The 144179-nt window shown below is 39.9% G+C and overlaps 2 protein-coding genes across 5 annotated transcripts; one reads left to right on the top strand and one right to left on the bottom strand.

Moving 5' to 3' along the window:
• The first annotated feature begins 34086 nt into the window (after window positions 1-34086).
• Window positions 34087-85570, top strand: LOC116741687 (protein FRA10AC1). 3 transcript variants are annotated; one of them, XR_004346233.1, is made up of 15 exons: window positions 34087-34307; window positions 34411-34480; window positions 36038-36114; window positions 37435-37530; window positions 37643-37688; window positions 41241-41317; window positions 42367-42450; window positions 43042-43126; window positions 54949-54994; window positions 57044-57157; window positions 58267-58309; window positions 60106-60224; window positions 70924-71002; window positions 73244-79705; window positions 84749-85570. XR_004346233.1 is itself a non-coding variant. In XM_032608616.1 (14 exons), exons 3-14 carry the CDS (start codon window positions 36038-36040, stop codon window positions 73284-73286), a joined length of 909 nt encoding a protein of 302 aa, XP_032464507.1. In that variant the 5' UTR covers window positions 34092-34176; window positions 34411-34480; the 3' UTR covers window positions 73287-78008. The 3 variants fall into 3 exon arrangements, 2 of the variants coding, with proteins under 2 accessions (XP_032464507.1, XP_032464508.1); XM_032608616.1 differs by lacking the exon at window positions 84749-85570 and having other exon boundaries at window positions 34092-34176; window positions 73244-78008; XM_032608617.1 differs by lacking the exon at window positions 84749-85570 and having other exon boundaries at window positions 34128-34307; window positions 36038-36118; window positions 73244-78008.
• On the bottom strand, window positions 77169-141670 carry PDE6C (phosphodiesterase 6C). 2 transcript variants are annotated; one of them, XM_032608615.1, is made up of 22 exons: window positions 140993-141670; window positions 134403-134555; window positions 134209-134298; window positions 133038-133178; window positions 129736-129810; window positions 128669-128733; window positions 128499-128565; window positions 116981-117028; window positions 112345-112494; window positions 111608-111751; window positions 110324-110392; window positions 105174-105320; window positions 104829-104936; window positions 104323-104432; window positions 97397-97484; window positions 85105-85205; window positions 83287-83394; window positions 83138-83201; window positions 80613-80687; window positions 80421-80504; window positions 79888-80041; window positions 77169-77863 (listed from the first exon to the last, which is right to left on the bottom strand). In XM_032608615.1, the coding sequence occupies exons 1-22, from the start codon at window positions 141470-141472 to the stop codon at window positions 77802-77804; spliced, it is 2583 nt and encodes an 860-aa protein (XP_032464506.1). In that variant the 5' UTR covers window positions 141473-141670; the 3' UTR covers window positions 77169-77801. The 2 variants fall into 2 exon arrangements, with proteins under 2 accessions (XP_032464506.1, XP_032464505.1); XM_032608614.1 differs by lacking the exon at window positions 77169-77863 and having other exon boundaries at window positions 79677-80041; window positions 140993-141547.
• Between the last annotated feature and the right edge of the window lie 2509 nt (window positions 141671-144179).

The raw sequence follows: 144179 nt of genomic DNA, 5'->3' as shown, positions 1-144179 counted from the left end.
TAGCTCAAGGAAGCTTTTAAGAAAAAAGAGAGGGAGACACTCTAGGCTCTAAAAGCAGTGGTTCTCAGCCCTGGCTGTACATTAAGATCACTAAGGAAATGTTTTCCAAAAAATACAGATACCTCACCCCAGACCAATTGAATTAAAATCTCTGGGGATGTATTTTAGTGCTGAAGCAACCCCATAACAGTGGTTCTCAAAGTGTGCTCTAGATTAGCAGCATCAGCATCACCCAGAAATTTGTTAGAGATACAAATTCTTGGGTCCCACCCCAGGGTTTCTGGGGTGGGGCCCAGTAATCTGTGTTTTCATAAGGCTTCTAGGTGATTCTGATACACTTTCAAGTTTTGAGAACCCCTGCCTTGGGATGTAAGCTCCAGGCAGGAACCTGGTCTAACATGTTCACCAGCAAGCCTTGCAAAGTTTTAGAATGTGCTTTTTTAGTCTGTTATGTTAATGGCGCTCAAGGAACCACACATCCCAGTGTCCATGCCCTGTGCCCCCTCCCCTGGAAGCCAGCCAGGCTGGTCCTCCTTAACCAATAAAATGTGGCAGAAGTGATACTGTTCCAGTTCCAGGCCAGAGTCCCAAGAAGACCCAACAGCTTCTGCTTTGGAGCTTTTAGGAGCCCTGAGGTGCAATGTAAGATGTCAGGCTCCTTGTGAAAAGGCCATACAGAGAGTTAGAAATCCTAAGACTGTAAAGAGAGATCCAGCCACTCTATCATCCAGGCTGAGTTCAGCCCCAAATAGATCTGCCAGGTGAGTGCAGCCACAAGAGTGACCACTGGCAAGACCAGCAGAAAAAACTCCCAGCTGAGCCCAGACCAGATCAAAGAGCTGTGAGCAAATAAAATGATTGCTGTGTGAAGCCAGTGAGTTTTGGGTGGTTTGTTAATGCAGGAACAGGAAAAAGAAAAAAGGAAAAGATAAAGAAACACTGCTCAATAAATAGTTGTTGAACTAATGGGTAAAAGTGCTATACGGACATGGAGCTGGAACATAGCCTCTCTCCTTTGTCAAAGGAGGAAAAACAGGAGTTGGAAAGAAAGCAGGGATATTCTATCCAGTTGATGAAGAGGGTGGCTAAGAAGGGAATTTTGACCAGAAGCCAATAATGCTATACTCATACCCAGACAACAAAGGCCCACAATGCCCAGCCAAGAATAGAAGAATTAAAGGTACTCTTCTTTTTTTTTTTTTGCTGTATGCGGGCCGCTCACTGTTGTGGCCTCTCTCGTTGTGGAGCACAGGCTCCGGACGCACAGGCTCAGCGGCCATGGCTCACGGGCCCAGCCGCTCCGCAGCATGTGGGATCTTCCCGGACAGGGGCACGAACCGGTGTCCCCTGCATCGGCAGGTGGACTCTCAACCACTGCGCCACCAGGGAAGCCCGGTACTCTTCTTTTTAAATTTTATTTTATTGAAGTATAGCTGACTTACAATGTTGTGTTCATTTCAGGTGTACAATGAAGTGATTCAGTTTTATAGGTATGTATACATATATTTGTATATGTGTATATATATATATTCTTTTCAGATTCTTTTCCATTATATATTACAAGACATTGAATACAGTTCCCTGTGCTATACAATAGGAACTTGTTGTTTATTCATCCTACATATAATAGTTTGCGTCTGCTAATCCCAAACTCCCAATCCATTCCTCCCCCACCTCTCCTCCCCCTTGACAACCACAAGTGTGTTCTCTATGTCTATGAGTATGTTTCTGTTTCATAGATAAGTTCATTTGTGTCATATTTTAGATTCCACATGTAAGTGATATCATATAGTATTTGTCTTTCTCTTTCTGACTTACTTCACTTAGTATGATCATCTCTAGGTCCATCCATGTTGCGGCAAATGGCATAATTTCATTTTTTTATATGGCTGAGTAATATTCCACTGTATATATGTACCACATCTTCTTTATCCATTCCTCTGTCAGTGGACATTTAGGTTATTTCCATGTCTTGGCTATTGTAAATAGTGCTGCAGTGAACATTGGGGTGCATGTATCTTTTCGAGTTAGAGTTTTCTCCGGATATATGCCCAGGAGTGGGATTGCAGGATCATATTTCAACTCTATTTTTAGTTTTTTGAGGAACCTCTGTATGTTCTCTATAATGGTTGCACCAATTTACATTCCCACCAACAGTGTAAGAGGGTTCCTAAAGGTACTAACTCATGCTACCACATATTGAATACTGATTATGTAACAGGCATACAGATGAAACTTTTTTCCTATATTAGTGTTCACTAACAATATTATATATTTATAATATATATTATACATATACCTTATATAATATATAAATAGTGTATTATGTATAATATTATGTAATTACATATATTTGAATTATATATTGATTCTTCTCAACAAGTTTGTATGATAAGTACTATTATTACCCCATTTTACAGAAAAGGAAATGAAAGAGCAAAGAGATTAAATCACTTGCCCAAAGTCACACAGCTACTATTAATTGGAACTCAACCCGTATTTGTCTGATTCCCAAAATTAAGCTTTTAAGCACACAGTAGGGCCAACCTATTCAGAAAAACTGAATAGTGACCCAGATTGTAGAATCTGATAGATCTGAGTTCAAATCTCAGTATTGCCACCACTGGCTGTGGGATCTTGTTCGAATCACTTAACCTCTCTGGATCTCAATTTCTTTGTGTAAAATGAGATTAATAATGCTGACCTCACAGACTTTTGACAAGGTCGGGTGAAATTGTGTCAATGAAAGCATTTGATATGAATAAGTTATCAAATAAGTATGAGGGGTTATTATCCTGTCCTAATCTCATTTACTGAGTTAAATTCCATCCTCCCTCCCCAACTGGCTCTTGTCTCTGATTCTTCCTCCTCTGTTTTATCTCCCTTTGTTGTGAGGGTACCCAAGATTTGTTTTAATCAGGTGTGATAAGACATGCAGACATGGAAATAACTGTCATGAAGGAATAAGTTGTGATAGTTTCCTGGAGTATAAAACAGGAGGCATAGCACACCATGCAGGGGGGCCATGTGGGGAAGCACTAGGGTTGGTCAGGAGGCAGAGGGAGTAAAGGAAAAATGTGGACAAGAGCCTTTATTGCACTAGTTGAATAATCTCAGTGGGCTTTGGGGCACTGGAGCTGTCCCTAACTATCTGGTACCTGCCTCTGGGATGACTAGTGGTCCGGAATGTGAGAGCCCAGCAGAGGAGGTGGTTGGAGATATGGGCTCTGCATTGGTTGGTTTACATGTGAGAGATATGTTCACAGGTGAGTCATTTACTATCTCTAGGAATTGGCTAACCCTGGGAGGGGCAGTCCTTCCAAAGTCAGCAAGGGCCCGGATGTCAAACCTTTAGAATAAAGAAAATAAAAAGACATGCTGAATACATCCTTCCAGCCACTCCTCAACAGGAAGCAACTGACTGTGCTCTAAGAGCACTGGGAACAGCACGGAAGCCTGGGTAACCGCCCATTAGGAGTGGTGGTCTGCAAGGAAGGGAGTAGGAAGGTCAGTGATTCCGGGAGAATTTCAGCCCTGGCACTATTAGTTTACCAAGATTCCAAGCCCATCACAGAGTGGAACCTAGGTAAGCAGGGTGAAAGGCAGCAAGTGGTACTGCTTATGAAAGCCTCCTTGAAGGCAGGACCCACGATTTATTTATCTTTCTATTTCCTTGAATGAATGATTATTCAGTAGGAAAAACAGCTAAAATGGCCTTATAAAAGAGAAAAGATAGAGCTGTGGGCTGGTACTTTTCTTTACTCTAAAAAAAAAAAAAAAAGAACTTTGATTTGCTTAATTTTTTTTTTTTTTTTTTTTTTTTTTTTTGCGGTACGCAGGCCTCTCACCATTGTGGCCTCTTCCATCGCGGAACACAGGCTCTGGACGCGCAGGCTCAGCGGCCATGGCTCACGGGCCTAGCCGCTCCACGGCATGTGGGATCTTCCCGGACCGGGGCACGAACCCGTGTCCCCTGCATCGGCAGGCGGACTCTCAACCACTGCGCCACCAGGGAAGCCCTGATTTGCTTAATTTTTATTCCCAAAGGTAAGTAAGCTGAGTTTACACATTTTCATAACTCTCTTCAATATTGAGAAGAAACTGAATTAGCTATGGATTGGAGAACGTTGCTTATGTCCCCAAAGGAAGAGCCCCTTCTGGCTCATGATGGTGGGAGAAATTGAACCAGCCATGCTTTCTTTCCCTGGTTAAATTTTCAGGTGAGGAAAAAGGATGTAATTGATGATGAAGATGTTGGTGATGATAAGGATAACGATGATGATGATCTAGTGATAATGACGATGATGACGACTGACACTTAACAGGTGTTTATAATGTGCCAGTCACTGTTGTAGGTGCTTTAGAACCATTACTCCATCTAATCTTAACTAATACATTGTTTGGCTATTATTGACTCCCAATTTATAAATGAGGAAACTGAGACACAGAGGCTAGGCAGCTTGCTCAAGATTAAGAGATTAATCTGGCTTTAAACTGAGGCATTCCATGCTGCTAATCACTCCACAGCACTGTTTCCTTGCTTCAGAGTGGTTTCTTGAAACAAAGATGGGCTCAGCTTATTCACACCCTGGCAGGCAAGAGGTGTGTAAGTGCAGAACCCCAGTGAGGTGATGTGTATTGAGCCTTTGTGCTAGCCTGGGCATGTAACCAGGGTTGATCCTTGGAAGAGCTGTGGCGTATGGGAAGTTTGTCTCTGGGACATGGAAGGAAGAGAAATGGGCTAAGATCTGGTTCTGTCACGGATGAGTTGTATGACATTGGGCACAGCTCTTGAGAACTAGGTTCTGGTTTTCAAAGGAAGCTCTTGCACTGGATGATCTCGACGGATCCTGTCCATGTCAACTGCCCCTGCCAGAAATCCTATTAGAGGCTAGATTATTAGAAAGGCAAGGAGAGTGTTGAGCAGGTACTTGAACATCCAAACATAGTAGGTAATAGCTATTTGGGTGCCCTGAGGAGGTCTGAAAACCTGGGGCTTAGTTGCCTCCTGCTTCGCTTTGTGCTATACGCTTGTAGCTGGCGAATGGATAACATCACTCGTGGCTATTCCTGGATGCTCAGAAAACCTGAAAAGAAGGAAGGAATGATTATTTAGTGAGAAGAATATTACAGAAGACACTGGGGAGGGCAGGGGAGGGAGGGAGGACTTTTCATTATTTTGGTCTTAGAACACCCCAGTGGATATCGACTAAGGGCAGTACTGCCTTCCTGGGAAGTGTTTGGAAATGGATAAGAGCATTTCTGTTCTCACCCTGGCTGCAGTTGTTGGACTGGAAATGCTAACATCCTGAAACTCTTGGGACCTCCACACACAACGAAGAATTGTCCAGGCCAGCATGCTCTGAGCGTTCCCACTGAGGAAGAATAAAAGAAGTTCTCATAGTGGGGAACATAAAAAACTTCTTTGTGCATTTTTCTGAACGTTAATCAATAATCCATTAACTCGGGGAAGCTGAATGCTCTTCACAGAATCCAAAACAAACTGACAGATATCCTCCGGCAAGAACTCTGGAGAGGCTGTGTGGCCTTGGACAAGGCGTTTCATTTCCTTAGGCCTCAGTTTCTCCATCTTTATAGCACTAACATTCTATAACTTCCTAATTCCTCTCCTCAGAAAGGAGAAATACCTTGTAAAAATCGAGGCTTGGAAAGCCTTTGTTTTTCTCATTTTGTGTATGGCAGATACATGTACTGTAGTTAGCCGAAATGCATATGGCAAAGTTTAAATCAAAAGGATACAGAAGCATACTTTACTCTACTGACTATAGTTAATAATACAGTGTTGCATATTTGAAAGTAAATCTTGTAAGTTCTCATCACAGGAAAAAAATGTTTGTAACTATGGACGTTAGCTAGGCTTATTGTGGCGATCATTTTGCAATATTTACAAACATGGAATCATCATGTTGTACACCAGAAACCATACAATGTTATATGTCAATTATAACTCAATGTTTTGTTTTCGGTACGTGGGCCTCTCAGTGTTGTGGCCTCTCCCGTTGCGGAGCACAGGCTCCGGACGCGCAGGCTCAGCGGCCATGGCTCACGGGCCCAGCCGCTCTACGGCATGTGGGATCTTCCCGGACCGGGGCACGAACCCGTGTCCCCTGCATCATCGGCAGGCGGACTCTCAACCACTGCGCCACCAGGGAAGCCCTATACCTCAATTTAAAAAAAGCATTCAGAAGGGACTTCCCTGTTGGTCCAGCGGTTAAGACTCCATGCTTCCACTGCGGTGGGCATGGGTTCGATTCCTGGTCAGGGAACTAAGATCCCGCATGTTGCATTGCGCAGCCAAAAAAAAAAAAAAGGTATACAGAAGCAAATGATCCCAGACTGTTTTTGATAAAGTATGATTTTAGCTATTTAGCATTTTCTCTGGAAATATATTTGAATTTTTCAGAGTCAAACAACAAAAATGTAGGCAAGACCATGGTAGGCCAACCTTCTTACTGGCTCAAAAAACAAAAAAGTTTATTAGGGAATAAAACAAGCATAATTTTAAGTCACGGTCAAGGTGAACATAATTGGTCAGACAGCGGTGGCTCTAAGAGGCCTTGCCCCGGAGTGAGACTTGTTTACTAGGATATAAACTTTAAAATAGGATTACTCACCTTCCTTCTTCTTCTATCTTATGCGTGAATTATTCCCAAGGTAGTTATTAGCAGTCTTTTTTTTCTTAAAAGAGACACTCCTTCATCCTTTCAAGGAGACTATTAACTGCCTTGTTTGTTTGTTTTGCTTTGTGGCTCTGAAATTAAAAGGAAAACATGTAACTAGACTGCTCATGCTGGAGACTTGAACTTCATGATGTTGGATTTCAGGCTTGTTGTTTTAGTCTTATCCCTTTAGAAAGGCTCCGTTTAGTTTGGCTTTATATTCTCCTTCTGGAAAAACTACGAGCTTTCCATTGCTATCCGTGACTTGTGGCCTTTATTACTGAAACTCATTCGTTTCAGTAGAAATGATGACCCAAGAAGGTTGGAATTTGACCCCAGAAAATGACAAGGGAATGACGGAACTGGTTTTGACCATAGGATTAGTGCCCTGCTGGTCCAGGGCAGGATGGGCATCAACAGTGGAAAAGCACTGGGCTTTGACGCCAGCCCCGCTCTTGGCCTCACATTTGCACTGCCCCTACTGCTCCCAGCAGTGGAGTGAGGAAGATGGAGGAATCAGTACTTGCTGGGCCTCCTATGGGCCAGGTGCTCAACTGATCATCTTACCTGGCTTGCAAGTGAGGCATTATCATCCTTACTCTGAGGAATCAGGAGCTCACAGTGATTAAACAACTTGCCCAAGACCATGCAGCTTGGCTTCAAATTGACTTCTATCAGTTTCCAAATGTTTATCATGTAATTTCTTCCTTTTGATGTATATGAAATTATATAGACAGTTCTTGAGGCCTTGTCTGTGTGAGGCAAGTATTATGTAAAATGTCTGTATGACATTGTTTGTATATATATATATATATATATATATATATATATATATATATATTGTATGAGGCACAGAAGTGACCGAGGCTGACCCAGCCCTGGCTCTGGAGGCTCTCTGGGGAAACCTGGGGGACTCCTTGGTCATCCCAATCCAGTAGGATGCAGTCTAGTGTTGTGGCTACAACTCAAGTCCTAGCTTTGCCACTTACCATCTAAGTGACCTTGGGAAAGTTTTTATACTTCGTCATCCTCTGTTTTCCTCATCTGTAGAATGGAGATAATACTAGTACCCACCTCACAGGATTGCTATGAAGAGGAAATGAGATACTGTAAGATATGTTTAGCATAGAAAGTTATTATCATTCTGATCTGTCTCCTGCTATTCAAGGTACCCTTATAAGAGCCTCTACCTCCTGAAGCTGTCAGAATGACTGAGGGAGGGGGATGAGAGGAAACATCAGGCCTGAGGATGGGGGAGAAGAGACTAGAATGGCAGCCTACCTGACCCAGACTATATCCCTCACCCCCAGGCCTGGGTAATAGGTACCCTAATTCTAGTCTGAGGGTGAATCACAGCCCAGAGATGGCACTTCCTTCTGTCCCCCTCCTAGAATAGAGCCAGATGTCAGAGGGACTCTCAAATGAGAGCATCAACACGCTGAGATGATTGTTTAAGTTTTTTTCAGGAAAACAACACTTTCCCCCTTTTGTCCCTCTTCTGGACCAACATTGAAGTGAGTTGTGATGGACATAGGCTTAAGTGGAGTATCCATCATCTGACATTTGACTGTAATTATATTGCTCAGATTAGAACTAAGTAAACACTGGATTTTTTTTTTTTTTTTTACTATGGACAAACGAATCTTATGTCTTACTCAGCATATTTGTCTCAGCTGACTCATTCAATAAGTGTGTATGAAGTGTGTTCTCCATATGAGGCACAGCATGGCACCCAAAGAGCTCCTGCCCTCAAACATCACACGGTCTAGGGGAGGAGACAAGAATTAAACAAGAGGAAACAAGTGAGGTGAAGGATGAGTTAGGGGACATTCAGGCTGGTGGGGCAGCAATAGCAGCAATAGAATCCAGACTAAGGTGTCAGGAAAGTTTAAACTAAACAAGGGGCTCCAACTCTGCCTTAATCTATAGCAGCCTCCCCAGGGGCCCAGCTTCCCTGTGGATGTCAGATGGCTGCAGCAGTAGAGTGTCTCACTGCAGGCCCTCTGCTCCCAAAGACCTGGGAAACCTCTTCACTCTTTTGCTTCCAAATCCTCACAAAGATGGCCAAGGTTCTAAGAAATAGTTTCTAGGGAAAACCAGGGAACAAGGAGAATAATGCCAAAAAAAGGTTGCAAGAAGAAAAAGTTTTCATGCCTCTGTAGGGAAAGATAAACTTCTCCTCTACTCTCTTAGGTTCAGTACCTGAATGGTGCAAATTAAACTGACAAAAGGCAGTTTAATAAGAGTGAAAAAAAGTATTTAATTACATACTTATGCACAGGCGTTCACAAAGAAATGCGACTCAAGGAGGTGTAAGAATTTGGGACTTATATATCTTCTTAATAAAGTATGGAGAAGAGGCTAAACAAAGTAAAAAGGGGTTTGGGGCCTCTGGGGGGGTGGGTAAGTTCTGGGAAGTGACTAGGGCATGTGTGGTAGATAAAAGTTGTTTAGTACGGTTTGTTATGCAGATAAGGGTCCTCTCAGGTGATAAGAATTTTCTCCCTAGTAGTTTTTTTCATGGTACTAGAGACAGAGACACATTTAGAAATGGAAATTTATGTTACCTTTACAAAGGGAAATTTATACTCTGCTTTTAGGTAGGAAGGGACAGGGCAGAGAGATAATTGCTCTCAGCTCAAAACAGTGCTAAAAAAAGTGGCATATTTTGGGGTTACATACTCTGATCACCTTCATTGGGCCGTGTTTGGGTATTGGGCCTTGTGCTTAGAACCTTTATATCTATATTACATTATATCATTTCTTTTTTCTTCTATTTTCATTTCCAGTTTTATTGAGGTATACTTGACATACAGCACTGCATAACTTTAAGGCATACAACATAATGATTTGACTTACATACATCATGAAACTATTACCACCATAGGTTTAGTGAACATCCATCATCTCATATAGATACATCACATGTCATTTATTTTTCACAACAACTCTATGAGGTAGGTATTATTGATATGCCCATTTTTTTCAGGTAAGAAAATTGAGGCTAGAGAGGTGAAATGAATAGGTCATAAACCTAGCCAACGGCAGAGCTAGGATTTGAACCTAGGAAAAAGAAAAAATTAATTGATCATTTCTTAGTAAGGGCAGTTTTTTTGCAGGAGTGGAGATGGGAGATATTATTGTTCCTAAAAAAGGGGTATTTAGGGAGAATGAAGAAAGGGATCCTTGGGAGGAATTGTAAATCCTTCAGCATCTGGTAGTGCTGGTCACAGAAGGAGCCCAATAAATATGAATGGAGTAAAACAGTGAGGGAGGGCATGAAGAACAGAGTGAAGGAATGAGTCTCAGATGGTCTCTCTCAACTTATCAGGATCCCTGCAGCCTTTTCTCCTACCAATCCTAGTCACAGGCCAGCTGGCTCTATCTTCTTCTCTTGCATGTTGCAGCTCCCAGGAATTTGGGAAGTATGGTGGTTGGTTTCCCCCACTCTCTCTGGTCCCTGAAATTCTGACTTTCACAGTGCTGACTGTGGCTGGAACTCAGTCTCCATGGCTTCTCCAGACGATGCTTCCCTGGAAGACAATACCATAGGATCTTTCATTTCAAGCATCAGAAGATTATAATAAAGAGCAAATATCAGGAAGTTATAGAGGCTGTGTAACCTTAACAAGATCCTCTGGAAATGGCCCACCTTTAGCTCCTGACGTCCTATAGCATCGTCTTCCCAGAGTCAGATGACAGCCTTGCCACTTGCTACCTGGATGATCTTGGGCAGTTATTTAACCTCCCAGACCACGTCTGTAAAACGCACCCACTTCTTCAGGTTGGAGTTAACACTCAAGAAGTTTGTATATTTGAAAGTCTTAACACAGAGGAACTGCTAAATAAATGTCATATAGACTGAATTGTACCCCCCGCCCTCCAAATTCAGATGTTAAAGCCCAACCTTCAATATGACTATATTTGGAAATAGGCCTTTAAAGAGGGAATTAAGCATAAATGAGGTCATAAGGGTTGGGTCCTAATCCAGTATGACTTGTGTCTTACAACAAAAGGAAGAGACACTAGGGGTACGTTAACAGAGAAAAGACAATTTGAGGACATAGTGGCCAACTACAAGCCAAGGAGAGAGGTTTAGGAGAAACCAAATCTGTTGATACCTTGATCTCGGACTTCTCACAGTCTCCAGAACTGTGAGAAGACAAATTTCTGTTGTTAAGCCACCCTATTTGGAATATTTTGTTATGCAACCCTAGCTGACGAATGCAAATGTTAATTACACTTCTTTTTCTTTCCTTGTTTTTTGAACACACTCAGACATTCAAAGGCAAATCAGAATTTGAACTAGAAAAATTTGACCTGCTTGAGCCCAACTTGAGCCACTAGGACTCAAAACTTGGAAAGACAGCAAAGGGAGGGCAGTCTGTCTTCTCAGTGTCATAGTGAAACACTCTTTACAGGCCTGCCAAGAATTACTGAATGATCTAGGCTGAGTAGTGGGCCTTTGCTTGAGTTTCTGTTCACTATTGACCAAAGGCCACTTTGAAGTTACACCAGAACCTATAGACTTGTATCCTGTAGAGATGTAAATGAATCATGAAAGGTAGAAAACATAATCCTCAAGTTATGGCTCTATTGCTTGTAGGACAATCAATTTTTTGTCTAATCCAACCATCTCATGCCAACATCCTTTCTCCAATGCCTGTATAATTCCAGTTCCTCTAATTCTCTTTGGAATCAGTTTTACCACCCTTCGCTAATGAATTGAATAAATCTCCAACATGTGTTCATTCTATACTTGTATAAGAGTTATATTTTTGACTTTTTGAAGAGTATACTTTAAGTGCAAGGAATTCTAGTATTTCTAGAATATAAAGATCATACTTCAAGGTAATAGAAGGCCTTCTTGGATTGTAATTTGCTTTTTTATTTCTAGGTTTTCTGTTTCCATATTAGCAGTTTTAAAGCACTAAGGTTAAGGAAGCATAATAATCTATTAGTTACAGAAGAATTTGATTCCCTCAATAGACAGAGCAAACCTGAAGCCAAATGGTTTTCATCTTTTATTTACTCCTTCTCTCCTTCCCACCTTGCCATGTACTGACAGAGCCCTTTAATCTGGGCTTGTTATTCTACTTCTTTGTCTCAGGTGGTGGGAAATATCTGATAGGATACAAGGTATGAATGACAGCAAGAGGTTCCTCCAAGGCCAGTTGTATTGAAGTAGGGGGTGGAAGCTTTAACCTAGTGGCTTTTGGACTGTAGTTCTTGGGCTTTGCATCTACTTCCCTAAACTTTCCCTCTGTGCCTCTCCTCCCCATAAATACACGTCAGCCAGAACAACTCCATTCATACACTAAGATTCAGGTAAGATTTCATTTGAACGATCCGTTTCTTAGGAGATTCATTTAACCCAAAGACATGAAGTTTTAATGATGGCAGAGGCAACTGTGGTATAGCGGAAAGAATCCTGAAGTTTAGGACACATGGTAAGTCCTTGCTTTGCCCTTTACCACCTGTGTAATCTTGTGCCGATTACTTGATTTCACAGTCTTGAGGTCCATATTTATAACCCTACCTTGCAAAAGAATTGTGAGTGTTAAGAGAGATCACGTAAAGTGACGTGTGATTGTGAAGCGTCGCTATGAACAACTTTTCAGGCATTGCCAACATGCAATGGAGGAGATGTTTGGGGACCATAGGAGGAGCCCCTAGAACTCCTCAAATCATGCCAATTAGGTGGCCACCTAGTCATATGGCTATTGATTTTAACCTTAGCATATGAGCAATTGCTCCCTCACTAACTTATATTCCTTTTGCCACCCATCTGGTTCTCCAGTTTCTACTTAAAATTTGGAAGTTTCATGGAAACTCGGCAGGAACAGTTTTTATGAAATGTTTTCTCCAGTGGAGCAGATTGTGCTGCTCATCCGAGTCAGTTCTCAAATGAATTTAACACTCAGCCCTGCAGCCGTCATACGGAAAGGCAAGGAAGGCAAAAATGGAGGTGTGATGAACGGTGCCAACTGGGCTGTCTCATGCTTCTGAGTCATTTCAGAACCATTATCATGTCAATAGAAACATCCCCTCTATCCCCATATTTTTTGCAAGGAAATGCTATTAGTAAAACAAGGTCGAGAGAAGCAGCCCATTAACACTGTGCTCAGGCTTAAAGACAAAGCAGGGATAAACATACAGAGATACCCTGGTCACTGGATGAAAGGGAAGAAGTAGCATTGGAAAGATGGGAAGGGAAAAGTCTATGTACATAAAGTAGGGCAGATATCACACAATAATAAATAGCTATTAATTACTAAACATTTACTATGTTCCTGACACTCTGCTTAGACATAAATTATCTTGTTTGATCCTCACAATTGCTGTATTAGTCAGGGTAGGCTAACTGCCATAACAAACAATCCCCAAATCTCAGTAACTTAATAAGGTAAAGGCTGATTGCTTACTCACATCCCCATCCTCCCCAGGACCTTGAGGTTCTTTACTGGACTCCATATCCTCCAGCAGGTGAGGGGAGAGGGAGAGAGTGCTCATGGGGAGGATCCCATGGGAGGGTTCTTTTTTTTTTTTAAATTATTTTTTTGGCTGTGTTGGGTCTTCGTTGCTGTGTGCGGGCTTTCTCTAGTTGCTGCGAGCAGAGGCTACTCTTTGTTGCTGTAAGCGAGCTTCTCACTGCGGTGGCTTCTCTTGTTGCGGAGCATGGGCTCTAGGCACGCGGGCTTCAGTAGTTGAGGCACAGGGGCTCAGTAGTTGTGGCTTCCGGGCTCTAGAGTGCAGGCTCAGTAGTTGTGGCACATGGGCTTAGTCGCTCCGCGGCATGTGGGATCTTCCCAGACCAGGGCTCGAACCTGTGTCCCCTGCATTGGCAGGCAGATTCTTAACCAGTGTGCCACCAGGGAAGCCCATGGGAGGGTTCTTAAGGTCGAGGCCTGTATGTGGCGCACATCACTTCTGCCCACATTCCATTGGCCAGAGCTCAGTCACATGGCCCTACCTAACTGCAAGGGAGGTTGGGAAATGTCCACTACGCATATGACCAGGAGAAAAAGGAAACAAGGCATGGTGAACACATAGCGTCTGCCATAACAACTCATCATTACCCCCATTTTACAGATGAAACTTGAGTTTTAGACAAGTGAAGTAACTTGCCTAGTAGCACATAGCAAATGAGTGGTAGAACCTGGATAAGTTCTTGGTATGATACATTCTTGGTAGAGCCCAAGAACATGACTACAGATTATTAGACTTTGCAACTAGAAAAGAAACTGTCTCTTCTCCTGAGCACTTTCCCTAAGCTTCAGCATCTCCTGAAATTTGCAAGGTAACGTGGACATTATGGTTTTCAGGACTGTAATGGAGAGACAATAGTGGGTGAGGACAAGCTAATCCAAAGGTGGTACCTTCGTAACGTACTTGATTCCCTCCAAAGGTGCAGGTCTGGCTCCCTGGCTTGGTCCCAGGTGTTAGATGATAAAATTGAGCTCATCTTGTGCTGCTGCAGACCATGAACCCTTAACCATTGTACATTTTCTCAAAGATTTCTTTAAGATTCTCTTGTTTAATAGCATCTGCTGTGATATAGGTGCAGGCACATCTACCACATTTTAGACTTGAGGACAGGGAATTAGAAGCTACACCACCACTTCCATGTCCCACTGAGCAGTGGTGTCCCAAGTGTGTCACCTGAGGCTTTTACTTCCCTATTCTGTGTTCCAGGCATGTAGAACTATGAATATCTCCATAAACTCACCCTGTTCTCCAGGCCTTCTCATTCATTGTTTCTTCAGCCCAGATGGGTCTAGAATCACTGGGGTGGGCCTAGACACTGGAAATTTTTTTCACTCCCTTGGTGGTCCTATTTTATGGCCAGGGAAGAGGACAAACGAAAGGATTGGTCTAAGCTGATCGTGGCCAGTCACATTCTCCTTGGCCAGATGGACAAATGAATGTACTCCTTATCATTCAAGATAGATAAGATTTTGAGGAGTTCACTCTCATGACCACAGTTATTTTTCTGATTGTCCTAGACTGGCTTGAGTATCTTTCCAAGGGCTCCTATAATACCTTTAACCTATTCCTATCATAGAACTAATTAGTCCATATTACACGATAGACCAGTCTAGGAGATGCTACCTTACCAGTTTGGAAGACTGTCTATTCCCAGTGTGCTTTTGTAGCTCTCTAAGGCCTCCCTGAGGCTACCACTGTTCTACAGAACACAGAAGTGTTGGTGGTGGGTTCTGGTTCCTTGCCCCAAGTCTAAAAGGTGGTACAAATGGCACCTTTCCGGGGTATCTTTATATCCCATGGAAAGAATGACAGCTTTTAAAAATGTTGACCCCTCTGTATTCCCCTATGTCTCCCAATTTTAGACCCCTCCAAATGGCCCTGCCTTTCTATGACATCCCCAGCTCCCTACTCCTGCATGAATTCCATGTCCAAATGAATGAAGGTTGCTTGAGGCCAAGATTACCCAGTACCTCACGGAGGAGAAGGCCCAGGCTGGTGCCATCCCCAAGGTCAGCGTTGTGAGGTGTAGATGCCTGGGCAGCCCCCTCACTGGGGAACCATCATATATGTAGGACTCACAGATTTCAAGCCTGGCTACTAGATTGTTGTCCACTATGATGAGCCACCAGGGGAAAATGATGATAGTGTGAATGGGAAATAATTCTTTGAATGCCAGGCCAAGTATGGCACCCTTGTCAAGCCATGAGTTGTGACAGAAGGGGACTTCCCCGTGAGGACTATGGATTGGATAAGATGTGATGCCCAAGAAAGGACATCCCCCTGCTCCAGGTCCTGACCCATCCACTCATTGCCCCTCCCTATGTGTGCCCAAAACCCATTTTTATTTTATTCCCCTTTCCCTTACCATTGACTTTTTTTTTTTTTTTCAATTTATTTATTTAGTTTTTACGTGGGCCTCTCACTGTTGTGACCTCTCCCATTGCGGAGCACAGGCTCCGGATGTGCAGGCTCAGCGACCATGGCTCACGGGCCCAGCCGCTCCGCGGCATGTGGGATCTTCCCGGACCGGGGCACGAACCCTGTCCCCTGCATCGGCAGGTGGACTCTCAACCACTGCGCCACCAGGGAAGCCCTACCATTGACTTTTGAGACCTATGCATTCAATTTGCCAGAAACCTGGGGGAAAAAAACCTACTGTCTTTGGTGATACTGTTTGTTTTTCTAGCATGCCCACCTCCTCTTCTCCTTCCCAGCCTTGAGGTTCTGTTCAAATGTTATCTCCTCGAACTTGAGCTCAGAGTTTTTAAGCTGTCCAGGGAGAAGAGAATCAAGGAAAGGGTTCTGGGAACATTATAAGGCTGTTGCTGGGCCTGCTGATCCAGCCACCAGGTACCGTTGGACATGCCTTTGAGACAAGGTGGCTCTGTGTGTGTGTGTGTGTGTAAACTGAAAATTCTGGGCGCTGTAACACCAGAAGCACAGGCCTGTTTGGTGCAGAGGTTGCAAGGTGGGCGCAGAGAAAGAGACATTATCTCCTGATGCTCCCTAAGCATCTCTTAGGACTGTCAATGGTTGGCTGTCTTGGTACTGTAGCAATATCCAAAATATACAGAGGCTCACTCTAGACAACTGAACTTTACTTCTTTCACGCTAATGTAAAGCAGAGCAGACAGCAGAGCCCCTTGGTAGACTGACCAGACTTTCTGTTTTCTTCTTCTGTCAGGCAGTATTAACTAATTAACAATTAATAGGTTAACCACTCTGGACTGTGTTCTCCCAGAGTTCTTGCTCTTATTAACGGGACAAGTACACTAGCAAGAGTAGAATAGACTCTCCTGATCAACAAGACGAAACTTTAGAATCGTTATGGTTTGAGCACTGAAACAAATGTGGCTTCATTTTGCACCAAAGGCAGATGAAGCAACACATGCCAATTAAATTGATGAAACAAAACCCCTTTAATGTGATGTCTTATTTTCTTCTTCATATCGTCCATGTGCTGAACTCATTCGATGAACGTAGACTGAGTGCTTGTTATGTGCCGAGCACGCTTGTCGGCACTGGAATGTGGCAGGGAACAGATAGAGACGTTTCTGCCCCCAAGGAGCTTCTTGACTGTGAGTGGAAGTTCTTACTCCATTCTCAGAATCTCTCCTTTGTGGGCATATCTATCTGTGTTAGAGGGAATTCAAAAGCAGCTTTAATATTTCCCCTGAACAGGTAATCAGTATGGGAGGAAAGGAATTGTGACTTTGACCCCTACGAATGGAAGGATGGATGTCTTTGTTTCATGTCTGTTTTCTACGTGTAAGAAGCAATCAGCTTCACTGATTATGTACTGTTGAGGGTGACCTTTCCATTTTTCTGTCTTGGAAACGCATTATTTAATGTGAAGCATGTACTGGTGGGCTGCAAGTACAAAGAATTCTCAGGATAATGTGCTTGATTTTCCCCCTTGAAATCAATTCACATTTATTAAGCATCTTTTATAAAAGCGGTATGGAACAAGGTGCTTCACATACATTATCTCATTTAGTCTCATTTAAGCCTCCCAATCACCTCTGATGTAGGCATCATTAGCCAGCGTTTTCAGACAAGATAAAAGGGGAACGAGGAAATGTGCACTCAAGGTTCTGAAAAGTGCTAATTCACTTCCAGGGGATGAATACGCTTCCTATCCAGTTTCTATTAGATGGATTTCAATAAACATTTTTAATATTAATACCTGCTTCACATTTGCATAATCCCTTCAACTTTTCAAAGCACTGTCACCTCGTTCACATCTCATCTGATGCTCATACAAGCCCTGTACTAACAGTCGAGAACTATTTGATGGCATCGTTTTTTCGAGCCTACATCTCTGCAAGGGAACTTGCTTTGGTTGCCATAGCTAATGTTCATGATGAAGCCAATAGGAATCTTGCTTCCAGAAATCGAATCCACATCTTCATTTGCAGGGTCTCCCTGGGAGGGTGTGATCTGCTGTTCAGTACAGCAGTGCACATCGGTACTCTCCTACCAGAGCTAATCACTATGGTTACATCTGCCCCCAACATTCCCTAAAGCTCTAGATTTTAGAAATTTACGTGTCTTTACTACCCTGTCCTTGTCTGGATCTTCCTGCCATTCAGTTTGCCCCAGTTAATGACAGCAAAAAAAAAAAAAAAAGAGAGAAGGGAAAAAAGAGGTTTGTGTGCTTGTGCAATTAGGTGCATTTATTCTCCAAAAAACCAGAAACCAGCCTAAATGAAGCAGGGAGGGGGTGACAGCAGATGAAGCATAAAGCAGGTGCTTACTTATTGCTGCAGCTGTTGCCAAGTATTTGGCATAATTTTTCTCCTCATTTCCAATTATTGGCACTGGTGCTTATTTAAATTTTTAGCTGAAGCATCTGAGAAGAGTCTAGGAACTGCTCTGCCCCTCTTTTACAGGAAAGCAAGCAGGCAGTTTCCTTACAAATAGTGTAAGTAAATACAATCCTGAGGATTTTTCTTTTTTCTCTTTTTTGCCTCAAAAGGACTCATTGATTATGGAAAGGGAAATTGGTTACATGTCAATGTCAGATTGGCAAGTGGACATTTTATTTGACTCTGCCCAAATTGCCATGGGTTGAATTTTTAATTTGTTTCCCAAGGCTTGATTCCACTGTTCAGACTCATCTGTGAGATTCAGATTTCAGAACTGTGGGTCTGAGCCCACAGCTCCCTCAGGTGTTTTCTTTAGAAGTCACGTTGTTAAATTCACCAGTTGATGTGGCACGTTCATTTCACTATTGGACTTTCCTCCTTTAAGTGGTGAAGGGAAATGTTGCAACAATATTGAATGCAAGTCATTTGTTGCCCTGTCATTCCACAAATATTTACGAAGAGTGAGCACTGTGCCAAAACCTTATGAAGAACAAACAATTGTGCTCCAACAATACCAAGAACCAGGAGGCACGCAAAGATAAATACAATAAGGTCTTTTCCTTTCAGCGGGTTTGGTCCTGAAAGAAAATGAGACAAGAACAAGGAACAACACGATGCAGTTCTAAAGGGAGGAAGGGTAATATGATAAAGAAAAGCACGGGGATCAATCACTTCTGATGGCAGACATAGCATAAAGGGAAAAGGTCTTCGTTCCCCGCCATTAAGGTAATTTGACTTAGAGGATGCTATTCAATTACTGTATTTAAGGTGATATTTGATTTCTGTGTGTTTACCGAACCTTTATCTCCTTCTATTGGCTCTAATCTGTGTTTGAATATGTATATAGTACAGTTATATACACACACACATATACACACACACACACACACACACACACACAAATGTATGTATGTATACAGAAAAAATATATATAGTACAATTTTGAACTGACTTTTAAAAAAATTTTGGAACTATATTTCAGGTTGCATTTGAGGGAGGGGGAATGAGAGAGGAGAGGAAGTTTGTAGTTCAGAGAAGGCATCAGGAGACGTGGGTTCCGGTCTTCTTTTTACCTGGGTCACCTGTGTTCCTGGGTCCCTGGGGGCTTAGCCTGGGTGACCCCCAAGATGCCTTTCAGTCTAAATGATCTGAATGTGATACCTCTCGTCTCGTGCTGATGGGAGCAAAGGACACTGGAGGCTTGAGGGCATATCAGAGGTGCTGGAAGTGGGATAGAAAGAGTGGTATTTGGGTGAGACACTCTCAGCCTCTCTGCTTCCTCAGCTTCCTATTTAAATGCCACATCATTTGTAGAAAGCCGTAAGTTCAGAACCACTCATAGTTTATAGTGGGCCTAATTCCTTTCAGTTCCCAGTGGGTATAGCACTAGCTCTGAAGAATGTAGAGCATGGCCTAGGAAAACATGTCTAAAAGATCTACAAGCGGGCTAAAGTTTGTGCTGAGCTGTGTCCACAAATCAGCCTTGAAGGCAAAGAAGTGAATTCTGAGGAACAGACAGAAGGAAATTGGGGAAAGTGTGGCGTGAGGGATGCCATATCTCTCCATAGTTCTTTCCTGTCTCATTTCACAGCCATTAATTGGGCCCAGGCCCTAACTGGCCACATGCCCAGAGGTTGCTGCTGGTTCCCCAACAATCCCCTCCCTTCAGACTCCTCCTGTCCAGTTCACACATTAGTGTCCTTCCTCAGACATGCCACTCACCCTGTTGCTTCCCTGCATGGCGATTTATCATGAGTCCCTGTTACCTAGTGCATCTCATCTCAGCCCAAGTTTCGGGGTCCTTCATCCAAGAAGCATGGTATTAAAACAGGAGCCCTGGGCTTCCCTGGTGGCGCAGTGGTTGAGAGTCTGCCTGCCAATGCAGGGGACACGGGTTCGTGCCCCAGTCCGGGAAGATCCCACATGCCGCGGATAGGCTAGGCCCGTGAGCCATGGCCGCTGAGCCTGTGCGTCCGGAGCCTGTGCTCCGCAACGGAAGAGGCCACAACAGTGAGAGGCTCGCGTACCACAAAAAAAAAAAAAAAAAAAAAACAGGAGCCCTCACTTTAGCCTTGGCTTTTGCAGCATTAAAGCTGTGTGACTTTGGGCAAGTGGTTAAAGTTCCCTTGCCTTCATTTTCCTTCTCTGTAAGATGGCTGGGGACTGAGGTCTCCAACTGTAAATGATATCTTGGAATTATTGATCCAACGTGATGGCCCTGGTCTCACACAACCCAGGAGTGCCCAGATTCAAATATGCTGACCCACAATCCCAATGACATCTATAAACTTGGCAGGCCTGGGGTCCCAGGTTTTGGTTTTGGAAAGGTCACCATGCTGGCTTTCCAAGGCCGTCTCCTATTATTCTCCATAGCGTTCCTCTGTTCCAGACAAGTCTGTGGTCTCAAGAGCTCTGAATAAACCTGAATGTTTCCATCCTATCTGCTCTGGCTCTGAGCCACTGCGACTGCCAGGAAGCTGCCCCTGGTCCCCTACACCACCCCATGGCAGTCAACTTCCAGTTTAAAGCCCAGCTAATCCAGAAGCCCTCACCAGTACCTACACCTAACAATGGCCACTCCTTTCCATGGTGGCAAACTCAATAGCCGTATCCTTGGTCTCAGGGGCCTTTGGCAATCTATGTATTTAAAACTTCCAATCATTCCCCCAAGAGTGCTTTTTTAAAAATACATAATTGTCATTGTGCAATAATTCAACAATGTATCATAGACGTTTTCTCTCACTGTCTCAGTCTTCAGAGGGTGTTACTGATGCCTTGGGACTCTGCTAATTCTTCCCCTGTTATTTTTTATTTTTATTTTTATTTCTTTTGGCTGTGTTGGGTCTTCGCTGCTGTGCATAGGCTTTCTCTAGTTGCAGCGAGCGGGGACTACTCTGTTGCAGTGCACGTGCTTCTCAATGCGGTGGCTTCTCTTGTTGCGGAGCATGGGCTCCAGGCACATGGGCTTCAGTAGTTGTGGCGCGCGTGCTCAGTAGTTGTGGCTTGCGGGCTCTAGAGCACAGGCTCAGTAGTTGTGGCACATGGGCTTAGTTGCTCTGCAGCATGTGGGATCTTCCCTGACCAGGGCTCAAACCCATGTCCCCTGCATTGGCAGGTGGATTCTTAACCACTGTGCACCAGGGAAGTCCCTTCCCCTGTTATTGTTGGGCAATTGTTTAGTCTTTCAATATCATAACTATCTCAGTACATATGACTTTTTGAATATTTTACATTATTTTCCTAGTGAACCCAGATGCATTGTTATTGTAAGACATAAACTTTTTGTGGCGTCTTGTAGTTCGGCAACACTTGCACGTATCTCTAGCTGACTCGCGTGCGTCCACCTCTAACAGGTGTCCCAGACCTCCTTCTCTGTGCCTTCAGCCTCCACGTACTCCCCCTGCCACCCTTACACTCAGAAGATGGCCTTGTCTAAGGCACTGCATGACTTTGCCTCCAAGGTCCCGGCCTCTCCAACTATTGCCTGATTCAGTTGTTCTCAAACTCCAGGTGCATTGAATTGCCTGGAGGGCTTATTAAAACACAGATTGCTGCCCCCTTCCTTGAGTTTCTGACACAGTAGGTCTGGGGTAGAGCTGGAGAGCTGCATTTCTAACAAACTGCTGTGGTACTGAGGCTGCTGGACCGGGGCCCACACTTGGTGAACTCGTGCTCTAATTCTTTCCTCAGATATCAGGGGAAATAGGTTAGCTTCTCTAGCTTGTATCCACCCCACTACCTGTCCTCTGAACCTCCTTCCCATCTTCTCCAGGACTGAACTCCTACTCCTAATCTGTTTTTTTCTAGTGTCTTCAATCTGCACCATTGAAACTTCCCTTACTCCATCCTTCAAGCCCCCTCCCATCACTGCTATTTTATTTTATTTTATTAATTTTTTAACATCTTTATTGGAGTATAATTGCTTTACAATGGTGTGCTGGTTTCTGCTTCATAACAAAGTGAATCAGCTATACATATACATATACATATATCCCCATATCCCCTCCCTCTTGCGTCTCCCTCCCTCCCACCCTCCCTATCCCACCCCTCTAGGTGGTCACAAAGCACCGAGCTAGTCTCCCTGTGCTATGCGGCTGCTTCCCACTAGCTATCTATTTTACATTTGGTAGTGTGTATATGTCAATGCCACTCTCTCACTTCATCCCAACGTACCCTTCCCCCTCCCCATGTCCTCAAGTCCATTCTCTACATCTGCGTCTTTATTCCTGTCCTGCCCCTAGGTTCATGAGAACCTGTTTTTCTTGGATTCCATGTTATATGTGTTAGCATACAGTATTTGTTTTTCTCTTTCTGACTTACTTCACTCTGTATGACAGACTCTATGTCCATCCACCTCACTACAAATAACTCAATTTCATTTCTTTTTATGGCTGAGTAATATTCCATTGTATATATGAGCCACATCTTCTTTATCCATTCATTAGTCGATGGACACTTAGGTTGCTTCCATGTTCTGGCTATCGTATATAGTGCTGCAATGAACGTTGTGGTACATGACTCTTTTTGAATTATGGTTTTCTCAGGGTATATGCCCAGTAGTGGGATTGCTGGGTCGTATGGTAGTTCTATTTTTACTTTTTTAAGGAACCTCCATACTGTTCCCCATAGTGGCTGTATCAATTTACATTCCCACCAACAGTGCAAGAGCGTTCCCTTTTCTCCACACCCTCTCCACCGTTTATTGTTTGTAGATTTTTTGGTGATGGCCGTTCTGACCGGTGTGAGGTGATACCTTATTATAGTTTTGATTTGCATTTCTCTAATGAATAGTGATGCTGAGCATCCTTTCATGTGTTTGTTGGCAATCTGTATATCTTCTTTGGAGAAATGTCTATTTAGGTCTTCTGTCCATTTTTGGATTGGGTCGTTTGTTTTTTTGATATTGAGCTGCATGAGCTGCTTGTAAATTTTGGAGATTAATCCTTTGTCAGTTGCTTCATTTGCAAATATTTTCTTCCATTCTGAAGGTTGTCTTTTCGTCTTGTTTCTGGTTTTCTTCGCTGTGCAAAAGATTTTAAGTTTCATTAGGTCCCATTTATTTTTGTTTTTATTTCCATTTCTCTAGGAGGTGGGTCGAAAAGGATCTTGCTGTGATTTATGTCATAGAGTGTTCTGCCTATGTTTTCCTCTAAGAGTTTTATAGTGTCTGGCATTACATTTAGGTCTCGAATCCATTTTGAGTTTATTTTTGTGTATGGTGTTAGGGAGTGTTCTAATTTCATTCTTTTACATGTAGCTGTCCAGTTTTCCCAGCACCACTTATTGAAGAGGCTGTCTTTTCTCCATTGTATATTCTTGCCTACTTTATCAAAAATAAGATGACCGGGCTTCCCTGGTGGCACAGTGGTTGAGAGTCCGCCTGCCGATGCAGGGGACACGGGTTCGTGCCCCAGTCCGGGAAGATCCCACATGCCGCGGAGCAGCTGGACCCGTGAGCCATGGCTGCTGAGCCTGTGCATCCGGAGCCTGTGCTCCACAACGGGAGAGGCCACAACAGTGAGAGGCCCGCGTACCGCAAAAAAAAAAAAAAGGTGACCATATGCATCACTGCTATTTTAGTAATAACCTTTCTCCTACCAACATTACCCAGTTCTAACTAACAAGCCAAATGTCTTTCCTCCTGCTGCAAATTTTTCTGAGCTTGAACTTGATCTTCACTTGCTGCTTCTACTTCTTACCCACGTATTTCCTTTTTAATTCCCGGAAATTTCCCAAGCTCCACTACTGAAACTCTCTGGAAAATTTAAAATTACCCTCTTCCCAAATCCAGTGGCCTTTCTTCATTATGTAATAATAGCAGTTAACATTGATTGACTTTTAACTGTACTCCAGGCATTGTGCTAAGCACTGCCTATATATAATATATATATAGAATCTCATATGAAGATTGTCCTTATATCAATTCTATGTAGAAGGTATTATTTCAGATTTTAAGAAGCTAGGGCTCATAGAGGTTAAATAATTTGCCTAAAAGCTGAAGCGAAGGAACCAGAATCAGACCCAGCTCTAATTCTACATCCCATGCCTTTAAACACGACTTGGAACATATATACCTAAGCACCTATTAAAATGCCAATTCCTGGCTCCAGAGACAGAGGTTCCAAACCAGGTGTGGCTGAGGCCTAGGAGTCTGAATTCTTAATAACCCCCCACGTGGTTCTGAGGTGGGTATTCCCAGAGGCACATACATTCTGAGAAACGGTCCCTCTGTATTGACATAATGGGCCACTTCCTTTCTTTAAACACTTCCCTCGGTTGCTATGATACAACATTTTTCTCTGGCTCTGTGGGCTCTCCTAGTCTGCTGTTCTCAATCTCCTGCTTCCTCTCCTACCCAGATCAATGCCTCAAACTCTGCCCTCTGCCTTCTCCTTCCTCTCCTGCCTGTCCCTAGGAGCCCGTTCACTTGCAGTGCTCCAACTTGGGCAGATGGTTCCCAACCTTGCCCTTCGTGTGCCAGCATCCTGGTGAGAGTCATGGAGCAGCACGACATGATTTTGGAACAGTGATGACCTATTGCCCAGACCCTGGACAAAAAGGTGAGGCAGGTGCCATTGATCCTGGTGCCGCATTGCCCCACACCACCCTTGGACTTTCCTCTTGCCTGGAAGATCCCTGTGTTTTGCAACTTTCTGATCAAATCAGTTCAGCAAAAGAGCTGATTATTTTACACAGTCACAGTAATGTGTTAATTCTCCCACTCATTTGCATTGTTAAAGCCGTTTCTCTCTTTTTCTGGGTTCAACTGTTGTTTGCATGTTGACATTTCAGGCTTCACTTAGCAGGTAGGGGGTATTTAGAGGAAAACTGGGACCAAAGAGGAAGGAGGGTGAGTTGGTTTGGGAGGGCTCCTTCTCTTCCCCTTGAAAATTTTTGAACCTGAGACTCAAAGGCAGCTGGGAGGGCAGGCTTTGGCCTTTCTGGCCTCCTCCACACCAGGGCAGCGGTAGACAGTAATAGCGGCTGCTGCAGACCTGTCCTAAAAGTGCGGAGGGTGAGGACAGACTGCAGAGCAGCTACTTGGCTGGCTTCCTGCCACACTCCACACTCGGAATGGCTGGCTTCTCTTCATCTTTCAAGTATCAGCTTCAATGTTCTCCTCCGAGAGATCAGTCCTGACCACCCCGCTTACGTAGGCCCCTCTGGGTGATTCTCTGTGATGGCAGCTGTTTTCCTTCATTGTATTTTTCACAGTTTGTAATTATCCTACTTGCTTATTCATTTGTTCTTCCTGTCCCTGTTTGGACAGTAAAGCTCAAGAGGACGGAGACTATTCAGCCTTGTTCCCCGCTGTGCTTGTAGCATAATGCTGGCTCACAGTAAATATTCAGTGTTTGTAGCAGGAGTGGCTGGATAGCTACACCTCCGCCACCTGGCCCTTAATGACTAGTCCTTGAACTGAACTAACTGCCCCCCGCAGCTATCCCAGTGCTGAAAGACTGGAGGCAGTTGGAGAGCAGCTTGTTCACCTCACTGCTGGGATAATGCTGGGAGTGGCCTGGGGTGGCATCGGGAAAATTTATGGAAGACTTTGAAAAAGGAAAATGGATTACTAGGTATCCTGTCTAGCACCCAATCAAGTTATGAGACTTTCATTGTCTTTGAGCTATTTTATACAACTTTTTAAGTTGTATAAAACTGATAGCAATACAAATGAGTCATGTCAATAGGGACGCAAATGAATTTTGTCTAGTGGAGGTGCAATTGATTATTGCCCTGTGGGTACTGATCAGTTTTGCATCCATTTGTAAATTCATATTAACTTTCCTGATTGCCTATATATGTGTGTTCTCTAAATTCTCCTTTGAACTGGGGGGTAACATCTTGCTGCTTGCCTCATGAATTAGGTAAGTAAAAATCTCTGATGTGCAGTAATTTTATATGTGTACAAGAGTCATGATTTTAGCCTTTTAAAAAAATTATCTTTTTAAATTGGATTTTATCAAAATCAAGAACTTTTGTGCATCAAAAAATACTATCAAGAAAGTGAAAAGACAACTTATAGGATGGAGAAAATATTTGCAAATTGTTTATCTGAAAAGAGATGAATATCTGGAATCTATAAAGAATTAAAACTCAACAACAAAAAAACAAAAAACCCAATTCAAAAGTAGGCAAAGGACTTAAATAGACAGTTCTCCAAAGAAGGTATTAAATGGTGAATAAGCACATGAAAAGATGCTCAATATCATGAGTCATTAGGAAAATCAAATCAAAACTACAATGAGATACCACTTCACACCAATTAGGATGGCTATAAAAAGAGAAAAGAAAAACGGGGGGGAAAATAATGTGTTGGTGAGGATGTGGAGAAGGTAGGAATATTAAATGGTAGCTGTGTGGAAAACAGATTGGTGGTTTCTCAAAGGTTAAGCAGAGAACTCCCATATGACCCAATAATTCTACTCCTAGGAATATATCAAAAGAATTGAAAGCAGGAGACTCGAACAGATATTTGTATACCAGTGTTCATAGCATTATTACTCACAGTAGCCAAAAGGTAAAAATGACCCATGTCTGTCAACAGATGAATGGATAAACAAAATGTGATATAGATAGATAGATAGATAGCTATGATGAATATTATTAAGCCATTAAAAAGATATAAACTGGGGGCACATAAGCATGTAGATGGTCCTCTGAGCCATGGGAATGGCTGATAGAGTAGGGAGAGAAGAACACCCAGCCCCAACCCTGCAGAACATCAGAGCCTATGAAGGCATAGGCTGAAGATGAGGAAAAACTTGAGTGTGGTATCATGGAAGACAAGACAGACTAGAGACCTTACTCCTGACGTCTAGCGTCTCACTGCCAAGTGACTTGGGGTCACTTCAGTGGCTGCTTAATTCTTGTCCTGTGAGAGGGCATCATTCACCAGATAATAATTCTGTTCATAAACAATATTTTATTTTTATTATTATTTTTTTTTTTGCGGTACGCGGGCCTCTCACTGTTGTGGCCTCTCCCATTGCGGAGCATAGGCTCCGGACGCACAGGCTCAGCGGCCATGGCTCACGGGCCCAGCCGCTCCGCGCCATGTGGGATCTTCCCGGACTGGGGCACGAACCCGCGTCCCCTGCATCGGCAGGCGGACTCTCAACCACTGCGCCACCAGGGAAGCCCCATAAACAATATTTTAAACAGCACAATTTATTGTCAGAAATTGTGCAAAATATTTAATATAGGATGCATAAGGACATGATCAAACAAAAAACAAATCTTGACTTAGCTGGGAGAGACGTTTTTCAAAAAAATTTTGCAAGGGTGGGTAGAGGGACTATTGTGATAAGGAAGGAGGGAGGACAATTGCAACAGGGAGAACCTGCAGGGGTCTCCAGGGTCATGCAAATACAGGGTTTTTTGGCTTGCTTTTTGGTCTTATTTTAATAGAGAGGCACGAACAGGGCTGGAAAGAACCAAATGTGGGAAATTTGAATGAAAGGGTGGCACAATCAGACTGTAGATCAGAGAATATTTTATGCTGAGCCCAGTCTGTTCTCTGTATGCTGGCTCAGGCTGATGGTGGGCCAAAGTTCAGGGGCTTGGAGGGAGGAAAGCAGCTCAACCGAAGTTTGGTTTACAAGCATTTCGATCCAGTTGATCAGTGGGGATGAGCAGTTTAGTTCATCATTTATGAGGCAAAGAATGGGAATTTGCGGGGGTCTGTGTGTAGCTTTGTCATAGGTTAAACAGGGGGCACCTGAGGCTTATTTAAGTCATATGGGAAAGAGTGGTTCTTTGCAATAAGCTCTCTTCCAGATCACAAAATCTGGGAAATTCCTTTAATTGGCCCTGTTTTCCAGGAGCAAAGGGCTCAGGCAAAATTCAGCATTGTCACTGTGTGCTGGGATGTGAGTTCCATGCCCCCAGTCGGGGTGACACCCTGGGTCTCTCAGTTGGCATAGATATTCCTCTCCAGGGACTTACAGATTACCCCTTGCTGTGAGCCCCCTTTCCCGAGTGTTTATTTAAGTCTTTTGATTCCTTCCTTGAATGAGTGTCCATGCCTGACTTACCAGGAACCTGTCTTATTCTCAAGAATGCATCCAAAACAGGCTCAGAACCTCTGCTTGCAAACCACCACCGCCGAAGTGCAGTCCTGAGGTCGAAGGATTACCCCTTGGAAATCTGCATCCCATGGGCTGAATTCAGCTCACAGAAGCGCTTTGACCCAAAGGGTGTTTTGCTTTGATTTTCAAACTTGAATTGGATGCCAATATTAAAAATCAGAATATTGAATCTAAAAATCCAGATTGCCACCTTCTCTAGAAAAATGGATTGCTCTAGCAATCCTGGCCTACATTTCTATTGTATGCCTCCTATACTATTGAACAAAATTCCTGACAATAAAGTATGCTATTGAGAAAGTTCCATCTATGGATCCCAGTATTACTTTGGGTGCTGTTGCTTTTATATGGCCCTCCATCTCCTGTTTACCACTGTTCCTCAGAGCCTATTCAGTCATTTAGCTTATCCCTCTGTGTTTAAGTGTTTCCATTTCCAACTATCAGTTATCACCTTCAGTATCAGAACAGCTAGTCAAAGAGGCTTTAGTTTCAGAGAATATGTTAATTAAGGGATCATTGAGGAAAATTGCTTACTATTTACATCTGGTTGCCTGACCCCATAATAATATGTATCCTTAAATACACAACAGACCTACTTCACTGGACGTTTCACTTGACTATACAACACACTCTCTACACAGTTAATTCGTGTTCACAAACTGTGAAGTCGTGTGATATGTATTCTTATGAAACCTTGTACATATGTAATTAAATTTGACTTTCTCCTGGTAATCTGTCTCACGTCAATTTAATTCTTAGACCAGCCAGAAGAACTTAGAAAGATAGAGGTTTTCTTTCCTCCTCTATAGCCTCAATGGGGGGAATTATGTCTTTTCCATGATTATAGGCCCAGCCAGCCCTGGAAGAAGGATCCAGAGTTACAGCAGCCAACATCTTTCATTATTATAATGTCTCCCTACTTTGCAGTTTCCTGAATGAGGCCTGAAATCTTGATACCCACAGATATTATATGACAAAAAATAAGTGCATCAGTTTTCCTGTGACATTTAGAAGTAGATGGTCTCTGCTTCTCATCTCATTGACCTGGTAAGTGTCTCCCTATCTCTTAATCACAAGGCTCCTTCTCCACCACTGCCTCAGAGAGGCGTTTTATAGACATCCTGTCTCTGATCTCGCCTCCTGGGAGCAGGCCTAGAAATGACAGTCAATTCATTTGGCTAACTGGTATATTGCTCTCTACTTTGCTTCTCAACGTCCATCCAACCACAGTGTTCGTGCTCTGGCTGCCTCTTCCAGGCACTTACACAAGCGAGTGACCAACCGCTGACCAGATCACAAAAGAAAACAATTAGATTGTGTCTCTGTTCACGGGCTGAGCTGTACTACAGAGGTTGTGGAGCTGCCTTCTGCCAGATCCTGGCTTATAAATGTGCAGGAAGTAGAGCTGACCGTGCCAAGTGTTCGAGGCCTGGGCAATGTCAGTCCTTTGGGTGCTGACTAGGGTCTTTCTCAGCACTTACAGAGCCCCCGTCTGCCTCCATCCTGGTGCCTACAGGAAATTTGTCTTTGGCTATGCAAGCATTTATGTGGCATGAATTCTGAGACCCCAGGAAATCCCACCTATCTACTCCCTAACTTATTCTGCCATGCCTGAAATCGCTTTAATCACCAACACTTCCATTGATCAATTAGAGTCAAAGTTATAAAAACTCTAGGAACCGTTAAATTTTGTGAAATGTAAATTCTTTATTGAAGCACAGCATACATACATAAAAGTACACAAATCATAGGTAGAAATGAACCACTCATGTAGTGAATGCCAGGGTCAAGAAACATTTCCCCAGAAGCCCCGTCCCGCCACGGCCTCGTGCCCCCTTCCAGTCACCTCCTCTATACCCACCAGGGAAATCATTATCCTGACTTGTCACAGATAGATTACTTTTCCTGTTGTCTTTTATATGAATAGGACTGTGTCATATGTATTCTTTTGCATATACAATGCTTCTTTTGTTCAGCCTTACATTGATGAGATTCATCTGTGCTAATGCATGTAGTTGTTGTGTGTCTGTTTTTATTGCTGTATAGTATTCCATTGTGTGAATAAGTCGTAATTTATTTAACTATTCTAATGCTGCTGAACATTTGGGTTGCTTCCAGTTTTTGAACTATAAATAGTGCTAGTGCTTTCTAATTCAGGTCTTTTGATGAATATATGTTCACTTTTCTGTTGAAGGTATTCTGAGGAGTGGAATATATGAGACATAGAATATACCCACATTCAGCATTAGCAGATACTACTGAACACCTTTTTCAAGGTGATTGTACCAACTTACACTCCCATCAACAGTATATAATAGTCATAGTCATACGACATCTCCATTAGCACTAAGTCTGTCTTTTCCAGTTAGCCATTCTCGTAGGTGTGTAATGGTGTGCATTGTGTTCTTAATTTTCATTTCTGGTAACTAGTGAAGACAAGCCCTTTGTTTTATGTGCATTGGCTATTTGGACATCTTTTTTGTGAACTGCCTATTCAAGTCTTTAGTGAATTTTTCTATTGGGTTTCTGCCTTTTACTTATTTTTAAAGTTCTTCATATAATCTGACAATTTGATAAATGTGTCTACTGTAATATTTTCTCCCACTCTGTGACTTAAATTTTTTTCTTTTTTTTTGGCCACGATGCATGGCATGTGGGATCTTAGTTCCCTGACCGGGCGTCGAACCCCTGTCCCCTGCAGTGGAAGCATGGAGTCCTAACCACTGGACCACCAGGGAATTCCCCTTAACTTTTCATTTTTTAATAAAGTCTTTTAAATGAACCGAAGTCGGTAATTTATTTTTGTCCTTTATGGTTAGCCTTTTGTGTGTCCTATCTAAGAGAATTTCTCCTGCCCTAATGAAGAGATCATGGAATATCATGAAGAGGTTTTCCTGTGTTTTCTTTGAAGGTGACTAATATGTATGGTGTGAATCAAGTTAGGAATTGAGGTTTTTTGTTTTTTTTTAACCGTAATATTAAATTGGCTCAGAACTATTTATTGAAAAGTCCATACTTAAACCTATGCCATTAATCATAGGATTATATAAGTGTGGATCTGTTTCTAGGCCATACTCAAGAAGAAGTTAACTTTTAAACTAAATCACAAGAATTCCCTCAAGAAATGCTACTTTCCTCAAGTAGCATTTATTATATTCTTATTATGAACTATGCATCATTCTAGGCATTTTAGCTGCATTGTTTCATTTTAAACCTCATAACCCACTATGAGATAGTTATTACTATTATCTCCATTTTATAGGTGAGGAAATAAAGACTTACTCAATTAAAATCGTGCCCATGATCTCCTAGCTAGTAAGTGACAGAGACCTAACTTGATTGTGGGTCAGGCTGATTTTGAAGTGGAGTTCTTTATTATGCTGTTTCCCAGAGCAGCATTTTTTTTCTGGGGGTGGGGGGAAGGGTGGCAGGGAATAAGGGTGTGTGTGTGAGAGGAGGGTGATGGCGTGGAGTGGGGACCAACTTCCCTCACCCCCACCACATATCTATCGTAGTATTTTGTTGCTTTATTTGAGTTATATAACATTGGTGTCCATGTAAATTTTCATATTCATTAAAATAGAACATTTTATAGATTGGGAACCATAGGTTCATGCCATTTACCAGGCACTTCATATATGATAGAATATTTTATTGTTTTTTTTTCTACACATTCGTTCTTTCTTACTAGTCAGCCTTTGAGAGTAAGGAGTGACTTTTAGATATTTGTAACCCTGATGATTATGACAGTTCTCTGTCCAGAGCAGGCCCCTAATAAATATTTGCAGTTTTTATAGTTGTTGAGCTGTAATTGCTAACTTGATATTTCCTGATCAGGTAGGTTGTCTATCCTGTATTAATTGTTCTTAGTTCAGATCATGTGATCTATCCCTAACATATATTTTCTATTTTCTCTCTTTCAATAACTGCTGCCTCAAAGGGAGAAATGCAGATCTTTGGCTGAATGATCTGGTAGCAACAGATCTGAAATTCTTAAAGTGTTAGAACCAGAAGCTATTTCTTACACAGTTGATGAGTTAAAAAGAGAGAGAGAAAGAAAGAATTTGGGGCTTCCCGGTGGCACAGTGGTTAAGAATCTGCCTGCCAATGCCAGGGGACACGGGTTCAAGCCCTTGCCCGGGAAGATCCCACATGCCGCGGAGCAACGAAGCCCGTGCGCCACAACTACTGAGCCTGCGCTCTTGAGCCCGCGAACCACAACTACTGAGCCCGTGTGCCACAACTACTGAAGCCCACGTGCCTAGAGCCCGTGCTCTGCAACAAGAGAAGCCACTGCAATGAGAAGTCCGTGCACCGCAAGGAAGAGTAGCCCCTGCTAGCCTCAACTGGAGAAAGCCCGCACGCAGCAAACGAAGACTCAATGCAGCCAAAAATAAAAACAAATATGTAAATTTAAAAAGAAAGAATTTGACAGAGAGAGAGCCACAGAGAGAAAACAGGGTCTTGTAGAGAATCAAGTATTCCCAGTTTCTAGACCCTCACCAGGCCTGTGGCTCTGAGTTCTGTGCTTCTATTTTTTACGTGCAAAATGGGGCTAATAACACTGCATGCAGCACAGGCTTGTTGTAAGAGGAAAATGAAACAACAGACAAAATATATTAAGAATGGTAGAAAATGCTATTAAAGGTCACATATTGGTAGAAAGGAAATGAATACCAGGTACAAGTGTGTTTGGTTTTATCAATAATAAATAAAAGAACAGAATAGATATTTTAGATATTTACTAAAAAAGGAACCGCTTGACAAAATAATTCAATATAGTATAATGTTAAATCGTGAGGCTTCCTACTGCTTTAAATATTTTAATAAACGTTTTTACTGAAGTTTAATATGATTGCATTTTGAAATAATTGAATTTACAATAATTTAACTTACAGATTTTTAAAGATCATATTTACTGCATTGGGTAAAGCAGGTTGTATCTGTAATTTACTGTCAGGGATAGAAGGAGGGCTTGAACTGGTATATATTGTTATCTACTGTTTGGTGCAAAAGATGTAAAATGAATGTTACGTGCTAAGGTTTTCACTAAAATGAGCACGCTGTGAAAGTCAGTGGCGTGCCAGTTCAATTCAACAAATATTTAATTAGCGCTTTTGATTTCCAGGGAACCGTGTTGGGTACCGAGGAGGAAGCAAAGATGAATAGCATCAGCCGGAGGGAGACACGACACGAACCCAGTAACTAGGCTGTAAAGCAGAATGGGGCATCCTAATTTAGAAAAGGTAAAACACAGGGAGAACCCGGCAGAGCTTAAAATAATTTAACTTTTCCTGCCTGCATTTTTTTCTTTCCTTCTTTCTTTTTCTTTTCTTTCTTTCTTCCTTTTTTTTTTTTTTTTTTAGTAACTATTGTGGATCTCTTTTCACCTGTGCCAAGTCACTTGTCTGCAGAGGATTCGCGACCCTGTGAAATCGCTCCTATTGCCTCTCCTCGCATCTTCGATGAGCTCCTCTGCCACCAGCACTGCATTTGGAATGGCATCTACTGTGTGGGTGGTGAAGCGATGGAAAGCTATTTCTGTTCTAATTATGAGAACTGTTTTATTGGGAGGAGTGGGGCAGAGGGAGGAGAGGCAGATCGGAGACTGAGACGCTCACCAAGGTTGCTCCGAGGAGGCGTTTCTAAGGTTACTAGAAAGAGGACGGCAAGTGATATCCAGGCAGGGTTTTTTCTAAAACGAAATAAAATTTCAAACGAGCGGCGTGGGCTTAGTATGAGCTGTGCCACACGAGATTAAATGTTGGGCTTCCCAGAGGGTAATGGAAGAAGGCCCAGGAAAAAACCGAGCGAGGCGACTTCGGTAAAGCTGGGAGCCACCTTCCCTTCCGGCCCTGTTCTCCCGCGGCCTTTGTTTCCCGGGGCTGTTTTGGCTGTAACTCAAAGTCGGCGCGCCCGGGAACGGTGTCATTTAAGTGAGACGCGCGGCCGAGCCGGACCGGAAGCAGCGCCCAGCTGGGACCCGTAGGGAGAGGCGGGGAGCGGGCGGCGGCGGCGGCCGTTGTGGCTCTGGCAGTGGCGGTGACTGTGGTGAGGCTACGCAGCCGGAGCGACGGGTTTGGTGCCGCAGCAGCTCGCTCAGGCCGTGGGTCGTCGCTGCAGACGCGGGCAGAGGAGGGAACAACGACTCAGCGGGAGCACTTGGCAGAGGAGGGGAAGGGGTGTGTGAGAAAGGCCATGAGTGCTTGGGGTCGGGGAGAAAGATCTCGAAACTTGTTTCTCATGTGCTACTAGTTGATTTTTTTTTTTTTTTTTTGATGGCAGATTCAGAAGACACCCCGCGTCTCCCTTCTCGAATTTCTCTTGGTTCTTGTCAGTTGATTCGTAGCCTGAAGTGAGTGAGAACTTTTTAATGCAACTACTGAATTCAGATGGGTATGGGATGGACGAGAAAAAAACGAGACGGGGGGAACAAGGGTAGGAGGTGGTGCCCCAGGGTGTAGGAACATCATGAGGGTAATAGTAGTTAAAATTGAGAGGGTTGTACTGTACCAGACGTTGTTCTAAAACCCTTTATATGCGGTAACTCATGTAATGCCCAGTTCTGTGAGACCGGTACTTTCTTTCATTAGCCTCCCTTTATGGAGGGGGAAACAGGCTCCTAGAGGTTAAGGAGCATGCCCAAAGAAAGACATGAAACGTGCAGAGCCAGGGTTTGCATTCTGTCAGACTGACTCCAGAACGTATCTCTAAGCTCCCCACAGTGGTTGTCCCCCATCAGAATGTGAAGAAAGTGAGGACATAAGACAAGATGTGAGAGGCTGGTATGGTTTGAACAGATGTGATAAAACAGCGGAAGCAAGGAGTTGACATGATAAAAAGGTGTGCGATCCAGGTGTGACTTAGTGAGAGTAGAGTTGAAAGTGGCCTAAACCTTCGCCTCAACCTTGGCTAGGGCCCGCCTCTCTCGAATTCTGTGGGGCAGGGAAGAGAGATACGCACCCATACACGTAAGTTTGAAAATGGAATTATGAAGATCACAGACTCATAGGATTTAAAGATTGTTTGATGTAGCCACCTTATTTAGCAGATATAGTCAAATAATCCACCCATCCGCCATCAATGTATATCCCAAATTCTGTGTAATGCTGAAACCAGGAGCTGCTTTCTAACACAACTGAGTGACAATTGAGATCTTTCAGTATTTCTAAGAATTTTGATTTAAAAATGAATAGAAACAAGATAAAGTTATCTAGAACAAAGGACAAAGTGATTTACCTTGAAGAAACTGTTTCAAAGAAAAAGGAAATCTTGAAAGAAGATAGGAAAATTTTTATCAGTTGATTGTACTGTTCACAAATCTATTAAGTCTAATGGAATAGAGTAATCAAAATGTTAGCATATTCCAGAGAGTCAGTTTGTAGTAGTTGAGATCATGGGCTTAAGAATCAAGTAGATCTGCTTAGCCACGTATTTGCTCTGTATAATTGATTTACTTAACTTTGTCCTTGATTTCTTTATCTCTAAAATGAAGGTAATAGTTCCTAACTTGCAGAATTAGAAGCAGTGTTTGTAAAGAACCTAGCATAATGTCTGGAACAAAGTTGATAAATACCAGCAACCATTATTACTCTGAATCAAATAAAAGTAAAGCATTGCTGAACCTTGTATGCAGTGACATGGCAGCTTCTAGACCTGGTTTTACATGGAAAGGTCAAAGAGTAATCTCCCTTGTTGGTAATTAAAGTGAAAAACATTGATTCATTTTCTGAAGGGTAAGTTTGTTACTTCAAAGTGATTGAAAGTTTTAGATGGCTAGATAACCCCTGATATGCCCACCACAATCCTTTAAAACTATTGTGGCTTTTAAAGATAACTTATTTTTGAACTATTCTGTTTCCTGAACTGTGGGCAATTGAGGTTCTAAGTAACTGACTGTACTCCTTTACAGATGCATGGTCATGGAGGCTATGACTCTGATTTTAGTGATGATGAACACTGTGGAGAATCTAGCAAAAGGAAAAAAAAGTAAGTAATTTTTTATTGATCTCTGCTTCCGATCCTTTCTAAATTGAGATGAGGTATAAATAATATTTAAAGTTTTGGCATTGTGTTTACATGTGAAGACAGCGATGCTCTACTGAATGAATTTTTGTTTATTAAACTGTAATGAATTGACTCAAAAATTTGAGAACAGTTATGTAAAAGATAAGAAAGTAATGTTTGTGCTGTGAAGGGATTTATGGAAAGGGAAGCATAAGGAAAAAACGGAAATCAGTTAAAGTTCTTAGATTTCTCTGTTGCATCTATTTTTCATTCAACTGTCAAGGACTCTGCTTGCAACTGTCATAGCTAAGAAGGGGCTTGGTTGGTTGTCCCTTTGCTAGTACTTGACTGCAAAGTGAGGTTACTGTGATGCAGCACAATTCTTAGGATCTTGTGAATGAGCAGACTAAGTGGCCAGAGGAAGGAGTTCATGGAAGTCTTTATTTAATGGAAGAGGTAAGAACTCTTAGCAGATAAAGCCTGAACCTTACAAAGGAGGCCAGATCTTGGTGGAGTAGCTGTGTTTAGGGAGGGGCATTGTTTTCAGCCTTCAGTGCTTAGAAACTTGATTTTATCCATTAACTTAGGAGTGGTTGACTGATTCATATTAACCAAACTTATAAAAATTGGTTTATTATTTGACACTGAAAACAATATATAAGCATACTAATTGGGGCTGAACATTTTTGTTGGGTACTCAGTCTTCATGGATAACCAAAAGAATAGAAATAATTATATAATAAATTACATTTTTATGTAATGAAATTAAAATGCTTTACATTTTCAAGGTTTTTCATTCAAAAATATTACTTTGTAAGAATAGAATTTGAGCCAATCTAGTTGGATAGTCTTGTGTGCTCTAGGATTATATCTATTTAAGTAACTAGGGCTGATCACCTAAAGTCTATATCATCTATAATCAGCCCTTCTTTTTCCGTTATCAGTTACTGAAAGCTTTGTTATCTCTACTTTGCAAACAAGGAAATTGTGGCACAAAAAGATTAAGTAATTTAAGATTAAGATAATGAATGACAGAGCCAAAATTTGAACCAAGGACCCCAGGTGGTGTGACACCAGAACCCATGCATTTGTTAGTCTCGTCTTCTCCATTTTATAGGTATTAAATAAAGTCAAGATATTAATTAAGCTGTTAAAGGAGATGTAAAATATCTCATTGAAGATCAGTGAGTCTTTAAGAGTTGAATTCTTTAAAACATGTTCCAATTATGAAAATAATAAAGAAATAGGAAACACTCTGAGAAAAATGAACTCTTCTAATAATTTTTCTTCTTAACAAACCAGGACAGTTGAAGATGATTTACTGCTCAAAAAGCCATTTCAGAAAGAAAAACATGGAAAGGTGGTCCATAAGCAAGTTGCAGCAGAATTGCTGGATAGGTATGGTACTTCAATGTACATTACTTTTTTTTGGTTTGAGATGTTGTTGATTTGATTATATTAATTAAATATAGACATTTGAATTTGCTTGAAATAAAATTTTTCTTAACAGGGAAGAAGCAAGAAATAGAAGGTTTCATCTCATAGCTATGGATGCTGTATCCTTTTATATTTCTAGATTTTGTGACTAATACAACTTTTTTTTTTCTAATACAACTTTTTAAATCTATTTTATTTCATAAAATCTTGTGAAGTCAGATAGACATAAATTTCATATTTAAAGATAAGTGTTTATTGATATGGAATTTTGCCATATATACTTCTGAGTACAATTCTCTTTTACTAATATATAAGAAAGATTTAGAGGCAAAAAATAATAAAAAACATATTACTAATCTTCTATAAATAGGTTTACAAAGTCCATGTACTTGCAGATATTTTTTCCAATCCATTTTTGTCAAGCTGTCAATATTTCTCATTTTTATACTATTATCTTCAGTCTCATTTTAACTCTTACTCTTTTTTCCTACCTGGTTCTTGGCTATTTAATGTCTTTGTAAAACTGTGTTTAATAATAGGTCTGTTTGATCATTGGAGAAATGCAAATCAAAACCACAGTGAGGTATCACCTCACACTGGTCAGAATGGCCATCATCAAAAAATCTACAAACAATCAATGCCAGAGAGGATGTGGAGAAAAGGGAACCCCCTTGCGCTGTTGGTGGGAATGTAAATTAATACAGCCACCATGGAGGTTCCGTAAAAAACTAAAAATAGAATTACCATATGACCCAGCAATCCCACTACTGGGCATATGCCCTGAGAAAACCATAATTCAAAAAGTCATGTACCACAATGTTCATTGCAGCACTATTTACAATAGCCAGGACATGGAAGCAACCTAAGTGTCCATTGACAGATGAATGGATAAAGAAGATGTGGCCCATATATACAATGGAATATTACTCAGCCATAAAAAGAAATGAAATTGAGTTATTTATAGTGAGGTGGATGGACCTAGAGTCTGTCATACAGAGTGAAGTAAGAAAGAGAAAAATACTGTATGCTAACACATATATATGGAATCTACAAAAAAAGGTTCTGATGAATGTAGGGGCAGGACAGGAATAAAGACACAGACTAGAGAATGGACTTGAGGACACAAGGAGGGGGAAGGGTAAGCTGGAACGATGTGAGAGAGTGTCATGGACATATATACACTACCAAGTGTAAAATAGGTAGCTAGTGGGAAGCAGCCTCAGCCCAGGGAGATCAGCTCGGGGCTTTGTGACCACCTAGAGGAGTGGGATAGGGAGGGCGGGAGGGAGACGCAAGAGGGAAGAGAGATGGGGATATATGTATACATATAGCTTATTCACTTTGTTATACGGGAGAAACTAACACAGCATTGTAAAGCAATTATATTCCAATAAAGATGTTAGAAAAAATAAAAATGAAAAAAAAAATAGGTCTGTTTGTGGACTGTCTCAGGCCTACTGTGGCTTCAGCTTTCAGGCATGAATTGGGGCTGTCTTTAAGTTATACCTTGTTTCCCTGTGATAGCCATCTCTCAGCTCAACTTTTTGGTAAGACTGTGGCTTATTACGCAAGCTGCTACCACTGGCCATCCATATTACTGTTGGGAATATTGGAGAGTGAAAGTATTTCTGGGTATTTATTACTGCGGTCAGGATAAGGAGAAGGAGACGACGTCAATTAGATTATACCCACTATCCTGTAGTCACCACTTTCACTTTATTGTTCCTGATCCTTTTCTTTAAGTTATAGAAGTTCTCTTGTCACCAATTTATTTATTCCTCTTATCTCCTAACCCAATAGCTTAGCTTTCCCATGGATCTCATCTGCCACTGCTCCTTTAGCATTTCAACATCTGCTCCTCCTTCTATCACACCACTCAGTTGGGGATGTTGGGGCATCTAGTTACAGCCTGGTGAGGGTGAAAGTCTAGATCCCCTTTTCTTGCATGGCTGGAGGTGGGGCCATAGATTTTCTGGAGTGTTTGGCTGGAATAGAGTAGTTACTGCCTAAAAGTTATCTTTCCTGTTAGGCTGCCTCTCTCCTGATTATTTTGTTACAGGGAACAGACTTTTGTTGGCACTTCTTTTGTCTGTGCTTGTTGGTATTTCCAGCTATCCAGCTTCTTCACCTCCAAGTCTGGCATTCATTAAGCAAAAAGAAAACCTGGGGAACTCAGCACCATGTCATACCATGGGTCCTGAGGTCCGTAGCTGGTCTGCCTTCTTCTCTCTACCTTTCAGAGTCTTCTTATGTTTGTTTTATATATAATTTCCAAGGTTTTTAGTTCTCAGTGGGAGGAATAGGGAGAAGTGCAGTTGACCCTTGAACAACACAGGGTTTGAACTGTGAGGGTCCACTTATACAAGGATTTTTATTTTACTATATTACTTGTGTAAATATGGGTATTTATTTTACTGTAGTACTAACGATCTGCAGTTGGTTGAATCTACAGATGCAGAGGGCTGATTATACATTATGTGCAGGTTTTGGACAATGAGGAGGGTGGGTGTTCTATCCACCCTGTTCAGGGATCAGCTGTACATCTTTGCTCCATCTTCCAGGAAGCAAAGTCCCACCTACCACCTGCTTTTGTAAATAAAAGTTTTATTGGAACACACCTGTGCTCATTCATTTAGGTGTTATCTGTGCCTACTTCCATGCTAAAGTGGCAGAGTCGAGTAGTTTTAACAGAGACCGTATGGCCTACATATTTACTATTTACAGGAAAAGTTTGCTGACTTGAGCTCTTGAAAGATTTAAGTGACTTGCCAGTGTCACATGACCAGTTTGTGGTAGACCAAGAGCTAGAATCCAGATCTCTGGGTATCTGGCTTTTCTCTTTTTTCTTTTCTGAAATGTTAATTGCTTTCTTGCTCGTTTCAGAATTATGTTTTGATTCGCTATTCTGCTGGAACACATTGTGATCAATTAAATAACTGTTTGTCTTTAATATAATAGGCTGTAGTCACAGACAATATTATGTCAGTTCCGTTATGTGTGTGTTCAGCTCTAGAGAGAGTACCATGGAGCTTTTTAAAACAAGTAAAATGCTCATGTGTCTTGTTGTATTGCACTGAAAACATGACTGTAGCTTCATTGAATATTAAAAGAGAGTATAAAAATAACATGTGATCTCGTATATTTACTTCTTTTTGAAAGCCTCATGTTAGGATTTAATATAATAAAAGTTACATCTTCTATTTTGGAGGCTTTATTGTTACTGAAGTAGCTAAATTATATTTTATAATGAAGAAAAATTCTACTCACCTTTAACTTTGGAAACTATAATTTGTTATAGTTATAGGAAGCTATAATTTATAGTTATAGGAATAACTATAATATATAGTTATAGGAAACTATAATTTGAAACTATAAAATGAGTGGTGGTGTGAGGCTGTATATAGGAAGCTGTCCTTCTCTCCAGAGTTATTGCTTGAAAATGTTCAAAAATATAGAGTATTCAGTAGGAAGTGAAAGCCCCTCTACTGTACCGTGTTCACTCTTAACAGTTTAATATTTACCCTTTTTTTAATTTATAAGCATGTATAGTATATATTTGTATATTTTTAAAAAACTAAATAGACTCATACTATGTTTTTTTCCCTACTCACTAATATGTCATTGATACCCAACTATTGAACAAATTAAATCCTTAATTTTTTGCATTTCAGTATCAAAGGCATACAAAGTTTGTAAATGACTATATTTTATACTATGGTGGCAAAAAAGAAGACTTCAGGCGATTGGGGTAAGTGTCATAAAGTTTATTTTACATAATGGGAGGTAGGTATGGGTATCTTTGAAGACTCACAGCTACTATATCTTCTGATTCTGTCATGTTCTCCTGCTTTCCATTCCAGTTTTTTTGTTATAAGGTGGAGAGGCCATTCGAAGCTTCTAGCTAAGCAACTCATCATGACCCCCATTTCTCTGGCAACAGGCCTCAGGCAGCCTGCTGATTCTGGCAATAACAGGATTGTGTGAGGAATACTCACATGCCTGATTATGCAGTGATTTTTTTTTTTTCCCCCCACAAGGATCTTTGAAATAATGAACTCTTTAGACCTCAGGTTTGGGATTGCTTTTTAAAAGATAGGACAAACAAGAGACCTCACTCTAATAATTCCCACACATGAAATTCCTTCTTATATCTGAGGCTCTTCTGTCAGAGCCTCTTGGTTTTGTGTGGGTTTTTTTCTCTTTACTTAATGATTTTCCGAGTTGATAGTGCCCTAAAAAACTTTATACCAGCTCATCAGCCCCAAACTTAACTCTCCTCTGAATTTAGCCTGTATTTCTCAACAATCCCTTGTTCTGTCCCCAATCTGTTATCATCTTGAAAGATCATCTCCTTCAGTTCTCTTCCTTACTCAGTCTTCCTAGGAAGATGTAGTAAAATGAGGTGTGAAAAAATTTTTTATATATTTTTAAAATTAGATCACAATAGGATGGTGTTACTTATTTTAGATTCTGAAACTTATTTTCATTCATCTTCCTTATCCATTTAGTGTTCATTCAGATTTCTCATCCTAGTTTTGGTAATTTAGCACCCTTTATATAATTGAACCAGCTCTAGAGATGGGTGGATTCCTTATCCATTTGTTTCTGTAGCAGCACTCTTTATAACTGCCTTTTGAAAATACTGAAATACTTTTTATAAATATACATACATACGTACATATAAAACTATCTTTGTGTATCTTATTTTTACTCAGGTGCTCAAAAATCTCACACACTGTTTAACTTAAGTTTGACTAATTTTGTTTTCATATTGAATTTAAAATTGTTTTATTTCAGGGAAAATGACAAGATAGACATGGATATTATACGAGAAAATCACAGATTCCTATGGAATGAGGAGGATGAAATGGACATGAATTGGTAATTGTACCCGTGTGAGACATAATGCATCAAATGCTATAGTCCTATCTCTCCTGCTCCCTGAGTGTTTTCTTGTTTTGTCACCTGTCCAAAGCATTTGGCCCCTGCATGGAACAGTTCTGAATCGAGAACATAAAACCGTGCCTCAGATTATTGAATCTGGTTTTGATTCTTTTGGTAATTTTTAACAATTTTAACTGACTTCGTATTGCTTGACTTTGTCTTTAAAAAATAATTTGTAAAATTTTTACAGTATTATTTGTTGTCTAGTAGTACGCTTCTTTTTAAATTTTAAAAATATTTTGGGAAAACGTAAAACCTGAAAATGGTTTTAAAAATTCAAACATTACAGAGGGTAAAAAGTGAAGGGTCAGTCTCCTTCTCATCTTTGACTATTAGTCTTCCAGCTTCCCTCCCTAGAGACCCACTATTAATAGTTAATATTCAGATATTCTATGCACATGTAAGTAATGACCTCTTTTAAAACATTAATGTTTATATCATGTGTTATTTATTTGACATTGCCTCCAAGTAGCAAACAATGGTTGAATTTCTAAATATGTAAGATTTATATTTTTTTAATGAATCTAGGGAGAAGAGACTTGCAAAGAAATACTATGATAAATTATTCAAGGAATACTGCATAGCAGATCTCACCAGATACAAAGAAAATAAGGTATGCCTTCCAGATATTTATAGAAGAAGGTTCTTATTCACGTATAGTATTACTTGTTAATATACTATTGTGCCCTGTATTCTTTTAAGATGCTAATTCAATTCTAAGTTGTCCTCCATCTATGAAGTATCAATTGGACCATTTAACCTCGATAGCTGTGGAATTTACAAAGGGCCCTGAAGTCAAGGGTGACTCTTTGTGAGCTGAGACATGAAAAGTCTAAAATGAAACACAGGTGCCTACTGAATCTTGTTTTATCCTGACTCTAATCCAGAGCCTCAAGTGATTATGATTTGACACTTTGAATGATGTCTTCTTTCACAAATGATGTTTGAAATTGATAGGCTTTTTTTTTCAAATGGATTACCATATAAAGAGGCAGATGCACATCTTCTGTTATGTAAATATCTATTCTAGTAAAAATAGCTCTTATCAGTGCCAATTAGTAATGGCAAATTTCCCTTCCCGCTTTACATCTTACTTTAATTTTTTTTTTAATTAATTTTATTTATTTTTGGCTGCATTGGGTCTTCGTTGCTGCATGCAGGCTTTCTCTAGTTGTGGCGAGCGGGGGCTACTCTTCGTTGCAGTGCACAGGCCTCTCATTGTGGTGGCTTCTCTTGTCGCAGAGCATGGGCTCTAGGCGCACGGGCTTCAGTAGTTGCAGCACGCATGCTCAGTAGTTGCGGCACATGGGCCCTAGAGCACATGGGCTTCAGTAGTTACAGTGTGTGGGCTCAGTAGTTGTGGTGCGCAAGCTCTAGGGCGCGCGGGCTTCAGTAGTTGTGGCATGTGGGCTCAGTAGTTGTGGCACACGGGCTGTAGAGCGCAGGCTTGGTAGTTGTGGTGCACGGGCTTAGTTGCTCTGCAGCATGTGGCATCTTCCTGGACTAGGGATCGAACCCATGTCTCCTGCATTGGCAGGCGGATTCTTAACCACTGCGCCACCAGGGAAGTCCTATTTTAGTTAATGTTAAAGTGATTTTTAAAAAATAGAAGTAGAGTTGATTTACAATATTGTGTTTCAGGTGTATAGCAAAGTGATTTGGTTATATATATTTTTTCCTTTTTCTCGATGCTTTTCCATCATAGGTTATTACAAGATATTAAATATAGTTCCCTGTGCTATCCAGTAAATCCTTGTTGTTTATATTATATATGGTAGTGTGTATTTGTAATCTCATACTCATAATTTATCCCTCCCCCCATATTCCCCTTTGGTAACCATACATTTGTTTTCTGTGTCTGTGAGTCTGTTTCTGTTTTATAAATAAGTTCATTTGTACTATTTTTAGATATCCACCTATAAGTGATATCATATACTTGTCTTTCTCTGTCTGTTTTACTTAGTATGATCATTTCTGGGTCCATCCATGTTGCTGCAAATGGCATTATTTCATTCTTTTTTATGGCTAAATAATAGTCCATTGTATATATATACCACATCTTTTTTATCCATTCATCTGTCGATGGACACTTAGGTTGCTTCCATGTCTTGGCTATTGTAAATAGTGCTGCTATGAACGTTGGGGTGTGTGTATCTTTTTGAATTAGAGTTTTCGTCTTTTCCAGATACATGCCCAGGAGTGGGATTGCTGGATCATACAGTAACTTTATTTTTAGTTTTTTAAGGAACCTCCATACTCCATACTGTTTTTCCACAGTGACTGCACCAATTTACATTCTTAACAACAGTGTAGGAGGGTTCCCTTTTCTCCACAACCTCTCCAGCATTTATTATTTGTATACTTTTTGATAATAGCCATTCTGACTGGTGTGAGGTGATACCTCATTGTAGTTTTGATTTGCATTTCTCTAATAACTAGCAGTGTTGAGCATCTTTTCATATGCTTGTTGGCCATCCGGATGTCTACTTTAGAGAAACGTCTCTTTAGGTCTTCTGCCCATTTTTTGATTGAGTTTTTTGGGTTTTATTATATTGAGCTGTGTGAGCTGTTTGTATATTTTGGAAATTAAGCCTTTGTTGGTCTCATCATTTGCAAATATTTTCTCCCATTCCATAGGTTGTCTTTTCATTTTGTTTATGGTTTCCTTTGCTATGCAAAAGCTTTTAAGTTTAATTAGGTCCCATTTGTTTATTTTTGCTTTTATTTCTTTTGCCTTGTGAGACTGACGTAAGAAAATATTGCTATGATTTATGTCAGAGAACGTTTTGCCTATGTTCTCTTCAAGGAGTTTTATGGTGTCATGTCTTATATTAAAGTCTTTAAGCCATTTTTAGTTTATTTTTGTGTATGGTGTTAGAGTGTGTGTTCTAACTTCATTGATTTACATGTGGCTGTCCAGTTTTCCCAATACCACTTGTTAAAGAGACTGTCTTTTCTCCATTGTATATTTTTGCCTCCTTTGTCGAAGATTAATTGACCATAGTGTGTGGGTTTATCTCTGGGTGCTCTATTCTATTCCATTGATCTGTATGTCTGTTTTGTGCCAGAACCATGCAGTTTTGATTGCTGTGGCTTTATAGTATTGTCTGAAGTCTGGAAGGGTTATGCCTCCAGCTTTGTCCTTTTCCCTCAGGATTACTTTAGCAATTCTGGGTCTTTTGTGATTACATATAAATTTAAGGATTATTTATTCTAGTTCTGTGAAAAATGTCATGGGTTATTTGATATGGATCACATTAATCTGTAGATTGCTTTCGGTGGTATGGCCATTTTAACTATATTAAGTCTTCCAGTGCAAGAGCATGGTCTATCCTCCAATTTCATTGAATCATCTTCTGTTTCCTTTATCAGTGTTTTATAGTTCTCAGCATATAAGTCTTTCACCTCCTTGATTAGGTTTATTCCTAGATATTTTTCTTTTTTTTTGGATGCGATTTTAAATGGGAATTTATTTTACTTTCTCTTTCTGATATTTCATTGTTAGTATGAAGAAATACAGCAGATTTCTGTATATTAATGTTGTATTCTGCTACCTTGCTGAATTCATATATCAGTTTTAGTAGTTTTTGTGCAGAATCTTTAGGGTTTTCTATATAGGGTATCATGTCATCTGCACATAATGACAATTTTACCTTTTCCCTTCCATTTTGGATACCTTTTATTTTTCTCATCTGACCGCTGTGGCTAGGACTTCCAGTACTATGTTGAGTAGAAATGGTGAGAGTGGACATCCTTGACTTGGTCCAGATTTTAGCAGGAAGGCTTTCAGCTTTTCACCATTTAGTATTATGTTGGCTATGTGTTTGTCACAAATGGATTTTATTATGTTGAGATATGTTCCCTCTATACCAACTTTGGTGAGAGATTTTAATCATGAATGGATATTGAATTGTACCAAAGGCTTCTTATCTATTGAGATGATCATGTGGTTTTTGTCTTTTGTTGATGTGATATATCAGATTGATTGATTTGCATATGTTGAACTATTCGTGTGACCCTGGAATGAACCCAACTTAATTATGGTGTATGATCCTTCTTATGGGTTGTTGGATTCGGTTTGCTAATATTTGTTGAGGATTTTTGCATCTATATTCATCAAAGATATTGTCCTGTAATTTTCTTTTTTGTTAGTGTCTCTGTCTGGTTTTGGTGTCAGGGTGATGGTGGCTTCATAGGATGGCTTTGGGAGTGTTCCCTCCTCTTCAGTCGTTTGGGAGAGTTTGAGAAGGATCAGTATGAGTTCTTCTCACTATGTTTGGTGCAATTCCCCAATGAAGCCATCCAGTCCTGGACTTCTGTTTGCAGGGAATTTTTTTAAATTACAGATTTTATTTCACTTCTAGTGATAGATCTGTTCAAATCATCTGTTTCTTTTTGATTCTGTTTTTACAGGCTATTTCTAGAAACTTGTCCATTTCTCCTAGGTAGTCCATTTTGTTGGCATATAACTGTTCATAATATCTTATGATTTTTTGTATTTCTGTAGTGTCAGTTATTATTTCTCCCTTTCATTTCTTATTTTATTTATCTGGGTCCTCTCTCTTTTCTTCTTGGTGAGCCTGGCCAGAAGTTTGTTCATTTTGTTTATCTGTTCAAAAAACCAGCTCTTGCTATTATTGATTTTTCTGTTGTTTTTTAATCTTTATTTTATTTATTTCTTCTCTGATCTTTATTATTTCCTTCATTCTGATGACTTCAGGTTTTATTTGCTCTTCTTTTTCTAGTTCTTTTAGGTGGTAGGTTAGGTTGTTTATTTGTGAATTTTCTTGTTTCTTGAGGAAGGCCTGTATCGCTATGAACTTCCCTCTAAGGACTGCTTTTGCTGCATCCCATAGATTTTGTATGGTTGTGTTTTCATTGTTGTTGTCCCGAGATATTTTTTATTTCCTCTTTGATTTCATTGTTGACCCCATTGGTTTTTAGTAGCATGTTGTTTAGTCTTCATGTAATAGTTTTTTCCCTCGTTTCTCTTTGATTTCTAGTTTCATGTGGTTGTGGTCAGAAAAGATGCTTGAAATAATTTCTATCCTCTTAAATTTGTTGAGCCTTGTTTTGTGTCCTAGTATGTGGTCTATCTTAAAGAATGTTCCATGTGTGCTTGAAAAGTATGTGTTTTCTGCTTTATTTGGATGTAGTATCCTGTAGATTTCAATTAAGTCTAACTGTTCTATTGTGTCATTTGGGATCTCTGTTGCCTTATTGCTGTTCTGTCTGGAAGATCTGTCCATTGATGTGAGTGAGGTGTTAAAAGTCTCCTACTATTATTGTATTCCCATCAGTTTCTCCCTTTATGTCTGTTAGTATTTGTTTCATGTATCTAGGTGCTCCTGTATTGTGTGTGTATATGTTAACCAGTGTGATATCCTCTTCTTGTATTGATCCTTTTATCATTATATAGTGTCCTTCTTCGTCTTTCTTTATGGCCTTTGTTTTAAAGTCTGGTATGAGTATTGCTACCCTCGCTTTCTTGTCATTTCCATTTGCATGAAATATCTTTTTCCATCTCTTCACTTTCAATCTATATGTGTCTTTAGCCCTAAAGTGTGTCTCCTGTAGGCAGCATATTATAGGTTCTTGTTTTATTATCCAATCTGCCACTCTGTGTCCTTTGATTGATGTTTTTAGTCCATTGACACTTAAAGTAATTATTGGTAAGTGTATTTATTGCCATTTTAAACCTTGTTTTCCTGTTGATTTTGTATGCTTTGTTCCTTCTTTTTGTTTTTCCTTTTGTGCTTTGATGGTTTTCTTTTGTATTACGCTTGAGTTCCTTTCATTTTGGTTTTCGTGAATCTGTTGTATGTTTTTGATTTGTGTTTACCCTGATTTTCAAGTATGTTAACCCATAACTCTATCTACTTGCTTTAGACTGGTGGTCATAACAGCTCAAACACTTTCTAAAAGATCTATATTTTCTTACTCCCCTCCTCCACATTTTGTAGTTTCGATGTCCTGTTTCTCATCTTCATGTTTATTTTTTTGCTGTTCATTGTGATTATAATCGCTTTCACGGAATTTTTTGATTATTTCTTTAATCTATGTACTGCCTAATTTAAGTAGTCTTCAATCTTTTTATATGTTTACTTTTCCTATTGTGATTTTCCATTTCTTATAGATTCCTGCTTCTTTTCTATTTAGAGAACACCTTTCAGTATTTCTTTTAGAGTAGGTTTAGTGTTGCTGTATTCTTATTTTTTTCTTGGAGAAATTCTTTCTCTCTCCTTCCATGCTTAATGATAATCTTGCTGAGTAGGGTATCATAGGTTACAGGTTTTTCCCTTTCAGGACTTTAAATGTATCTTGCCACTCCCTTCTGGCATGCACAATTTCTGTAGAGAAATCAGCTGATACCCTTATGGCGGTTCCCTTGTAACTGACTCTTTGTTTTTATCTTGCTGCCTTTAGAATCCTCTCTAACTTTTGCCATTTTCATTATGATATCTTGGAGTAGGTCCGTTTGGGACCCTCTGTGCTTCCTGTGTCTGGATATCTGTTTCCTTCTTTAGGTTTGGGAAGTTTTCAGCCATAATTCCTTTGAATAAATTTTTGATTCTCTTTCCTCTTTCTTCTTCTGGGATTCCTTTTATGCATAGATTGGCATGCTTTATATTATCCCATAATCTCATATGTTGCTTTCATTTTTTTCTTTCATTTGTCTTTCTGTCTGCTGTTCTGATTGGGTGATTTCCATTATTCTGTCTTCCAGATCACTTATTCATTCTTCTACCTTATTTAGTTTGCTATTTATTTCCTTTAGCTTGGTTTTCATCTTGGCAGTTGGGTTGTCTAATTTTGATTGACTCCTCTTTATAGTTTCTAGTTCCTTGTTATGGTGATCTGCATTTCTATCAATAGTCTTTCTTAATTCCTTCAGCATTTTTATTACCTCCTTTTTGAGCTTGGGGTCGGGTAGACTGGAGAAGTCTGTTTCATTGTTCTTTCAGGGGATTTCTCTTGTTCTTTTAATTGGAAATAGTTCCTTTGTTTTTTCATTTTACTTATATTTCTTTGACTATGAATTTAGGAGAAACAGTTATCTACTGTGGCTGTTTTTATGTCAGAGCGACCCTGTGTAGACTGTGGGAATCCAGTATTCTTGGTGCAAGGGTTGTTTTTGGTAGGATTCTTGCCATATCTTTTCTCAGGGTGTGTTGGCCTTTGTCCCCTTGATGGCAGTGTGTTTGGTGGTGTTGTGATCAGAGCCTGCACTGGATGTTGAGTAGGGCCTCCTCTTTGCTCTGTGGTTGTCACAGCCCTGTCAGGGGCAGGGTCTGCTTCCCAGTTGTAGGAGTAGAAGCCCCCACCCAGGTCAGGTTCTAAGCTGCAGTGTGAGGTAGGTGGGACTGGAGCACTCTCTCTGGGAAAGGAGCTACTGTGTATTCTTCCCCAGGAGCTGTCCACTGGGACGTGCAACTGTGAGGCTGCCTGCCACCTGGTGCATGCACCCACAAAGATCAGTGTTGTTGGCCCTGCCTTCAGTGGCTGGTTCCTCTGTGGGAGCACTGGTAATGGGCTTGGAGGTCCCTTAGGCACGTATGCATGCTTACAAAGCCACTGATGGAAAACCTCCTGAAGGTGTGTGCACTGTGGGAGCTCCGGTCACTGGCTCAGACTTCAGCCCTGCCTCCGCCTGCGTGCACCCACAGAGTTTGCAAAACCCGCAGTGGCCGGAGCTATGCCCCATTGCAAGCATGCTGATAATGAGCCTGCTGTGGCAGAACCACTCTCTGTCCTGTGCACACCCCCAGTTTTGGCCCAAGCCACACTCCTGGCCCTTCAGGCTGTCTTCACGCAGCCAAGCCAAGTCCTCTTCCCAAGTCTGTCCACTGAAGCCCAAGTTTCACTACCCAGTTGCTGTGCACTTCAGGCACGTGTCTCTGGCTAGGAAGTGCAGCGACATGGCGGGGACCATCTATACTGGTCTTTCTTTACCCTGCAGGGCTGCAGACCAGCTCCCATGCTCTTCTCTCGAGCCTCTGAAGCTCCCTATCTGTCCCAGCAGACCTCCCAGCTGGTGAAGGAGGTTCCCAGGGTGAGGGGACCTTTCCTTTTTCACAGCTCCCTACCAGGGGCGTAGGTCTCATCCCAATTCCTCTTCTTCTCCCTGTTCCCTTTGTCTTCCCCAGTTATGTGGGGATCTTTCTTTCAGCTCTGGTTGTATAGGATCTTCAAGCTTTCAGTAGGTATTCTCTGAGAATTGTTCTACGAGTAGATGTATTTTTGTTGTATTTGTGGGAGGAGGTGAGCTCCATGTCTCTCTGCCATTTTGATCGCCTCCTCTAGGATGATTTTTATTCCTATCTCATTTTTCACATTTTTACCTACTGATAGATAAATTGACCCAGAAACAAATGAGCTCAGTTTGAAATGGGAGGGGAAGGAATGTTGCATAAATCTGTATGTTTTGGATAGTGTACATCTGTATTGTATTAAGAAAGACAACCTATTTTAAAAGTTTTTTAAAAAAAAAATTAATTTATTTTTGGCTGTGTTGGGTCTTCGTTACTGCTCACAGGCTTTCTCTAGTTGGGGTGAGTGGGAGCTACTCTTCGTTGCGGTGTGTGGGCTTCTCCTTGCAGTGGCTTCTCTTGTTGCGGAGCACAGGCTCTAGGTGCGTGGGCTTCAGTAGTTGTGGCTCTCGGGCTCTAGAGCTCAGGCTCAGTAGTTGTGCACATGGGCTTAGTTGCTCTGTGGGATCTTCCTGGACCAGGCCTCCAACCTGTGTCCCTTGCATCAGCAGGCGGATTCTTAACCACTGCGCCACCAGGGAAGTCCCTAAAAAGCTATCTTAGATTTGTTTATCCGAAGGATTTCTTTTCATTTTAATAGTTAAATCTCAGAACCATAATTGGTTTAATAATTTTTCACTAGTGCCTTTAACATGTGGGTTGCTTCACAATATTCTTATAGATAGTAGTAGTGTGCATTTTTATAACCCCGTTTACAAACCCCAGCACTTGGTGTATCCCCAAAACTTCCTCAGTTTCTTGTAAACTAGCTCTCATCTCTAATAGTTATTGACCATATTGAATCCAAAAAGCATCACAGCAGTTGGAGTTACTTGAAGGTATTATACTGCAAGTTGAGGGTGAAGTATAAGTCTTTCAAGGAGCACATAACAAAACTTTTTCAACCCTGGTTCATTTGTTGATTGTCTTCCAGTATTTATAGAGGACTGGGCTGGGTGCTGTGGGTTAAAGCATGGTGTCTGCCCTCAAAAAATAACTATAGTTGAGGGAAGAAAGTGGATATAAATAAATAGTTAAATATTTGTATTCCCCATTTATTTTGTTTTCATTTTTGTTTTTGTGGTACACGGGCCTCTCACTGTTGTGGCCTCTCCCGTTGCGGAGCACAGGCTCCGGACGCGCAGGTTCAGCAGCCATGGCTCACGGGCCCAGCCGCTCCGCAGCATGTGGGATCTTCCCAGACCGGGGCACAAACCCGTGTCCCCTGCATCGGCAGGCGGACTCTAAACCACTGCGCCACCAGGGAAGCCCTGTATTCCCCATTTATAAAAACACAGTATATTACTGGAAATCATACTTTATAGTGCATAGGGACTTCCCTGGTGGCGCAGTGGTTAGAGTCCGCCTGCCAGTGCAGGGGACATGGGTTCAATCCCTGGTCCGGGAAGATCCCACATGCCACGGAGCTACTGAACCCATGAGCCACAACTACTGAATCCCGCGCACCTAGAGCCCGTGTTCCGCAGCAAGAGAAGCCACCGCAGTGAGAAGCCCGTGCACCGCAATGAAGAGTAGCCCCCACTCGACACAACTAGAGAAGCCTGCGTGCAGCAGCAAAGACCCCATGCAGCCAAAAAAATAATAATAAATAATTTAAATAAATAAAGTGCATAATCTTGAAACAAGTTGTGTTTTTCTATTAGAACATGATGAGTTAGTTAGATACCAGGGTAAGTGCAAGTAAGAAATCACATATGACTTGCAGGTTTTGAGTATAGATCCTAGAGAAATAGGAAATATGGAGAGAGGGACATCTTTTTTCTTAAGGCTGTTTTTTAGAGCAGTTTTAAGTTCACGGCAAAATTGAGGGAAAGGTAGAGAGATTGCCCATATCTTGCTCCACACATACCAGGGGGATCTTCTTGGCAAAGATAATGATTGTTTTTTTTGGCATAGTATTTTGGAGAAAGAGTAATGCTGTTGACTTTCTTGCTACTATGCATTTTCTCATAGTTTTACTTACACAAAGGCAGTGTTTTATTCATTTTTAATTAACAAGCTCCTAGCTAAGTGCCTAATATATATAGTAGATACTTAGGGCATTTTTAGTGAATTCCAGCCTTTGTTTCACACCCCCATTTCCTTCTTTGTTGCTTTTTCCCTTTCATCATTGAGAATTTGGTTGGATCATTGTATCAGTTAGGGTAAGATTCAGCTACAGGGACCAGCAAGCAGTTCCAAGTAACAGTGGCTTAAATGAACTACAAGTTTGTTTTCCTTTCCCATAAAAGTCCAGGTGGATGGTCATGGAACTTTGTGTTGTCAGGAAGTCAGGATACTTCTCTCTTATTGCTTGCATGTGTGACCTCCTTGTTCTAGAGGGTAGAGTGAGAAGAAAAGGAGGCTAAGCACCACAGATGTATGGGCTTAAAAATAGAATTAAATACAGAGTTATTTTGAATTTTTTATTTCTTTTTTTCCTAGACTGGGGGATTTTATTTTATTTTCAGTTAGAATATTTTGAAATATTTCAAGCCCTCATTTGTGTTTAAAATACAGAATTGCCTAATTCAAATAATAGATGATTAAAAAATAAAATAAAAATAAGCAAAGTTAACCAGGCATTGAACGCTTCATCTGAATTATCTTTCTTAATTACAACAACCTATGAGATTAGGATTTTACTCATAGAAAGGAAATAGACTGAGAAATTAAGTAACTTTCCCAACCTCACAGCTAGTTAATAAATGATAATGATAGAGCTTGCATTGGGTCAGCATGATTCTAGAGCTGAGCTTTTAACTATATGGTAAATTGAATAGAAAACTAAACTATTTACTAAAATAGTAATTTAGCATATGAATGTGAGTCTTATAAGATAGTGGAGAAAACATTTTAACACTGTATCATTTTTAGCCAAAAAGCAAATAACAGTTGACCCTTGAACAACATGGGTTTGAACTGTGTGGATTCTTTCACTAAATACATACTATAGTACTACACAGTCTGTGTTGGTTCAGTTTGCAGATGTGGAACCCTGGATTTGGAGGGCTAAGTGTAAATTTATGCTCAGATTTTCAACTGCGTAGTGGTCAGTGCCCCTAAACCCCATGTTCAAGGGTCAACTATAAAGTTATGTTTAGGAATCTGGAGCGAAATTTAACAACTTTCCACTTTAGGGCTCCAGACTGGTATCATTGCTCTTTCCTGTTCATTACTATTCTGTTGTAGTGGGAAAAGAGCTATATACCAATGAATGGTTGTGGTTGTGTTCCATTAAAACTTTATTTATAAAAATAGGCAGCAGGCCTGTAGACCATTATCTGCTAACCCCTGGTGTACTATACACCAGATACTATTATAAGTATTGTATATGTATTATTCCATTTAAACGTCTTAACCCAAAGCAGTAGTACTCGTGTTATCTCTGTATGAGGCAACTGAGCCACAAATAGATTAAATAACTTGTCCAGTATTACATAGCTGTGAAGCGATGGAGCTAAGACATAAACCCAAACAATCTGACTCCAAAGACTGTACTCTCATAGTATACTGCTTCTTTATTGTACTAGAACTTCTTTTTTTTCTGTCAGTGTCATAGAACAGTATATATTTTTTGTTAATTTACATACCTTGTGCCTGGCACCTATAACTTTTAATAAGAAGTCTAAAAGTAAAGAGGATCGGACTTCCCTGGTGGCGCAGTGGTTAAGAATCCACCTGCCAATGCAGGGGACACAGGTTCAAGCCCGGGGCCAGGAAGATCCCACATGCCACGGAGCAGCTAAGCCTGTGTGCCACAACTACTGAGCCCACACGCCACAACTACTGAAGCCCATGCACCTATAGCCTATGCTCTGCAACAAGAGAAGCCACTGCAATGAGAAGCCTGTGCACCGCAATGAAGAGTAGGCCCCGCTCGCAGCAACTAGAGAAAGCCCGCACACAGCAATGAAGACCCAGCACAGCCAAAAATGAATAAATAAACTGTTTTAAAAAGTAAAGAGGATTGTTCCTTAACAGAGAAGTTGGTAATTGTTCAGATGTACTTTTAAATACCTAGAATCCTATAAGGAGAGAAAAAACTATCATGAGGGGAGTTAGGTTTACTTTTTAGATTAGTAAGTGTCATTATGTTAATTGTTGGCTCCATGATAAGATTTATCTACAATTTAAATATTGTTTAAATTTACTCTGGCATAAATTATTTTTTTTTTCTTGTCAGTTTGGATTTAGGTGGCGAGTAGAAAAAGAAGTAATTTCAGGGAAAGGTAATTCTTTTTTTTATTTTAGTTTTTAATAGGATAAGGTTATTTTGTTATATTATTGATGTCACTGGGTAAGATTATTCCTAATGTATACAATAAGTGATTATCTACAAAATACAAAGTAAAATTAGAGAAGGTGTATTAATGATATATTGCTAACAAAGTTCAGAATATAATGCTTTAATGGTTTTTACGTTTAGAATTTTTGCTTCTAGGATATTCAATTGCAGATAAGTAGAAAATGTTCAAAGAGTTAAAAGTTTCCGAGGAAGGAAACTATCAACAGATGAATACTTGAATTTTTCTCTTTATTAATTTTTGGAATAATGTGTTGGTATTACTGTATTCCAGTCAAATCCACATTTTGCAGATAGAAATTAAATATTACTTTGAGCCTAATAATTTTCAGACAGGCTAGTTCTTAGGGAGTCACTGAGCTTGAGCCCAAATATTTAGTCTTACAGAAAAAGAACAAGCATTTGGTAGACAATCAGTAAATGCTTTTTCTATGCATTGTAATCGATTCATAAAATTTTTCTGAAAATTTAATATTTCTGTACTGTCTCATGCTATAAAATTAGCTTTGTATTATTGGTGCTTGCATTTAAGTGTTAATCTTTATACTGTCTCACGCTATAAAATTAGCTCTTTATTGGTGATTGCATTTTAAGTGTTAATGCTTCTGAAAACTACATAGGAACATTAAGGAAATAATTTTAAACTAAAAACTTTAAAAAATCTTTGAAAATAAAAGTTTCATTTTTAAATGATTAAATAAACATTTATGCTGTCAGTATGGCTCATGTACATCTTCCATAAATTAAGATCAGCCCTAAAGGTACTATAGAGGAGAAGGAAAAAGAATAATTTTAAAGCTATTTTAAACTTTTCTTAGCATTACATTTTAGTTTGTGCCTTTACCTAAGACAATGAGAACTGTTGAAATGTCTATCACAATTTGAAAATTTTATACTTTTATTGAATGGAATTTTCAGGTGACGGTAAGTAATGCTGCTTTTAAAAAAAATTGATGGACATTCTCTAAATTCATGTAATTGAAAAAAGTTTTAGTTGAGAAGGGGAAAGAAAGCTATTTGCTGTGACTGAATCTTGGTGCTTTTTTAACAATAGAGCCATTGCTAAACACAGATTTAATGAAGTATTTATTTGGAATGAGTAAAACAATGCCAATTTAGAAAAGTTATCAGCCTTTGAACTGGTAATTTTCAAAATTCATTTTGACAGTTTCTTTTTTATGAAAAAAAAGCAGTTCCTATTGGTGCAAATTATTGAGATATAAATGCTTTTTTTTAGTTTGTGCAAATAGGTTTGATCTTGTCTTTTTCTGTTGAAGTTAATAATTGTTGAGTAGTTTTATTTTTTTTTTCCCTCTTGGATCATCAGTATTAGTCCTTTTTTGCATATGTTTTAATATACAATGGATATGATAATAAGACATTGATTTTAGTGTCAAGTGATTCTAAAATTTAGAGCATCAGGTTTGATTACCCATTCTACTTAATCTCAAAATGCTAGTTAAAATATGTTTTAAATGTCATTTTATGCTGGTACTTAAATGCCATATTAAAAATTTCAATTTTTATCAATTTTAATATTATTAAATATTGAAAAAGATTGTCCCAGTTATAAGTGCATGTACTTTGGAAAATATACTTATTCTTTTAGGGTATTAGTGAGTACACTTTTCTAGTACTTCCATCTTCCAAAGTGTAAGATTCCCTTACACGGAGTCACTAAAACTCTGTATCTTAATATAAATAGTCAACTTGATAGTCAACTATCTATCAGGTAAAGAATTCTGGAACTGTTTTTTTTTTTAAACAGTTCATTCAGCAATTTGATTTGATTGTTGAACATACCACAATTATTGTGGTCAGTTTTTTAATGATTATTTTATAAAGCTAGGAATTTATATATGTATGTCATGTATGTTATGTATGTATGTTGAGTAAATTTCAGAGGTAATACCAGATTGTATAGATAAATATTGTCACCAACCATCATAGCTAATATTCCTTCCTTTATTTGCAGGCCAGTTTTGCTGTGGAAATAAATGTTGTGATAAAAAAGAAGGCTTAAAGAGTTGGGAAGTTAATTTTGGTTATATTGAGCATGGTGAAAAGAGAAATGCGCTTGTTAAATTAAGTAAGTTGACTTTAGGTGGGGTAAGATTGATTTCTTCAAAGTTTATCTAGTAATTTAGATTTTAAAATATATAGGCTAATTTAAGATCCAATTAAAAATTTTTAATGTATCTTCTTGGGAACTCTTTTTTTCTCAGAGCTTCTAAAAGTTGCAAGAGTGACATTAGGGGAAATAGTTGTAATGCCAAAGGTAAACCAGTAATTCGTGAAGTGAAGACCTCTTTCCATTAATTTGAGAATGTCACCAGTGCAGAGTGAGATGCAAAGTATCAGAAAAGGCAATATAAAATCTCGCATTAGCTGATAGCCATATTGTTATGGTGTAGACTTTATTGACTGTCAATAAAGAAAAAATTTTAGAAGGGCAGATTTTTCTTGATATTAGTCTTAAAAGCTTAGGATTATAACCCAGAATACAGAAGTTTCTCTTAATATACATGTTTTAGGATCTGTTGCTTATTCTTTTTTTTTCTCCTAAGCTAGTCTTTTATGTGTCAGCTTCTTCTCTGCCTCATGTTAACAACCTTCTCTGGTTCCTAAATACGTGTGCCCTTAGAGTGTCTGCCCACTCTGGGTAGAAATCAAGGATTTCCCCATATGCTACTTGGTACACACCAATGAAGGTTGGTGTCTGAGTTCTTCCTGGAAGTGCTTATGAGGAAGAGTCAACTAGTGTGAACTGAGATTAAAGCAAAAATGAGACCACAATAGAGGAACTTTTTTGAAAGTTCTTTTACATTTCAAAACTCTTAGAGTACTTCAGAGGAAATGACTATACCCACACTATTGTTATTAGATGTCTTTGATGTGAGATACAATTCTGCCTGTGAAACAGTTTGCTTTTAGAATAACTTGACAGCACCATTTTCTAAAGCAATGGCAGAATATTTTCAATTTCTCAAGCATTCTAATTCAATTTTTATTATATATATACATTTTTTGAGGTGGGAGAGAATCAGATTGTTTTCTTCAGATTATTTGTTTCCCCTCTTACAGTAAAGGAATGTAAAGAAAAATGACAATTTATGATATTAAAAGTAAAGTAGCAGTGCAGTTATTAAAATTTAGCAATTCTGTGCTGTTACTCTTTTTTTTTTTTTTTTTTTTTAGGATTATGCCAAGAATGTTCCTTTAAATTAAATTTTCATCACAGGTAATATGATCTTTTAAAATGTGGTTGTTAATTTTAGTACTCTTGGACGTAGTCACCTGCACTGGATGTCTAAAGTAGACTTGAGTGGTTGATGGTTTAATTAGTTGGTTGTATATAAAATCCGCCATTACCATATGACCACATAAACCAGGGAACTGGAAGTTCATCATGCCTAACTCTAGTCAAGCAGTTTTAAACGTGAAGGCCTGTGCAGGGTGGTAGATAGATGTTAGAATTTTTGGTTTGGAATCAGTGTTCAGATACTGTAATATTCTTAGAAACTATATTGTAAAGCAGGTCTTCATAAAGTGATTCCTGTGTCTCATTCAAGCATTGTTTTAATTAGAGTTTGTCATTCTTACAAAGGATTATACCTCTATACTCATTTTAGATGTTAAAGTCAGGCTCCTATTGAATGAGCTAGACTGTGTCTGCCATACTGAATGGGGAAGGAGTATCATTGTTCTGCATTGTGCAGTATATATAGATAGTAGGCTTTCCTGTGTATTCCTCTCAGCTAATCCACTTGCTAGTCTTCTTGGGCAAGCTGTGTAACTTCTGTAAGACTCAATTTTATTATCTCTAAAAATGAGTATACTAAGGTTATTGTGGGGATTAAATGAAAATGCATATAAAACGCTTGACACAGTGTCTGACGTATGGTAAGTCAAGCATAATGAAGTCCCTGGCGTTGCAGATGTTCAGACAAAATTTGTGTAACCTGGCATGATTGTAGTGGTCAAGTTTCATGTTCTGAGTAACACTTGAAAGTCTTAACAGTAAGATTCTGCAACTTTATAAAATGTATATATTAGTATATTAATTTAAAATCAGCTGTGTTCTAAATGAGCCTTATCTAGTATTTTAGCTATTAAAAATAAAAAATTTTAAATTCTTAAAATTAGCAAAGTTTTTAGATTACTTGATTTCCCCTCTCTATCAATGATACTGGAAGATAACAAAGTTTTATTTGACCTTGAGTTTCGAGCTTCATTTCAAGATTGAAATTATTCTTACAAGAGGCAAGAAGTTATTACTGTCTTAAACAGTATTGTAGTATTTGGTGTATCTTAATTTGAAAGGTCTGATAAGCAAGTTTCTTGAAAGAAATCCACTCTGTTGTCTCTTCATCCTCTTTCCCAGTCCCAGTTTCAGCATTATCACCTTTTCCTGTTTCTTTTCTTAACCAATTAAAATCAGTTGTTTGCCAGCTATGGCACTGACAACCTTGTAAACTTGGCCTAGAAGAGATAAAGCTACAGCAGTAAAAGGATAAGTGGTCTAAAGTAGATATATGAGTTAACAGTAAGCTTTTCCATCCTCATTCTATTATACCTTTGCTGTATTCCTTTATTCTTAAGAGTAGAATTTTCTATTTACTGGTGGTTGAGAACTGTTAGAGTGGTTTCTTCTTGTATGTGTTTTTTCAAAGTGTAGGTAGATATGAATTATGTGGAGGAAAATGAGATTTGATTTTGTAATTTTTTTAGAATGGCTAAATGATAAAATATAGAAAAGAAATGAGTAAAAGCTGTGATTTACATTTACTAAGGTTTGTGCACAGAACTTATAAAAAATAATCCTTTGTGTCAGAGTGCTCAGGCTTCATAATCTTACAGAATTGTTTTAATTAATACACTAACCTAAAATATTTACAGACTCATTTAAGGGTTCCTTATTATGTAAGCTACATTTTAAAAATGAGTACTTTAACTGATTTGACTTTTTTACCCATTGATTTTTATTTTTTGTAAAATTCAGTTGAAAAAGTTAACTTTATATTATTCAACATAAAGGAGAAAAGAAGTCAAGTCAAAAAAAAGAAAGGATAAAGCCAGAAAAGATTGTGAAGAGTCATCACATAAAAAATCCAGATTATCTTCTGTAGAAGAATCCTCTAAGAAAAAGGATAAAGGTAAAAGGGAATTAAAATAAAATATTTACTCATATTTCTGAACATGAAGTATAATCTGCCATATGTCATAAATGTTGAATTTAATTAGTAAATGCATTTAGAATTCTGTTTTATAGTAGTTGAAAGGAAACTGGTTGGAGAATTTAGATATGAATTTACAGTAACTTACAGGAGTTTCAATAACAAGGTTGGTTTTGATTCATTTTTGGCAGATGGTATAATATTGCAACAGCATTCTAATTTCTGGATTTGTTACTTACAGACTTGTTACCTTGAGTAAGTCACTGAATTTCTTGAGTTTCACTTTCCTCGTGTACATAGTGGTGATAGGAATACCTGCTCTCTATACTGCTGGCGCTTATTGTGGAGAATCAAATAAGGATGTGAAAGGCACTTTGAACACTGTAAATCAGTACCTAACCTATAAGTCAGTTTAACATTGTAACACTGTGATTTCAGTTATGGTCTGTGTGATTTTTCTCACTAGCTTATGAGCTTCTTGAAATGATAGAGGTTGATATGTATGTGTCCTCAGAACCTAACATGGTGCTGTGCACATACAATTAGTAAATAACTGTTAAATTCAAATCCAAGTCAACTGCTACTTCTTCCTCAGCAGTCCTTAAGCTAAGCCTTAGTTTTCTCATGTGTAAAATGGTCATGATAATCTTACCAAGTAAGTCATAGGATTTTTCAGAAGTTGAAATGAGATAATGCATGTAAGCAGTTTGCATAGTACTTGGTACATAGTTAGCTATTACGAAGGTTACTGCTAGTCGCTTTTTTAGTCCATAATAAAGTAGAGTCAAATTGACTATAACTTAGAGTGAATTGGACTTCAATTAGGTAGGTAATGGTAGATTGAATTAGATTCCAGCCTATGTTAACATAATACTTGAACAGGAGAGGACTGCCTTGCTCCAGCTATGAAGATCATAAGATATGTTATGTTCTTACGTACACTTTTTTCTTCTAACATGTCATGATACATTCAAGTATATGTATTGCCAAGTTTTTGACTTGGTAAAATCGATAGATGTTGAGAGGAAAAATACTGATATTCTATTGTTTATTGAGAAATGGTATTTGAAACAGAATACCTTTTTTGTCTCTAAATCATGTTTCAAATTTCAAAATAAATTTTAATTAAGTGTGAGAATCTCATTTGAGTTTTTAAAAATTTTTATTTATCCTCATGTGCCAGTAAAATATTTAGTGTATTATATCTGAGGATTTTGTAGCATTTACTATTATATAATATATTTATATCATAGTATGATACTATGTTAATCATTGCATATTCCAAATTAAAGAAGAACTAATCCCTGCCTTATAAAAGTTTATTCAGTACCTCCAAAACAGATAATTAGGTAGCTGGATACTCAGGACTAGGGATGGGGTTGCACCCCTCAAATCATAATATAGATATGCATGTGATCTTCCTTATAGATGTTTTTCCTTTAGTGTTCTATATTTCGGTAGGCGATACCTCTGTCAACCTAAAAACTAATATTGGAAATCGGGAAATTATCCTTGATGCCTTCTTTTTTTCTCGTTACTTATGTAAATACTATCAGTTTTACCCCCAGGGTATGTATTTCTCATGTTCTCTCTAGTCTAGTTCAAACTACCATGTTTTCTCATCTAGGCTACTACTATATTGTCCATACTGATTCTAACACTGTCTTGTCATCCCACCTCCCTCTCCTTAATCCATTCTCCATCTAGTAGTGATTTCCTATGTTCTTAGGATATAACCAATATCTGGACAAAGCCCAAAGGCTCTATATGATCCAGCATACAAGGCTTGTTTATCACTACTCTTCACCTTACATTCACACTCCACCCACATAGCCTTTCAGTTTCTAGAAAATGCCAAACTTCTTTCTGTTTAAGGACTGTATAGGTGCTGCTTCCTCTCTAAAACCTCCAGTCCCATCCTAACTCATCCTTCAGATTTAAGCTTAAATGTCACTTCCTCAGGGATCCTTTCCTGACCATGAATCTAAATTAGGACTCCCATTTATAATGCTTTCACAACCTTGGAACTTTTCCTTCATTACACATATGACAGTTACATAAAACACAAGGAGAACAGGGGTTCTGTCTGCTGTGTTCATTGCTTTATCCCTAGCACCCCACTAGCACAGGTAAGGCATAAATAATAAAGAATAAGAAAATGAAAGACTTGAAGATTGTTTCAGGGCAACTTCAGAGATAGAAAACCAAAGCAGAGTGGAATTGAGACATCTGTGCCTTATATACTCTTTATTCAGAGCACCTTTCATAGCAGAGAGCACAGGGTATAGTTCTTTTTTTCAGCTTCTTTGGTATAAAGCAGAAAATGACAACATCTTAGCAAACTTTTAGGAAAACCGTGTAGACCTCTTTAATATCTTCTCATCTGGGATCGATCATCTGGAATTAGGTTGATCTTGATATGATACTTTCTTGCCAGGCCACCTTAATTTGGCCCAGACTTGAATAGTAATTAGTAAATGCTTAATATCGCAGCTGCATTTGGACTGTTGGCATTCCTCAGAACAATTACTTTCTTGATCTTTTTCCTATCTTTTCAGCCTCTCCTCAGCCTCTTGACTATAATTCCTCCTCCATCTTACCCTTGTTGGAATTGCTCAAGGCTCTTACAGAGCTTCTCTTTATTCTCTCTGTTCTCCCTGTGTGATCTCATCAACCCCGATAGCCTTAGGTTACCATCATACAAAATGTTAAATAAGTAGATGTATGGATGGATAATTGGATGGCTAGATAGCTGAATGGATAGAGAGGAAATGTAAGAAAGATCAAAGCTTGACTTTGAGGACCAGTCTACTTTGGCAGGTGTGAACAGAACAGGATATTTAGGTAAATTGTCTTGGCAGGAAGTTCAAGATCTTACCCCTCCCACCTCCACCCTGCCCCCAAGCTCAGTTCCTTGGGTAGGCATTTTCTGACACCCTTCACCCCACTCCTCCAGGCAAGATTAGGTCCCTCTTAGCACATTCTGATAGCATCCTGCACTCTCCTTTAGAAATACATATCACTCTTGGAATAATTTTTCTGTGAAGGAAGGGACTGTGTGACTTGTTTAATTCTCTATCCCCAGTTCCTAAGCACAGTGCTTGCCCCACATAGTAGGCATTCAGTAAATGTTAGGTGAGTGAGTCAGTGAAATCAACCAATTTCTCAATGTTGAAAGGAACATCAGAGATCAGCCCTGGAATCATGATCAAAAAGATTTTCTGTGGTTTCACCTTTCAAAATATGGTCCTTTGCATTGTCATCACTTGGGAGCTTGTTAGAAATGCATAATTTCAGACCCTTCCAGATCTCCTAAATCAGAGTTGCACTTTAAGTTCCCAGAATGATTCATATGTACAATAAAGGTTAAGATGCACTGCTCTTTATCATGTATTTGTTCTGCTTTAGCTTCAACACCTCCAGGGAAAAGGTACCCATTATCCAAAATACTCCTTTACATTTCAGACAGCTGTAATTGCTAGCAGGTTTCTCTTAACATTTAGCCCAAACGTACAACTTCTTCCTTCTGGTTTCAGTTGTGTCCTTTTTTTAACCTATAGACACTTGGAAGCAGGTATCATTGTTCCTTACATGACAGAGAAGATGACAGAGAAGAATATATTTCTTTTGCCATTGGAAGTTTAGCTATGTTTTTATTTGCTCTCTGATGACTAGGAAATAAGTAGGAGTGAAGAAACAACATAAAGCAGTTGTTGCAGTCCAGGCCTTGGCTTCCTTTGGAATCTTGACCCTGTAGTTCTCATACCCTCTTGTCTGGCCTTAAGGGGCCATTCATGCTACAACTTGGGCTAATTATGAGACCTGTCCAGGGAGGTTGGAGGAATTGTTACTCTCCATCTGTTTTCTGTTCTTTTTTGAGTTAGCAGCCTTCAGAAATATTTCCCCTGAGGTCTTACTGCAGGAGATTGTATAATGATGATTTTTTTAGATTACTTTAATAGATCTTCAGTACTTTTTCTGTTTCCCTCACTGGGTAAACCATTGTAGAATTGAAAATGTTTGTTTTATGACATACTTTTTTGTGTGATTTTCAATTACAGAGAATTCTCACCTGTATATGATCTTCAAAAAAGATTAAGAAAGATTTTTTTAAATCTTTTTTTCTTAAAAGATTAAGAAAAGGCATTTATTTGTAAACTGCTTTCAGATGTTGAACATCTGTAGATAAAATATTGTTTGTATTGCAGCTAATCTATGAGGGTTTTTTTGGGTTTTTTTTGTCCTAGCAACATGAGATTTTTTTTTTATAGGTGTTCATTATTTTTTATGTTTTGTGCTAGGTATTCCAGGCTGTACAAGAGCATAAAACACCCCTCCCTAAAAGAATCTAACATTTTAAATAGGGAGATAAGTCTAAGGAATGGGAAAGATTAGAAGACAGTGAAGTGCTTTCCTGCAAGTCTATACACTAGACTATTGGGAAGAATTCCAGTTATAGCTATAGCTGTTACACCACTGCAAGATGATTCTTGACAAAACAGTGCTGGGTTTTTTGTTTTTGTTTTTCATCACATTCACTGTCAGTGAAATCATGAAATTCTATCAACAGTATCAAGTTTTTATTTAATAAAAGTATACAGATTCAAGTTATTTACAGTTTAGGTTTCCCACAAACTGTAACTTGTTCTGATGTAAATTTTTGTTGTTTTTGTACTGTGTGAGAAAAATCATAGAAAAAAGAGCAAAAGTGTATTTCTTACCCATATTAGAACATTTAAAAGTTTCTTATGTCAAGTATAGAAGAGCATAAATTTTTTTTTTTTCAGTAAATACAGTGGATAAACATTTTAACTTCACATCATGAAGTGTGAAGGAAGAGAACAAGAGGGATGAAGTTGGGATAGAAAAAGAATTGGGGAGGTGGATTAAAATTTAAGAAATGTTGCTTATATTGCACAAGACTGAGTGATCTCTTATCATTTGGTGATTTTGATCGATCAAATTAAATATATGGTTTGTACATAGAAAGCAAATGTTAGCAACAGTTGTTACTGGTCAGTTTTTAATAAGTCCTATAGTTTTCATCAGATTGGATTTCATTGAATATTTGCTACTAATTTTATTGTTTCTTCCCTGCAACATTCCAAAAAGTATTCACAATGACTTACAAAAATATATACTATAAGATTTTTTTAAAGGTGAAATCAAAATAATGGAAAAATAAGAATAGGAAAGTAAAGCTAGAGGTAAAATTAATACAGACAAATATTTACCAAAAAGTCTTGCATAATTGCAAAAGTAGATCATAGATTTGTCACTGTCCTTCCTAACAACCAAACCAAAGAAAGGAAACCACCAGTAGAATGATTAATTGTACCCATACAATATTAAAGAGAACTCGCAGGGTGTTCAGTTTTTCCAGGCAGTTTTGAGAGCAGAATCTACTGTGGATTCATAAAAGGGGGTATCCATTTGTGATATAACAAACAGTAACCTTGTATCTCAACAGTAATATGATGTAGAATTTCTTAAAGAACTTGCAATAAATAGGGTCTAACAAAGTGTAGTTCAATAACATACCTAATTTATGTTATAATATCTGGACTTATAGAAATTTAGAGATTTGAGACTTCTAGCCTTACTTGTAAATTTATAAACTTAAGAGTTAATTTTTTTCTGATTTTAAAGTAATATATATTTATGTGGCAAACTCAGGAAAATATTTAGTAATTGCTCCAAATCACCATTCAATTTAAACTTTATTAGCATTTTAGTATATAATTCTTAAGGAGAATTTTTAAGTGTTTAGTAATCAGAAATTTTAGAGAAATAGAATTTTAAAGATATTTACTGTTTAAAAATTTAATGAAGAGGGAGATATCAGTGGAGGTATTCCTCTACTTTAGGAATACAACGTATTCTTTATGAATTACTTTACTCATACCATTTTGTTTTCAACATATTTGAAGTGTCCTTAAAGCACTGACACTTCCTTTCTCCCCATGTGAATCCTAATCTATCAGTAGCTCCTTCTTCTACATTAGGTTAAGTTTCCTGACAGTTTATAGAACATAGCCAGGCATGAGACGATAGACTTAAGCTATCTGAGGATGGGGTAGTAAGTATATATAGTTTTAGAAAGCATACACAGGTTAAAATGGGAAATTTTATAGTTTTTGCCAATTTCCAACTATATGTTGCAGTGAGAGGTGTGAAGGCCTATTTAATGCAAAAAAAAAACATTGCCCTTCTCCAATTCCAATTTTTATTAAAAAAATCTTTTGGGGAAAGGGCTTGACTGACTTGTTTATATTAATTCTTTCATTTGCTCTTCCTTCCTTCTCCCTCCCACTGTTCTTCCCCCAGCCCTCTCAAACCTCCCTCATTTCCCGGAAATAATCTTAAGTCTCTTCACCCTCTTCAGCTAGATCAAACTTCTGGTGGTAGGGAGAGGAGAATACTGTAGCCAACCTGAAGAATCTCTAGCTTAGATTGGTTCTTGAAGTAGAACCATTTCAAGCAGGGGACATGTACCTTGTTATAGTTTGCCAAACCCAGATATCTTCTCAGGTGGTCAGTGACCTGTCTTAGGTGGTCTTGGCAATTTTACAACTCAAATTCTGCTGTTTCTATTATATATTTCATTTCCATTTGGATAATATTCAGTTACCCTTTTACCCTCATTTAACATATGGATTATTTACACCAGATCCATAAAGAAAAACCCAATTTCTATAGGGAAAAAGAATTTTAACTTGCTTTTGTTGATTGTCAGCCATAATCGCAAGTGGTTTAGTTGTATACCTCATTTAATCGTAGTAATGGGCATATAATATCCCATTTTGCAGATAAGAGAACCAAGACCAGAGAATTTACATAAATTGCCTAAGGTCAAATAGTTGGTTAATGGCAGAGTACGATTAAACACAGGTGTATAACTCCAGAGTCTGCTCTTTTACTTATATCATCAATAACTGTTCATCAGTGAATCAAAAGTTAGTCTACTCTTTTTTTTTTTTTGCGATACGCGGGCCTCTCACTGTTGTGGCCTCTCCCGTTGTGGAGCACAGGCTCCGACGCGCAGGCTCAGCGGCCATGGTTCACGGACCCAGCCGCTCCGCGGCATGTGGGATCCTCCCGGTCCGGGGCACGAACCCATGTCCCCTGCATCGGCAGGCGGACTCTCAACCACTGCGCCACCAGGGAAGCCCCTAGTCTACTCTTTATACCTCAGTTTGGGCAGATATATTACACAAATCCACATTAAATGATTTGATCTGTGTCTCAGTTCTATCTGTAAAATGGGTATAAAGAGACATGACTTCATTGGATTATTATCAGAGTCAAGTGAAATAATAAACATGTAAAGCATGTGTCTTATATGAAGTAATCTTTGATAACCTGTAGCTATTATTGTTATATCAGAGAAAACGAAAATACTGGACATTAGATTTTGTGTTTGTTCTTCACAATGGGTCAGATCAAAAGTTAAGTCTGTAAAAGTCTGACCTGTCCATTGTTTTCATAATTGGAGACTTGCCACTTCTTCAGTAGGCCAAGTTATTTAGATATGTAATATCCAGAAAAACCAAGATGGTGGACCTACTTGCATTATTCAAAGCATATAGGGAAAATTATATGCAGTTTGCATTACATTCTAAAAGGAACATTGAAAACTTAAAGCAGGTCAAGAATAGAAGAACCAAAGTGTTGTCAGAACTTGAAATGTTGTTATAGGAGGAAGGTTGAAGGAACCGTAGATGTTTAGCTTAGGAAAAAGTGAAGAGGGAAGGGGTAAGGAGGTAGACATGGAAACTGTAGATATTTTCAAGACTGCTACTATGTAGGAGACTTATTTTTGGTGGCTGGTTGGCATAACCAGAGTCTATGGATAAAAATAGCCCAAGGACAGATTTTTGCCTTAATTTAAGGAAAAATTTGTCAATTAGAACTATCTGAAGAAAGGAATGGGCTGCTTCAGGAAGTAGTGAGGTGTTTAGATTGGACAGCCAATTGTTATTGGAAGTATTACAGTAAGATGTTCATTTATTGGATAAGGGCTGGACCTCCAAGCTCCCCTTCCAGTACAGAGTCAGTGACTTAAATTCTGATCGCCGCTTGTCAATAATTACTGTGTAGATTTGACACTGATACAAATGCAAGCATCATTTTGTGTTGCCCATTGTTCTAAATGCAGTACCCTTTCCACCTCTGGCAGGTTGTAGCAGTTATCAAAAAAATGATTTGTAGTTACTGTCAACCTCATGGAATTAGGTATTATAGATTCGTAGTTAAATATTAATAGATTCATAGGGTTGTAAGGGAACTTAAAGGTCATATAATCCATGGAGTCTTGTAGATTGATTCTCTAAGGATATTTGATCACTTTTTCAGCATGTCCTCTTTCAAAGAGAGTTATTTTATAATGTTATTCTAAACTAATTGTACTTTTTAGTAAAACTGGATCGTCTGTTATCAGAAAACTGGTGTAGGAAAGCTGGCATGTGGGCAATACTCTTGAGAGGGAACAAGAAAACAGGTGGTTGTAAGGCCTTTTCAAATTAGCTGCCCACTTTCAAAGGCCTTGTAGGTTTGTTCTCTGACATCATTGACAGGATAACACCATGGTGATAACTTTACTAGGCCTAATTAGTTTTTCTGTGCTTTCTTTATCTCAGTTAGTGAATTTTCATAAAAATAAGAGCAGAAGACTTTTTTGTTTGTTTTGTTTTTGTTTTTTGTTTTTTGGCTGCATTGGGTCTTTGGTCTTCATTGCTGCGCACAGGCTTTCTCTAGTTGTGGCAAGCAGGGGTCTACTCTTTGTTGTGTGCAGGCTTCTCATTGCGATGGCTTCTCTTGTTGCAGAGCATGGGCTCTAGGTGCACAGGCTTCAGTAGTTGCAGCATGCGGGCTCAGTAGTTGTGGCTCACGGGCTCTGGAGCACAGGCTCAGTAGTTGTGGCACACAGGCTTAGTTACTCTGCGGCATTTGGGATCTTCCCGGACCAGGGCTTGAACCCGTGTCCCCAGCATTGCAGGTGGATTCTTAACCACTGTGCCATCAAGGAACTCCCAAGCAGAGTACTTTTTTCTTTTTGCATATTCAGTTTGGGACACTGGCAGTTCCAGTGCTGGCTGTCGTTGAGTGGGAATCTTATTCCCAGAGCTTTATAATTTTATCATCTTTGTGTGTAGATCGTTAGAAGCACAACCTCCATTCCCTTTTTTATCTTTTTGCTGTTTTTGTTAGAATTTGTGCTAGAATAGATTCAGTTAGGACCAAAGTTCAGACATACATGTTGATTCAAGGATCAAAGTCCAACAGGAAAAAAGGCTAGAACCATCATGGCAAATCAGTACTGTTTTATTTTTGTGTTGTGTTTAACTAAGGTGCATTCTGTATTGACAGGCCAAATTTGTGTCACTTCTTTTCCAGATTAATGGTCATTACTGGAGAGGAATTATTTGCTAACATAATTACTTTGTGGCATATAATTTTATTGTCTCATAATACATGTTTCAGTATTTGATAATTTTTAGTTGACTAATATAGGGTGATTCATTTGAAACATGTCTATTTTATGTTTTAAAAATAAAATTTATTGTTTTTACTGATGTTTAAAGGTAATACATGATTATTGTTTAAAATACAAAAAAAAATTTGGAAATGCTTAAAGAGTAAAACTATCCCAGGCCCACAGGTAATATAATCACTGTTAAGTTTGGTTGGTCCTTACAAACTTATTTATATATATATGTGTGTGTGTGTGTATTTATATACACACACACGCATATATAAATAATAATATATATATCTATATGTAGATATGTTTTAATACAAATTGTATTATACTATGCCTGCTTTCTGTAACTTTTAAAAATTTTGATATAGCATACACATTTTTCTATGGTAATTCAGGTGTGCTATGGAGTTTTTTTTAATAGCTGTATAGTATTTATTTAACCAAGCCTTAATCCCTAATTGGTGGGGATTTAACTTGTGTTCTTTTGCTGTTGTTGTTATACAATGGACATCTTTGTACATATATCTGAGTGCTCGTTTATTCTAAGTAATTAAATTCCTAAAAGCATTGCTGGTCAAAGGGTATCTATATTTTAAAGTGATCTATATTGCCAGATTTTCCTCAAGAAAATGGTATTTACTCCTAACAATGTATGAGAACATCTGTTTCTTCATTGAAATGGACTTCTTCTAGTTAATGTAATCAGCATTAATTTTTTTTTAAGTCTGACAAATTTTTTTTCATAATTTAACTAGCTAGTCCTATATACTAGTTCAGTTCTTAAGGTCTTGATCCTAATGTAAATACTCTACAGAAATCTTACCCTGCATGTCTTTTGTATGATCAATAAAAATAAGAAACTAAATTAAAGACAACTGTATTGCAAGAGATAATTCCTTTATAATATAGAGTTAATATTGGAATTGTTACTTTAACTCAGTATAATTTATAGAAGTTTCCCATGAGACTTTAAATCCTTGGTCTATTTGCTGAGGCTCTTTGGTATATATCAGCTTATTATTTTTCAAAAGAATTTATTGGTCTGGAAAAGTGCATTAAATTTTCAGAAGAGCCATAAAAGTTGAAGCTAAACCACAGGTAAATCTGGAATTTATTTAATTGCATTGGTGGGTAGTTCAAAATGTGTTTTAAATGTAATGTGCACATTTAAAAAAATCTCTTTTAAATGAACAGGAAGCTCTGATGAGGAAGGAAGTACTTCAGAATCTGAACTTTGGAAGGGCCCACTACCAGAGACAGATGAAAAATCACAGTAAGTCCTGATAATAGTATTAATAGACAATGATAATGCATACCTTCTCCGTCAGTCTAGGAAGCTCTGGCTACAGCCATTTTTGATAACAGTTAATGAAAAACTTAGCATCATGAATGTCTTTTTAAAGCCAAGGAACACCTAGCCTGCTAAGGTCAGAGTTTATTCCCAGCCATTGTTTATGACCATAAACAGCCAACTTGTCCAGCTGCCTCTTGGTGAGTAAGTCTTTCCTCAGCTCACATTGACAGATGACCCCCTAGTCTTTGCTTTTATTGTTTCAGAGAGATACTGTTTACTAGCTTCCAGAGCAGCCTATCCATGATATTCTGATTATCATAAACCTATACAGGGGAACCCCTTGAAGATATATACAGGTGTAAACGTTTTCTTGCCAACAGCCACCTTACACCCCAGAGATACACAAGTCAACACATGCATTGTTCTCTGCTATTGGTTGGAAGAGCTGTCTGCATATAGGCTGGAATATTATCAGTTCTTCTCATATACTGGGATGTTCACCACTTGAGCTTTATCTGTTGAAAGGGGATAAAATAATACCTACTACATAGAGTTTATTGTGAAGATTTAATAGAATAAAGAATGTAAAGCACCTGGTCTGGCACAATACCTACCAATATAGTAAGTGCTCAATAAATTTTAGTCCCATTTTGTTACTCTAGGCATATTGGTTCATAATAAGAGACCTGTTGAATCAATCATAATTCGCTAATTTAAGCTGATTATAAAACATATTGCTAATTATATAATATGTTCTCAGTGTAATAGAATTCAGGTGTGTTGGAAAGAGTGTTTTTGTTTTTGTTTTTTTAAAAAGGTTAGTTTTTTTCTGTGACCTTAACCTTTATTTTTGTCAGCCAAGTAAAGAATTCCCAAATGAGTTGTCATTATAGATCAGATTATAAGAAAGGTATCACTATCCTAGTAAAACTATCAACTGAACTTTGGACCATATAACTTTCCCTTGAAGAGCTGAAAATGACAGAATAGGTCTTGGAGTCAACTCACCTTTTTGGCAGTAAAGATACATGAATAAAGCCTAAGAGGGGTTTCATAATCCAAAGCTCTTTGTGACCTTATAAAAACTTGACATCAGGTACTGACATCTAAGTTCACATAGAAATTCAGCTAATTTCATATATTTAAGTTCTTACTACAATTTAAAAAATTCTACTGCATTTTGCTGTCATGCTTGGGAAAAGGGACAGTAGCCAGGAGAATACCAAATTGTAGGTAATTTTAAATCAACTTTATCTGATTCTGGAATTAATTTTTTTAAAATTTGAACATGGTTGTGGTGGCTCTATGCATTCACAATTATTTAAAGCCAAATGATGGCGTCCTATTGTGAATCTCTGATCTAAAAGAACATTTTCTGAAGAGACTGGTACACAGAATTTGTCCAGCTTGATTCTCTGTTCCCAGAAGGGAGAAAAGCAATTGTACATACATTTAATCTTTAGAACAGCTCTATGAGGAAATGTGATGTTCTTTATTTTACAGATAAGGAAACTGAGCCCAGAGAAGTTAAATAACTTGCTTGCTCAGCAAATAACTGACAGAGCTAGGACTTAAAAAACACTGTCTGACTTGAAAACCTGTGCTATTTCCATTGTACTACTGTAGCTCCTAGCACTAATGTTTATTTAGTACTTTACAATTTTCATAATATTTTAACACATTATAGTTTAATATCTCCTTTCAGAGTTCTGTTCTTTGTTTTAGACATAATCTTCACTGCTACAGATACATATTTACTCTTCTCAGAGTAATAAAAGCTGCAGTCTAAGCAGATTTTCCCTATTCCTAGGAGTAAGACTTGTATTTTTCCTTAAAATAGTTTTTTTTCATTCATTTTTTGATCAGGCTATAATTTGAAATGAGAATGAACAGAGTAAGTTATAAAGTTAACCAAAAAGTAAAGAGAAGCAATGACATTTCACAAAGTACTTCAAAGTAAAATCTTAGGTAATAAGTACATTTAGGGAGACGTGCCAACATATACAGCATTTTCAATTTAATCAGTCTTGGTATAGTTATGATTATTTTAGAAGCCAAGAATTATTTGATACCTGAATCATGAAATATATTGCTATACAAAAGAATCAGCAAATATGTTGGATTAAAATATTTTTATTAATCTCATATAATGTGTCACCTAGTAATTTTCTTCTCTAATTGTTGATTTTAATCAAATTGTATACTTTTTCTTTTAAATAGGGAAGAAGAATTTGATGAATATTTTCAAGGTTTATTTCTGTGAGATGGAAGAGGGATACGTACATTCCTTAATGTGAAAGTATACTTTGAAACTCTTCACAAAATTTTGTCTACAAGTTGCAACTTGAGTGATTTGTCTTCGGAAATAAAAATCCAGCTACTCTCAGGATGTCAGATGCTTTGGAAGTTTTTCAGTTTTATTGGAGGCACTTTTCCCTGTATATCTTTTCAATTGTTTATCTACAACTCTGTTCCACCTGTAGCTCCTAAAGTATGGACCTAGTACGTCCTCTAGTACAGAGATCCATTGTACCTATATTTTTGTAGGGTTTTTTTTCCCCCCACTGATTCACATTTATGTTCCCTTGCCTCAGCTTAAACTTTTAGGATTATTGGGGTTTCACGAAATTACAAAGTAGATTATGTCTTCGAGTACCCCTCTTTTGAGTACCTATTTTGTCATTAGCTGCCTTTTCTTTTTTTCCTTACATTTCTCTTGCTTTTATCTCACCTCTACCACTTAACGGAGTTTGTTATAATCAAATTTGATTCCCCAGTATATGGGTAATTTATTATAAACTAAATTAATACCACAGGGGGCCAAATGAGATTCCAGTAGTCTAAAACAGCAGATGTGTTCATGAAACTTGACTCTTAGCAGAGATTATACAGTAACATAATTTAACTGAACAATACTGTGTGCATAGAGCTTGTCTCAGATATAGTCATACAGATATGGATATATTTATATGCAGAGATATATTGTAAAATGTAACTTTTTTTTATAAATTTATTTTTGGCTGCATTGGGTCTTTGTTGCTGCACGTGGGCTTTCTCTAGTTGCGGTGAGCAGGGGCTACTCTTCGTTGCGGCGTGCGGGCTTCTCACTGCGGTGGCTTCTCGTTGTGGAGCACGGGCTCTAGGTGCATGGGCTTTAGTAGTTGTGGCACTTGGTCTCAGTAGTTGTGGTTCGTAGGCTCTAGAGAGCAGGCTCAGTAGTTGTGGAGCATGGGCTTAGTTGCTCCGTGGCACGTGCGATCTTCCTGGAGCAGGGATTGAACCCATGTCCCCTGCATTGGCAGGGGGATTCTTAACCACTGTGCCACCAGGGAAGTCCAAAATGTAACTTCTTAATTTGGGGTTCATACCCACAAGAGTCAATGGATGTGCTTCAGGAAATCTAAACACTCCTGGAATCTATGTGTAAACTTCTGTAATTATGTGTGTGTTTTGGGGAAAGGGTCCATAGTTTTCATCAGATTTTCAAAAGGATATATTGATTTTTTTTTCAAAAGGTCAGACCCATTTTTATAAACAGCCAAGAGATGAATAGAGGAGAAGATGCATGATTTGGTGAGTAAGAGAGGACCTGTAAAAAATGATTGTACCATTCCAATTATTTTGTTGAAGATATGCTATTTTAAATGACATTTAAACATGGAATGATTGGCATTAAACTGTAAAATAGGCAATTATAGTATCTTATTTTTAAATAGTATCAGAGATTATCTTTTTATTAAACAGTTGTTATTCATTAAATATCATGCTTCTGTTATGTGTGAGACACTGTGCTACAAAAGTATCTAGGAAATAATTATGCAGTCATTTCTAAACCATCAGAAAACAGTAAATCATTGTTGGTTTATTAACCAACAGATAAGTAAACAATTTTGTTTTGTCGTTTTCAGCTCAACTTTTAATGAAAAAGAATCTTGATTTCTGAGGAAAGTATTGAAATGTCCAGCAGCAAAACTGATATTAGTAATAGAATATATGAAGCCAAAACATTTTATGATAAAAAGTTTATTGGTCATCAGAAAATAAAATTCCTGCAAAACTAAACAGTGACTAGGAAGAATATTTAAAGACCCTTTTAAAATAGATCCATATATTTGGTGTTGCAAGTATGGTTTATGGACATTAAGTTCATTTATAAATTTAGATCATTATATGTAATCAGTGTTTAATCCATTCATACACAATGGCAGATAATGGGAGTCATATTTTAAAGGAGTCTTTGAAAAGGCCTCAAGATGATGCGTTTAAAGATTTCTTTTAATTTAATTTTTATTTTATATTATAGTTGACTTACAGCACTGTGTTAGTTTCAGGTGTATAGCTGAGTGATTCAGTTATACATATACATATATCTATTCTTCTTCAGATTCTTTCCCCACATAGGTTATTACAGAATATTGAGTAGATTTCCCTGTACTATATAGTAGGCCCTTGTTGATTATCTATTATCTAGCGTTTAAACATTAATTCTCCAGCAGACCTATCTTAATCTTGGCTGTAGTGTAGTCAGTGGTGTTCAGCGGACCATAGGTTTGGGATATAAAGTTATGCTTTCTTACACTTGCTCTTAAGCAAAGTTCCTATTTTTGCAGACCTCCTCATCTCTGCCCCTCAGTTCGTTTTCTAGTGAATGAGGAGAGGAAGTTGTTTGAGATGACTGGTATTTTGGGGTCTAAAATTATATAAGGCTTAAAGGAAGAGGGTTTCTTATACAGTTTCTAAAATAATCCTAGAAGTGTGGTTTCAAAATTATTTTAAGCAATGAAAATAAGATGTACATATATCACCAAAGGTGATAACATAGACAACAATCATTTGGGTGTATATATTGAGTTTTTATCTCCCTAAAAATATTTTATTAACTTCCAGGCACTCTTCATTTATATCTGTTTGTTACAATATTTATTCAAAATATTATTTATTCACGTTTACTGAGTGCCTACCTTGTGCCAGGCACTACCCTAAGTGTGAGCATAGCAATGTGAACAAAGCAGACAAAAAGAGGCAAAAAATCTTTCCTCTCGTGAACCTTATATTCTAATGTGAGGGGAAGAATCTTACAATTCTAAAGTAACTGACTGACTTGTAAAAATATAACAAATGGTGATTTATTTCTCAACTGCTTAAAACTGAACACTATCTTCTCTATAACAAAACATTTGAGGTTCAGAGACCATTATAATTTAGATATGTTTTACAAGGAAATCTGTGGTATAATATTTGGTCTGTTTTATAATTTGGTCATTACAGATAAGAAAGAAATCTTCTCTGATGTACAGATGTGTACCATGTAGTAGAAGTAGTTGATTAGTTTCTCTTGACAAGTCAATATTTAGAATTCCTGGTAGACAGTCCTAGTAATCTTTTTTTTTGCGGTACGCGGGCCTCTCACTGTTGTGGCCTCTCCCATTGCAGAGCGCAGGCTCAGCGGCCATGGCTCATGGGCCCAGCCGCTCCGCGGCATGTGGGATCTTCCCGGACCGGGGCATGAACCCGTGTCCTCTGCATCAGCAGGCAGACTCTCAACCACTGCGCCACCAGGAAAGCCCCCTAGTAATCATTTTTAAAAGTAATCTCTGTTAAAAGTCCTCCTGCTGTTTTTGATAGTAAAGTTTTTGCATAATCAAATCACATGCTTCTTAATAACGCATAATATTTATTAGCTGATTTAACTTGCATTAGGATTATCCAGGTAGTTTTATAAATTGATAATTCTTTCAGTGAGAAGAATAGTTCTGAATGTAAGAATGTATTCTTAGTTACACATAAAATAATTGATTTCAGACTTGGGGGAAAGGATGGGTGTAGGATGACGATGTACTTTTAAGCTGCTACAAGTGGTGTGGTCTTCACTATTATCAAGGGTAAAAAGTGGAGGAAAGAAGCATTTCAGATGGAATAACATTTAACATCCTTTTTCTTTGTTTTTTATATAGTACTTACATACGTTACACATTCTATACTCTATTTACTCTTACATTAAGACATGTTGACGAGAGACTTTTGATTCAGGAAGGGATGTGAGGTGTGAATCACTATTATTAATGTTATGGGTTGAATTGTGTCCCATCTGAAATTCCTATGTTGAAATCCTGACCACGGTACCTTAGAATGCAGCTGTATTTGTAGATAGCACATTTAAAGAGGTAGTTAAGGTAAAATGAGGTCATATGAGTGGGTCCTAATCCTATATGAGTGGTGTCCTTATAAGAAGAATGAGGACGCAGACCCACAAGAGGGAAGACTGAAGACCAGTTGAAGACACAGGGAGAAAGAAGATGGCCATTGACAAGCCAAGGAGAGAGGCATCACAAGAAACCAACTCTGCCAGCACCTTAATCTTGGACTTCTAGTCTCCAGAATTGTGAGAAAATAAGTTTCTGTTGTTTAAGCCACCCAGTCTGGGGCATTTTGCTGTAAGTAGCCCTAGTAAATGAATACAGTTAATAAGAACTTTAAAAAAAAAAAAAATTGGTGACTAATTTCAGGATTATATTATTTTTAATTTAAAACAAATTGGCACCAATAATGCACTTATTTTTGTCTTATTTTGCACTTCTGTTGAACTTTATTTTACCCTCAGGGCTTTTAGGCTAGCAGTATATTTTCTCATGCTAGTCACAGGGTAGCTTTTCTGAAGATTCTCTTACTCTGTTACTTGACGGTTTGATGAATGAAATTTGCTGATGTTCTTTTGAATGTTTTCTTGTTGTCTTCAAATGTAGAAACAGTATTTGAAATTTAGACCAGTTGGACTGTATTACAGCATTAGACATGTTTTGGACTTTTTGTCATCACCACCACCTCCTGAATCTTCTGCAGCTAGTAAAAAGGAGAAAAGCAGTATTATTGGGAGTCAGTGGATATACAGTGTTTTTTCCTAATATTAGTGTAACTTTATAGCCTACTTCATAGTTTTAACCTACAGCAAGTACTAAGGGTTTGACCATTTAAAAACTTGAATTCATATTCAGAATTAGTCCATTTAGAAATCTAATAAATGATTAGCCAATTAACGTCTCAGTTTCACAGAAGAACCACTGAACTATGCAATCCGGGAATCTGAGTTGTTGCTTTGTGCCAAGCACAAAGCTTGTTGCCTGGAGATAAAATAATATTAGTTTACAGAGACTTCTCAGTGTAGTAGGAAAAAAATTTGGAAGTAATTTTTTATGTAAATAAGGATAGAAGATCCATATCCAATATACTGAAAACTAAAAAAAAAAAGTTAGGAGCCACTTAAAGGGCTTGGTAACCTGTTCATCATAAAATTGAGGTAAAGATGAATTGTATTAAGAAATACCTTTTCTTTTCACTTGCCCAGTAAAAATGACCATTTTTGTTACCTTTTTGAAGTGCAAATCAGATGTTATCTCTTTCCTGTTTAAATCCCTTTAAGGATTTCCCAGTGCTCTCTGGAGGACAAATCCTTAGCAAGGCCTTCAAGGCAACACACTGTCTGGCAGAGCTGCCTGTATTCCCAGCTTCATCTGGCACTTTGCCCACCTTTGTAGCTCTCTAGACTCCAGCTACACCAGTTTTTAAGTTCTTTAATTGCACCAAGCTTATTTCCACTTCAAGGCCTTTGTGCACATTCTGTTCTTTCCTCTCCAACTCCTCCTCCTTTCTCTGCTTAGGCAAAGATTACGTAGTCTTACGTTTTTAATAAGCATCCTTTAAGAAAGCCTTCCCAGTTAGCATAAGCATCCTTTAGGAAAGTCTTCCCAGATGCCTCAGGTACATACCTCACGCTTCCTCTGATAGTTATAATTAGATAATCAGTTGTTCATTTGATAGTTTGTCTAGCTCCCCCACCAGGTGGTAAGCTCTAGGAGATAAGGACCCCATGGTACAGACTACACACCCAATAAATATGTAAATGGATGTATATCCCAGAGTCAGTAACTCCTGTTTTTATTCTGTTGAAGGATATCCTTAACCCTTTAAGCAAAATGCTTTCTCCCTCTATGAATTCTTTAAAATACCACTAAATATAAGAACCATCTAAAAAGAATGTTGCATCTTTTTTTTACAAGGCCTTTCCAGATAGAGATGATTTGTTAAACAAAAAGAATTTCTTACAAAACCTTTTGAGTGTTGAGCTCTTGAGACAAAATATAAAATCATGATATTAGTATTCCACTTTCCAGATGACGTTTGAGGCATCTGATGAACTAATAGGTGATCCTAAGCATCTTAACAGAGGCTTTCTGAAGATTATCTTCAACCTAACTGAGTGACTTTAGGAGTAGAAATTTCATCAGGATAAACAGCACTAAGTAGAGACATCTGAGGCATAGGCAAAGTCTCGGGGTGCCAGTCAAGTCACCCCAATCAGCTGACCAGCTTTACATCTCGGGCTTCCTTAGGTCTGGAAGTGAGGCTGGAGATCTGTAAAACCTTCTCATTATCTGGAGAGGAACATTAAGCTCAGACAGGTTAAGCAAGATGCCCAAAGTCTCACAGCTAATTCGTAATGTTAGGACTAAAATTATTTTCTCACCTAATCCTGATTGATCCCACTAATTGTATGGTTTTCATATTATTTCTAAAAACTCAGTACTCTGCAGAGGTACCTCAAGAGCCATATTCTAGAGTGGATGAAGAAACCTAACCCTAACCCCTACTTCAACTGGACCAATCAATTCCGTCTGGAATTACAAAGTAAGATCTTGTTTGAGGGGGATAAAAAAACCCTGAAAACCACTAATCAACTTGTAATTACCAGTCTGTGTGCAGTAAAGCAAATTTCCTGTTTGCATTTACTTTTTATGCTCTTGTCGTGAGATTAAGCTCCGCTTGACTTTCAGCTGCTTTACAAGAAGTCAAAACAGATTCCATCTTACCTTTTTCAGTCATATTTCCTTCTTCCTGCTTTTTCTTCTCTTCAGTTACCTTCATCTTTGCATCATACTCGTCAGCTAGGGATTTCCATTCCACTCTGTTATTTTGAAGACCATTCAGCATAGGTATGATTTCTTTGTGAAACCGTGAGAACTCCTAGATAGAATTTTAGGTCAGAAACTTCTTAGATCATATAGTTCATTTTTAGTACTTTTCATGTGCAGAGAAGGAGCCCTAAGGAATTATTACAGCGCTCAGAGCTGCTAGGATGAGATTAACTCGGTGCCTCAGAAGTGGGAAAGGTAGCTGTCTTCCTTCCTGCCTAAGTCTGTTCCATTTGCTTACATCTGAGTTCTCACCTTTCATTCCACCCCTGAATGACAGGTTAAGGTAATACCTCAAACTACCTTGGAGAAACAAGGACACCCCTAATGACTTTCCTTGAGGATGACTTTGATTTCGGTTACAGTTTGAAAGAAAAATTCTCATCCAGAAGATGATATGTTTCACTCAGATAATCAATTTGTTTACTTACCTTATATACAAAAGTACAAACAAAGTCAATAAATCCAACTTGAAGTTTAGGTAGTTCATCCTTTTTGTTTCTGTCCATCATAGGCTAGAAAGAGAAATAAATTCTTTAAAGATCTTTTCCTGAGATTCAGTGAAAAAGACTGATTTGTACGGATAATTTTAAATTAGTGCATTTTTATGTCGAGGTCTTTACAATTGGTTGTTGCTGCAGCACTGTTCTCTCCAGATCTCCTTGTTCCCAAAATTCATTTGCAACCAGAAGTGCTACCTGAAAAGAAGGACATGATTCATGAAAGGGACTTTTCTGCATTTTATTGTGACATTTAAGGATACAATTTATAATTAATGCTTGAGGTGTTGTCATACCATGTGCTCTTTGGTTTTAAAAGGATGTCATTTACAGATGATACTTAAATGGGAAAAGGGTATTATTTCTCTTCCTACTTCACTGTGGTAGACTTATTCAAGGAGTGCCTATCTCCTATTTGCTATTGCCACCACCTCTCAACAATAAAAAGGGGAGATGGGAGATTGTAATTCCATTACATTCTGCCTCATGCTCTAAAGCTTCCCAGATCCTCCTCTTGTCCTGCTTATCTCTTAGCATCTAGCATGTATCTGCGTGTGTGTTTGTGCACATACGTGCACAGTTTAGAACACAACTTCACCTGATTATGGTGTGAGGATATTTGAGGGTTCATTTATGGTTTTTTAAAAACCAGGTTTATTGAACACCTGCTAGCTGCCTTACATTGGCATGAGCCAGGCTTACAAAGAGGAGTAACATGTGACCTTTATCTTTAAGATGCTCACAGTCTAATGAAGACAGTCATGTAAACGATGTGGTAAGTGCTGTAATAGTAACAGTATGAACTGCTGTGGATCAAGGAGAAGGGAGAAAGATAAGGGAGGTTGCATTTATGCTGTATCATCAAGGATTACTAGTAGTACAGATAAAATTCAACATCCAGCTTTTTTTTTTGGCTGCATTGGGTCTTCGTTGCTGCGCGCAGACTTTCTCTAGTTGCGGCGAGTGGGGGCTACTCCTCGTTGTGGCGCGCGGGCTTCTCATTGCGGTGGCCTCTCCTGTTGCAGAGCACAGGCTCTAGGCGCGCGGGCTTCAGTGGTTCTGGCTTACAGGCTCAGTAGTTGTGGCGCACGGGCTTTGTTGCCCCGCGGCATGTGGGATCTTCCCCGACCAGGGCTCGAACCCATGTCCCCTGCGTTGGCAGGTGGATTGTCAACCACTGTGCCACCAGGGAAGTCCCCAACATCCAGCTCTTGTGTGAGTAGGAGCTTAGAGTGTGAGGCGGTGACATGGGAAAGAGTGAAAAGAAAGAAACTGGGGAGTAGGAGTTAAGGACAGGTAATGACAGGCCATGTAAGCTCTGCTGAGAAGTTCAACCTGATTCTCTGGGCCAGTAGTTCTTATTCTTGAGCCATAGGGTCCCTCCAAAGTGCATGAGTGGCACAAAAATGGATGCCAAGAGAAATTTAAGCTAAAGCAACTTTACTTTTTTCTCTTTTATAAAGTGATCTTTGTGCAACTTTTTGTGTGAGAAAAATAGACTTTGCTTCTTTCTTTAAAAAAGGTTGAAAACCTCCAGCACTGGGGAGTTTAGAAGGCTTTTAAGCAATGCTGTGGCCAAGCAGAGGTCTATTTATAAGCAGTCCCAGAAGCAGCTCAGAGGAAGGTTGGAGAGTTCATGGTAAGAGAGGATCACTTAGGAGGCTGCCACCATAGTTCTGATGAAAGAGGGAAAGTATTAACTAAGGTGGTAGCAAGAGTGATGGACAGGAATGGTTTTGAAATGAGGGAGATGGACTCAAGCAAGACCCCAGGTTCTGGCGTGGGTGATGATGTCGACAAAGAATAGAGAAGGAAGAGCAGGCAGTCAGTGCAGAAGGAGCACAAGTGTTTGGCTTGGGGGTTGATGGCTCCGATTATTCTGTCTTTACAAATAAAATCCACATTTATAGTTGAACCCAGTGAATCCCGGCGTCTTCTGCTTAGGGTTTTCCCTGTGAATTAACTGAGGGAGAAAGAGAAGCTTCTTTCATCGATTAGTAAGAAACCAAGTGGTAAATGAATGGCTCCCACTCTCACTCCCCAGGGTTGGGGAAGAACTTCCTTGGAAGACGCCCTTAAATATGACCTCGCAGATAGTGCCATCTGGTAACTGACAGCACACTGAGGAGGAGACTGTAAGTGCAAAGCCACCCTTGACAGATGAAGGCACTAATGATTCATCCTTGTCTCGTCCTTTATCTCCTCTATTAAAAATGCAGACACTCCCTGAATAATTGTATATTAACTTCTTACAGCCAGTCCAGTGATAAAGGAATTCTTTTCAGAAAGCATTTTCTTTCTAAGGTTCCCTCTATTTGCCTTGTTCTGGGCCTGACCAAATGACCTATTGTCCCACTGACATTTGTGAGCTCTTGAAAGCTGTTTGCTTTTCTTCACTAACAGAAACCCAACAGGGAACATTGTACTTTTGTCTTAACTTCTTAAATTCCTTTTTTCTTCTTCGTAAATTATAAACCTATTGTTTCAGAGGACAAGACCAGGGTGATGAAGATAATTGCTTACAAAATATATAGTCATATAACTGATAGCTATCATTAAATTCTGAGGTTGCCTGATACATTCATGTTCTCTTTCACATGGGACCTAGACAGAGCCCGAGTATGCGATAGAAAAGGGGAACTACTCGCCTGACTTTGTACCTCCCAGGGCTTGGTTATAGCTGACAGGTCGCACGCAGTCATCATCATTGCCCTTTAAAAGAAAACAAAAAGTGTTAAAATAGAAATGTAAAACAAGTTATTTTTGCCAAAAGAGAAATAAAATTCTGACTACTCACATGATAATCTCTTTTTTGGTTGGATCAATGGTTACGTATTTGATGGCCTCTTCTTCAGTTTCCATTTTTTCACAGGCATCAACAATTTTTTGAAACATCGTTCTCTTCCTAAAAAAGATACAGCTGTGCAACAATTTTAGCATATAAGACCAGAGATTAAAAGTGTCTTTAATGCATGCTTTTCAGGTTTTATGTTCCCAGTTTTCATCAAATGTTCATGTAGTGGATCAAAGGGGCTAGGGGAGCAGAACAGGGAATGGCTGTGTAACTTTGGCATAGAAAGGGTTTAAGACAGAAAAAGCACTAGCCACAAAGGGGAAAAAAACTGTTACGTTTGAATACATTAAAACTAAGTTACATGTGACAAAAAAAAGATAACATAAAGGCCACAGGCTGTGATGAAACACTGTAATGCATAAAACCAACAAAAAATTAGAAGCCAAAATATATGAAAAGATATGAAAATACAAGTGTGAATGGTAAGATACCATCTCACACTCAGATTAACAAAATAAATAGATTTAAATGAGCCCAGATCAAGAAGAGTCCAAATATGGGATAACAGGGACTCTTGTATGCTGCTGGTGGGAGTTTAAATTGGCATACCTACTCAGGAGTGCAGCAGATTTGCAATGTGGTATAAAATTTAAAATATGGAAATGCTACAACAATCCCATTTCTAGATATGTACTTTACAGAAACTCTCATATATATACAAGGCTATACAATGTAGGCAGTGATGAAAAATTGGAAATAATCTAAATGTCCATGAATAGAAGAATGGCTAAATTATGGTATATTCACACAGGTGAATATACATTTAAAAAGAATGAACTGGATTTCCATTTACCACCAAGCTAAATCTTCAAAACATTGTGTGAAAACAAGCTGCAGAAAGGTATACACGGTATGATACCATTTATGGAAAAATTTTAAACACACTTAATGCCATATAAAAACATGAATACACAGCAATATCAGAGTGGTGGTATCTGCGAAGGAGAAGGGGAGAGGGTTTTCATTATAGAGTGGGCATGGGATGCCTCAACTGCATCACTTTTTCCCCTTAAAAAAAAAAGATGTAAGACAAAATCTTAGCATTTGTTGAATCTGAGCTATAGCTATTTGGATATCAGTTATGTATTTCTAAATAATCTGTCTTCATGTTTGAACTATTTAACATAAATTTTTAATGAAGAAGGATCAGAGAGGCACAATTTAATACTGCCCATCCAAGTTGTTAAATACTTAGATCCTATAACTAGTTCACCTTGTTCTAATACATTTTAAACTTTACAATTCACCGACAAGAAATTGTGCGGAAGCTTGGAGTATCTGGCCTCCTTGGTAATCATTATTATTATAAATAGGGTAGCACTCTGCTGTATATAAGTCCACATTTTTTGAGTTTGTTAATGTGCATCAGTATCACCAAGACTTTTCATCTCTCGGACTCTGGCAGGATCACGTGTCTGAGCCTGCAACTCTAAACACCAGATTGTGGACTACGATGGATTAATTCACCAGGACAAAAGTCACCTCGTAAGGTTTTGTAGCGTTGCTCTTCTGGCAGTGCACCTACCTTGCTGCATATTCTTTAATTCAAATTTCTTCAGATAAACTAATATTAGGGGCTTAGGTTTTTAAAATATGTTTCCAGATGTCTAGTAAATTCATTATCAGGCATCTTAAGGGTATTCTATTGATAATACAAAAAGAAAAGAAGTGTGTGTGTAAATAAATACCTTTTAACTTTAAGGCAACAGACCATTTACGGAAGGCAGAACCACACAGAGTACAAGGGAGTTCTGTACTTACTTGAAATATAAAGCCAGGTCAGTTGCTATTATTGCAACTTCAAACAAATGAATAACTGTTTCAAACTGGCGTTTATTTAGGTTCTGGAAGATGTTTAAACTCTGTAAGATGAAAATTCACAATAAAGTGCCATCATTAATTTGCCTTTGATTCAACATACAAACCAAACAATGCTTAATAACATATAGATTATCCTATTATAGAAAGAAGAAAAACTAGGTCTTTCACTTTTTTTGCTTTCAGTTTTCTCTCTTGGATTAGGTTACCCCTCTACTGTACTTTGAGTAAGGTAATTATTTAAACTATAAAAACGGGTATCATTAGCAAATATTCAGGTAATCAATGTATAAGATTTTGGAGTAAATAAAAGTGTTTTCTTCCAGGACCATTTCAACAAAAACAATTGATTTTTTTTTAAATTTTCTGTAGTAATTGAGGAACCTTAATAAAGCATATCTGGTATTTATCCAATTGTTAGACATGTTGAATTATTTACTAGATAATTTCAGAGTGATTACAGAAATTGCTGGAAAACTTTCAGAAGCTGCAGGTTACAATAGTACTCACATACACATAGGAAAAAGTAAATTCTTCCAAGTTGTTCTTAAAATGATGTCTTGCGATTATATTTTACAAAGACTTAACTATACCTTTCTTCAAAGAGTTTCCCACTAATAATCTCTTCATACATGGATCAGCCTCAATTTTTAGTGTTCTAGAAAATGACAGTGTAAATCTGGGAGTGTTTTTTAAAAGGTATGATATTCCAAAAACACCATTTTAGGAATACAGGCCAAAGGACAAATGTATAGTGGGTTTTGCCAAATGAAGTTAACAGTTATGAAATACAGAAAAATTCCACTGGAAAGGAGGAAACAGTCTATTCACCTATGTGGAGATAGAGGCAGCATAATGTAGAAGAGAATACTGGGTCAAGCACCAAACAATAATAGTAAACACTCACCTAATGCTTACTGCTTCCCGGGCACTGTTGTAAGTGCTCTATGAACACTCTTAATTGCACAACAAACCACAGCATAGAGAGGTTAGGCAATTGCTCAAGGTTAAACAGCTAGTACACAGCAGAGCAGGTATTTAAACCAGTGCAGCAGGGCACCACACTGCCTCTCAGCAAGGAGCCCAGGTTCAGCTCCCAGCTTCCCCACTTGGCAGTTGTGTAATCCTGAACACCTCACTTATCTGTATTTGTTACATCAAATGGGGATAATAACACTTGCCCTAACTGCCTAGCACTCAGTCTGTGATCAATAAATATTTATGGAATGTTGATGCAAATGAGATAACTGGGAATGCATTTCAGAACTATAAGTTGCTACAAAATATACTTAAATTATTTAATTATTATATATCAGTATTACTGTTATATAAAGTTTTGAGGTAATTCCCAGGTAAAAATAGAATTGCAAACCCAAGACCAAATACAGCTCTGTCATTCCAGGAGATTGAACTATTAGCAAGAAGTAGACTAGAATTATGTGTTACTGTATACATAATACAAACCTCCATTTAAGTCATCTTTTTTTTTGTTTTTTTTTGCGGTACACGGGCCTCTCACTGTTGTGGCCTCTCCCGTTGCGGAGCACAGTTTCCGGACGCGCAGGCTCAGTGGCCATGGCTCACGGGCCCAGCCGCTCCACGGCATGTGGGATCTTCCCGGACCGGGGCACGAACCCGCGTCCCCTGCATCGGCAGGCGGACTCTCAACCACTGCGCCACCAGGGAAGCCCTAAGTCATCTTTTTATAACAGCTTCCATGACAAGAAAAATGGTATTGTACACAGCAGATATAAATAGTAGAAAAACAAGTTGTAATATTTGTTAAAATAATGAGTTCATAATAGCTATATTTTTAAATTGACAGAAGAAATGGCTGTTGGACACTATAATGAACAAAAAGAAAGTTTGTCTAGATCAAAATTAATGTCTTATTTGAGACAGTGCACAGCAGCCCCTTGGGCATAATCTCTGCACCAAATTGTCTGGATACAGGTTATTTTTAACCTGGTCTGGATTGACCAGGAAGAAGGAAGAGTAAGTGGGCCATTTGTCATTTTAATCCCACTTAACCTGCCCCTGATTTTGGTACACTGGTGGCCTGCCCTTGGACTGGTGGGGACCCAGTGGCATATTTACATCACTGAGTCACTGCCTTTATCTGTTCACTGATACACGTTATCATGTTCCCAAAATAATGTGTATTATGTAATTCCGACACATACTCCGTAGATCCAGTAGCACTTAAAGTCATCCTAGACTGCTGTACTAAGGACAAAAAGTTGGGGTCGTGTGGAAATGCCTTAAACTTTTAGATAAATTAATAGCACATGAAGTCATTTTAATCATATACTGAAAAATTTGCTAAAAGAGTGGATCTCAGGTGTTTTCACCACACACACACACACACAAAAAGGTTAATGTAAATTAATGACTAGTAATCATTTTACTATATATGTATATCAAAACAGCATGTTGTATACATTAAATATATGTAATTTTTAAAAATTAAAACAAATATAAACTTAAAAAAAAAAGCCAAATAAAAACATTATAGAATGGGGAGAGGGGGCACACAAAGCAGGTTGCTGAGTTTAAATAAATAATCCCTTAGGATAGAACTTGAGTCTACCAAACGCCAGACTGTACAGACAACACAACCATCAACCAAGTAAATCAGTATTTTTTATGCACCAGTTACTTTAATACAGGTACTTTTATTTTTAAACCTGGATACCTGTTGCTATTTGCTAAATATATGTGAGAGAGAAAAGCTATATATAAAGAGATAAAAATAAATATAACTTAATACTGTTAAACTTCATTTAAGTCATACCTTTTTCTAATCCAAAATAATAAAACAGCTATATTAAAGCAGATTGTCAAAAGGTCTTTCACTTTACAAAGTAAATCAATACTGGATTTTTTTAAAAAGATGATTAATGTCACACTTTTAAAATTAGTATAATTAAGAAAAAAGTGTACACTCAACCCTTTTCAGTACTGCTTCCTTTGTTGATAGCACAATATTCCTTATTTTCACTCTTCTCACTCATTTTCACTTTCATCTAAAAACACTGTAGAGGCCTCTAATTGAAAAACCCTTTCTTAATATTCTATTTTCTCTTTTCCTTCTCTCACAGCTAAGATTCTTAGAAGAGCTTCTAAGTGGTTTCTTTTTCAGCTGTGGTTATAGATTCACATAAAAGATCCTGTTTCTGTTTTGTATTAGTTGCTAGAAAGCTCTTGACCAAACCTGTGGCCCGTATCTAATAAATGTTTATACTTTTCACCGTATACATTTTGGGCCTTCACCATACGTCATCTTATTTTTATATTCCCATTAGCCCTCATTTTTTTCTTTAATGTTATATTTTTTGGACACTCCATTAAAAACATTTTGGAACAAGTTGAGGATTAAACATATATACATGCATGCAGGGTTTTTTTGAGTAAGCAAAGGCAGAGCCAGTGATCTTTTAATCAGAGCAAGAGGTCTTAGGATGTGGACAGCACACAGAAGGAAGGAAGGATGTCCCTCAAAAATCCAGTTTGACAACAGAGCAGCAGCAGAAGAGGAACTGATGGGAAAGCTATGCTGACATATATCTGCACTGACTCCTATTACTTAGTTGTCTGTGCCAAAGAGAATGCCCTGGGTAACAAGAAGTGATGGCAGGAAGTTTGGCATCGATGGCCGGATCCTAACACACAACCTGTAGCTTCAAGGGCTTTGGTTAACATGAGCCTTCCCAACTTCTGGAAAGCCCAAATTAAAGAGGGTGTGTTCCCCAGACCAAAGAAATAGAATCAGTGAGGCAGTGTTTGAGACAATAAATAGGAAGCTGGGCTGTCCTCAGTGCATTTCTGCCCGTCCTCACAGGATTCTTCGGCAGATGGCAAATTCCATTAAGGAATGAGTCGTTTTCAAAACAAACGACTGCATAAAACCTCTGCATAAAGACCACAAGAACACAAAATCTATGGACTCAATGCAATTGCAACCAGAATACCAGCAGGTTTGTGGATATGTGTATGTAAATTGACAAACTGATTTTAAAATTCAAATGAAAATACAAAGGCTTAATAAAAGCCAAGGCAGACTTGAAGTAGAACAAGGCTGGAGAATTTACACTGAAAGAAATTAAGGTTTATTATAAAGCTATAGTAGTTAAGATGGTATGATACTGACAAAGGAGAAACTGATCAGTGGAACAGAATAGAGAGTATGGAAGCAGTCCACCTTATTTTATAATCAGTTACCTGATTTATGACAAAAGGTCTCACTGAAGTGAAGTGGGAAAAGGGTGGCTTTTTTTTTTTGTGGTACGTGGACCTCTCACTGCTGTGGCCTCTCCCATTGCGGAGCACAAGCTCCAGACGCACAGGCTCAGCGGCCATGGCTCACGGGCCCAGCCGCTCCGCGGCATGTGGGATCTTCCCGGACTGCGGCACGAACCTGTGTCCCCTGCATCATCGGCAGGCGGACTCTCAACCACTGCGCCACCAGGGAAGCCAAGGGTGGCCTTTTTAATAAATGGTGCCGGGTCATCTGGATTTCCACCTGGACAGAAAAATGTATATTGATCTCTACATCAAACCATATATAAAGATAAGTTGTGGACTTCCCTGGTGGCGCAGTGGTTAAGAATCCGCCTGCCAATGCAGGGGACACGGATTTGAGCCCTGGTCCGGGAAGATCCCACATGCTGCGGAGCAGCTGAGCCCATGCATCACAACTACTGAGCCTGTGCTCTGGAACCTGTGAGCCACAACTACTGAAGCCCGCACAGCTAGAGCCCATGCTCTACAGCAAGAGAAGCCACCACAATGAGAAGCCCACGCACTGCAACAAAGAGTAGCCCTTTCTGGTTGCAACTAGAGAAAGCCTGCACACAGCAATGAAAACCCAACGCAACCAAAAATAAATAAATTTATTTATTTAAAAAAAAAATAAGTTGTAAAAAGACTGTGGATCTAAATGAGAAAGGTAGAACAATACCAGTTATAGAGAAAAATATCTTCATTACCTTGAATAGTCAAAGATTTTTAAGATGAGAAAAAACAGTTAATCTTTAAAAAATTGATCAAATGGACATTAAAATTAAGAACTTCTATTTATCCAAATCCAACATTAAGAGTAAAAAGGCAATTCACAGAAAGGGAGAAAATATTTGCAATACAAATTTCTGACAAAAGATATATAAACCAGAATAAAGAATTCCTACAAATCAAGTTGAGAACAAAGCAACCCCAAAACAGAATTTCAAAAGGTTAATAAACATAAACTGTAGTTCATGTTAATCAATGCTATTTAATTTGACACATTAAATTCAGTGCAATGTCACTACATTCCCATCAGAGTGACTAAAATGAGAAAGATGGAAAGTACAAAGCGTTGGAGAGGATGGAGAGCCACTGGAACTGTTGGTAAGAACATATATTAGTACAACCATTTTGGAAAACTGCTTGTCAGCATTCACCAAAGTTGAACATATGCTCATCCTTTGGCCAAGCAACTCTATTTCTAGGTACATACCAAACAGAAATGCACACGTGTATTCACAAAAAGACATGTAATAGAGAGTCACAGAACACCATACGTAACAACCCTGAATCAGAAATCACATACATGTCTTTCAGTAGTTGACTGAGTACATAAATGTAGTGTACACACACACACCCCAACCCCAAACTAAGAAAATAACAACGGAAGAAAGGAACACAAAAAGCAAATGAAAAATATATCAAAGGAAATACCCAGTGGAACATGAAAAATTCACACCAGTAATATCCATAGTTTCAAAACCATAAGAACTTAAAGAGGAGACTGCAAGGCAACAGTAAAATTAAAAGTGAACTAGCAGAACTAGTAGTAGAATGAAAAAAATGGAATTGAACATAAAAGCAATATAATTGGTGAAATCCACATTAAAGCTATACTCAAATAGAATAAGCAAGTGAACTGCAGCAAGGGACATAGTCCACAGTCTTGAGGAAATTAAAATGGAAAAGAACAAATCTATGAAAATATACAGGCACCTCCCTGGTGGTCCAGTGGTTAAGAATCCGCCTTCCTATGAAGGGGATGCGGGTTCAATCCTTGGTTGGGGAACTAAGATCCCACATGCTGTGGGGCAACTAAGCCCGCACACCACAACTACTGAGTCTGTGCGCCACAACTAGAAGGCTATGTGATGCAACTAAGAGCCCACGCGCCACAACGAAAGATCCCATGTGCCGAAACTAAGACCTGACGCAGCCATAAATAAATATTTTAAATATATATAAAGAACATAATAGAAATAAATGGTAAGAAGACTCAATATATACATAATTGGTATTCCCAGTGTATTAGAAAAATGTTCAAAGATACAATGAAAATAAAAAACTTTCCTGAAATTAAAAAAAAAAGAATTCTGTGGATCATAAGCGTAACCCATGACAAGGAAAAAATAGATGCAGAATGGTCAATACCCAGACATTCTGACAAAGTTACTAAAATATGAAGAATTAAGAATCATATGAAAAGATATACAATGGAGAAAAGACAGCCTCTTCAGTAAGTGGTGCTGGGAAAACTGGACAGCTACATGTAAAAGAATGAAATTAGAACACTCCCTAACACCATACACAAAAATAAACTCAAAATGGATTCGAGACCTAAATGTAAGACCGGACACTATAAAACTCTTAGAGGAAAACATAAGAAGAACACTCTGACATAAATCACAGCAAGATCTTTTTTGATCCACCTCCTAGAGTAATGGAAATAAAAACCAAAATAAACAAATGGGACCTAATGAAACTTCAAAGTTTTTGCACAGCAAAGGAAACCATAAACAAGACGAAAAGACAACCCTCAGAATGGGAGAAAATATTTGCAAATGAATCAACGGACAAAGGATTAATCTCCAAAATATATAAACAGCTCATGCAGCTCAATATTAAAGAAACAAACAACCCAATCCAAAACTGGGCAGAAGACCTAAATAGACGTTTCTCCAAAGATGACATACAGATGGCCAAGAAGCACATGAAAAGCTGCTCAACATCACTAATTATTAGAGAAATGCAAATCAAAAGTACAATGAGGTATCACCTCACACCAGTCAGAATGGGCATCATCAGAAAATCTACAAACAACAAATGCTGGAGAGGGTGTGGAGAAAAGGGAACCCTCTTGCGCTGTTGGTGGGAATGTAAATTGATACAGCCACTATGGAGAACAGTATAGAGGTTCCTTAAAAAATTAAAAATAGAATTACCATATGATCCAGCAATCCCACTACTGGGCATATACCCAGAGAAAACCATAATTCAAAAAGACACATGCACCCCAATGTTCATTGCAGCACTATTTACAATAGCCAGGTCACGGAAGCAACCTAAATGCCCATCGACAGACGAATGGATAAAGAAGTTGTGGTACATATATATACAGTGGAATATTAGCCATAAAAAGGAACAAAATTGAGTCATTTGTTGAGACCTGGATGGATCTAAAGACTGTCATACAGAGTGAAGTAAGAAAGAGAAAAACAAATATCGTATATTAACGCATGTATGTGGAACCTAGAAAAATGGTACAGATGAACCGGTTTGCAGGGCAGAAGTTGAGACACAGATGTAGAGAACAAATGTGTGGACATGAAGGGGGGAAAACTGTGGTGTGGGGATGGTGGTGTGCTGAATTGGGCGATTGGGATTGACATGTACACACTGATGTGTATAAAATTGATGAGTAATAAGAACCTGCAGTATAAAAACAAACAAAAAAGAATCATGAGTCTCTATGCAGAAAAATCAAGTCACATGAGAGGGAGAAAGTCCGGTTGGCCATTTATACCTCTCAGGGCAATGCTTCAATGCCGAAAGACATTGGAGCAATTTCCTACAATTTCTGAGAAAAAGAAAGTGACCCAAGACCTTTATATTCTGCCAAACTGACTTTCAAAACTAAATGTAACAAACAGATCTTAGGCATGTACTTAGCTTAGACTCTCGGGGAAAAACTACCAAGTAACACAAATCGAGCTAATCAAGATAGAATACAGAGGAATGGACAAGCCATGGTAGAAAGACTGAGGTTAAGTATCAGGCCCATTTAAAAGTAGAATTAGGAATAAACAATTGTGCCTCTTTGGTCTTGGCCACAGAAAAGAGATGACAAAGGGAACACTGTCATTTGGAAAGCATCACAATGAGACGCACACTGTGGCTCTAAGGCCTCCCACCTTCAGAAGCACACCTGTGACAAATGTGGCTGCCCTACCAGGCAGAAGAGGAAGTGTGCCTGGAGTGCCTAAGCTGAGGACAGAACACCACTGGAGCAGGCAAGTGAAGCACCTACAGATTGTATACTGAAGCTTCAGGCATGGATTCTGGGGAAAACAACACCTAACCCAAGAAAGCCACTAGGGTAGAATCCAGTTCATCTTAGGGATTTCAACCATTAGTCATGCAATAAATGCTCTGGTTTAAAAAAAATAGACAATTGTGGAAATTATAGAGCAAAATGAATTTTACAACTACTGATAACAGTAAAAAAAATACTTTTAAGGATAATAAATACCTTACAAAATAGAGGTGGAGATGCTGGAAGCAGTATAAGTATTCTAATTGTTTCACGTTTCATAGCAGGGAGTTCATGGATGATGTAAAGTTAACAGGTATGGTCTAAAATCAAACATCTAAATGTCTGCTATAGTTTTTCACACTTTCCCGTAATCACCGGTTATTGATTTTAGGGTTCTCTTTAAGAACTAATATCTCTTGTGATAAGAACACAGTCCTCTGAAGTTCTGTAATTCTTTCCATTAAAAAAAAGTTTCTTCTGTTAAATTCAAGTAGTAGAATTAAAATTTTCATATAAAATAAATGGACTACCACTCAGCAATGAAAAGGAATGAATCACTGCTGATTCATTCATTCAACACGAACAAATCACAAAATTATTATTCTGTATGAAAGAACCCAGCACAAAAGAGTAATTATTGCATGATTTCATTTATATAAAAATCTAGAAGATTTTAACTATAGTGACTAAAAACATTTCAATGGTTGCTTCGGGCTGGGAGGGGAGAGAGGCACTGACTGCCCGGGGGCAAAAGGAATCCTTTGGGATGACAGAAGTGTTCTGTATCTTGAGTGTGGTAGTTCCCAGGTGTATGAATAGAATTCATAGAACTTTTATGAAAAACAAATTAAAGGGATGCCGCTTATTGTACATACATTACACTTCAATAAACTTAATTAAATAAAAACTCTAACCAAAGAAATAGCTTGGATAGTAAGATCCCATTTTTCTAAACTTGTTTCTGTCCTTCTCCCTTTATATATTCACAGAGGGCTACAATGAATTTCATTAAATGTTAGTGAAATGTCTATTTCTGAGTGATAGGATTTAAAGTGATTTTTTAATATTTATCTTTGGAATGTTTCCTATTGCTTGAATTTTTATAGCGGGCATGTGTAATTTTTACAACTATTGTCATTAATTTAAAATATAGATAAGTCTATAATATTCCATTTGTTCTTCCGGGGAATTGTGCTGGACACGTGATGTAGAGACAGGTGCACAGAACAAGAAAGGAGGCCTCTGTCCCAGCCCCACTCCAGCTGGGCCCCCATCTGCTCAGCTGGTTTCACCTGCCCACAGAAAGAGTCTAACTTTGCTCCCCCCTCTACCAATAACAGGCCATTTTTGTTCTCCTAGTGCCATGAAAATGGCAATAAAATATAAGTTCTGCGTAGCACACCAAAATAGAAATGGCTCCAATTCATCCTGATGAGGGCACTCGGGAGATGAGTTCTAGTCCTCAATGTGCTACATGTGACACCCATAAGAGAAGATTGCCAACATGTTTGTGGTTTGCTGGTGACCATACGCAAGATATTTAATTTCTTCTTCATTTCTTCTTTGTATAATACAAGGTCAGTGTGAAAAGGCATAAATAAAGTTCGTGAAGTGTTTTGAATAATAAATGTGTTGTTATTTATGCTGAGCAATGCATTTTGTCATTCCGACAGCACATTGTGGTATTAAAGCTTCTATTCTGACAAATTTGGCTAACAAGACTTTTCCACCTATTCATTAGGTTAAAGGGTGGGTTTCTGACTAGTTTAGAATACAGATGGTTCTGTCCTCAAAGCAGGGAATCCAACTCTACTGGGACATAAAGATATTTTAGTTCAAAGCCTGATAATATACAAAACAAAATAAGTAACGTCCACGATATGACAAAATTGCTAGATAAATCATAGGGATTTCCCTTATGTAAAAAGATTAGTTTTAAGTGTAAATATTTTCTTTATACAATAAATAAATAAAAGAACTGTATTGTCTCTCAAAAAATGTACTGAGACAACTGTATTGTCTCAAGAAAGAACATCTGATGGTTGAAATTTCATTTTTTTTCAGCATTCAATTTGCCTGCTCATAAAATGCTCTGTGATTGCATTTATTGCCTAGCGACTCTATTTACAACCCTTAAAAGTCTGCAATTAGCAGGTCGAATAGCACTGTAGACAGGTCCTCGCCAAGGTGGTACAGATTACTAAGATGCAATATTCCTTTTTAGAAAGAATAATAAGCCTTTATATAGCCATCAAAACCAGTTCAGACTGCAGAGTAAATAACATTAAAAAAATTAAGATGGAAAACAACAACTCTATTATAAACTCTCAAATCCCAGAAAGGAAAAACATATGAGCTACTAGGAGCCTTCCAAAGTTAAGCACTTAAACATTTGGCTGTAAAGGTTTAAAAATATATTTTGCGTTAGTAGGTAAACATAAAATTAAATTATTTTTGATACTACCTGCCTGTGGTATACATAATCAGTGGGATGAATGGAAAGTTCTTACTCAAAAATACAAGACTGTCCCAACCAGTAAAACAAAGACTCATAACAAATTGGATAATAACAATTTACTCTTATCTTCCTGAACTACTTTCAATTCTACTCTAATTCTCATAGGACAGATATTATCATCTTTTTTATGATACTACTGCAGGGACAGGTCCTGGCTACACATGAGAATTATGAAAATTCTTATTAAAAATGCAGATTCCTGGGTCCAATCCCCAGGGAGCCTGGTAAGCGCAAGATGAAGCCCAGGATGTGTTTTTGAAAGCCTGCCCACCTCCGCCCTGTGAAATCGATCACTCTGACACAGATGGTCTGTGTCCCCCTGTCTGGATGCAGCCTGCAATCACAGGCTGTTGAAAACATTTAAATCATGTGTTTATTTGTTTTGTTTTTCCACTCTTCTGCCTGGTTGCCCTGTCTTACAAGTTTTCCCACTTGGCTTTTGATTATCTAGAAGAATGTAGTGTTATCTTTCTAAACTTGGACATATTTCCATATACCCGCGTCCCCTGAGCCTAAAAAAAGATTATTATTGAAACTGAAAAAAGCTCCACTCTCCCGAAGGCTTATTTATCCTAATGAACTCGTATGATTCTAGACAGTTTCTCTGTCGAGACAAAACAGTATTCCCATCCATCTACTAATGATTCATTCTGGGTTAGAATTTTCTCAAGATATATTTTTTTAAATAAAACTAGATTATATTCACCACCTTTCTCACAAGCCTCTATACCCCTCAAATAAAATCAGTAAAAAGAATAATGACTGCCTTCTACAGAAGGTTAGTAGTACATGATATTGCATAAATCAAAGTGAATTCAAGACCAAGCTTAAGCCACTTCCTGTGAAAAGCTTCCTGATCCCGCCCCTCTTCTCCCCTGTGTCCTGCCCACTCCTGAATGTGACACCTCCCTCTGGAACTCTTGGGAGATTCACTCAGTGCCTCTGATGGCAGTTGTCCGATCTGTCTTACAGCCTGATTTCATGCCTACCCCTCAACTACCAAAGCTTGACTTTCTCAGAGATACAGACAGTGCCTTACAGTGCATACCACATGAATCAGAAAAGCAGTGGCTGTGTAGCCTCCTTTTCTCTTTACATTCATACATACCCAGGGTGCATAGAGCCCTCTCACATCCACCTTAAGCTTTTTCTTCTTTCTTCACAAACCCACAGAGATTCTGTGACTTTCCATGGCTCTTTTCTCCTCTATCTCAGCTACTTCCAACTTGGCTGTTCAAAAACTATTGCAATATAGCAATTTCTATCAATTGACTTCAATAAGGGTATATACTGTCAACCGCCAGAACTCAAGGCCGTCCTCTTTCTAAGCATTTTCTGTGGGTTAGTGCTTTGATCCAGAGCTTGTGAGCTGCCCTAGAGAGAGAGAGAGACCCACGTACCTCATCCTGCAGGAGAGTCTTACTGTACTCCAGGTGGTGCCTCTCCAAGATGGACGATCCATGAAGCCTTGCTAATGGAGATGTGGATCTAGGAGGAAAAGGATAATTTTAGCTATTTAAACATTACACATAAGGTTACATGATGCAGAATCTTTACAATCTGAGGATTTTTTTTCATTTCTTCCCTCTCCCCTAATGCCTGTGAAACAGTTGGAAGTAACATATTGGAAAAGAATCTTTAGATTTAGAACAGGAGAACACGCTCTTTTTAAAAAGTCCTTTAAAAAAAAACAACCCTAATTTGTTAAATGCGTAAAGTGATTGACTTGTTTAAACTACGAAGTTTGGTTCACTCCCTGCATCTAAAATTGTTAGCTTCCCTGGAGCTTACGGAGGTGACTATGACTTATAGAACATGTAGCAAACTTGTTGAAGCCCATAGTTTATTTGCACAGAAAGTGTATATTAAGAATTTCCAGGAACCAAAATGAAAATGATGATAAAGTAACATTTCTTTTCTCCTCTAAGACAGTGACATAAATTTAAATTTCCCATTTGTTAGTGGTGAGGTCACAGCTTTATGTAAAGTGGGGACTTTGGTACCCTGTCTTCCTGTTCAAGGAAGGGGAAGCAACATTGAAAATAAAAAGGTGTGCACAGGGAACTCTGTTCAATATTCTATAATAACCTAAATGGGAAAAATACTTGAAAAAGAACAGATACGTGTATGTATAACTGAATCACTTTGTTGTACACATGAAACTAACACAACATTGTAAATCACCTACACTCCAATATAAAATAAAATTTTTTTAAAAAAAGAAAATAAAAAGGTGAAAAGAAAAGATGGAGAGAAGCCGAGGTGAAAGGTCTAATAGATAATATGAAGACTTTGTTACAGAAATATGGAATAAATAATTTTAAGGAAGGGAGAAATCGGAAATATGGGTGGCAGTCTCAGTAGAGTTTCACTTAATTTCAGAAAGAACAGAACTTTAGGGAGGAGAGGAGTCATTAACAGGTCACTAACAGGTCTGGTAAACCAAGTATTCTAGTTAGGGAACAATCAGACTATGTCCGATCCATATTATAATTTATCATAATTTTAATACATATTCAAATACCTACACTGTGTCAGCACTGGAGATTTAAACAAATTAAAAAAGCTCAATTTCAGTTAGAAATGAGTGGTATCTTAGTTCCTTTAGGTTTAAAAACATTACTCAAGAAAGGTTACTGGGGAGCTAGATATTCAACCAGTCTCAAAATAACACCTCACAGATTACGTATTAGTACAAAGGAGAAAATGTACCTTTGCATAAAGAGATCTGCTGAATATTACTCATAAATAGTTTAACTTAACCTTGTAGTTAATGGAACAAATTGATATCATGAGCCTGCAATGCACTGAGAAGGATACAACATCACCTACGTAGAATTCCCACCAAAAATGTTTACCCTGAATCTAGTAATCAGAAAACAACTGGACAAATCCAAATTGAGGGATATTACGCAAAACAACTGGTCTAGACTCTTCAAAAATGTCAACATTCTGAAAGATCCAAAAAAGTTAAGGAACAATTCTAGATTAAAGGAGATTCAAGATATTTGACAACTAAATGCAATGTGTGAGCCTTGATTGGACCCAAAACAGAGAAGAAAAGATAGTTATAAAGGACATTATTGGGGAAATTGGAATAAACATTCTGTATTAGATAACAGTATTGTACCAATGTTAAATTTCTTGAGAGCCATCATTATACTGTGTTTATATAAACAAATGTCCTCCACGTTCTCAGGGAATATATGCTGAAATATTTTCGGGTGAAAGGTCATGCATGAGGCCTGAAACTATCTCACAAATGGTTTAGTAAAGAAAAAATTATTTTTTATACACACACATCTGTTAACCCAGTTGAGTAACATCCCAACTTCCTGAAGGAATCTGAAGATGCGGGGTGGGTGTGGGCGACTATTGTCAGTATATTCTGGGAAATTTTGCAGTGGTAAAGATGACTGAAGACTGGATACAAGTAAATTTTACCCTAAAATTTAAGAAGTAGAAAATGGTATAATCTGTAGACGACAGAACAGGGAGATTGACGTTAATCTATGAAACAGTTTAAACTGCTTCAGAGCTTGCAAGCACTTACAGAATAACTACTAGGAAATTCCAGAGAAGGTATAGAAAGAGAAAATGATGCTGAATTGATGTTATGAACACTTTTGTGATATGGTTTGTGAGAGAGGAAGGCCAGAAACAGTGTGTGTCTGGATTTCAGCAAGACAGCTGAGAAGAAGCTTCAAGATGTGTTCTGTATGAGCTGGAATATTAAGTGTGGACAAATACTGAACAGCACCACCCAGTGAGTGCTGCTTAATTAACTGTCCTCCCCAGGGAGAGGTTTCTAGCCCCAAGTCTCACAACTCTGCCCTGGCTTTGTCCTGATGCACAGTTTTATCAATGACTTGAATGAATATTGATGGAAATCATGACTATCTAATTTTCAGATGATAAAAAAGCTGGAAAAAATATCGAATCCATTGGTTGATAGACTGCTTTAAAAGGCAATTTCAATTAAGAGTGGAATAAAGAATCAGATTAACACAGCAAAGGAAACCATAAGTGAAGTGAAAAGACAACCTACGGAATGGGAGAAAATATTTGCAAACAATGTGACTGCCAAGCGATTAATTTCCAAAATATACAACCAGCTCATACAGCTCAATATAAAAAAAACAAACTAATGACCCAATCAAAAACTGGGCAGAAGACCTAAACAGACATCTCTCCAAAGAAGACATACAGATGGCCAACAGGCACATGAAAAGATGCTCAACATTGCTAAGTATTAGAGAAATGCAAATCAAAACTACAATGAGGTATCACCTCACACCAGTCAGAATGGCCATCATTAAAAAAATCTACAAATAATAAATGCTGGAGAGGGTGTGGAGAAAAGCAAACCCTCCTGCAGTGTTGGTGGGAATGTAAGTTGGTGCAGTCACTATGGAAAACAGTATGGAGGTTCCTTATAAAACTAAAAATAGAGTTACTATGTGATTCAGCAATACCACTCCTGGGCATATATCAGGAAAAGACAAAAACTCTAATTCAGAAAGATACATGCACCCCAATGTTCATAGCAGCATTATTTACAATAGCTAGGACAAGGAAGCAAACTAAATGTCCATCGACAGATGAACGGATACAGAAGATGTGGTGTATATATATATATATATATGGTATATATACCACACAGAAAATGTGGGAGATATATATATATATATATATATGTATATGTGTATATGTGTGTGTATATATATATATGTGTGTGTGTGTGTGTATATATATATGTGTGTGTGTGTGTGTGTATATATATATATATATATATATATATGATGGAATATTACTCAGCCATATAAAAGAATGAAATAATGCTATTTGCAGCAACATGGAAGGACCTAGAGATTATCATATTAAGTGAAATAAGTCAAAGACAAATATTATATGATATCACTTATATGTAGAATCTCAAAAAATCATACACATGAACTTATTTACAAAACAGAAATAGACTCACAGACATAGAAAACAAACTTAGGTTACCAAAGGGGAAAGAGGGAGGGAGGGATAAATTAGGAGTTTGGGATTAACACACACACACCACCATATATAAAACAGACAAACATCAAGGACCTTCTGTATAGCACAGAGAACTATATTCAATATCTTATAATAACCTTTAATGGAAGAGAATATGAAAAAGATAGATTATATATATACATATATATGTATATATATAAAACTGAGTCACTTTGCTGTACACCGGAAACTAACACAATGCTGTAAATCAACTAAACTTCAATTTTAAAAAAAGAACCAAATTAAGAAGATGAAATTTAATTAGGATTAAATATAAAGTATTTCAGATCATGTTTGGATTATTATGTCAAACCCCAAGACCCACATTTATTTTTTAACATCTTTACTGGGGTATAATTGCTTTACAATGGTGTGTTAGTTTCTGCTTTATAACAAAGTGAATCAGTTATACATATACATGTGTTCCCATATCTCTTCCCTCTTGCGTCTCCCTCCCTCCCACCTTCCCTATCCCACACCTCCAGGGGGTCACAAAGCACCGAGCTGATCTCCCTGTGCTATGCAGCTGCTTCCCGCTAGCTATCTACCTTACGTTTGGTAGTGTACATATGTCCATGCCTCTCTCTCACTTTGTCACAGCTTACCCTTCCCCCTTCCCATATCCTCAAGTCCATTCTCTAGTAGGTCTGGGTCTTTATTCCTGTCTTACCCCTAGATTCTTCATGACATTTTTTTTTCTTAAATTCCATATATATGTGTTAGCATACGGTATTTGCCAAGACCCACATTTAAGGAATGACATAAAAACACTGGAGGGGGTTCACAGAAGAATAACAGATAAAATTATATGTATAGAAAATATTATATGAGAAATGATTAAAATAAAAGTTCAACCAGGTATATTCAGCCAGGAAAAGAGGAGGGGAAAATAATAATTCTCTTTAATATACGAAGGAATAGCCTGTGGATGAGAAACTATACATATTCTAACACCTTCAGAGACTTGAACTAGGACTAACAGAAGTTATAAGGAGACCAGTTTCAATTTGATATCATGAAGAACATTCAGCCATTAGAATCATTCAAAAATATGAGTCCCTTATGAGCCATCATAAAAAATAATGGAATGTAGACTAGAGAACTCGGGAAGAAATACAGTAGGGAAGAGGCCTGCGTTGAATGTGGGGCGGAGGAGGACGAGATAAATGCTAAAGTTCCTCAGATTTTTTGCTGATAACCACATCTCATCAGACACAAAACGGAGGTGAGTAAAGGAGACTGAAAGATGAGAGAATTGAAAAACTAACCAAGAAAAGGGGGATGAAAGGAACAAAGAAAACTATGAACCTATGAAAGAATGAAGCAGAAAACAAAATGGCCAGAAAAGTGAACAAAGAGAACAAAAGAACTCAAGGGGATAATAAAAATTTGAAAATGGCAAGGTTTCTAGGGCATTGCCAGAGGGCATAGTCTAAAGATGGGAGATAAGGATGAAAACCAGAACCCAGGGGGTTGGACATTCTGGAGACAAGAAATCAGACCAAGGACACAAGGTCAAGCCAGGAAGCTGTGTTCAGCGTACACCGCATGGTAGCCTGATGGGTACCACCAATATGAGAATAATAATTCAGTCTTATTCAATCTTCTGTTAACTGTTTTTACCAGTGTAATGTCTCCAGATCTTTGTGGACTCCTGAGCAATTCCCCCAGCACAGTAAGGGCACATAAGGAGATTCATCAAGTAAGACAGAAATAAAGACACAGACCTACTAGAGAATGGACTTGAGGATATGGGGAGGGGGAAGGGTAAGCTGTGACAAAGTGAGAGAGTGGCATGGACATATATACACTACCAAACGTAAAACAGCTAGTGGGAAGCAGCCGCATAGCACAGGGAGATCAGCTCGGTGCTTTGTGACCACCTAGAGGGGTGGGATAGGGAGGGTGGGAGGGAGGGAGACGCAAGAGGGAAGAGATATGGGAACATATGTATATGTATAGCTGATTCACTTTGTTGTAAAGCAGAAACTAACACACCATTGTAAAGCAATTATACTCCAATAAAGATATAAAAAATAAAATAAAATAAATAAAATAAAATGGATAACTGGGACTTCCCTGGTGGTCCAGTGGTTAGGATTCCATGCTTCCACTACAGCGGGACACAGGTAAGAATCAATAAACGTATATGTGTAACTGAACCACTTTGCTGTACACCTGAAACTATCACAACATTATTAATCAACTATACTCCAATATAAAATAAAAAGGTAAACAAAAAAAATAAAGGGCTGGAACTCTCAAGACGAAGACGTTGCTTACCCGGAACCCAGAATGGAGATTCCCTTTTCAAGGCAAAGCCTGATTGGTAGAGTTGCTGAAGGTGAAAAGTCACTGCTCACGAGGTGCATTTCATTCACTGAGTAAATTTCTTCAGCACCTACTATGTTTCACATATACAATTTCACGTGATTCTCACAGCAGTCTTTAAGAGGTCAATATTATACCCATTTTACAGTTAAGAAACAGAATCTCAAATAGATTAAATGATTTGCCCAAGATCCCTCAACTGGGAAGTATCTGGATCCCATAAAACCAGACTCCAAAGCTCATTCTCTCTAAATTGTCTCACTCCCTCTGGTACCTCTGGAGAGGGGTAGGTCATGTGTCACAGATGAAGATACAGTGTGGCCAAGGCAGACAGAGCTTCTTAAATGTCACTATCAAGGAGTTAGGCTGGCTATGGCATTGCTGATGAATTTTGAAAAGTGTCAATGACACAATAACAGTAATAATAATAATACTTAATAATTATTAACTTCCAAGAGCCAACCATGAGCTGAGTGCCTTATATATATATCTCATTTAATCTTTACAACGACCTTAAGCGTTAGGTACCATTACTATAATTATTATTTTCCCAATGAGGAACTCGAAGCTTAGAAAGTTTAAATAACTTGTGAACCCAATAAATCCAAATCTGAGCTGAGGGCCTGTACCCTTATAATTGCACTTCTTTTCTTGGGCAAGAGAGGAAGATGGTGATGATGTTAAGATGCAAGGCCAGCTGAAGGTCAGTTGGTGGAAGTAGAAGGACCAGGGACGTGAGAGTCGTCAGCCCAGGAAAAAATGTTCTCTAGCTTGAGCTGGTGGGGTGCTACCCAGGTGTGTACAGGTGTAAGCCAAAGATCAATGCTCTTTAATGTATGAATTCAATACTTTGATGAAACAAAGTTGAAAAAAGAAGGAGTGAAGGCGTTTACAAATAAGGGTGGTGGGGCACCAGAACACGTTGATGTGGCCACATGTGTTCACTTACTTCATCTGATACAAGTTATTGGTGCCTCTGTGGTCAATGTCATGGCAGAAGGCAGCAGCAAGCATGGCAAAGGCTTCAAGATCCGTGTAGTATTTCTTCAGTCTTCCTGTCTAAAACAATAGACATACATATTTACTAGGATTAAGGCACCTCTGCAGCATGTGCAGTGAGGCCGGCCTGCAATGGGGAAGGGGGTCTGCTGTCTTTTTAGAGCAAGCTGGCTTTATTTCTTGAGGACTGTAGCTCATTCTGGGCAGTTACAAACCCAGCACGTAACTGAATTTTCCTTTATGGATGTAAGGACATGAGTGTCAGAGTGATAATTCAGCCAAACGCCCAGGGATACCCACATACCCTGGCATCATCTCCAGGGGGGTTGGGGGTTTATGGGACTGTATCCATGAATTCCAAAATTACTGATCTAAAGTGATGGACTGTATCCATCGCTCACCACACTCAGGAGGGAGATGCACAGGTTTATGATGACTCACAGGCTCTGCACCTACCATCAGCAAAGTGAACATCGTCTGCCCCACGTTGAACCCGTGTCGCCAGTTGTGGTAAGTGACGGCACGGTACCCCTTCCTCACCGTGTACATCCATCTGGTGAGAACCTGCCACCAAAGAAGACACCACCACTCAGACTTTGGAGGAGAATTCGAAAGGTAAGAAGGTCTGTGACAACCTTATCTGAAAAGATAGGTTGGCCTTGTTTACAGGGTTTAAGTGGACAAACTGACGAAGTTAATGATCATTTAAAATCCACACTGCAGGGAATCTTCTGAACCACAGCAAATTTTAGTGGAGTACAGCCACAGAACCACAGCGTTTTAAATTAAATACCATCTGACCTCTACAGGTACTTTGAATTTCTCCACCACATTTATTTCAAGAAACAGCCGAAGTCCACACTTAATCAGTTCGTGCTCTGTGATGGGGAAGTCGCTGAAGCGGAATTCATACAGGTCTACGGCCTGTGGGTCTGGTAGGTCCTCTTTCTGTTGAAACAAGGACCAAGTGTTCCAGATTACATTCATTTATTTCCTTTTAGTCTCATATACCCGATGTTGGACATAAAACAAAATTACAATAAAAGGATGCCACATGCAATTCACTGAGCCTCTACTTGCCCAATGCTGGGTTATGCCTTATTATCCTAACAAACCTACACAATGATCCTCAGTTTCCAGATGGTGAAACTGAGGCCCAGCTATACTAAGAAGCTTTCTAAGTGAAGGCATTCAATTCTAAATCAGACCCCAGTGGCTATTTTCTTTCTTTGATGCAAGATAAAATGTTTACTTGCAGCAGCCTAACCCATTTTCAATACTCAACTTTTTTCCATTCCAGAAATATTCAGTAAACAGTAAACAATGGCTTAATTCGATTCTATCGTATTATCTTTACCTATTCAGTGATGCTTTCCTACTCGTCTGTGGGCTCCATAAGGATGGGATCTGGTCTGTTTTATTTGCTGTGGTATCTCAGAACCTGTAGGACCTGTCCCATGGAGGTGCTTGGTAAATGTTTGTTGAGTGAATGAATGAATGAATGCCCCGCAGTGTACTGGTACGCTTGCAGACATCTCATTTAACCCACCCCCCTGTCAGGATTTAGGACTAGGTGAAAAAACAGTGAATTAGTCCCATGAATATTGACATGGCTTGGGAGATAAAAATATGCATCTTGGCCTTAAGGAATTTAACTTACTAAAATGGTTATAAAATACAGACCAGTGAAAGGTGAGAGCTTAGAACATTCCCAGAGCACAGAGTCAGTGCCAGGGCTGGGAGAAATTGCAGGCAGGCTGGGGGAACTGAAGGAGGAGAGACTCTGGAGGGGTGTGTGTTCAGCTGATCTGGTAGAAGGCAGGTCAGAGACAGTCCCACGGGAGGAGAGAAGCAGGCGAGGGCTGTGTGGGTCCAGCAGATGCAGGAGCAATTGAGTTCAGTGGGTGTTTACTGAGCCCGTTGTAAATCCTTAATACTGTGCTAAGATCACGTCCCTCAGTAAGTTCAAGGTTTCCCAGAGGATGATTCATGCTCTATTTGTACAAATGTCAACACCAAACGGTATATGGCTCTTTTAAGTACAATTATGGTTTCTGTTCCCCTAGCCCCCGAGTCTGGGCTGGCCCCTCAAACCCTTGCCCTTCTCTTCAGGGAACTTCTTGGTCCTCCTGTGCCCCCTTCTCCTCAAGGCCGCTCTCAGACTGTCACTTTAGGCAGAGATCTCTCTCCTACAAAGCTACGGCTTGGAGCCAGGAGACCAGTATTCAGTTCTGGGTTGGTATTATCTATCGGGTTGGCCAAAAGGTTCGTTCGGGTTTTTCCGTAAGATGCTACCCGATACGTCAATGTTCTCATCTGTGAAATGGGAGTGACAAGAGTAACATTTTTGTCTTTGTTGTCTTAATGAAAAAGCAGTGCCAATTTTATTTGCATGTGTCAAAGAAAATTAGAGGGGATTCAACCCATGGCCCCTAGTAACACTTCACAAAACTCCTTTCTCATAGGACCTCCTGTGTCCTCTGCCAAAGCCTTCTCACCACTTTCTCTCTCCAGACCCTCCCAGATTCCTTGCCCAAATGGGCTCTTTTTCTGCGTTCATTTTTATTCATTTAACAAACATTTATTGGTTCCTATCTGTGTTGTAGGCATTATGGATAAAGCAATGAAGAAAGCGGACATTGTCACTGCCCCTGAAACACACATTCTCGTGGGGAGAGACAAAAAATAAGCACATCTTTTAAAAAATCAGACTAAGAAAAGAATTACGGGGTACGGTGGGGGGTTCCCAATGCCCAGAACCTCCCTGCTGGAGGTCGCCTCAGTCCTGCTGTTCCCAGAGTATTATGTAAAGATCAAACGTGAAAATGCTTTTTAACGCGTTATCAGGTCAGTCACACTAAAGCGTAAATGTGCGTTTCAGCAGGAAACAAAGTAAGTTCTCAGAATTATGACTCCCAGCCCCCATTTACAGTTACAGGTGAGCCGATAAAACAATACTACAATATGGCAATCACAGGTTTTGAAAACCAGCAGTCATACAGCAGTGATACAGACAGGCTGATAGAAATAAAGGCTTTTGATTCATCTGATAAGTAGGAACTCAGGCCCCAAAGGCTGGTCGTCCCCTCCCTGAAGGAACCCACAGCTGAGGTGGAATGAGAGGCGGGAGGCTGCTGCCACCCCACATGTCATAACATGGCGCCACCTCCCTGCTACATCCCGGCTGGCTGACTCCCTCTGCTCCGGGAAGAAGCCCCTGGGTATCTGATCAGGTCCCTTCGCAGGTCCCAGTGTGCCAGGCTGCCATGGTCTTGTCCCACCGCCCTGCCAGGCCTCACGGGCTGCTCCCCTCTTCCGCTCACTGGGGCTCCAGCCATACCCAGCTGTCTTCGGTCTCCTGTGTTCCACGCCCTGGTCTGCACTGTCCCGCTTCCCCTTCCCATCTCCAGCCATCTCCAAGCCCCCATTGTCGATCTCTGCCCAGCCGATTCCTGCTTTCCCTGCAGGCCTCCATGCCATGGCCTCATCTCGCAGTCTAACATCTTCTGTGAGTAGAATCGGGCCCTTATCCTCCCCAGGGCCCTTGGTGCTCACGACCTGTGAACCCATTCATTCAAGGCAGTGTCACTGCTTGTATTTTTTGTCTCCCTAATAAACAGGCGGCTTCTTGAACCAGGTGAAAACCAGACCACACTATCTTTTGCCCTCGAGGCTTAACAGTTCCTTCTTTCACAGGACATTTCAGTAATTACTGAATGAATGAAAAACAAAACGGAATAAAGGAGGACTGAATGAGGTACTTCTCTGGGACGCCCTGTCCTCATCTCCCACGGTCTGGTAAACGTGAGCTGCAGGGCATCCGCAAGTGAACTGAAATGTCCTGGGAAGCAGAGGGGAAGATGGGAGACGACTTTCCCTACTTCCTTTGCCCGTCACTGCACTGCTACCTCAGTGCTTCCCAGCCCAGCAACGTGCACCTGCTGTTATACCTGTAAAAGAGGACCACACCTTCCCTGAAATGAGAGTTAAAATGCATCCCTGCAGAAAATCATGGTTAAGTGGAGATGCATAAATATTTATGTAGCTTGGAAATTATGCCAATAGTTTTGGAGAACCCCTCTGAAATACGGTTGTTTCTTGAGTTAAGTTTTTTTTTTTTTTTTGCGGTACACGGGCCTCTCACTGTTGTGGCCTCTCCCGTTGCGGAGCACAGGCTTCAGACGCGCAGGCTCAGCGGCCATGGCTCACAGGCCTAGCCGCTCCGCGGCATGTGGGATCTTCCCGGACTGGGGCACGAACCCGTGTCCCCTGCATCGGCAGGCAGACTCCCAACCACTGCGCCACCAGGGAAGCCCTTGAGTTAAGTTTTATGCGGCAATGATTTGGGATGAGCACATTTTACATTCAAAATCGGCCGTTTTATTGTAAAGCTACTGGTTCTTTGCCCATTTTACTGCTTCTCCATCATAAGACCTTTCCTCCTCTAAATAGAGAACTAGAAAATTTCCAGCATGTCACGGATGTCAATTAAAGCTTTGTTTTACAAGAAGATAAGTTTTGTTGGGGGTAAATGAGGAGAAGGAGTCATCTTCCGGGCCAAGTGTGAGAGGAAAGTGCTCAGAGGTAAAGCCAAAGAGAGTGAGAGAATGAGGAAGAGCCTCAAGTGACATGAAGACATAAAGGTGGGAGCAGATCCCTCAAAAAGGGGTCACAGGCCACTGGCTCTATGGTGGTACAGCCAAGGGCCAGGATGGGAGGACAGAGCCCATAAAAATGGGAATGCGGAAGGTGAGATATTCAGTAATCTTAGTTCAGAAAGAAGAACATATGTCATGGATTGGAAAGGGGCAGTGGAAAATAGGATGAGGTGGTTAGGGAGGGAAGTAAGTGTGATATGATTTCAATTTTGAGCAGATTGTATTCAAGCCTCTGAAATTCAAGGTCTAGGGGCCTTGGTAATCCCAGGTTCTTAATTGGGATCCCAGAAGGGCCACGCTCTAGAAATAAGGGCTCTACCCTAGTAGCAAGAGCAAAACTGAAATAGACCACCCCTAACAAAATCTAAAACCAACTCCTTCACCTGCCAGAAGAAACTCTAACCCTTTGAACAGAAAGATAATATCACCCAGAGCCCCTACAAATCCTAATCCACAGTGTCTGGTTTTCAATTTAAAAACGATGAAGTATGCTTTAAAATGATCAAATGACTAAAACCCAAGAGTAAAAATAGACAGTAGAACCAGACATATAGGTGATTCAGGTTATCTAGATGGAGAATTCAAAATCACTATGGTGAATAAATTTAAGAAGACAGAGAGATAAAGTAGATTAAATGATGGGAAGTTTTAGCACAGAGTTGGAATCTTTAAAAAAAAGAATTAAACATACATTCTAGAACTGAAAAAGATAATCTCTGAAATTAAAAACTTACTGGATGGGTTTAACAGTTGATTGTAGAACATGTGTTTGGGTGGGTTTAAACAGTAGACACAACAAAATACAGGCTTAATGACTAGAAGAGAAGTTATTTCAACTAGATATAATAGGGGTGACCCAATGGCAACAATAGGAAAGAACTGAATTCCTCCAGGATCCAGAAGAGAAGCTAGCAATGGCAGCTGATAATGGTGCCTCTAAGGGTCTATCTACATTCTATTGTAATTCTGCCGTGTCTTCCAGGGTGGCCATGCTGTAATCCAGAGCTATTAAAATAAACCAGACCATGCTACCCCTAGAGTCTGTGCCTGCATTCCCTTATGCAGTAATCTAGTTTAACTATGATTCTAAATTACCTTTGTGGATTGTACTGTAGGGGACAAACAGAAAGAAAAGCAAGGACCCAGAAGATCACTCTGTAGAAGAAATCTCTTTCCTTTTTAGCTTTGAAAGGTGCCAGAGAAGAGGAAACTCAACACTAACTTGAAAAATGAGAACAAGTGTCCTACTATATTTTATTTAAAAGGCATTAAGGATAGAAGTAAAACACTTACCAAAATTGTGACAAGTTGGTTTTCTTCACAGTCTTCAATTACATCTATATTTAACTTCTCTTTAAATTTCTAAAATGCAAAAGCAAAGGAGGTGTGAAATTGCTATAAAGTTGATTTCTATCTGATTCCTTTACTCTTAAAATCAGTTAAAATAAACTATGTTGTAATGAGTTCCATGAAAGATGCATTCTGGATACAAAGAAGATCTATAGCACTTGATTATTTAGAATTTTCTCTAAAAATTAATTAATCTCTCTTCTCTTTTCTCCCCAAAATGTAACAGTAGCTGTCTCAAAAAAAGAGAGAGAGAGGGAGAGGGTGAGGGAGACGTCAGTTGTTTGCATGTAGGCGAGAAAAATGAATGGCTTAGATCTGTTTTTCTTTAGTTTATAGCAATTTCCCTTTATTCTCCCCAGACATTTTCATCTTCAACATCTCAAACTCTCAAATCAAATCAAATTTCTTTTAAGTTTCAAACCACCCAGCAAAACCAAAACCAACCAAGCAACCAAGCCATCAAACAAAAACACCCCAGGAAAACTACATCCACACACACTCTGAAAGCTTTTGAAATAAAGGAATAGAGACGGTGGGTGTGTTATATTTTCCCTTCATTTGGTGGTGACTAGAACACTGTTAGCGAATATCTACTTGCTCTCCAATCATCCATGATGCTGACCTTGGTCATGTTTGTACCTTGAAAATTTTAGTGAATTTGATGTGAGGAAAGAATTGAAACGAGCTTCACAGCTGGGCTTGCTCTCTTGTACTTGTCATCACCATGAGAAGAACATCTATCAGGTAGCTGCTGATCAAGGACGATAGACGCAGAAAGCAAACCAGACGCACAGCTTGGAGCCCAGCCCAACCAAGATTAGTTGAAATCTGGTCAACCCACAAACTCATAAGTGAGAAATAAATGCTTATTATCATATACCGCTGAGAGGTTATGGTTGTTATACAGCATTACACGGCAACAGCTGACATTTCGCTCCCTAGAAATATTTTTTTCCTTGCTAACACTCTTGAATCTAGACCTCACTACTCCAGCTCCTACAGAGCTATTTTTAACAAAGTGCTATTCCAACCAAGCAGCCTGGAAATTCAGTAAGGCTCTGTGTACTGTGGACCACTCAGGTTCCACTCAACCCCTCCTTCTTTGTTTCTCCCCTCCTAGCCCAGGACTAAACCTATTCTCATTTGTCAGACCTCCGGGTAATTAGGCGAATTCCAGAGGCCATGGTTAGATAGCATCTAATGTCACAGGACAAATTCCTCACTTACCAAAATGGACTTGATTTCATCAGGAGTAGCTTTGGTGTGGTTCATGAGCATTTCCTGGGCTATGTCCTTTCTGTTTACTAGTTTATTCATTTTCTCATAGGTGTCAGTATTTAAGAGAGACCATCCAAGAAATTGTGTGAGAGTCTGAAATAGATACAATGTGATTCGATTCTCTAAACCTAAAGAAAAAATGATTTGGAGGCAACAGTTTGCATGCTTTCCTATCAATCAATCTCCCTTCCACCATCAACAACCCAGTTCCTTGTTTTAATCTAAGAAAAAAAAGTACAATAATCAGCGCCATCAGCGCCAGACAATAAAACTGGCTAAGCCCTTGCTTTTCAAAGTGCTCCATGCACCGTGAATACTTATTAGAGGAGAGGAATTACAAAAATCCAGTAGATAAAGCATGACCTGAAAATCAGAGAGGGCTGGAGGTGGCAGCAAGGGTGAGAGGTGATAGAAGGGGAGCAGGGAGAAAGGAGAGAGAGACCTTTCCCCAATTCCCTAGTACTGAAAAGAATTTTGATTAAGCCAAAAGTTCACTTTGGTAGAAAACGGTAGTTTACGGAAGTCAGGAAACAGAAATGACACAATAACAATATATTGACTGCAACCATGTGTGACTCACGTCTTAATTGCCCTTCAGAAACATCATTCCAGAATAACAAATAATTATGCATCTTCTATTATTTCATGCATTTCATCTACCTCCATTATTTTATAATGGCACTTACCTCAGTGATGTGTTCATCATACTCGTCAAAAGGCTTTCCATCCTTCCTGTTGTAAAATGTAGCTACACCCACGATGTCTTCTTTCTTGTTGACAACAGGCAGGGACAAGACATTTTTAATGATCCAACCCGTCTCATCTACAGGTCCTTTCTACAAACGATAAAGACACTAAGGTTATTTTTTTAACTATTTTTTTTGAAATAACTATAGGTACACAGCAGGTTGCAGAAGATATGTACAGAGAAGTTCCATGTACCCTTTACCCAGTCTTCCCCATAACATCTTGTGTCACTACGGTACACTAACAAAACCAGGGAATACACATTGGTACGATCCGTGGAGCTTATTCAGATTTCACCAGATGTATATGTATTTGTGCACGTGCGGGGGTAGGCAGGAGTGTTTCTATGCAAATTCATCACATAGGTAGATATGTGCAACCTCCACTAGAACCAAGATAGAGAACTAATCCATCAACACAGGGCTCCCTTGCCCTACCCCCTTATAGCCACTGTAGCCCTCACTATTCCCCACTTAGGTTATTTTCAGTTTAAAGAAAGAATAATTGGGGGGTGTTAGATGCACAATTCGTATGTTGTATCAGAACATGGCTAGAACTATACAGCCATAAAAGTGCTGTAGTACATTTAAGTGTCCTAGAACCAAGTGTCTGTATTGTGACAACCCTACCCTCTTCTCTTTGACCTCTCCCGCTCCAGCCCTAGGGATAGGAAGCATTTACCTGTGTTAACTCAGTGTTCCCTGTTTATTTCTTCTGTCCTTCAAAACCTGTTTAGCTAAATTCTTATATTAAATTATCTCTGTTGAAATACCTACTGTGGTTTCTGCTTTCCTGACCGATCCATCAAGATCGTTTTTTGTTCTGTGGTGTGGTTCCACTTAGTAAACATCTCTCAATCCCCACGATGTTTCAGGACCTGGGCTAGTTGCTGGGGGTGCAAAGGTGAATAAATCACAGTCCCTAACCTCAAGATAACAGTCTAGTAGGGAATGCTGACACAGAAGTTCAGGAGTGTTTCTCAAAGTGTTGCCCAAAGATCAAGGGCAACAGATTTTTTTCTTTTCAGCTTGTTTCATAATCTCTAGGCATGCATCTTAAATAGGCCCCCCAGGTAATTCTAAAGTCCTCCGAAGCCTGAGAACCATGGTGTGGTACCTGCACAGCACGCAACAAGGCAAAGGTAGCCAAGCACCCATCACACCAGGCTATTCCTTCTTCTGCCTGTCCTCGGCTTAGTCATCCTCAGAGGCTCTGGTTAAGTCTCACCTCTCCCTTGAAGCCTTCTCTAACTTTTTTCACCCATATGGAACTTTTCTTTTTCAGAACTCCATCAGCACTTCTAGACTTGACCGTACAATTTAGCATTTAGATAATTTCCAAATGCTTTGGAACTGTTGACTGTTGTCTCTGAGGCTATTTTCTAATCTTACCAAAGAGCTGTTTCATAAACTGTTCAATTCTACCTAAGTGACAGGACGGTGCTGGGCATATAACGGATGCTCAATAAACAACTCCTTATTAGTTGAAGAGCTTGCCTTTATACTTAGAACGAAAAGCAGAGAAACCAAACCTCAATTCATGCTTCCTAATGGTCAAAGCTTTGGGGGAAAGAAAAAGCAGTGCACAGTGGTTCTCAAAGTCTTCATTTTTGGAAACTACTATGAAATGTTTATATACTTATATCCTCACAAGGATGAGAGACAACATCAATAACAGAAGATAATACCTGTGTGCAAGGTAAGCACCTGTGTATTTATTTTTAAAAAGCTTCCAAAATAAGCTTTACTGACTGCCTCTGTTTTTTCAGTACATATTCAGTTGGTACCTGTTCATGTTCATGTCTCTTGCTATTAAGTCAGAGCTTGTTCACAGAAAAGTGACAGAAGGAACTTAAGATTTAAGAAAAATAGGACAAAAACTTAAGACAGAAAATTCTATGTACTTTTTCTTCTGTGAATTGGAATCACTTTAATTCATGTTACACCACTTACCCTGAAGACGTCTACTTCCTAATCCCTGGAATCTGTGAACGGGTTACTTTAAATGGGGAAAAAGCGCATTAAACCGCAGATGGAATTCAGGTTGTCAGCTGATCTTAAAATAGGGAAAGTATCCTGGATTTTCCAGGTGGACCCAATGTAATTACAAGGATCCTTAAAAGTAGAAGAGAGAGTCAGGATCAAAAATCAGAGAAGGAGATATGACAGCAGACGCAAAGTCAGGGCGATGTGACTGCTGGCTTTGAAGATGGAAGGGAGCCATGAGACAAGGCAGCTTCAGAAGCTGGAAAAGACACGGAGACAGGTTCTCCCCCAGATCCTTTAGAAAGGAACACAGTCCTGCCAGCACCTTGAATTTAGCCCAGTGTGACGCATTTTAGACTTCTGACTCCAGAACCGTAAGATAACTCAGCTGTGTTGCTTTAAGCCACTAAGTGGTAATTGTTACAGCAGCAACAGGAAGCTAATAGGTACACCCTGCCCCCAAGAAACGCAGTTTGAGAATCGTTGCCTTTGCAGGTTTGTTCTGACCACAGTTCACTTTGAATCGTTGGTTTTTTCATTAAACTTCTCAGGTGCAAGAGGGACTAGTGAGAATGGAGGTGGGTGCGAGCAGGTGGACAGAATGAGAAGGCCCAGCAGGGTGGAGGTTTGTGGAGGATGGGCACCCTATCCTGAGTCTGCCTTTTGGAATGACCCACAGGGGCAATGCCTGTGAGGGAAAACAGAGAGGGAGGCTGAGAGCCCATCAAGATGCAGTCCTGGGCTTCCCTGGTGGCGCAGTGGTTAAGAATCCACCTGCCAATGCAGGGGACACGGGTTCAAGCCCTGGTCCAGGAAGATCCCACATGCCGCGGAGCAACTAAGCCCGTGCACCACAACTACCGAGCCTGCGCTCTAGAGCCTGTGAGCCACAACTACTGAAGCCCGCGTGCCTAGAGCCTGTGCTCTGCAACAAGAGAAGCCACTGCAATGAGAAGCCCACACACCACAACTAAAGAAAGCCCACACACAGCAACGAAGACCCAATGCAGCCAAAAATAAATAAATAAATTTATTTTAAAAAAAAAGATGCAGTCCTGACCCCGGGGCTAAGGACAGAAGGAAGGATGGAGAGTTGGGTGGGAGTGTCTTAGACCACAGTGCAGTTCTGAAAGAGTTTGCAGGGCTGAAGGGGATTCCTAGGACCAACAGTGCTGGTCAGGAGTCTGGCATCTCCCAGGAACTGGCCTGTGTTAGTATCCCGGCCCACAGGAAGTGCAGCCTCCGCGCGGACAGTGGGTTTCCCAGCCCAGCAGCCATTTGATGGTCATCCTTCCTACAGTCAGAGACCTGAGAAGCATGTTTTCACGGGCATGTTTCCTAGGGAGCTGGCCAATTCCTATAGGCTAGAGGTTTACCCCAGGTGGGTGCCCAGCCTCCTCTGCGCCGTCAGAGCCCTTGTGTGGCTGCTCCCACGGGGGCCACACGAGGACCCCACACACACAGAAAGCACAGGCCCCCAAACCTCTAAGCGCGGCCCGATTCTTCTGGGCCAGCTCCCTGCCCTCCCTGTTCAGACTATGACTGCTTAAGGTTCAGACACCTTAGAGAGTCCTTGTCCCTTTTTCCTGCCTGTGCACTCCTTCCTCGCACCCAGTTGCCATAAACAGAGGGGTCATGGCTGGGCACAGTGTGGTCACAGTTAGGCCTTCGGAGGCAAGGAGGAAGGAGCTAGAGCAAACGCCACGTGTTGTCCACACGCTTCCACGGTGGTGAGCAGAGAGGAGTGCGGAGAGCAGGAGGAAACCTGCCCCGTAACTGGGCGAGTGAGCACAGGTTTCCCAGGCCTGGGGGCCCCTGCTGCTGAGGGTGCGCCCCTCACCCCACCCACCCCAGGCCGGCTTCGGCTGTGCCACGTGGGCAGAGATGGGGCTCTGTGGGCGTGTCGGGGTGAGACCAGAAGACGGACGCTAGTGACCCCCACTGGGAAGGCCATCTCCACTCCCGACTGGGGCCGGGCTCCAACTGGATGTCTGCTAAAACAGGACACAGAAGGGCAAGGGCCAGAAGGAGGAAAAGGAGAGGTTGCTGGGCCAATGGTCAGGTGGGGAGGGGGTGCAAGAGGGGACAGGTGGGGAGGGGCATCTCTGGATGTTGGAGGAGGAAAGATAAAACCAAGAGTCTGACAGCAGGAGGGGCTCCCAAGAACCCAACAAGAAGTTCCTTTTCCTGATAACAGTGGCAATAAGCCTCCGGGACAGGCCCGAGAAACCTCCAAAGGGCTGAACCCAGGTGGTAGGACGTATCCAGCTAATCATTCAGGCAGAAGCCATTTACTGAGCACCTGTGACGTGCCAGGGCTGTTTTAGGCACTGGGTGGGAGAGAACGGAGAAGTGGCAGCCCCCCCGCCGAATGCTGGGGTGACAAACACCCTTCTCTCCTCCCCCCTCTTCTCCTTTCCCTGAAGAACGTGTTACTTGGTGGCCACCAGCCCAGCCAGGGTGAGTGGGACATAAGCCTTGCGTGTGCCTCCTGGTCACCCCCGAGCATAAGGCAGCCTCTGGGGATGGAGAGGGTCAGTGCCGCCCCCCTCCCCACACTGACAGGGGAGGCCTGGCAGAGGGCAGTTACCTGAAATGTGAAGTATTCATCCGCTGGGGCGTTCAGCATGTTGCAGATCTGTTGCAAAGCAAGAGGAGCCATTAAGCCACAAAGCTGAACGAGAAAGAACGCGGGGAGCAAGGGTTTCCTCCCTGGGTCTCCATAGCTCGCAGGCAAATTATTCACCCTAGACCTCAGTGAGGCCACATGTGCTAACAACACGCTGGAGTCGAGGTGGGCTGGGACCTGGGCCCCCTTTACTGGAGTGCTTGCATCTGAGCAAACATCTCCTGGAGCAACAGAATACAAAGAAACTATAAGGGACTGAAAACAACTGCGTGCATGCCCAGTTGGGGCAAATCATGAACGATAAGACACAAAAAGGCCACGAACCAACTGCCACTTCTGAGGTGCCAGGAAGAAAAGCAGAGGACTGCGTGTGATCCCCGCACACAGCACGGCCAAGGGGGTGGGCAGACTACTTAAACCGCCCCTCCGGCCCGACCCACCAATCCACCCCCACCCTCGCCCCTCCCAGGAAGCAAACAAGGGCACCTGTGTCTTGTTTTTCTCCCTCAAGCTGCTGCGAGTGCCAATAAAGCCTCGCCTGAATTTCTCCTCTGGCCTCTTACCAATTGCTATTGATTAAAGACTCCAAGGACCTGGGTGGGTAACAAAGTTAGCTTCTCTTCTACTAATTAAGTCACTGGATGACATTTAGCCCCATCTCTGCTCCTTCCTACTCTCTCAGCCTCTAAGGATTCTTCTTCCAAATTCAAAGCAACTAGTTGTTCAGATCGAGGAGAGGAGGAGTCTAAGCAAAAGGGCCTTTCTGCCTGGGCAGGTGTGGCAGCAATCCTGGGAAGGCTCTGTTTGCCTTCTTTTTTTTTTTTTTTCTGATGTGGGATCCGGGTTGGAAGAAAGTGGCTAAGGGGCAGGAGGGAAAAGCCAGACGGCCTTTTAGGTACGCCAAAGTAAATATTCATTACAAGACATCACTTTAAGTACTAAACTCAGAGACTTGCTCACATCCATAAGGACAAGAAATCATTCCATTTTTGGGTCATTTCGGATTATCTTTACATCAGGTCAAATCACAAATGGGTCTTTTTTTTTTTTTTTAAGTAACAAGCAGTGGATTTAATTTTTGGGGGGGAGATTTTTTTTTATTCAAATGGAAAGTCACAAAAGTTATAATCATCCTCAGCAGTTCACTGTCCCATGTAATTAATTTTTTTCATCTTGATCTTTTGTTAGCGCTTTTATGAATTCATCAGTTTTCCATTAGAGTTCTGAAAATGCTTGTTCATTCAGTTCAGCAGTATAGTCGGTGACCAGAAACCTGTACTTGTCAGAGTCTTTTCCATGAATTCCTTGAAGATGAAACCCTTTTATAGGAACATATTTGCAAAAGCATCAGAGTACACCCAGAACTGTCGGTAAATGACAAAAGACTTAAAAATGACCACGGTTAAAGATGTGATGAAAGTTCATAATAATGCAACTGACAAGGAAATTTAGTTATTTCTGAGATATATAAAGCAATAACTAGAATTATGACTTATAACATTATATCAGAACATAAAAGATTTTTAGAAATTTCATGTAATGTCTGAAACATTTATATTAATGTCTTAATAAAAGACAATATCTTTCTTTCCACCAAAATTACATTAGATACTTTATTTTTGTTTGTTTTTCCAGCATCATGATTTAATTAAGGGAGCATATTCATCGTAGAGAATATATCGATGGCTGTAAATGTGACTCCTCGTTACAGCCTTAAAATTTTTGAAACACCAAAGCACAAAGATGTCAATTATATATCCAGACTACAGGTACAAAACAAATACATGCATTTTCCATGCTCCAAAACTGAGTACACACTGCACTGTCACAGGGAAGGGGTTTACCAATGAAGACCTGACAATGAAGTACTCAAGATCGATATACCAAAATAAAATATAACGTAGGAGTTTATAAAAACAAGTTTGACAATAGCAGAGAGGACCCTTTGCATTTCTGAGCAAAAATGCATTTCATTATATGTACTCTCACCTAAAATGAATAAACTGGTCACTTGAGAATGCTCTGTTTATTTCTTCTATTATACTACAACATTCTCCACGTGTTGGAAAAAAAAGTATTGTGCAGGATCTGTGGGATAAGCATGCATGTGGATGGAACAGCACAACTGCAGTGGTTCTTACAACCCACTTCCAGATAAGGAGAAAGTGTTATTCATTAGTATGGCCCAGTCTTAGCCAATATTCAGTTTGGAAAGACACTGGGTTAAGATCAGAATGATCTGAAGTTCCAAGTTCTAGAATTGATGATTTTATATGCCACTGTATTAGCCAGGCATCTTTTCTTTTTATTTTTAAATTTTTATTGGAGTATAGTTCATCTATAATGTTGTGTTAGTTTCTACTGTACAGCAAAGTGAATTGGCCACACATACCCATATATCCACTCTTCTTTACATTCCCCTCCCATACAGGTCATTATAGAGTATTGAGAAGAGCTCCCCGATAAATTAGATACTTTAAATCATAGCATTTTAAAGTTAGAAGGCACTTTAATAATTGTTTAAGCTTTTCTTTTCAAAGATGAGGAAATAGAAGCCCAAAGAGGATAAGTGATTTTGTTCAAATTCATGGGATGAAACAAGAACCGGGATCTCCAGCGAGGGTGCTGGTGGAATCACCTCTCCTGCTAGGGGGTGGGGAAAGCCCTGATTTGTATCATTAACCAATTCCATGTTGTAAATCCTCCCACCATGGAGGATTTCAAGTTGCCAACAGTTTAACAACCTGCTTACCAAACTCCCAAAAATCTACCAGTCTGGTGAGTAGGTAAGAGAAGGCCTCTCCATCTAGTGCACTAACTGTGCCGGCCCCTCTGGCCCAAGGGAAGTGCTTTCTGGGAGTGCTTGAGCCAGGTCTACTGTTTTTGTACTATCTTACAAAGCAAATGGGACCATCTTTCTAAGTTTTTGTTAGTATATACAGTCTAAGTATTTAAGGACTCATTTGTGCTATCCATTCCTTTTTTTTTTTTTATCCATTCATTTTTATAATCTAATTTGAATAAATAACGTGAACTGATTGGCTGAGCATCCTTCAGGTGTGTGTAAAAGAGACAAAAAGCAGTTTAGTTCTCTTTTCTGACCTTTCCATCAACAGTAACTGCTTTGGTCCAGGCTTTTCCAGCCTTTCGAGAACATCTATAGATCGGTCAAGGTCCTCGAGGCCAAGTATTTCACTCAATATTCAAAAATCCTAGGGCTTCCCTGGTGGCACAGTGGTTAAGAATCCTCCTGCCAATGCAAGGGACACAGATTTGATCCCTGGTCTGGGAAGATCCCACATGCCATGGAGCAACTAGGCCCGTGTGCCACAGCTACTGAGCCTGCGCTCTGGAGCCCGCAAGCCACAACTATTGAGCCTCAGTGCCACAACTACTGAAGCCCACACACCTAGAGCTCATGCTCCACAGCAAGAGAAGCCACCGCAATGAGAAGCCCGGACACCGCAATTAAGAGCAGCCCATGCTCATCACAACTAGAGAAACCCTCACCCAGCAACGAAGACCCAACGCAGCCAAAAATAAATAAATAAATTTATTTTAAAAAAAAATCCTCTCTACCCTCCCCATCTCTCTCTGTCTCTGTTTCTGTCTCTCTGTCTCTCTCTGTCTCTCTCTAAGTTTACAGGTCATCTTGATTCCAGCTTGGTTTGATCCTGTATTTAAGGCCTCCAATTCTATAAATGTAATTCTACAAACTAATTTTCATTTTTAATATCTCATGTTTTCAACTCTAAAAAGTCACTCAACTGAAGTCTGCCGCTTCCCAGTCAGAGCTGGGATTTACTGGTTTGATGAGAACTCTGTGGGCATGTGTTCCCCAAGTCCAGCAAGGTCCAGCTGAAAGACCTCTGAGACTGCTCACCTGAAAGCCTGTCTTTACTCTATTAGAAAGGGTTTGCGAGAAAATTATCAAGGGAAAAGTTTGAAAAAGCTAAAAGGAAAAGTTTCAAGCAGTCTAGAGGAGCATCATATATATACAATTAATTATGATTTAAATGGCACAGCATGGACTTCCCTGGTGGCGCACTGGTTAAGAATCCGCCTGCCAGTGTAGGGGACGCGGGTTCGAGCCCTGGTCCGGGAAGATCCCACATGCCGCGGAGCAAGTAAGCCCGTGTGCCACAACTACTGAGCCCATGTGCCACAACTATTGAAGCCCGCGCACCTAGAGCCTGTGCTCCGCAACAAGAGAAGCCACCGCAATGAGAAGCCCACGCACCACAACGAAGAGTAGCCCCCGCTCGCCACAACTAGAGAAAAGCCTACGCACAGCAACGAAGACCCAATGCAGCCAAAAATAAATAAATAAATTTATTTTTTAAAATTGCGCATCATTTTTATTATCCAGAAAACAGCATTTAAAGATTCTTGAAGCCCCTGTCACTTAAATAATTAGGTCAACAACCTCATTTTACAGATGATGACATTAAAACCCAGAGAAGTCAAGGGATTTGCCCAAGGTCAAGGATTTGCCAATGGATTTGCTCAAGGCAGGACTGAGTCATGGCACCCAGGGATCCTGAGTCATAGCCCGTTGCTCTCTTCACCAAAACCCACCATCATATCACAACAGTCCCCCAAGAATGGCACTGCTCTGGCTGGGTCTGCTGAAATGTTTGATATCATCCTCTAGACCAGTGGTTCTCATCCATGGGTGATTTTACCCACCAGGAGATATTTAGCAATGTCTGAGACATTTTGGATTGTCATAGCAGGGTGGTGCTACTGGCATCTAATGGGTAGAGGGCAGGGAGGCTGCTAAAAACCCTACAATTCAGAGGACAGCTCCCCACTACAAATAATTATCTCGTCCACAATGTCAGTAGTGGCAAGTTTGAGAAATCCTGTTCTATACACAAAAAAAATGTTTTTTAATAGATCCTGCCTTTTGTAAGCACATAGTATAGGATGACACATTTGGGAGTGAAAGGGAAGGCTGAATAACTCATGAGGACAACAGGTGTAAATGGAGGTTGTCCCATACAAACTGGGAGGTATGTTCACCCCAATTCTGGAGTCCCAGGAAATGGCTCAAGGTCAATTCTCTGAAAATCACTTTGGGAATGCTAACTTGTCTAATGAGCAATTTGGTGAGAAATGCCTTAAACTAGATTTACACCAATTTGCCATCTTGGGCTTGGGCTACCAGCAGAAAGGATAACAGCAGGGGTGAGGCCAAGGGCAGGAGCTGAGAGGTGAAAGGCAGTAGTAAAGCAAGTGCAAGGAGTCTGTGATAGAAACAAAATCTCGGGGGAAAATGTCCTCCACAGCTTTGGAATCGACTCTGGCAAGTTGGTTATATGGCAAATTGATGATTTGGCAAATGAACCATTCAATGAGTTGGCTTTTGATGCATTAGCTCTCTCCAAATTGATTTTTGGACAATAACATGTTTACCTAGGAAACACCTAGGAGAGAAGAGGTGCTTAAAAAGTGGGGCATAACCCAACATAGGAGCACCTCAATACATAAGGCAAATACTAACAACCATAAAAGGGGAGATCAACAGTAACACATTCATAGTAGGGGACTTTAACACCCCACTTTCACCCATGGACAGATCATCCAAAATGAAAATAAATAAGGAAACACAAGCTTTAAATGATACATTAAACAAGATGGACTTAATTGATATTTATAGGACACTCCATCCAAAAACAACAGAATACACATTTTTCTCAAGTGCTCATGGAACATTCTCCAGGATAGATCATATCTTGGGTCACAAATCAAGCCTTGGTAAATTTAAGAAAACTGAAATTGTATCAAGTATCTTTTCCGACCACAACGCCATGAGACTAGATATCAATTACAGGAAAAGATCTGTAAAAAATACAAACACATGGAGGCTAAACAATACACTACTTAATAATGAAGTGATCACTGAAGAAATCAAAGAGGAAATAAAAAAATACCTAGAAACAAATGACAATGGAGACACAACGACCCAAAACCTATGGGATGCAGCAAAAGCAGTTCTAAGGGGGAAGTTTATAGCAATACAAGCCCACCTTAAGAAGCAGGAAACATCTCGAATAAACAGCCTAACCTTGCACCTCAAGCAATTAGAGAAAGAAGAACAAAAAAACCCCAAAGCTAGCAGAAGGAAAGAAATCATAAAAATCAGATCAGAAATAAATGAAAAAGAAATGAAGGAAACAATAGCAAAGATCAATAAAACTAAAAGCTGGTTCTTTGAGAAGATAAACAAAATAGATAAACCACTAGCCAGACTCATCAAGAAAAAAAGGGAGAAGACTCAAATCAATAGAATTAGAAATGAAAAAGGAGAAGTAACAACTGACACTGCAGAAATAAAAAAAATCATGAGAGATTACTACAAGCAACTCTATGCCAATAAAATGGACAATCTGGAAGAAATGGACAAATTCTTAGAAATGCACAACCTGCCAAGAGTGAATCAGGAAGAAATAGAAAATATGAACAGACCAATCACAAGCACTGAAATTGAAACTGTGATTAAAAACCTTCCAACAAACAAAAGCCCAGGACCAGATGGCTTCACAGGTGAATTCTATCAAACATTTAGAGAAGAGCTAACACCTATCCTTCTCAAACTCTTCCAAAATATAGCAGAGGGAGGAACACTCCCAAATTCCTTCTACGAAGCCACCATCACCTTGATACCAAAACCAGACAAGGATGTCACAAAGAAAGAAAACTACAGGCCAATATCACTGATGAACATAGATGCAAAAATCCTCAACAAAATACTAGCAAACAGAATCCAAAAGCACATTAAAAGGATCATACACCATGATCAAGTGGGGTTTATTCCAGGAATGCAAGGATTCTTCAATATACGCAAATCTATCAATGTGATAAACCATATTAACAAATTGAAGGAGAAAAACCATATGATCATCTCAATAGATGCAGAGAAAGCTTTCGACAAAATTCAACACCCATTTATGATAAAAACCCTCCAGAAAGTAGGCATAGAGGGAACTTTCCTAAACATAATAAAAGCCATATATGACAAGCCCACAGCAAACATCATCCTCAATGGTGAAAAACTGAAAGCATTTCCACTAAGATCAGGAACAAGACAAGGTTGCCCACTCTCACCACTCTTATTCAACATAGTTTTGGAAGTTTTAGCCACAGCAATCAGAGAAGAAAAGGAAATAAAAGGAATCCAAATCGGAAAAGAAGAAGTAAAGCTGTCACTGTTTGCAGATGACATGATACTATACATAGAGAATCCTAAAGATGCTACCAGAAAACTACTAGAGCTAATCAATGAATTTGGTAAAGTAGCAGGATACAAAATTAATGCACAGAAATCTCTGGCATTCCTATATACTAATGATGAAAAATCTGAAAGTGAAATCAAGAAAACACTCCCATTTACCATTGCAACAAAAAGAATAAAATATCTAGGAATAAACCTACCTAAGGATACGAAAGACCTGTATGCAGAAAATTATAAGATACTGATGAAAGAAATTAAAGATGATACAAATAGATGGAGAGATATACCATGTTCTTGGATGGGAAGAATCAACATTGTGAAAATGACTCTACTACCCAAAGCAATCTACAGATTCAATGCAATCCCTATCAAACTACCACTGGCATTTTTCACAGAACTAGAACAAAAAATTTCGCAATTTGTATGGAAACACAAAAGATCCCGAATAGCCAAAGCAATCTTGAGAACGAAAAAAGGAGCTGGAGGAATAAGGCTCCCTGACTTTAGACTATATTACAAAGCAACAGTAATCAAGACAGTATGGTACTGGCACAAAAACAGAAAGATAGATCAGTGGAACAGGATAGAAAGCCCAGAGATAAACCCACGCACATATGGACACCTTATCTTTGATAAAGGAGGCAGGAATGTACAGTGGAGAAAGGACAGCCTCTTCAATAAATGGTGCTGGGAAAACTGGACAGGTACATGTAAAAGTATGAGATTAGATCACTCCCTAACACCATACACAAAAATAAGCTCAAAATGGATTAAAGACCTAAATGTAAGGCCAGAAACTATCCAACTCTTAGAAGAAAACATAGGAAGAACACTCTATGACATAAATCACAGCAAGATCCTTTCTGACCCACCTCCTAGAGTAATGGAAATAAAAACAAAAATAAACAAATGGGACCTAATGAAACTTCAAAGCTTTTGCACAGCAAAGGAAACCATAACCAAGACCAAAAGACAACCCTCAGAATGGGAGAAAACATTTGCAAATGAAGCAACTGACAAAGGATTAATCTCCAAAATTTACAAGCAGCTCATGCAGCTCAATAACAAAAAAACAAACAACCCCATCCAAAAATGGGCAGAAGACCTAGATAGACATTTCTCCAAAGAAGATATACAGAATGCCAACAAACACATGAAAGAATGCTCAACATCATTAATCATTAGAGAAATGCAAATCAAAACTACAATGAGATATCATCTCACACCAGTCAGAATGGCCATCATCAAAAAATCTAGAAACAATAAATGCTGGAGAGGGTGTGGAGAAAAGGGGACACTCTTGCACTGCTGGTGGGAATGTGAATTGGTTCAGCCACTGTGGAGAACAGTATGGAGGTTCCTTAAAAAACTACAAATAGAATTACCATATGACCCAGCAATCCCACTACTTGGCATATACCCTGAGAAAACCAAAATTCAAAAAGAGTCATGTACCAAAATGTTCATTGCAGCTCTATTTACAATAGCCAGGACATGGAAACAACCTAAGCGCCCATCATCGGATGAATGGATAAAGAAGATGTGGCACATATACACAATGGAATATTACTCAGCCTTAAAAAGAAATGAAATTGAGCTATTTGTAATGAGATGGATAGACCTAGAGTCTGTCATACAGAGTGAAGTAAGTCAGAAAGAAAAAGACAAATACTGTATGCTAACACATATATATGGAATTTAAGGGAAAAAAATGTCATGAAGAACCTAGGGGTAAGATAGGAATAAAGACGCAGACCTACTGGAGAACGGACTTGAGGATATGGGGAGGGGGAAGGGTGAGTTTTGACAGGGCGAGAGAGAGAGTCATGGACATATACACACTAACAAACGTAGTAAGGTAGATAGCTGGGGGAAGCAGCCGCAAGGCACAGGGATATTAGCTCGGTGCTTTGTGACAGCCTGGAAGTGTGGGATGGGGAGAGTGGGAGGGAGGGAGACGCAAGAGGGAAGACATATGGGAACATATGTATATGTATAGCTGATTCACTTTGTTATAAAGCAGAAACTAACACACCATTGTAAAGCAATTATACCCCAATAAAGATGTTTAAAAAAAAAAAAAAAAAGTGGGGCATAATAAAAAAGAATAAAATAATGCCATTTGCAGCAACATGGATGGACCTATAGATTATAATGCTAGGTGAAATAAGTCAGAGAAAAGATAAATATCATATGATATTGCTTATATATGGAATCTAAAAAAATGGTACAAATGAACTCATTTACAAAACAGAAATAGAGTCACAGATGTAGAAAACAAACATGGTTACGGGGGAGGGATAAATTGGGAGCCTGGGATTGACATATACGCTCTACTATATATAAAATAGATAACTAATAAGGACCTACTGTATAGCACAGGGAACTCTGCTCAATACTCTCTAATGACCTATGTGAGAAAAGAATCTAAAAAAGAGTGGATATATGTATAACAGATTCACTTTGCTGTAGTACAGCAGAAACTAACACAACATTGCAAAGCAACTATACTCCAATAAAAAAAAATTTTTTTAAGTGGGGCATAAATTTCTTTATACTGGCTACAGCAGCTTTGGGGTATCAAACTTGATAAAAACCCTAAATAGAGCCTGGCAGATGGGATACTGGGAAACCGAGGACAGGGGCCAGTGGTCAAGCTATTTGGCTATTTTGGTGAGGCTGAAAATTTGTGGTATCTGTGGATTCAGTTAGGAATGAATTGTAATATTTTGGTCATTACCACCAGGTCAGGAAGGACATTTAAAAATATTTCAATTATAAAAAAAAAGGGGGGCGGGAATTCCCTGGTTGTCCAGTGGTTAGGACGCCACGCTTTCACTGCCAAGGACCAGGGTTTGATCCCTGGTCGGGGAACTAAGATCCCACAAGCCACGTGGTGTGGCCAAAAAAAATATATTTTTTTTCAAAAATTTTCAATTATTTTGCGGCAATTTTGAAAACATGACATTTGTCAGTATATATTACTGTTTACTCCTAACAGACATAAGATTGCTTCTCCCTTCTTTTTTTTTCCTTCCCCTTTGGCATGTCTCTACACTAAGAGATCATGTCACCTGGTAAGGCCACCTGGTCCTGTAAACCAACTAAGCCCAGAGTTTGGGCATCCTCCTTGAAACCCAGGGTAAATCATCCCCACACAGAAAGATTATCTTGCAGTCACAACAGAATTTTCCTTACTCTGTCACCATTCTGAACCCAGAAATGTTCACACTAGGCAGAGGCAGATTTATGACAGTAAAAGAAAAAACACTAGACAACCTAGATTTTGTTTCACTTCTCCTATGACCCTTGGGTGACTCTTTTAGTCACTGTAATTCACATGCCCCTATACTAAATAATGAAGATGCATGAACACTAGCAAAACACAATGCCAACACTAAAGAAGAAACAACTATGCAAATAAATGCTTAAAAATTTTTTTTTAGAAACTTGGGTTTGAAGGCGGAAGAAGGAAAAATGCCAACATAAAGAAACGTTAAAAGCACCGAACATTCTTGCGGGGAGGAATCTTGATGCGAAAAAAAAAAATGACACAGATGGTGGAACAGCCCAACTAGGGAGAGAAATCAGCCATGAGAAGGAAGGAAAGTATGGTCAAGGCCGAGTGGGAAAGCTACAGAGACCTGGTCCTCTGGCCCTGAGGCCTATGGGACCTACCGGAGACCTGTTGTTTGTTGTCTTCCCACCCCTGACCTTTCTCAGCCAGACCTGGCCTACTTTCCCCCCATCCCACCCTCCCCTGAGAGACCAGGGCAAAAATCTTCACTTCATCTATCAACTCACTACATTTTGCATTGCAATCAGTGGCAAAGTTCTTTCTTTATATATATTTTCCTTTTTGTCAGTAATTTTCCTTGTTTCAAAAGTCTTGACCAAAAAAAAAAAAAAAAAGTCTTGACCAAGGGAACTATATTTAAGATCAAATTAAACCCAGAATGAACCATAGTCATGAACTGCCAAAGGATGTCTGAAATTTGTGTGGCCGCAGAATAAGAGGTTGGGGGATGGATTAATCTTTCTCATGTTAACTAAATATTTTCTTGTAGAGTTTAGGAGTTTCTGGTTCACTTACATTTGACTGCCAAGATTCCTCTCTCCTATGTCCTGTGCCAAACCTCACCCTTACCTGGTGCATTCTTACTTTCATAATTGTTCCCATCTCTTGGCTAATAAAACTTTCATCCAATGTTATGTAAGATTTGAATTTGTTCAATAACTTACAAATCCATTTTCAGCAACGTATGTTGGCAACCCACTAATGAGAGTCCAGTGGTCCGCAGGAGGCGTCCTTGAAGAAGATTAGAAGAAAGAAAATCATTGCTATACAGAGAAATGCACTGGATACAAAAATAAAATGGCAACTCCTGCCGCTGCCTCATGGCAATACTCACGGAATGACTCTGATCTCTTCTTTTCCGTGTAAAATGTAATCGATGATTTTATAAAACACGACTTCCTAAGAGGAAAGAAAGAGAATATGAGAAAAATCTTACTTCCCAAAGAAGACACTTTTCCTTAATGAACTTATATTTTAAAATTTAAATAACACCTTATTTCCCAACCACATTTCTCTGCATAACATAAATTACCAAACTACTCATGTCCTAATTATAAGCCTGTAATAAGACTGGAAATATCACTGGCCACTTATCTATATGAATAAGCCTATTGAACTAATTTTAGAAAGTTGAATTCAACCTAACAGCTTCTAGGGGAATCTTGGGTTTTCTTTCAGTTTCTTTCTATTGTCCAGAAATAACCGACTAATCACTCCAGTGGAACGAGTCATGGAATTTCTCAGCCACAGTCAATGTTTTCCCTTCCCAGCTGTACAGGGGCCAGTGGTCAAGCTTCCAGCACCTGCTTATCTGAACAGGGGGCCTCAGAAGCAGGATTCAGTGGATACACTGTCAAAGCTGGAAGCAACTTGAAAACTAGTCTTTCTACTTCTTTGGGCAGATGAAGAACCTGAACATTCCATCCCATGCCTTCCCTTTCCTGTGTGCTGGGGATACCAGCGTGGTAGAACAAGCTTCCTATGAAGCTTGCAGTCAAGGGGGAAAGTAAATCTAACCCAACCCTTCCCTGGAGATCCCAGTCCAGGGTGTCAGAAGAAGGTCCTGGGCTCAGTGTGTTTAAAAAACTGTGCAGAAGGCTCTGATGCATCCCTCCCTATTGAGAAGCACTGATCCACCAAGCCTTGGCTTCACAGAAAACGAAACTGAGAAGTTCAACAATGAGTGAAGGCGAGAGCCACCCAGCTGGTTTGGGGCAGAGCTGGGACTTGAACCTCAACCTCCTTGTCCGGTGCTCTTTCTACTACTCCAAGGCCCCCCCAGGAAGTGACAGGACTAGAATCTTCTAGTCCTTCTCGAGCCAGCGCTCTTTCCTTTATGCACGGCCTCCTCTAGTTTTAGCACCTGGTACAGATATCATCAACAAAGATGTCTGCACTCACTCTGCCATCTGGTGTCTTTGGACCTTTATAAGGCTCGACTTCTCCAAGCTTGACAGGCCACTCATCATAGAATTCCTGGAGGCAATTATATTTAAACATTATTAAGCAAACTGTTCCGTGACCTACCATATCTTATACGAAGGTCATTGGTTTGCATGTTTTATGTTAACTTATAATTCTGGAATTTTAAAGCTCTTTTTCAGCAATACCACTTATGAACTTGTGACTGTGAACAAGTCAACCTTTTTAATCTGTAAAATGGGGACAATAATAAAATTCATACTATAGGGTCATTGTGTGGATTAAATGAATAATACAGAGCACCTACCCTGACACATAGCTAAAAGTACTTAATAGATAGCAGCTCTTTTACAGACAATTAAACTAAATCCAGATAGGTTAAGAGGCTTGTCCAAAGTCATGCAGAATGGACAACAGTGTTGCTTGCCTTACCCAACATTCAATTCCCCCTCTTCCTTGCTAACAAAACCTGATTTTATTTAGTTATCAGGTGGTGATTTGTTCAGGGAAGATGGGCCCTGCACAGCTCACGAGTGGTCTATGTAAGGTGCCTGGAATTAGTTTGAGGGCAGGTATGTGGCCTGGATATGGACAGTGAAGGAGAAGTCTTCCAAGGGCCTTCTGAAGAAAGCTTTTCTTTAGACGAAGGGTGATGAGGATGACATTTGTAGGAAATGTCTCCCAATTTTGTCATGTCTATGAACCAGGTCTTGAGCTGCAACAGCCATCTTACCACCACAAGAAGAGACCTCACCAACAATGCTGAAGGGAGCAGAGACTTTACCAGGAAAAACTGAAAAGCACCTGGGACTCTGATGCCTGTACTGAGCTCTGAATTAATCAGCCATAGAACTGCCCTACTTTGGGACTTCTTGTTAAATGAGATAATAACTGTCATGTTACTAAAGATGCTTTTAGTTGGGTCTGATGTTACTTGCAGCCAAAAGCATCCTAACTAATACAGTCAGCTAGAAACTTCCAGAGCCAGGATCAGAACTCAGCCCTCCTGACACTTGGTCCCATGTTTATCCACTTAGAACAATTATTGTGAAAAGATAATTTCCAATCACATGGAGAGTAATAAATATAAAGATATGGTATTCATTGGTTATGTTGAACTAGAAGAGCTCCAACAGAAGTAACGAAGCAAGATGAGAAATGAGCATTATATTGTGTGTGAGTAATATTAAATATTTTTTAATTTCTACTTTAAAATAATTTTAACTTTTCAGAATATAAATCCTCAAACTGGTAATAAAAATACACTTTATTTTTATGCCCTAATATGTGCTGGCCACTATATAGATATAGATTTAGACATTTAGCTATAGCTAGATAGATACGGATATATAATTTCCAAATAATCTCAAACCCTCACAACTGATGAAAGAAGTCCTCATTTTACAGATGCATAAACCAAGAATCAAGGAGGTTAAAAGAACTTGCTGAAAAGAAGCACAAAGTCAAAGAACTGACACTACCCGACTTCGAGACTTACTATATAGCTACCATAATCAAGAGAGTGTGACACTGGTGGTAGAATAGACAAATAAATCAATGGAACAGAATAGAGAGCCCAGAAATAGATCCGCACAAATATAAGCAATTGATCTTTGGCAAAGCAGCAAAGGCAATGGAGAAAGAATAGTCTTTTCAACAATTGTACTGGAGCAATTGGACAGCCACATGCAAAAAAAAAAAAAAAAAAAAAGAATCTAGATATAGATCCTTTCACAAAAAACAACTCACAATGGATCATAGACCTAAATGTAAAATGCAAAATTATATAACTTCTAGAAGATGACATAGGAGAAAATCTAGGTGAACTTGGGTTTGGTGGGATTTTTTAGATACAACACCAAATAATGGAAAAATTAGACTTCATTAAAATTAAAGGCTTCTGCTCTGCAAAAGATACTGTTAAGAGAAAGAAAATATAATACTCTGGGAGAGAATATTTGCAAAATACATATCCAATACAGGATTTGTATTTAAAATACTTAAAAATGAATGATAAGAAAATAACCCAATTAAAAAGTGAGCAAAAGATCTGAACAGTCATCTCCCCAAAGAAGACATACAGATGGGAAATAAGCATTTGAAAAGATGCCCACATCACATGTCGTCAGGAAATGCAAATTAAAACAATGAGATACCACTACATACCTATCAGAATGGCCAAAATCTGGAACACTGACAAAACCAAATGCTGGCGAGGATGTGGAGCAACAGGAACTCTCAATTATTGCCAGTGGGCATGCAAAATGGTACAGTCACTTTGGAAGACTGTCTGGCTGTTTCTTACAAAGCTAAACATAGTCTTATCATGTGATCCAGCAATAGCCCTTCTTGGTATTTACCCAAAGGAGTTAAAAACTTACGTCCACACAAGAATCTACACACATTAACAGCAGCTTTATCCATAATTGCCAAAATTTGGAAGCAACCAAGATGTCTTGCAGTAGCTGAATGATTAAGCAAACTATGGTGTATCCAGACAAGGGAATATTATTCAGCATTAAAAAGAAATGAGCTATTAAGCCATGAAAAGACATGGGGAAACACAAACGCATGTTGCTAAGGGAGATAATTTAATCTGAAAAACCTACATGCTCTATGATTCCAACTATATGGCGTTATAGAGAAGGCAAAACTACAGAGGGAGTACAAACATCAGTAGTTACCAGGCGGCTGGGGTGGGAGAGGAAGGGCTAAATAGGCAGAGCACAGAGGGTTTTTTGTGGGGGAAGCTATGCTCTACGATACTGTAATGGCACATATATGACACTATGTATTTGTCAAAATGCATAGAACAGTATAACACAGAGAGCTGAATGTAAACTGTGGACTTTAGTTAATAATGACATATCAATATTGATTCAACAACTGCAACAAATGTACCGCATCAAGGCAAGATGTTAGTAACGGGGAAATGGTGGGGGTACGGAAGGAAGAGGTCACGTATGGGAACTCTCTGATCTTGCTGCTCATTTTTTCTTTAAATCTAACATTACCCTAAAAGAATAAAGTCTATTAATTAAAAAAAAAAAGACTTGTTGAAGACATATAGCCAGGAAGTGGAAAAGCCAAGCTTAGATCTTTTTTTGCTCCAAAAACGTACATGTTTACCTCTATACCATATTTTCTTGGCACTGGTTCTTATGATCTACCGTGACTAGTAGTTTACATAGCGTATCCATTTTTTTTTTAATGGATTGCATTTCATGTGATGTGCATTTTACAGGTGATGTTAGGTGAGACCAAATGTACGGAACAGTGACCTTCTCCTTGGTCATGTCCAGCAGTCCAATGGAGTATCGTTCACAGTTCAGGTATGTTCTAACAGTGTAGAGAGCTTTGTGAAACTGTCGCTCGACATCTGTGAGCTCTTCAAATACTTTGTTGGCTGACCACATGAGGATCTGAAAGTAGGTATTAAACAGAAAACAATTAGAACAAAATACAGTACGAAGAGGAGCATTAGTCAGAAGAAAGCAGGAGGTGCATCAGATAAAATGAATTGCATTGCAAACAACGCAGTTCCATTTTGGCACATGTACATGTCCAACAAATTACTCAGATTTTCTGAGCGGGATGATGAGTAGACCTTTTGCAAGGATGTGGGTTTATGAAAGGGGAGAAGCCATGATTGGTCCCCATGTCCAAATGTTTTGGCTCAAAGGGCAAGTGATCTAACAATAAATGCAGAGACAGTTCCTGGGCAGAGGGTCCAGTATTGGTGGCCCACTGGCTCCTGCCGGTCCCTACGGAGAGAAAGCCACATGCCTCCTTCCATGCATCCTAAGCTAGTCAAAGGTCTCCTTACCCGGACAGTGAGCCCAGGACGGGACCTTGGAAGTCCTCCATCCCAACCACCCTCCCACCATTGTACTCATGAAGAAACAGAGGTCCACAGAGCGGTCCAACTCAGGTATCCTGGCTACCAATGTTGTCCTTTATCCCTCTGGCTCAAGGAGGCAACAGAGGAGTGATGTGCTTCTCAAATTAATACCTTTACTATGTATTGGGTCGGCCAAAAAGTTCGTTCGGGCTTTTCCATAAGATTTTACAGAAAAACCCAAACGAACTTTTTGGCCAACCCAATACCAGGAATACATAGTTCTGCTAAAAGCTTTATGTGAACTAATTCATTCAATGACCATTTAATAGTCACAACAACCATGTGGGGTAAGTACTACAATTATCATTGCTATCTCATAGAGGAAGAAACCACAGCTACCCAGGATACGGACTGAAGAAAGCAAGCCAGCTGTACCTACAGATAGAGGGACAGGAAGATGGGGTGGGGGGAGGGGACATAAGAGGACACTGAGGATACAAGTTTGGGGATCTTATCCATGTGGTGTGGATAGGAAGGGTCTGGGCTTGTTGCCTCTGGGTTGCTTTGTCAGACAGGTCAGCATGGAGTGGTTAATGTCACCTTCTCTTTACCTGACTTCTTCGGGATTCAATACTGTACAAGTAGTTGGTATGATGAAGCTTTAGGATGACAGAAACAAAGCTGAGGTATTTGGAAAAGACCTACAGATGGCAGAGAAAAACAAATTAGGTGTGACATCTTTCTTTCAGTTATACAACAAATAAATTTCCTGAGCCTCCTATGGGATGCCCAGGGTTAGCGTTACCTCTTCATCCCGTTTGGAAAATTCAGATGCATCTACTTTGTTAACTGCCATAACCACAGCAAGAACCTCCTTGCCCGTCACGATGGGGGCTGCCAGCAGGTTCCTGGTGACATACCCGGTTTGTCTGTCCATGAAGTCAGAAAAATGGCTGTTCTGCAAGATACATTCACACATTTGCCAAAGCAGCATAGGACCATGAGTGCAGATGTAGGAATGGCAACAGATCGTCCTCTCTAGTCCAAGTCCTACCAACAGATAACCAGGGCCGCTGCACAGTGGTCCCGACCAAACAGTCCCCACCCACCTCCCACCCTCAATTAGAGAGAATGAATGAAGCACAGAATGAAACTGCCCGTTTCCGAATGAGCATTTCCCGCCTGAACTATGGTCTATCCCGGTTAGGCTGAGGTTGGGCCAGGAGAAAAGAGGTGATGTTGTGGCCAAATGGAAAGTGAGGTTCTAAGAGGGAGGCGGGGTGGGGGGGGAAAGATGCAGGATTACAACAGGCAGAAAGTGTGTGTCAGAAAGAGAGCACAGCGGGGATTCCGTAGAGCTCTTCTTTTAATCACAGCAGCAAAATGTGCACTTGAAACTGCCCAACCCATCATAACACAAAGGAAAACTTATTAATCCCCCAAACTCCTCCTCCTTGAGGAAATCCACGTTCCTGCTTAGTACATCTCCTTCTATGCCTTTCTCTCTGCTCAGACAAAGGGTTTACTCTTCTTTTTTTAAACAAAATTTCCTTTTCTAATTTTATACAATCCTTTCGTCACTTAACACTACCTTACGAACTTCCGATGTGTACGATGTGAACCCATCTTCTGGATTCTTGTAGACTGCTCCACAGTGTGGGGGCCCTGGATCTGCTCAGCCAGCCTCTACTGATTCAGTCTGTTGATAGTTTTCCCCACTGCAAACAATACTGCACTAATCACTCTTGCTTTTATTTTTATGTGATGGACTCCCCAAAGTGGAAATTCCTTTTGCTGGATCAACAGGTATATGCAGTTTTTACTTAACGCTAAGGGCTTTTACAGATGGTTGAAATTCTTACCTCTCCTGGTCATTTATGAGAGGACCACCCTCTTGCCAGCACCAGATACTTTTCAGTTTCTCAAAGTTCTACCAAGTCAATGTCTCTCATTCATATTTTTTATTTCTTTCCTTGGGGAAAATGAAGTGTATCATCCCAGATACAAACTTCAAGGAGTAGAAGCAAGAGCTGACTCTAATACAAGAACCACGGAAAGGGCAGAGTGATGAGTTTGGAGAGGCACACAAATGGAAGGGCTCGGGAAGAAGGTCAAGGACAGCAGTTATCTTATTAGCTGTAATTGAGAGGAATACCCACTCTAGTTGGGTGTAGACTCAGCCTGCTGTGGGTCCTGACTGTCTCCTCTTTGAGTCTTCTTCAATTAGAACTGAACTTTCCACCTGACTTTGAGCCTCAGTGGCCAAAATTAACGTGGTGTTCCTTTCACAAGTTGTATTATGTTCATTTCTGCATGTTGATGGTGCTTCTAAGAGCAGCACAAATCGTGGAGGCTGGACTCTGTTCAATTTCCCAAAGTAAAAATGTGAGAGTCCACTGGTGCGTGGCTTCCAGGCCAGAGTTTCCACCAGAGAACAAGTGCTGCTTCGTCGACAGAATCACAGCTCTGCTCAGAGCAGGAGACCCGGGCTGTGCCTCAGAATCACCTGCAGACTGATGCAGATTTGCAGACCTCACAGCAGACCTACCAAATCCTAACTGCCTACAGTGGAATCTGTCTTCACCAGGAATCTGAACTTCTGGTGGATGAATCAGTTCTGTGGAGGATCCTTAGAGATGTGAGATGCTAAGGGATTCAGATGCAGCCCTTGACCCCAGATGTCTTCTATACCTTCCCAAAGTGGAACCACAGAAACCAACTGCTTATGTAGGAGGCAGCATTGCATAAGGGGTGAAGAAGGTTCTGCAGTCAGACCTCCTTGGCTGAAACCAGGCCCAGATTTACTAGCTGTGAGACCCTGGGCGAGCTACTTAACCTCTGCATCCTCATTTTTTAGTCTGAACATGGGAACAATGAGATCATCTACTGTCTAGAGTCCCTGATGTGAAGAGAATAACATAGTGTGGGCAGAGCACTTAGAAAAGAGTCTGACACATATCAATAGTAGGTGCCCAATTAATACTAGGAAGAGAGACCTGGGACTTTGGGGGCCTCCCTGGGTGAGAAGTCATTCTGATTTTGCGTTACCATTCTGCTTCTACTTCTAGCTTTTCTAACCCATTCCAACCACTGAAGAAATTAGATGCTCTTAGCTGATATAGGCCTCCTATGCCCAGGAGCACGCTCGCTCCTGAGGGCTGAGTCTCTGCCCCAAGCCAACAGAAGCCCCATTTTTTTTGCTAACTGCTTTACCTGTGACTTCTCTCTACCTCCTGCAGAACCTTCACTCGGTCCAGAACAGCTCCAGACTTTGGGAGGTTCTTTCTCTTAATCCACTGCTATAGCCCAGGCTGGCTCACTGTCCATCTTCCCTCTACCTCCTGCAGAACCTTCACTCAGTCCAGAATAGCTCCAGACTTTGGGAGGTTCTTTCTCTTAATCCACTGCTATAGCCCAGGCTGGCTCACTGTCCATCTTCCTCCTAACCCGTTATCCATTACAGAACGAGATCACTTTCACTTACTCCGCGATGCTGGGCACTAAAGGAATAACCAAAACGCCCCAAACATGCAGCATTTCTTGGCAGACGCTCTTCACTCTACAGCTTCAAAACTGGATGCTAGTTTATTCTAGATTCTAAACACAAGGAAATGTTCTTACATCCAATTGGCTGTTTTGAGAAAATGACTTAGAAGTTTCAAAATTTAATGCTTGCTTATCATGGCATCTGAAAATCCTGGATAAAACCATCTGTCAAATTATAGGGTATTTGTGCCCCGGTCCGGGAAGATCCCGCATGCCGCGGAGCAGCTGGGCCCATGAGCCATGGCCGCTGAGCCTGCGTGTCCGGAGCCTGTGCTCCGCAACGGGAGAGGCCACAACAGTGAGAGGCCCGCGTACCGCAAAAAAAAAAAAAAAAAAAAAAAAAAAAAATTACAGGGTAGGGTGAGGCAAGGTTTTCCAGCTTTGTATTTTCACTGGTTCAAGCAATCCTTGGTGAAGTGGCTTTGAGTAAATCCTGTATCTTTCGGACCAACAAACTCCCCTTGGTGGTCATTCTTCAAAGAAGCCAATGAAGGCAACTGGGAACATGGTTTAGAGCAGCAGGCCACCTGGATCCCTCAGCCAATCTTAGCATTGCTAAATTCTGATTAAACATCTCAAGATCCAGAGTCAGAAAGAGAGAAGGGCAGAAAGGGAGCTATAAGCACCCTGTTAATTATTGAAAACTTAGGATTCTCGCATGGCTTTCTTTTAAACCACAGTCAGGAGAACCACCCATAGAGTTAATCACCAGCTTTCCCAATACAATAAGAAATGATTAACTTGTGGAGGATATGTCTCAGTTTCCTGTTATTAAGTTTCCCTGCCTTTAACCTGTTTTAAAAACAGGCCATAATCATTGACCCAGTTTTGGCCACCTACACCCAGCCCCCAACTTCTCTTGGCATTAATATAATATTACCATAGCTTTCATTTATTGAGCACCTACTAGGAGTCAGGCACTTTACGTACATTTCATCTGTACATTTGGTTACTCTGTTTCTCAGGTGCAGAAACACAATCCATCACGCAGTTACCTTGTCTCAGATCTGGATATATGCCCAGGTCACCTGATTTCAAAGCTCTCACCCGACACCATGTGGCTTCTCTGTTGCCAAAGCTGGAAGTATCCAGTTCTGCCTCTGGTCTATGTGTGAGAAGTCCTTCCCTCCCTGTGCCCACACTGCCAACCAGGGAAGAGTCCTGTGTGGTCAGGGCTATGGCAAAAAAAAGGAGGCCTTGGAAGACCTGGTTTAGGAGCCCAGACCCAGCACCTCCTGCCTAACTGACCTTGAGAGGATTCTCACATATACAGGATGGAAATAAAAATACGGTCCTTGCCCTCTGCACAGGGTCTTGGCCAGAATCAAGTGAGATAAAGAACAAGAGAAATCTTCACCAAGTGTCAAGTGCAATGAAAAGGTGAAGCGTTAATAGAAATGTCACTTAAAACATTTCCAACTCCTTTCTCTTTGCAGATTTTACCACAACTTAAGTGCAGTGAAACTGCAGGGCTGCGGGGTGGGATGAGGGTGGGAACAGAGCAAGGAGGCCTCATCCTCTCCAGACACTCTCAGTTACTGACCAGACCCTGGACTCCAGGAGAGATGCAGCCCCCCATGACCTCAACTTCCTGTCTGCCCAAGGGAATAAACTAAAGGCTCCAGGAGCCCTTTCCATCTAATCATCCACAGTTGATTTGAAATTTACTTCCTCCTCTTAAATCTGTTCATCCAATAGACCAGCGGTTTTCAACATTGGCTGCATATTAGAATCACCTGGGGAGCTTTTAAAACGTACTCCTGGCTGTGTCCCAGCCTCTGAGAGGCTGGTGTAATTTGTCTATTGAGAGTCTCACACATCCGTATTTTTAAAAGAGCTCCCAGTTTGATTTTAATGTGCGTCCAGAGTTGAAAAGCACCATTCTCCGAGGGAAAAAAAAATGCTTAGAAGCAGTAGAAACGGAGAGCAAATGAAGTCTTTGTCCCTCCTCTGAGTTCAGGAGGGTGGGATGGCGTCTGACTTCACACATACTCAGAAAAAGGGAGAACAGAGCGAAGTGACCCCGCCTCCCCCCCATTTACTGCCCTGTGCATATGGGGTGCCCATAATGGACAGCAACACACCCAGGCCACCTGATCGCTTAAGCTGCTCCTTTCTATCATCCTGTCCTCAACAGAACTGGGCTCATTCATAAAGGAGTAGAGCAGAAGCCATTTTATCCATCTCTTCTTTAAAAAAAAACAAAACATTTTTCTGCAAAAAAAATCTTGCGTGGTCACTTTCTTAAGTTTGCTGTCCTAGTCATTTTGGAGATGGTCTCAGTCGGAGACTGGCAAGAAGCATATTCCTGTGAGAAAACCTCAGGGTGTACAGGCATAGCCTCCTTGCTGGGGATCCAAGAACTTTGCCTTAAGGGCCTTTAGTCAGCGGAAGCGGCTGCAGTGGGCCCAGAATCCTACTTAAACCAGCTGAAACGTACTGCAGGGAGGGATGGTAAAGAGAGAGGACTCTCCGGTGCCCAACGGCAACCCTTGCCCCTCTGGGCTGTCCTGTGGCTGTTTGCTGAGCGTTGCTAATGTTTGACAACTTCTGCACCTTCTGGATCCGCAGGGCCCCCCTCCTGTAATCAGCTTCAAGAGGCATGTAGGGGATTAGCCTCCTGCCTCCAGCTGCCCCTCCTCCACAAGCTGGCAATAAACCTCTACACAGTAAGCATTTCAGGGCCAGCTCCCAATCGATTCTGTTCCATCATAGTCCAACTCTCCCCTTTGTTAATAGCAAAACAAAATGGTGGGACGTGTGTGTAGGAAAAGGGCAGGCAGGAGAAACTCCAGGCTGGGACCTACGGCTATTGCTGAGGAGGGGGATTATGGGTGATTTGCATTTCCTTCTTTTTGTTTATTTGTATTTTCTAATTTTTCTAAGAGGAACAAACATTACGTTGGTTAGGAGAAAGTTAATTTTTCTGCTTTTAAAAGAGCATAATAATTTATACAATATACAATTAGTCTTCAGGAGGGTCCAAATGTCCCATTTACAAGATTGGAAATTCTTGATAGATCTGAGTTATGAGGGGTTGAGACGGCCAAATGTACTTAATCATCACCTAAATTCACATTTTTAAGGATCCAGATGGCAACATCTGAACTTTCGGAGGGTATCTTTTTTCTTTTTGCACCTTTGATCTATAGGTGAGAGGATCATTCAGGAGCCAAGTCACCCCCAAACAGCTGAGTGTCTTCAAAGGATCGTGGGTGAGAAGCGGTTCAGGGGTCTTGGCATCTGGTATTGGCTGATCATCTCACCAGTGAGCGGCCTGCTTTGCCCTGTTGGTCAGGACAGTGCCCAGAGCACAGAGGAGGTGCAAGGGAGCAGGTGTGGACTGTACCAGGCCCAGGTAAGGCTGCCCAATAAAACACCCAGCATTCCATGGGGCACACATTATCCCCTGTTGATCTCAAATTCAGATAGAACTGGAAATCTTGTAATTTTTTTTTTTTTTTTTTGCGGTACGCGGGCCTCTCCCTGTTGTGGCCTCTCCCGTTGCGAAGCACAGGCTCCAGACGCACAGGCTCAGCAGCCATGGCTCACGGACCCAGACGCCCTGCGGCACGCGGGATCTTCCCGAACCAGGGCACGAACCCGTGTCCCCTGCATCGGCAGGCGGACTCTCAACCAACTGCACCACCAGGGAAGCCCTGAATCTTGTAATTTTATTTGCTAAATCTGGCAACTCTCGGCCCAGGTGCTCCTCTTCCCCACCACCCACTCCCCAGCCAAGCCAATGTCACGAGGATGGCCCCTGGACCCCCGCTCTCTTTCCCAGTGTTCCTCCCCGACGCCACCAAGACCTCCTCTCCGCTCCACTGTCACCATCAGGCCACTTACCTTTTTCACATCTGGGACATTGAAGGTTTTCTTCGTGTGAGCAACCCAACCCACTATCCCGACGTCCAGTGGAAAAACAACTTCTCTGTCGGGGACCACCAGGTTGTCCTCGAACTTGGAGGTGGAGGTGACGTCGAGCAGCTTGGAGGCCACCTCGGGCGAGCCGTTGCGCGCCCGGTACAGGAACATGCTGCAGCGGTCCGCCCGCAGCAGCCGCGCCAGCCTCTGCAGGGCCTTGTGCGCCGCCAGCTCCACGCTGCCGGCCTCCTCCCGCAGGGCCTCCAGCAGCTCCAGGCACAGGGCCGCCTCTTCCACCAGCGTCAGGCCCAGGAAGGACGCGCGGGCCGGCGCTTGCGCACCACCGGGCTCCGAGATTTCTCCTGCCGCCTCCCCCCGCAGTTTCCGGTTGAAATACGTCTTGGCAAACTGAGGGTTGTCCTCCAGGTATTTCTCCACCGTCTCTTGGCTGATCTCACCCATGGCGTGGCTTGCTTTGCTGCTCTTGTCCAGAATGGAAGACCCTCAGAGCACCACCAGAGGCAGAGTGCCAACAAAGAGGTACCTCCTGGTCAAAGATACCGAGAAAGCCCTAAGGGGCACCTCACAGGACCCCCAAAGGCTGAGCAGAAAGGTTGTTTAGCAGAGCTTTCAAACGACTTTTAACTCTTGGGATATGACAGAAGGTCCTGGCTTAGAGTGGGATTCAGGAAGCATGGGATTAAAGAGTTCTTCAGGACACGAAATCCCTAAGCATTATTAGCTCATAAGTCCTCAGAGAATCCGCAGAGCGTCTTAGATCAGCCAGCCAAGTAGCAAGTCAAAGTGACCATTCCAGAAAAACAGCTGAACCGTGGCTGCTGTCGGCGACAAGAAGAATCATGGATATATCCATTAATTATATTCCATAGGCATTGACAATACCACTTGTTCTTTCATGATAGCTCTATGAAATAAAACTATTTAGACCTCGGAAATGTCTGTTTGTTTATATGGCAACTTGAATGAATATTTGGGGGAGATGGAAGGGTTTAGCATAACACAACATAAAATCGAATATTAATCTTTCCTTTTCTTAAAAGTCCTATGATCAGCCAGATTGCTTGGCCTACTCGTTTTTTAAAATCCTCACCTCTCAGTTCCCCTCATTTAAAAACTTGACCTTGGAAATGTTTTAAGGGAACAAACCTTTGGCTTATTCTAGAGAGGTGAACATGGAAAAATATTTGCCCACGATTCAAGCCTAATCAAGCCGCAAATTATACAATAATCCTTGTCAAAAGACATGATCATAAAAGGCAACCCATGCAGCTGCCAACTAGGTTTTCCTGCTAAGCATATTAATTTGGATTTTGTTTTCCACAGTAATAGCCAGACCTCATGCCTTTTTGCTCCAAGGTACAGTCGGTTAAATCTACTGGATAATACCTGTCTTGTCTGTTGCTAAGACCTTTCACATTTCGGGGGCTTCTGGCATGGAAAAAACACTTGCCACTACTTACTTTTGTTTAATGTTCAGGTTATCAAGCTTTTACCTAGATTAAGCACATTTTCCCAAATATTTAAACACTATTATGCAACTAATAAGCCGAACTACACATTTCATGAACCAATTTCCTTGAATATTTACAGGCTGATTTCAAATTTAGTCAAAGGTCTTTTAAGCATTTCAATAAAGCTACAAACTTTATATGGAGAATTCTCTTGAATGAAAACATACGTAACAGTTACAGTGACTCCAAAAGTTACTATTTCACCCACATATAAATCCACTTCAAAAATAGCAAGGCTATGGGGTTTCATTTATTTCTCTAGACCTAGTGCTTACCTGGCTAGAGTGATAATGGTCTTCTTAGACAGAAAAGAAGAAGAGATCCATCGAGGCTTCAGGTTCTTGGTCATGAGATAAGAGATTCTTGACGGGAACGTGGTTTTCCCAGGGGAACAGAACCCACACTTGCATTTGTTGAACCATGTCACTTCCTATGGTTGAGTCCACTTGCTCCCTCAAAGGGTCTTGTCAAGCACACACCCTTTCTTGCACCTCCCTCTGTCACACCCAAGTCTAGTCTCAGGAGGGTCCTCCTCAGATTACTGTTTACTTCATAATATCCTAGTAGCATCTCGTTATAATTAGAATAATGCGCAGGTTTATCTCCTAAGAGAAAGGAGTTGAGACAGCTGAGTCACACCTATGGGACCACCATCCATCTTCTTCTAACACAGTTGTGGACACCCTTTCTCCCTGGTTGTTCTGTGTGACAGTGCAGTTCCTACTTCTCTCAAAAGCATGTGTGTGCTCACAATTCCCATCCTCTCCTCTTTACACACAGAGAGACAAAAACACATACCCATATCCCATACACAGATTTATACTTGAGGTATAAATCTGTGTATGGAAAAAAACAAAATGCCCATATATGTTTACATTCCTCTACTTATAAAAATGAAAATGAATTTTAAAATGAAGCATATTCTTTTATAGTCAGCATTCTGTGTTTTGAAAACTTTTTAAATTTATTTTGTGTCTGAGTTGGGTCTTTGTTACTGTACGCGGGCTTTCTCTAGTTGCAGCGAGTGGGGGCTACTCTTCATTGCAGTGCGTGGGCTTCTCATTGGGGTAGCTTCTCTCCTTGCAGAGCACGGGCTCTAGGCGTGCCGGCTTCAGCAGTTGTGGTGCACAGGCTCAGTAGCTGTGGCGCAGGGGGTTAGCTGCTCCGCAGCACGTGGGATCTTCCCGGACCAGGGACCGAAACCGTGTCCTCTGCATTGGCAGGCGGATTCTTAACCACTGAACCACCAGGGAAGTCCACTAACTACTTTTAGATTCATTCATTTGTTTGTTCTTCCAATACGTGTCTAATGATGGTCCACTATAAGCAAGACATAGTACTAGCTCCTGCGGTAGAGACTCCATGTTCCCCTTTTTTCTGATTTTCCTCTCCTCCTAGTTGTATGGGAAGATTATTCTTCTCTGCCCTCCTCCCCCAGTAGGGCCATGTGACTAATTTTGACCTACGGGTTGTGAGCATAAACGTCTCTTCCAAGTAGGAACAATCAATTCCCAGAGTGAGACCCTGGAGGTCCCCCTTCTCCCTGCTGCCATGCCAGTTCCAGATGTAGGGGCCTCATGAATCCCTGAGTGAGGATGTCATGGAACAAAGCCCCCTGCTGACCTGAGATGGACATG

Source organism: Phocoena sinus, chromosome 16 (genome assembly GCF_008692025.1).
Source record: "Phocoena sinus isolate mPhoSin1 chromosome 16, mPhoSin1.pri, whole genome shotgun sequence".
In the NCBI taxonomy this organism is placed as follows: domain Eukaryota; kingdom Metazoa; phylum Chordata; class Mammalia; order Artiodactyla; family Phocoenidae; genus Phocoena; species Phocoena sinus.
The sequence above is the reverse complement of the archived record's forward strand: the minus strand, read 5'-3'. Positions and strand labels throughout refer to the sequence as shown.

What these genes read in the sequence shown, in the direction of transcription:
- LOC116741687 (XM_032608616.1), top strand. Translation starts at nt 36,038, where the DNA reads ATGCATGGTCATGGAGGCTATGACTCTGATTTTAGTGATGATGAACAC. An exon ending in ATCTCATAGCTATGGATGCT is followed by an intron (nt 37,689 to 41,240) that starts GTATCCTTTTAT and finishes TTTGCATTTCAG; the next exon opens with TATCAAAGGCATACAAAGTT. An exon ending in CCAGATACAAAGAAAATAAG is followed by an intron (nt 43,127 to 54,948) that starts GTATGCCTTCCA and finishes TTTTCTTGTCAG; the next exon opens with TTTGGATTTAGGTGGCGAGT.
- PDE6C (XM_032608614.1), bottom strand. Translation starts at nt 141,472, where the DNA reads ATGGGTGAGATCAGCCAAGAGACGGTGGAGAAATACCTGGAGGACAAC. An exon ending in ATGAAATCAAGTCCATTTTG is followed by an intron (nt 110,393 to 111,607) that starts GTAAGTGAGGAA and finishes TTTGCATTTTAG; the next exon opens with AAATTTAAAGAGAAGTTAAA. An exon ending in ACCAACTTGTCACAATTTTG is followed by an intron (nt 105,321 to 110,323) that starts GTAAGTGTTTTA and finishes TTGTTTCAACAG; the next exon opens with AAAGAGGACCTACCAGACCC.